Source organism: Bufo bufo, chromosome 7, assembly GCF_905171765.1.
Source record: "Bufo bufo chromosome 7, aBufBuf1.1, whole genome shotgun sequence".
NCBI classification, from domain to species: Eukaryota; Metazoa; Chordata; class Amphibia; order Anura; family Bufonidae; genus Bufo; species Bufo bufo.
The window spans coordinates 49,416,299-49,540,017 of record NC_053395.1 but is presented as its reverse complement, the minus strand read 5'-3'; the positions used below and the strand labels follow the sequence as shown (position 1 = coordinate 49,540,017).

Here is a 123,719-nt window from a genome sequence, read left to right as displayed (position 1 = left end):
TGAAAATGATAGGAAAAACGGACACGGATCATGGACGCGGATGACTATCTTGTGTGCATCCGTGATTTTTCACGGGCCCATTGACTTGAATGGGTCCGTGAACCGTTGTCCGTGAAAAAAATAGGACAGGTCATATTTTTTTCATGGACTGGAAAAACGGATCACGGACGCGGAAGCCAAACGGTGCATTTTCCGATTTTTCCACGGACCCATTGAAAGTCAATGGGTCCGCGAAAAAAAACGGAAAACGGAACAACGGTCGCGGGTGCACACAACGGTCGTGTGCATGAGGCCTCATGCGGATCAAAACATCTGGTGATGGGGGGAGCAGCCAATAGCAGGCCGCGACGGGGACGAGCTTCTCTAGCGTCACCTGCGATGCTAGGGAGGCTCATCCTTGTCGCAGTCTGCTATTAGCTGCTGCCCCCCGCGTTGCCGTAAGTTTTGATCCGCGCAATGGGGAGTTGCACCGGCGGCCGTGCAGGGATCAGAAGCGATGCAGGTGCCGGGGACCGGGGTAATTATAACCTATGTGATCTATATAGGAGTCCGGGCATTGGGGGGGCTGGATAACCCCTTTAGTTGTGCACCAGTAATATAACTTAAAAAAAAAACAAGACCTATTGGATATCACTGTTCTGGTGCTGACCCACAGAACAGAGGTGACACTTCATGTTGCAATTGCTGTTTTTTCCATTTACCCCATAAAGTATTAATCAGTAATATACAGTATATAAGTGTATATATATTGCCCAAAATGTTGGCAGTGAAAAAATAACTTGTCTCACATAAACCAGTCCTCCCACAGCTACACTGACGGGAGAACAAGGCAGGACTGCTGGAATGCAACGATGAAAAAATAATTGCTGTTTTATCAAAACTAGTGCAACGTAAAGCCGAGCAGTCGCCCATAGCAACACATCGGAAATGCCTGTAACGTGCACTAGTCCATAGACTACAGTCCTGGCGCCAAATCGACACGCAGAGCGAATTACAAAGTTTAATGAGTTCTAATAGCGAGACGCAATGCCATGTAAAACCACAAATAGCACTGCAACATACTTGACTCTGCTACATCTGTCTTTACAATAGGCAGGAGTATGGAATTCAGAATCGATGCTATTTACCCCAGGTAAAAGGCACACCTATGTGGCGTCCATTACATGACCTCAATGAATTGTATGGAGAAGGATATAGGACCCCAGATCCCCTCTTCATCAAGAAATAGGAAAAGGGCTCACGGATTAGGAAGCAGAAGAACGGTGGTCGTTCTGTGGATGGATCAGGAATGGATGACAGTAGACACCACGCTGACTGTGTGGAGACCAGAATAGGTTTTTTCCTGCCTTCAAAAATGATGATCTTCATACACAAGTGTGAACAAAACTTATATCATACACTATATATATAGTATCCATTTATCTGTTATCCAATCTATCTATTGTAATATCTATCTGTCTAATATCGACCTTTATCCATCTCGTATCTATCTACCTTTTATTTCTCTATCTATCTAATATCTATTTAATTTCTATCTAATATCTATCTTCTATCTAATGTTTATCTATACCAAATATCTATATCTATCTATCATCTAATATCTATCTAATATCTATCTATATCTATCTATGTAATCTATCTATCTATATCTATCTATGTAATATATCTATCTATCTATCTATCTATCTATATCTATCTATGTAATATATCTATCTATCTATCTATGTAATATATCTCCTATCTATCTATCTATCTATCTATATCTATCTATGTAATCTATCTATCTATCTATCTATCTATCTATCATCTAATATCTATCTATCTATCTATCTATCTATCTATCTATCTATCTATCTATCTATCCTTACCTATCTCATATCTATCTACTTAATCTATCTATTAATCATCTATTACTTATCTATCTATCATCTAATATCTATCTATTTTCTATCTATCTATCTATCTATCTATCTATCTATCTATCTATCTATCTATCTATCTATCTATCCATATATCCACTATTCCTATGATATATGGAACATCTACAACCTAGAAACCACCAGCATCCTGTAAAATAAGCCCAGAGAGGTAATAACAGCATGTCCATCCCTTACCTGTGTCTGTAGATACCAGGAGCACAGAAGATACAACCACCAGGCAGGAGTCCTCTCAGAGGGAAGTCCTCCCTGTCTGTGGGGCACATATACTGTATTTTGGATGGCAGCTGGATGAATCATTGATCTGTAAAGGGGATTACAAGCCTAGTCCCCTCACATCCCTGAAATGCAGAACTTCAATAGACATCAAAGGGACATGCCTGGCCAAGGTTAAACTGCTTAACACCGTCATTGCTGGGGAACAAGGAATGCATAACAGTTTCCCACAAAGACCCAAAACATTTTATTTCTTTCCACAGGAAGTAATATTTACATACCTACAGGGTCATTCTCATTCTTTGACCTTTCAGATGTATTATCGGGCTTGCTTTCATTCATGTTAGAAGGTCTGGATGGATGCTTTTGTGATTAGTTGGATATACAATTTTGTGTTGTGGGTTTTTTGGGGGCTAAAAGAAGCTTCAAAAATGCCTATCTTGTTTAGTGGTTTTGTAGCTTTTTTAATGACCTGCTGTTTTGTTTTTCTAGACAAGTATGTGCCCCCCTGTAATGTCACTTCCTCTGCAGAACAGTATGGGGAAAATCCATTGGTCCACAAAATGCCACGCAAAAACGCCAACCAAGTCAACACATCGTACATAAGGCTTCTTTAAAGCTAAAAAAATTGGTGGTCTATGGGAGAAAAACACTCGACAATGAGCCTTCTGTGATTTGAAAAAAATGCCATTGACCCAGTAAACACACCCCAAGAGTGAAATAACCCCACTGCAAAAAACAAACAAACAAACGTATGATTGTTCTGCAATAACGCATTGCAAAAATACTAGCCTAGTTCAAGAAAGTATTGTAATCGGGAGGAGACAAGACCCTTGTTGTGTGTGGGCAAGCACACGGCCAGAATCCTTGTTTTGCGGATCCACAATTTGCGTGAATGTACCCTTATCCTGCAGAAAAATTCCAGTTGGAAACCCTGCCATGAGAGGAACACGTCCTCAGGATGTCCTGCACATATCGCTGAGCTGTTAGGCCCCTTTCACACGGGCGAGATTTCCGCGCGGATGCAATGCATGAGTTGAACGCATTGCACCCGCACTGAATCTGGACCCATTCATTTCTATGGGGCTGTGCACATGAGCTGTGATTTTCACGCATCACTTGTGCGTTGGGTGAAAATCGCAGAAAGCTCTATATTCTGTGTTTTTCACGCAACGCAGGCAAGCAAGTGCGGATGCGGTGCGATTTTCACGCATGGTTGCTAGGTGACGATCAGGCTGGGGACCCGATCTTTATTATTTTCCCTTAAAACATGGTTATAATGGAAAATAATAGCATTCTGAATACTGAATGCAAAGTAAAATACTGATGGAGGGGTTAAAAATAAAGAAAATTAACTCACCGAGTCCTCTTGATCGCGTAGTTGTGGATCTCTGTCTTCTTCTGTAATGTTGAGCTGCCGGCTAAGGACCTGTGGTGACGTCACATCACATGATCCAATCACATGGTCCCTCACCATGGTGATGAACCATGTGATTGGATCATGTGATGAGCACAGTGACGTCATCAAAGGTCCTATTCCTGTGCACAGCAAAGAAGAAGACAGAAGAGATGCCGGCTGCGCGATCAAGTGGATTAAGGTGAGTTAAATTATTTTATTTTATTTTTTAACCCCTCCAGCGCTATTGTACTATGCATTCGGTATTCAGAATGCTATTATTTTCCCTTATAACCATGTTATAAGGGAAAATAATACAATCTACAGAACACCTAACCCAAACCCGCCGATTTTTCTCACACGCGTGCAAAACGCATTACAATGTTTTGCACTCGCGCGAAAAAATCACGCATGTTCCCGCAACGCACCCGCACCTTTTCCCGCAACGCCCATGTGAAACCAGCCTTAGTGTCTCTTATATTACTACTAAGGGTGACTGACTGTCGTAAGCAATGGATCCAGGATCATCACACCTGACCATCGTAGGATCCCAAACAGAACCTGGATTCGTCACTGAAGACAATACGGTTCCAGTCCGTAGCAGTCCAGGTTTCTCGCTCAAGACACCACTGCATGCCACATTTTCCAGCAGTTCGACATTTCCATCTGGGCGCATTTATATCTTTGTCAATGAGTGTATAAAATCGTTACAGTCACACATGAAAAGTCTCAATGGATTCCAACAACTCCTTCTTGGTGCGTTATTTTTTTCTTTTGTCAGTGAGTATACATGGCACGTTTCCTTGACTACTCCATTCTATCGATCGATGGTGGTCAAAGTGGTCGAATTCCTACTGCAGCGGGCTCGGGTCCCAGTGTTCAGGAATGTCGAGTGGTAATGCCGAATAGTTTCTGTCACGGTGCTCCTACCTGGATACTGTTGCTTCGCTCCCCAGGGTTAGACTCTGTAGCAACAAAGGAGTTGTAGATGGTGGAGTAATTACAGTCCAGACTTCGTGAAGTTTAACGGTTTTTACTTAAAGGGAGCTACCTCAATATGGAGCCCAAGGGGACGTCCCTCCGGCAGTTGGAGCCCAGCCGTTCCCATTACTTCGGAGCCCAGCACCGCCCCACTGCTACTTTATTCACTGCTCAGCGCCGACGTAATGTTTGTGGAGCGCCCGTTTGTGCAGATGGCGCATGCGCAATGAATAAATTAGCAGTGGGGCAGTGCTGGGCTCCAAAGTAATCGGAGCGGCTGGGCTCCAACTGCCGGAGGGACGTCCCCTTGGGCTCCTTATTGAGGTACTTTACATATTAATAAAACCGATTTTATAGACCAAATAAAAGACACAGGGCAGTAATACTAGTATATTTTAATGTAAATCGTGGAGACTAATGTGGTGATGTTATTAGCTCAGTAAGTAAAATCCAGGTGACAGTGTCCATTTAAATAAACTTGCAATAAACTTGTGTCATCCAAAAAATACTTGATCTTTATCTTGGCTCCAGCAGGCGCAGGGTAAACTGGCAGGTAAACTTGAATACTTTGCTTTATCTCTCTGCTGCTGTGCTAATCTCCGGCTTCAGTCTGGTTCCTATCAGCTTCAGTTACTGTTTCTTATGAAAGTGAGGTATCCTGTGACCCATTTTTCTGAGTAGGGTGTCTTTGGCACCGTTTTCCCTCTCAGAGGTACTAAGTCCTTTTTTTATATCAGGAGTGTGCTGCTCTCTGAGCTACTTTCCAAAAGCTCCTGCAGCAGTGAGGGAAAAAAGCTCCCTCACCACACCCAACTCTCAACTCCCTCTCTCTATAGCTTACTACAACCCTTCCCTTGGTAGGAAGCATAACTAGCTCACTACTGCCGTAAATGGGTGAGAATGGAATGGTAAGTTACATTCTAACTAATTATCTATGCCAGGTACACTGCCACCTGCAGGACAACCAGACACATTACATGAAAAACAATGCATAACAGTTACATAGCACCTAATGAACAGGCCGTGAAACAGAAGGCATGGTGGTGTCACACATTAGTTAGGCAGTAGCAGGGTGTAGGAATGGTAGTGCCCGCTCTGGGTACTACACCACAGACTGGCCAATCATGGCATCAGCAATATACCATAAATATTTTTAGCTACTGTCTGTAAGCTGCTTTTTAATTGCCATGTTGGAGGTAATTTCGCTGGCACACAGTCAACTTGGGGGTGCTGTGATTATTAGCTCCTATCTATGACATCACTGTGTACATTATTCTCATGCTGTGACATCACTGTGTGCTTTATTCCCATGCTGCGACATCACTGTGTACATTATTCTCATGCTGTGACATCACTGTGTGCTTTATTCCCATGCTGTGACATCACTGTGTGCATGATCCCCATGATGTGACATCACAGGATGCAATAACCATTTCCTATAATGATAGTGTTTCTTAGGCTAGTTTCACACTAGAGCTATGTATCCAGCAGCCAGATGGATGTCTCTGCATTCCGGCATTGCTGGAAGCTTGAATGTCGCCGTCTGGCCCCATTAAGTATCAGTCTTCTTTCGGACAATTCTGAGCACATTTCCCGGGCAGAATCTCCACCGGTCCCCATTATAGTTAATGGGGCCAGACGGTGACGTTCAAGCTTCCGCCAGTGCTGGAATGAAGAGAGATCTGGCAGGCTGCTCCCTTCCGGATACATAGCTCTAGTGTGAAACTAGCCTTATCCATGTATGAAATAGCCTATTTATGACTTCACTTTGTCTGTTTTCCCATGTAGTGTGACATCACTATATTATTCCTGCATAGTGACATCACTATCTTCACTGTGTGGAGCTAACACTGATTAATATCTCTGTGTTCCTGTATTAGCTATTCAAGCACTGTCAAATGACTGTGCTTTCTCCCTGCATATGACACTACTATGACTATTCTGGTACTATTACTTTACTATGGTCATAACTAGGGTGGCCACTGGCTTCACCTAAGAAAGCGGGACCTCACCGGCCACGCCCCCAAACCGATAAACCATGACCACCGCCGTGAAGCCCCCATTGCCGGTTGGGGAAAAAACGGGGGGGGGGGGAGAAGTTTCTGAGGGGAACATGAGCTGGGAGCAGCCGCGGGGCTTCTCTCCCCCTCAGTCAGCCACAGGGAGCCATGTCTGCGGCTCTAGTGACTGACTGGGGGTGAGTAAAGCCAGGGCCAGACTGGGGATAAAAACCAGCCCTGGAAAAAGTTGCACACCAGCCCCACAGCATTGCGTCATTATTTACTTGTTTATAATAGGAGAAAGCATTCATTTTAAAACACGTGTGTAAACACGAATATGAACTTTGCCCCACGATAGCTCTTTTGTAGAACCCCCATTGTTCATATTATCACAGTGTTTTCCCAACCAGGATGCCTCCAACTGTTTCAAAACTACAACTCTCAGCATGCTCAGACAGTGTTTTACCACGCCCTTAGACCCGCCCCTTTTTTGTTGGCCACCTATTTAATGATTGTTGCATGCAACATTTTACTTGACCGGCTATTTTAGATATTCTACGGCAGTCCTGTTACAATCCCCCCTCCCCCCCAATGAGCCTTTTGACTAAATAATAAAAATATTTATAAAATCTCACCCATATGCTGCAAAAAAAAAAATCTGCAATGTAAAATCGATAATAAAGATCAACTACAAACATAAACATATTTCACATGAAAACTTACAATTACTTGGCTTGACCCTTGGGGATCTCGGACGCCACTTCAACACTTTGGCCGGGGGCTCGGCGGAGCTGATGTTGTGTTTTATCCTAATGAGAAAGATTTCATAATAAGGATTTGGAGAAGGGACAGAGGGATAGCAGAGCAGGGAGAGGCTGGTGCTGCTACTAGGGGGTCATACCATGGGGGAGTAATAAAGCCCACCATAATGCCCCCCCCCCCCCAGTAGAAATAATTCCCCTTATAATGTGCAAAACATACCCCTTTGTAATGCCCCCAGTTGAGCTAATGTTCCCATAATGTGCCAATATAAAATACCCCTTCTCAGTGCCCCGTAGATGACCCCATAGTGCTCCCCCTCCCCCCACCATAATATGTCCCAGTATAAAATGCCCCTATACAGAGCCCCCCATATAAAATACCCCTTCTTTATAGCCTCAGTAGATGCCCCTATAGTGCCCCCCAATCATGTGCCAGTAAGATGTGCCCCAATAGATGCCCCCCAATCATGTGCCAGTAAGATGTGCCCCCATAGATGCCCCCAATCATGTGCCAGTAAGATGTGCCCCCATAGATGCCCCCAATCTTGTGCCACTAAGATGCCCTCCAATCATGTGCCAGTAATAAGAGACCCCCACCATCATGTGCCAGCAGCCAGAGCCCCCCCATATCATGTGCCAGTAGCCCCCCCTTATGCGCCAATAACCCCCCTTATTATGTGCCAGTAACCCCCCCTTATGTGTCAGTAGCCGCCCATATCATGTGCCAGTAGCCCCCATATCATGTGCCAGTAGCCCTCATATCATGTGCCAATAGCCCCCATATCATGTGCCAATAGCTCCCATATCATGGGCCAGTAGCCCCCATATCATGTGCCAATAGCCCCCTTATCATGTGCCAGTAGGCCCCCCCTTATCATGATCCAGTATTGTACCTATATAAAAAAAAAACAAAAAAAACACTTATACTTACCTCCAGCGATGCGATGCAGGCCTCTTCCGGCCTGTGTCCCTCGCTATACGGCTCAGGCAGCGCGATGACGTCATCGCGCCGCCTGCACCGGCCTCTGATAGGCTGCCGGCCTAGTGCTGGCAGCCTCTCAGAAGAACAGGAGGGGACACACCTCTCCCTCCCCTGCCGCAGCATAGTCATCTGCATCGCCATCCTGAGGACGGCGATACAGATGACTATGGAGATGAGCGCTTCCACAATGGAAGCGCTCATCTCCTGCTGCTGTGCCCTGCTGCCGGCCGCCCCCACTTGCCACCAGGGCCGCGGCCTATTCCCGTAGTGCATTGCATTTTAATGTCAGTGCTATACTAATATTGATGAGAGGCACAGCCTGCTGGGAAACGCTGGAGGCAGGCTTGGGGCCCTGACCTGACTTTACTGGCGGGGTGCCAATGGGAGACAGAGAGTCCACTTCCTCTGTAACTACTTACATATGGTGGGAGCCATTGCCCGCAGCATGTAAGGGGTTAAACGGCCCGGATCAGCACTCCTGCTGGTCCAGGCCGTTAGAGACGGAGCGAGGCTCTCATGTGAAAGCCGAGCCCCCGCTCTCTGCAGCACGGGGCAGCCATGCAGCACTTAGACAGCCTCCATAAAAAGACGAATGGATGGTCACTAAGGGGTTAAATCCACTGCAATGCAGTTTTACTGCAGAAGAATTCAGGGGAGTGAAGGCAAATACTTTTTATAGGCTTTTTATAATCTTAATGATCTTTGTTCGGGAGATTTATCAAACTGGTGTAAAGGAAAACTGACTTAGTTGCCCATAGCAACCAATCAGAATTCACCTTTCATTTTCCAAAGGAGCTCTGAAACATGAAAGATGAAATCTGATTGGTCGCTATGGGCAACTAAGCCAGTTCTACCCCTGTGTCTTTAGTCTTGATGTGTGAGCCTGCTATTGTATCTGAAGGACGAGGTGCACAGTTTGGATATCAATACCTTACGGGGCTGACTAAAGTATTAGCGTGAGAACAGCTGCAGTGCGAATTGTCAGACACCAGCAAACGGCCCCCAGTTGATGTTTTAACACAGGAATTGCCTATCTGATGACAGTGACACAGTGAATGTCGTTTTTGGCAGGATTTAAAACACATAGGTCAACATATATGAAGCTTAGAAAGGGCAACAGAGGCTTAGCGTGGCTTTTGAAAACGTTCTTCATGTTGTATGGCAGCACTTCTGAACGTCTCTATATCACGTCCCATCTAATGAAAGGAGGAACAAACAGGTCGAAAAATCAGCTACAGGTTTACATATATATTATATATGGAGTTAGGGTTGCCACCCGGCCGGTATCTCACCGGCAAGGCCGGTATTTTAGTGGCCCTGCCAGTGTCGGTATTTTTTTTTTCTGCCGGCAATATTAATTGCCAGTATTTTCCTGTGCAGACTGTTAATAAGGAGCGCTTCCATTGTGGAGCGCTCATTAGTACAGCCTTTACCTCCCCCAACTTGTGTTAATAAAAAAAAAAACATCTCACCTCCTCTATTTGCTCGTGCCGCTGAGAACGCTCACTGCTGACTGGATGTGCAGGACAGGACCTGACGTCATCACGCCAGAGAGCAGGTCCTGTCCTGCACATCCAGTCAGCATTGAGCGTTCACCGCAGAGCGAGCAAATAATTACTCTTACTAGGGGGCACTAATGGGGGCATTACTCTTACTGGGGGTCACTAATGGGGGCATTATTCTTACTTGGGGTCACTAATGGGGGCATTATTCATTTTTGGGGGTGCACTAATAGGGCCATTACTCTTACTGGGGCACTCTAATGGGGGCATTACTATTACGAGGGGGCACTAATGGGGCATTACTATTACTGGGGGCTCTATGACAGCGACTTCACACCCGTGTTAAGCCACGCCCCCCCCCCCCCCACAACCACACCGCCTTTGGGGTGTGGCTTAACTTGGCCAATATTTTTTGTTGGGAAAGGTGGCAACCCTACATGACGTGCTGTTTTACTGTATACTTTTGCTGTTCTCCTTTAAAAGACTTAAAGGGGTTGGCCACTTTCTGGTTACTGTTGATCAATGTGTTTGTGAGATAATTATAAGGCACTTCATAATATAGCCTCTGTTAATATTCTGTGCCATTTTCTATATTTTTAAGGTATGCTCCCTTGTTTACAAAATCTTGTGTTCTGTCCACACAGAGGTCCTGTCCATAAAATGGCCGCTGATGGAGGGTCATGTGACTAGGCAAATCACCTCCATGTGATGTCGCCCCCATTCAAACACACTGCACCTGAAATCTGCACTTGTTCTGTTAGGAGTTTATAGCAGGTGCAGTGTGTTTGAATGGAGGAGACATCACATGGATGTGATTTGCCTGGTCACATGACTCTCCATCAGCGGCCATCTTATGGACATGACCTCTGTGTGGACACCACAAAAGACTTTGTAATCCAAGGAGCTTATGAAATATAGAAAATGGCACAGAATTTCATCAAATACTATGTTAGTAGGTGCCATATAATCATCTCACAAACACATTGGTCAACAATAACCAGAAAGTGGGGAACCCCTTTAAAATATCTAAAGGAGATGAATTCATACCTCCCAAGTTAAAAAAAAAAAAAGGGGGTCAGGCTGTGGGTACCTCATAATGTAGTTTTTAATTTTTGCATACTTAAAGGGGTTGTCCCATATGAGACAATGGGGGCATGTCGCTAGGATATGCCCCCATTGTCTGATAGGTGTGGGACCCGCACCTACATTGAAAAAAGGAGCCCCGACAGTGGTGGAAGGCGCACTGCGCATGCGCAACCACCCTCCTTTCATTTCTATGGGGTTGACGAAGATGGCCGAGCGCTGGCTGGACTATTTCTGTCAGCCCCCTAGAAATGAATGAGAGTGGTGGCCGGTCATGCGCGGTGCGCTCTCATTCACTACTATGGGGAGATCGCTTGGTGGTGGCCAGACCGGAGTCCTCCTGCCACCACTTTGTGGGGCTTCATTCTCGATATACTGTAGGTGCGGATCCCAGTGGTGAGACCTGAACCTATAAATAATGGGGGCATATCCTAGCGATATGCCCCCATTGTCTGAGATGAGCAACCCCTTTAACCTTGGCTAGGCTTTAAAGAGGTTAGGCTTTTTAAACTGATGATCTGTCCTCAGGATAGGTCATCATTATATGATTGACTCCCGGGACCCCTGTTTGAGGAGACAGTGGCTCTCCGGTGAACTCTATGGCCTCCTTACTGTTTACCAAGCACAGCGCCGTACATTTGATAGCACCCATGCTTGGTATTGCAGCTCAGTCTCATTCACTTGACTGGGACTGAGCTGTGTCTAGACCAAGTGACCGATGAACATGATGTCACTGACCTAGGGTAAGCTGGGAGAAGGCTATAGCGCTTACATGAGCGCTGCTGCCCCCTCAAACAGCTTATCCATAGGGGCCACGGGTGTTGGACCCCCAGCCGATTAGATACTGATGACCTATACAAAGGATAGGTCATCAATATAAAAAAAGTTGTGAAAACCCCTTTAACCCTCAAACAACATTTATCACCTATCCAAAGTATGGGTAATAAATGTATGATCACTGGGGGTCTGACCATGGGGCCCCTGAGGCTCCTGTGCAGTATGAGCATGGTGCACATCTGCAACCACCTCTCCATTGGACTGATGGAGAAAGCTGAGCTCTGTACTCAGCAGCCCCAGTCATTTAGGGAAATCAGGGACCCTTCTTCTCCTGATCAGGGGTCATTAGGACTCAGGAGCTTCAAGCGAAGCCTTTGTATATTCTGATTTGGCTGCTGAATGGTTAAACAAGCCCGTTTTATATTCATTCGGTTCTGCGGAGAACAAACACTCATCAACCTGTAGCAATGTCAATGCCATTTGCAGTAGTTTACCACCAGCATCTGCGTGCCTGCATCAAAGCCATTAATTCTTCCTCGGCTTACAAGATCTTGACAGAATGCAGCTGTCGGTATTTACTAGGAGTTCTGAAAAACGACAAATGAATTGAACCCTCCAGCCTCAATCACCAGGTTCGGGAGGCTTGCCAAAGTCATTAGATCACGCTCCCTCCCTACCAGCACGACTATAAAGGTCAAGTCATAAAATTTAACTACCCCCAGCATTTGTCATAGATTGCCAACAATGCACGACAGTACAATGTTTATCTACTAACAGGGCCAAAACCTGGTCCTCAGGCACCATTGGGGGTGGCAATGTATGGATGAAAGAAAATCATCCATAGTTCTGTCTTTGGACTATTTCACATGAGCGTATTCAGTCCATGAAATACGCTTTATGTGAGAGCCGTATTTCCCGAGCTGACCACCGCTCCTGTGACAAGAACTCACGGCATTATAATGAATTATAATGCTGTGAATTCCAGTCTGAGCATGGTTGTACTGAATTGTATGCTCAACATTATGTGAGTACAGATTGGGCAGGAACACACAGAATTATAAATCATTATAATGCAGTGAGTTCCTGTCACAGTAGCAGTGTTCAATCCAGGAAATACTGCTCTCACATGGAGAGTATTTCATAGGCTGAATACTCTCGTGTGAAACTGCCCTTTGGGGCAGATCTGTAATCAGACTGACTGCCCGTATGTGGGAGCACAGTGGTGCAGGAGATGGGAGCATGGGTATAGGAAGCGGGGGGGACGGATCCCCCCCAGGAAATAATGCGGGGGGGACAGATTTGGTTAAATCCCCCCCAGGCTCCAGCCAGGCCAGCGGCAGTGTCTGTGTGCAGCGGGGCAGGCAGTGTGCGGCGGCGGCAGGCACTGAGATGAGCGCTTCCATTGTGGAAGCGAAGCACTCATCTCCATGGTGATCTGTTTCTGTTTATATCGCTGTCCTCAGGACAGTGATACAAAGAGAAGGCTGCGGAGGAGCAGGGCAGGGAGGTGTGTCCCTTTCCTCTTCCTCTGATAGGCTGCCGGCACTACTAGGCTGGCAGCCTATCAGAGGCCGGCGTAGGCGGCGCGATGACGTCATCGCGCCGCCTGAGCCGTACATCGCTGGAGTCAGGACACAGGCTGGAAGAAGCCTGCATCGCATCGCTCTAAAGAGGTAAGTATAAGTGTTCTTTTTTTTTTTTAACTATATTATATACAATAATTAGTTTTTTTTAACTGGCACATAAAAGGGGGGCACTGGTATTATACTGGCACATGATTGGGGAATTTGGGGGGGCCCTGGTATTATACTGGGCTGGCACATGATTGGGGAGTTTGGGGGGGGCCTGGAATTACTGGCACAGATTGGGGGGGGGGGTCTGGTATTACTGCCACATGATTGGGGGGTCTGTCTGGTATTACTGGCACATGATTGGGGGGGGTCTGGTCTGGTATTACAATACTGCCACATGATTGGGTGGGTCTGGTATTACTGGCACATGATTAGGGGGGTCTGGACCGTCTGGTATTACTGGCACATGATTGGGGGGGTCTGGTATTACTGGCACATGATTGGGGGGTCTGGTATTATACTGGCACATGATTGGGGAATTTGGGGGGGGGGTCTGGTCTGGTATTACAATACTGCCACATGATTGGGTGGGTCTGGTATTACTGGCACATGATTGGGGGGTCTGGTATTACTGGCACATGATTGGGGGGGGGGGGGTCTGGTATTACTGGCACATGATTGGGGGGTCTGGTATTACTGGCACATGATTGGGGGGGTCTGGTATTACTGGCACATGATTTGGGGGTCTGGTATTACTGGCACATGATTGGGGGTCTGGTATTACTGGCACATGATTGAGGGGGTCTGGTATTACAGGCACATGATTGAGGGGGTCTGGTATTACTGGCACATGATTGGGGGGTCTGGTATTACTGGCACATGATGGGGGGGGGTCTGGTATTATACTGGCACATGATTGGGGGGGGTCTGGTATTACTGGCACATGATTGGGGGGGTCTGGTATTACTGGCACATGATTGGGGGGTCTGGTATTACTGGCATATGATTGGGAGTCTGGTATTACAGGCACGTGATTGTGGGGGGTCTGGTATTACTGGCACAAGATTGGGAGGGTCTGGTATTACTGGCACATGATTGGGGGGGCTGTTATTACTGGCACATGATTGGGGGGGCTGTTATTACTGGCACATGATTGGGGGGGCTGTTATTACTGGCACATGATTGGGGGGGGGGGCTGTTATTACTGCCACATGATTGGGGGGGGCTGTTATTACTGCCACATGATGGGGGGGGGCTGTTATTACTGCCACATGATTGGGGGGGCTGTTATTACTGGCTGATGAGAGGCACTGGGGGGCTGATGAGAGGCACTGGGGCTCTTATCTGAGGTCTGATTGGGGGTCATTCATATTGGGGTCTGAGCTGAGGTGTGATCTGAGGTCTGATTAACATTGGGGATCTTATTGGGGCTGTTAGCTGAGGTCTGATTAACATTGGGGGTCTGATTGGTGGTCTGACCTGAGGTGTAATGAAAAATATTTTTTTCTTATTGTGCCCACTTCCAGCCCGGAGCCCAGCTGCCCAGAGCACTGATCCGGAGCAGCTTGGAGAAAAAGGCCTCACAGTCTCCCACACTCCTTCTGCCCGGCCAAGCCAGCCAGCACACCTGAGTCTTCAGAACTGTAAGTGTGTGTGTGTGTGTGTGTGTGTGTGTGTGTGTGGGAAGGGGGGAGGGGGGGGGGGTCACACACACACACACACACACACACACACACACTTTACTGTACTCTAGAAAGAGAAGGAAAGAACCATATACTTACCAACATTTCCCTTGGTAAAATCTGGGCATATAAGCCCCATCCACAGGAACAACCCGAACCCGCCTAGAAACACCCACTTATGGGTGGGTTTTTGTTTGCCCCACCCATTTTCAGCACAGGGCAGCGCAAATTCGCTGGGATTGTCTCTGAAAATCAGGAAAAGTTGGCAAATATCCCGCAGTCAAGTCATTAAGGTATTTGCAGTTAAACATACAACACCAAGGGCACCCCAACTACCATCAGGCAGGAGTCCCAACATCAAGGTGTCCCCCCAGGGAAGAAAGGGCGAGCCCTCTTGTCACTGCCCAGCCCTAGGAAGCATGGAAGCATCGGTGTGAGGATTGCCACTGTGAATGATTATTGCAGCCAGAGCCGCTACCACTCCTATCCTCCACTCCTGCTCCTCTGGGGCTTGCACTAGATGGATGCATCATTAGATGTATGTCTAGAGTTCTTCAGCTAGCTGGCGTATCTTGATGACATATTTCTTGCTGTGATATGACACCTGAAGAGGTATAGCCATTGGTATCGGTGATGTTTTCATGTGACGCACATGGTCGGCACTTACCGTATACAACATTGAGTGTGTTCTTGTAGGGCAGATCTGTTGATGATTGTCTCCAGTGTATGACAATATACATTTTACAGATGACCCCTGAGGGTCAGTGGGCTTTGTTTTTAGTATCGGTGTCTAGTGAGGTCTTTCGACTGTCATGGCATTGTATTGTGCTCTCGCCATGATATCTGGATGAAGTGCCATTCAGACAGCACAATTATCACCAATCGACTGCTAAATGCTAGATTAGTGGAGTCCAACCACTGGGATTCCCTCTGATCATTAAAAACCAGTAAAACCCCAGTTTCCGGATTCCCTCACCTTCTACTTTGTGGCTAGGAGAAATTTGAATTCAGCAGCAAACAAATATGCGTCCTGCCGATCCATTTAAAATCGATGGCACTGATTAAAACATCAGATTGCTCACCGATCCACTCTGGCAATCGGTGGTTATCCCAGCAGTCGGACCCCCGCTCATTGTCGGACTGGGGTTCCTTGGGCCCATCAGAGGAAATTACTCTCAAGGCACAACCACTATATCATTGATAAAGTCTAATTGATTCACAACCTAAGGCCTCATGCACACGACCGTAACAGCTGGCCCCTAATAGAACAGTACTATCCTTGTCCGTAATGCGGACAATATTAGGACATGTTCTATATTTTTGTGGAACCGAAATACGGACATACGGAAACGGAATGCACACGGAGTAACTTCCGTTTTTTTTTGGTTCTGTATATGGTCCACAAAAAAAACGGAACGGACACGGAAAGAAAATACGGTCGTGTGAATGAGCCCTAAGGCCTCCTTCACACGACCGTATGTCTTTTTTAGTATTTTGCGGTGGGCCAAAAACGGATCCGCAAAAAATACGGATGAAATCCATGTGCATTTCGTTTTGAACGGAACATCTGGCCCCTAATAGAACAGTATCATCCTTGTCCGCTATGCGGACAATAACAGGACATGTTCTATCTTTAAACGGAACAGAAATATGGAAACGGCAAGGCATACGGAATACCTTCCTTTATTTTTTGCGGATCCATTGAAATAAATGGTTCCGTATACAGTCCGCAAAAAAAACTTTACGGAAACGGAACGAAAATACATTCGTGTGCATGAGCCCTAAGGCCTCATTCACACGACCGTATGGCTTTTTCAGTATTTTACGGTCCGCAAAAAACGGATCTACAAAAAATATGGATGAAATCCGTGTGCAGTCTGTTTTTTGCAGAACAGAACATCTGGCCCCTAATAGAACAGTACTATCCTTGTCCGTTATGCGGACAATAATAGGACATGTTCTATCTTTGAATAGAACGGAAACAGAAGGCATACGGAATACCTTCCGCAATGCACTATGGACGTCTGCATTGCGGATCCGCAATACACCCGGCTGGCACCTCCATAGAAATGCCTATTCTTGTCGGCAATTGCGGACAAGAATAGGACATGCTCTATTTTTTTCCAGAGCTGCGGACCGGAAGATCGGGGCCGTGCTCCGGAAATGCGGATGCGGACAGCACACTGTGTGCTGCCTGCATGTCTTCAGGCCCCATAGAGAATGAATGGGTCCGAATGCGGACCCATTCTACGGACGTCTGAATGGAGCCTAAAACAGTAAGTACATCATAAAAAAATTGGGCTGGGCATAAAATTTTCAATAGATGGTTCCGCAAAAGCGGAACGGATACGGAAGACATACGGATGCATTCCGTATGCATTCCGTTTTTTTTGCGTAACCATTGACTTGAATGGAGCCACGGAACGTGATTTGCGGGCAAAAATAGGACATGATGTTCTATGTTTGAACGGAACGGAAATACGGAAACGGAAGGCATACGGAGTACCTTCCGTTTTTTTTTTTTTGCGGATCCATTGAAATGAATGGTTCCGTATACAGTCTGTATACGGAACTCAAAAAACGGAACATAATCAGTGTGCAGGAGCCCTTTGCAACTGCAAATGCAATTTTTCTCTTGGACCTTTGGGGTTCATTATGGCTTTAGAGTCTGGGCCCACCAGAGGATCCTCTGGTGGGCCAGTCCAACCCTCCCCCCACAGATCAAGTACAGTATTTATCACCGATCCATTGTATAGTTGATAATTGCTTCTGACCAGAATACCCCTTCAAGCTGTCTGCAAAGGCTTCTGCATTTGTGATCAAGACATTCTGCATACTCTTCAAGGCCAATTTAAGGCCTCATGCACACGACCGTTGTTTTGGTCCGCATACGAGCCGCAGTTTTTGCGGCTTGGATGCGGACCCAAAAGATGCGGTCAGCACTCCGTGTGCTGTCCGCATCCGTTGCTTCGTTCCGTGGTCCGCAAAAAAAATATAACCTGTCCTATTCTTGTCCGTTTTGCGGACAAGAATAGGCAGTTATATTAATAGCTGTCTGTGCCGTTCCGCAAATTGCGGAATGCACACAGACGCCATCCGTGTTTTGCGGACCGCAAAACACACAATGGTCGTGTGCATGTAGTCTAAAGGGAATGTGTCATCAGGAAATGCCATATTGTTTAAATCATGTTTTTAGAATTTTAGAATTTTTAGTGATTTCTTTTTTTTATTTCTCCATGTCCCTATCTATATTTAAAAAATAATAATCCTAAAATCTTGCAGTTTTCACACTGTCCACTAGGCCTAAAATATGTTAAGACTTTTCCTGTACTTTGAGAGCAGCCACGTGGCCCATAGACACAATGAACAGAAGGGGACCTCATTTACTTCTGTGGAAGAGTTTTCTAAGGCCTCATGCACACACCCCCCTGTATGTATTTTGCCGTCCGCACAAAACGGAACCGCAAAAAATATGGATGACATCCGTGCGCATTCCGTATTTTGCAGAACGAAACAGCTGGCCCCTGATAGAACAGTACTATCCTTGTCCGTAATGCGGACAATAATAGGACATGGAACCAATAATAGAGAATATATGGATCAAAATTTAAACAAACAACAATTCCACCACTCAATATATATTCATATAATCAAAATTTTTATGAAACATTTCATAAATACAAAAATCTGGCTTCACATGATTAAGAGCATTTAAAATCTCATGGGTTGGAGTTGTATGGTGATATTAGTTCATCAATATAAAGTGCAAGTGCAAAACATATCCATAAGGTAGTATGAACAGTGCATACATATAGTATTATTGCTGACCACAGTATATAAATATCAGAGATATCAATGTTGCTACTACTAGACTTACAAATACTCTATAAAGTGCAAAAATTGTTCAATGGGCATCACAAGAACGTGTGTTGCATTGATGTCCAATGCTAGTGTTATGCAACAGATAGTACTGCAAGATCAGAACATTATACTGAGCTATACCAAAATATAATATATGGTTAACATAATGCAGTGCATACTGACCCAAGTTAAACACCACAGCACCGCCAAACCGTACCCCGACGCGCGTTTCGCCGTCAGCTTTTTCAAGGGGTTAACCTTTTTTACGGTATTCACCTGAGGGGTTAGGTCATGTGATATTTTTATAGAGCAGGTTATTACGGATGTGGCGATACCTAATATGTGTAGTGCATTTTATTTTTTTAATTTGTAATCAGTGATAAATGTTTTTTTTTTATTTTTACTTTTTTTTCACTTTTTTTTTTACAGTTTTTGGACCCAGACCCACGTGGTTCTTGAAGATCCAGTGGGTCTGATGTCTGTATAATACAGTACAGTACACTATATAGTGTACTGTACTGTATTTTCACTTTACACTTAGTCTGATCAGATTACTGCCTTTAGCAGTCCGTCAAGAATCGAGGGCTGAAAAGGCACAGCAGCCCCCGATGGGAGAGGGAGGGAGCTCCCTCCCTGTTAACCCCTCCCATACAGTGGTCCGGTCCCTACGGACCGCAGCATGGAAGCGGTTAAACGGCTGACATCACAGCACAGATGTCAGCCGTTTCAAGCAGTGTCAGCAATGTGCTGACACTCTGCTTGCTAACCGCTTGGCCATCCTGGAAATGAGAGGGGACGGACGGAATGATCGCGCGCGCGCCCGCACCCCCGGCACTGCCCGCACCTCCTCCCCTGTTTGATTTCAGCAGGCACCCAGTTCCGATCACCGCCTGCCGCACGGCGGTGATCGGAAATACACATGACGTACCGATACGTCATGTGTCCTTAAGTACCGGGACATCATGACGTACCGGTACGTCATGTGTCCCCAAGAGGCTAAATTACCTGAAAGAGCAAACTTTGCTCTTTCATCGGGTAATCAGCGGCAGTATTATACTGCCAGATCATCGCTAACGAGCATTTATACGAGCGCTTGTTAGCGATGATCTTACGGATTATCTGCCCATCTAATATAAGTTTAAAGGGGCTATACCATGACTAATGCAAAAAATGAAAAACAGACAATATACAGAACATGACAATCTCTTTCTAACAAAGCTAGAACCAGCCCTGTACTTCACATCGATCCAGAGATATCCACATTCATTGCTCTGCTAGATTTATATCAAGCTGGCAGTTCAAAAGGAGTGTCCTTTGGCTGCAGCTAAGGGTGCGTGTCTCAGCTCTCCCTATCACAGCTCAGGGGGCATGTCCATGCTCTCCCTATCACAGCTCAGGGGGCGTGTCCATGCTCTCCCTATCACAGCTCAGAGGGCGTGTCCATGCTCTCCCTATCACAGCTCAGGAGGCAGATGAAGGATGAAACTGAGCATGTGCGGCCATCTCAGTGAGCAGGACAAAGAAATTAGAAAAAAAACTAACAGCAGGTGGTGCTATAAAGATATAGCTGATGAGCTATGATGTCGCCTATTGTGAATGGTGGATCCTGTGTTATCTATACAAAGATTATAACTGTCATTATAATCATGTCAGTGATGATAATGACATGACTGCTGAAAGCTGCCTGTGGTGGCCAGCGCAAAAATGGCACAATTTTAGACATTTTTGGTAATATACACTGTAGATAGTGACATGGAAAATTAATAAAAATCAACCAAAATTCTAAAAATACAAATATGTTCAACCTAAAAATGTGATTTGAACAATATGCCATTTAGTGATGACATTCCCTTTAATTCTGACAATCGCCGCCAAGATTTCTCCTAATGCATCCGTCATACTCTGGAGCTCTCTACCCCAACATATCAGACCCTCACCTACTGTGGAAACCTTGAAAAGAAACCTGAAAACCTCTTCAGACAAGCTACCGCCATATGACCAGCCTCTACCCTCACCTACTGTGTCCTTCTCCATTCCCTAGTAGATTGTAAGCCCTCGCGGGCAGGGCCCTCTCTCCTTCTATAACAGTTTGTAACTCGTCTTGTTCATGTATATTGCAATTCTTTCATATTATGTATGTACACTCCTATTCATATGTACAGCTCCATGGAATGAATGGCGCATTAATAATAAATAATAATAACAAGCTTGTGGAATGCTTCCAGCGATAACCAGCAGAACTATGAATGCAGCTCTGTACTGTAATACAGGCCATAGCTCAGGACCAGTACAAGAATAAAGAAATAATGATATGTATTTACCAACTTAGGCCTCGTGCACACGACCATATGTATTTTAAGGCCCGCAACATAGGTATGCCGTCTGTGATGCACCCGCATTTTTTGCGGATACATTAAGGCTACTTTCACACTCGCGTTTGGTGCGGATCCGTCATGGATCTGCACAAACGCATCCGTTCAGATAATACAACCGCATGCATCCGTTCAGAACGGATCCGTTTGTATTATCTTTAACATAGCCAAAACGGATCCGTCTTAAACACCATTGAAAGTATATGGGGGACGGATCCGTTTTCTATTGTGTCATAGAAAACGGACCCGTCCCCATTGACTTACATTGTGTGTCAGGACGGATCTGTTTGGCTCAGTTTCGTCAGACGGACACCAAAACGCTGTAAGCAGCGTTTTGGTGTCCGCCTCCAAAGCGGAATAGAGGTGGAACGGAGCCAAACTGATGCATTGTGAGCGGATCCTTATCCATTCAGAATGCATTAAGGGCAAAATTGATCCGTTTTGGAGCGCGTGTGAGAGCCCTGAACGGATCTCACAAACGGAAAGCCAAAACGCGAGTGTGAAAGTAGCCTTAACTTTAATGGGTCAGCGGTCTGCATTTTACGGCCAAGTATAGGACACGGTCTATCTTTTTGCAGGAACGGACATACAGATAAAGAAAGCACATGGCTCTTCCGTATGTCCGTTCCGCAAATAGATAGAATAGGTCTGCAAAACGCAGACCACTTCAATGGGTCCATACAAAAAAATTGCGGGCGGCACACGGACCGCATCGCTATTTCGCAGACCGTGTGCATGAGGTCTAACTCAACTTTCTATGTTACTACTTGTCTAAAACGGTATTCACGGGCGGACATACCCTTTCAATGATGTGTCCGTCCCTACTGTCAGGGTTTTTAATAGGTTTAAAGGAACAATGTCTATACACACACATATCAAATAATGAGAAAGATGAAAGTATTATTCCCCAGCCGCTTTGTACGTATAAAACATAAAAGGAATGTTCCTTTGTACTATACGAACGGTCGCTGCTGTAATAGATACATTCACATCAAAGTGCTCTTTGTAAATATTTTTTCGCAATCCAGGTAATCTTCAACTTATACCGTGAATGTGTTTGATGCTTGGCAGCCGGCTCGCTAGTATTGTAAACAAATGGGCAGACAACTGGCGCATTCTTCAGCCATTATTATGATCACTTCAAGGGAGTCTATTTTTGTAAGGATCCAGGCTGTGTATGTGAAGGCAGGCGGGGGTTAGGCTACATACAGTAACAAGTGCAATGGCTTCATCCTGACGACGTACGTCGCTTGTGAACGCGGCTGACGCTGTAAAGCTGTCATCGCTACGATAATCTGACTTTCAACGTTGATATCAGGCTTTTCGCCTCCACTGGACGGCCTGACGATATGTTAAATGTTTCTCATGGCAGGATCCACTACAAAGTGCTAAGTGCAGCGTTGGTCGTGTGGATGAACAAACAGATCGCAGGTGGTGATACCTTTGAGTGGACATTGTACAACTTTATTTCATAAAGGCCCGAGCATTACACGTCATGAGAACATTCAATCATCTATCAATATGTGCACTGATACTTGATAAAGCAAGACGCATTTCGTTCAAGTGACTGCTAAAGCCTATCACTGGCTTCAGTGGTTGCATGAATGGGCTGTGAAAATGTAAGAACCCCCATACCTATTACTGCATGGTCAGCTGAACCCACTGAGAATGGCAGGTTTGGCCGACAGTTTCATGTGTACGAGTATTTTCAACCGATCTTCTTGTTCCCCCGTGGGAGATTTCTCCGCTCTCTACATTATACACGTACACGTTCAGTTGTTTTACGCAGTGGATGACGTTACGTAGAGGGTGTGGAACCAAACAGATTTGACTTGGGGATACTCCTACGGGCATTATCCTGGCAGTCCCCTGGTTATCACTCTTTAACCCCTATACAGGGATCTGGACTTCGTCGTAGGGGAACCACCAGGCAGCCACTTCCTGTAATAGTCTCTGTTTGGTTGACAGTTGACCCATGGGGGTCACAAGACATCAGTGCCAAGCACCAAGGGATCAGACAAAACCATAATCAGGGACAGGTAGAGTATGTGTAATCCAGTAAAGAGTCCGAGGTCAGGGCGGGTAGCTCAGGGTCAGTACAGAGATTAGGCAGAGGTCAGATCAGGCAGCAAAGGGTCAGATCCAGAAAATGGGCAGAAATTGGTCACAGGCAGCATACAGAATTATGGTGCACCTTTGCAGGGAACTAGCAAGCTATACAACCTATTGCTCAGGCACCCTGCTATAGGGAAAGGTGCCTTAAATGCCCAAAAAACTAGGGTGAGCATGAGCTGGCCTCAGAGGGAACACACATGCATGCCCTACGGGCAGAGAAGGAGGAGTCTTGCCGGCAAGCAGGCCATAACCTGTGTGGAGGAACCAAGCTCCCCCAGCGGCCAGGAAGAGGAGAGGGGGGGGGTGTCCGCACCACCGGGAATGGGAACACTGGGCAGATGAGCAGAGCAGCGGTGGCCTTGGGCTGTAATAGGCAAAGCCGAAAGGTGTATGTGTATGAGGGTAGTTGTGAGATATTTGGGAGAGACAGCTGTTGGATCTATCTGTCTTTAGATTCTATAGGCATCAATGTTCTCCAGTAAGATACAGTGTAAATGTTACAGAGATGTGGCTAGGCCAACGTGGATCCAATTTTTTTTTAACCAAAAATGGCTGCATGCTGCACAGCTAAGTATTCTTTTCACAATGGACCAATTCCAATGCATGAACTAAAATCCAGTCCTGAGACTTTCCTGCGGGACTGCCAATACTACATATCCTAATCTATGCCATGACCATGTAAAGTCAAAAACATCTTTGGGGGTACATGTGGTACAGCTCATTTCCATTTGAGCCTGGAGCCTAATCTGAGCTGGAGATGTTCACTTCCATTGCTGATAGTTTAGCTCCTTAGTTGGGCAGTATGTGTGTGTAGTGTATATATGGTGTATTTATGTATGTGTACCATGTACCGGTATATGGTGTATTTTTGTGTATGTGTGTTGCATATATATGGTGTATGTATACGTAAACATGTGTTGTGACGGCGTGTGTCCACCGTTGAGTAGGAAACCTGTTAAAAATTAGAATCCAACCCTTGAGTAAAGTCCTTGGAAATGCCTGGATTTCCACACTGGTTGCTACTTACCGTATATGTGCTCTGATTGTGTTTCTCTAGAATTATGACTTAGGTACAAACAGCTGTCCTGTTCATGTCTTCTATTGAGCACATTGAGTCCACACTGCAGGGGAAAAACGATGTAAACCTCTGTATTAATGTGTTCTCTTACAGCTAATTGGCAGCTAGTTTGAGTGTTTTAATTAAGGAGATGAGATTGGCCATGTTGATTTTACAGATTCTTTGTCTATTAAATAAAGGCACACAAAGCCTGGTTACTGACAAATCTGCTCTTCTCAAGGCAGATTTGCAACTTTTTAACTCTACATTAAAGGTGCAAACATATTGATAAATTCCCTTCTGTGTTTTTTCCCCATATGAACATAGCCTTAAAGGGGTTCTCTGGGCTTTTGATATTGATGACTCATCCCCAGGATAGGTCATCAATATCAGATCGTCATCAATGCAGTGCACGCGTGCCATCTCACGTCTCACTTCCTGCTGCCATAGACATAGCAGCAGCGAGCAGGAAGAGATCCTACAGCTCATCAGCGGTGGTGCCGGGTGTCGGTCCCCCTGCCGATCTGATATTGATGACCTATCCTGAGGATGGGTCATCAATATTAAAAGCCCGGAGAACCCCTTTAAAATACTGTGGCAAATTAAAATAAGGCAAACAAAAGAGAAGAGGAGCGAGATGAAAGCCAGGACCTGTAATGACTATAGGCGCGTATGCCTTTTTAAAAGCACATGGGGGAAGGAGTTTTAGCCTATAGATAGCCCCCAGAAAAATGGCCAAGATATCAGAATTATCACAACTTATTACTAGTAAAATATATACAGCCATACAATTGATATTAACAATTCTGAAGAAATGGGGGGAAAGACATTTACGAGGTCCACTTGGAAACACAGGGGCCTGGATACTGCTGTGACACTGGAAGCAACACCAGGGGTACACTAGTCTCAGCCATATAATAGTGATATTACAAGGAATCACTCATAGAATATCACTATCTCACAATTAGGTCTCATGCACACGACCAATGTTTTGGTACGCATCCGTGCCGCAGTTTTTGCGGCTCGGATGCGGACCCATTAACTTCAATGGGGCCGCAAAAGATGCGGATAGCACTCCGTGTGCTGTCCGCATCCGTTGCTTCGTTCCGTGGCCCCGCAAAAAAAATATAACATGTCCTATTCTTGTCCGTTTTGCAGACAAGAATAGGCATTTCTACAATGGGCCGCCCGTTCCGCAAATTGCGGAAGGCACACGGATGGCTTCCGTTTTTTTGTGGATCCGCAATTTTCGGACCGCAAAAAACTGAACGGTCGTGTGCATGTAGCCTTATATGCAGATTTATGGCTGTGACTAGTGTACACCTGGTGTTGCTTCCAGTGCTATAGCAGTATTAGGGTAAATGTGATTGCAGGGAAATCCGTGAGGACAATCCGCATCAATTGGTGCGGATTTACATGCGAATTTGCATGCGGATTTTACTAAATGAATGGAGAAAATCCGGTCAGGAAAAAGAAAATAAATTGACATGCTGCGGATTTTAAAATCCGCACCACAGGTCAAAATCCACACCGAAAACAAATCTGCATTGTGTACATGAGAATTTTAAATTCTCATTTCTCATAGAATACAATGTGCATGACCTACGGTGCGGATTGTCCGCAACCAATCCTGATCCTTAGGGTAAATGCACATGTTCAGGATTTGTGTGTGTAGAATCCCTACTGAAATCCGCAGGTGTTTGCAGGGAAATCCGTGAGGACAATCCGCAATTGGTGCGGATTTACATGTGGCCTTTACTAAGTGAATGGAGAAAATCAGAAAAAAATAAAATAAATTGACATGCTGCGGAAAAATCCGCACCACAGGTCAAAATCCACACAGAAAAAATTCTGCATCATGTACATGAAAATACAATGTGCATGACCTACAGTGCGGATTTCTCCGCACGCAAATCTGCGTGGAAAATCCGCACACAATCCTGCATTTAGCCAGGCTCATCTCTAATTTCACCCTTTTTTTTTGGAATAGTTGATATAATTTGTATTGCTGTATATTTTTAGAAATAATAAGTTGTGATTTTTATGATACCTTGGGCATTTTTTTCCATGTTTGTATTTGAGAAGGAGAGCCGCGTCAGTCAGCAGCTCTCCTCCAATCAGTCCTGAGTACATGGCAGCACGGCTTGGAGGATTTGTTATGGATTTGCCGTGAAATTCACTGTGATATCCATCTGCAGCTGTAAACCTAAAATTCAAAAACGGTTACATATTTACTCAGGTTTAGGGATTAGTGGACCAGTGGATGTTCGGGTTCGCCGAGTTCGGCCGAACTTCGGGTCAAACTTCGGGTTCGGGACCCGAACTTGACCTGAACTCGAACCCATGGAAGTCAATGGGGACCTGAACATTGGTGCACTAAAATGGCTGTAAAATAGTCGCAGTAAGGGCTAGAGTGGTGCAAAAGGAAGCAAAATGGGGGTAAGAGCAGGACAGTTGCCCTGCAAACAAATGTGGATAGGGAATGACTTAAAATAACATAGAATAGAAAAAAAAAATATAATAATCTTGAACTAGGAGGTGGAGGTCAAAGTGGAGTAGGAGGTTGAGGAGGCGGTGGACGTGGCGGTGTAGGTGGAAGCGGGAGTGGATGAGGTAGCCAACACTGTTTTTGTATTTTTATTTTTTTTAAAAATTTTTCCCTTTATTTATTTTATTTTTTATAAATTTGGGAAGACCCCAAAACATTGGGAAATTGAAAAGAGAACGCAAAGAGAAAGTGCGCTAGAGTATAGCAATGGCTGGGTGCAGCCATTATACTTGTCTACTCAGCACAAGGTACGGACAAGTCTTGTGGGACCCATGCCTGGTTCATTTTAATGAACGTGAGCTTGTCCACATTGGCTGTGGACAGACGGCTGCGCTTGTCTGTGATCACCCCCCCCCCCCCCCCCCCCCCCGCTGTGCTAAACACACGTTCAGACAATACACTGGCCGCAGGCCAGCACCTCCAAGGTGTAAAGGGCAAGGTCAGCCCATGTGCCCAATTTGGAGACCCAGAAGTTGAATGGGGCAGACCCATCATTCAGTACGTGTAGGAGTGTGCACACGTAGTGTTCCACCATGTTGCTGGAATGCTGACTCCTGCTAACACGTTCCGTATCAGCTGGTGGTGCTGGTTGTTGTGGGGTGCTGACAAAGCTTTTCCACATTTCGACCATGCTAACCCTGTCTTCTGAGGTGCTGGCGGTGCCCCAGCTGCATTGGCGACTTCTTCCTCCTCCTCTGCCTCCACCTTGTGCTTCTACTGAGTCCCCGCTGTCAGGTTTGAATGCCATCAGCAGCGCGTCTACCAGCGTGCGCTTGTACTCGCGCATCTTACGATCACGCTCCAGTGACGGAATTAAGGACAGCACAGTCCATGTAGTGGGGATCCAGCAGGGTGGCCACCCAGTAATCGGCACTGGTTAGAATGTGGGCCACTCAGAGGTCGTTGCGCAGGCACTGCAGCATGTAGTGGCTCATGTGTGCCAGGCTGCCCAGAGGCAACGACAAGCTGTGTTTCGTCTGTGTCCTCTGTATCCCCCTAGCCATGCTCTATTGATGCCCATAAGCTGCTTTGGGTGCCACCCTACTGTGAACGCGGTTCCTCCTCCTCCTCATTCTGCAGAACTGTGCTCTGGCTGGACAGTTGTGTACCTGGCCTCTGTTGGTGCAGGAACCCACCCTCTGAGCCACTGGTAAATGACTGGACTGGCTTTGGTGTGCTCAGTCCCTGGGTGCGGTGGGCAGTAGCAGGCATACTGGCTAGGGGACAGCCACTCTGCTGTTGATCCCTGCTCCCACTTTTGATGTGCGACTGGCACTGTGTGACCACCACCTCTTCTTCCGAACTGCATACGTCACTCGCATGACCTTGATTCCATGTGGGGTCTAGAACCTCATCGTCCTCCACATCATCTTCTACCCACTCTTCACCCCTGCCCTCCTTGCCAGTCTGTACACGGCAGAAAGCCACAGCAGTTGGCACAAGTGTTTCGTTATCATCATCAGAGACGTGCTGCGGTGGTCCTCCCATGTCCACATCCTGAAACATAAGTGGTTGGACATCAGTGCACTCAATCTCTTCTACTTCTGAGGCAGGGCTAGGTGGATGGCCCACGGAAACCCCGCCAGCAGAGTCATCAAAAAGTATAAGAGACTGCTGCATGACTTGGGGCTCAGACCGCTTGGCTGATTTGCAAGGGGGTGAGGTGAAAGTCAGATGCCCATGGGCTGCAGGTGCCAACTCTGCGGTTTCAGCAGGGGACCGGGTGGGAGACAATGTGCAGGAACTGGAGGCACTGTCAGCCACCCAATCTACTATCGCCTGTACTTACATAGAAACATAGAATGTGTCGGCAGATAAGAACCATTTGGCCCATCCAGTCTGCCCAATATACTAAATACTATGGATAGCCCCTAGCCCTATCTTATATGAAGGATGGCCTTATGCCTATCCCATGCATGCTTAAACTCCTCCACTGTACTTGTTCTGGCCTCACCATTCGTACACCGGCTTTCGGGCCTACAAAATGACACTGAACGTCCTGTCGCCTACATGCACCTGAGGAAGGTGTTTAATTTGGTCGTGTAGCTGGCACAGATTGACCACGTCCTCTCCCTGCAACAGGAGCTTCACCAACACCAGCAGCACCATGGCCAGGGCCCCGTCCCTTATTTGATGCTCTCCTCATTCTTTGAGGTCACCCACCGAACTAACAGACAGAATCATTATATTAATTTCCCTGTGACGTATGCAATGCAAGTGTACCTCACACCAAAAATGGGTATATGTCACCCACCGAACTAACAGACGGATTAACTATATTAATTTCCCTGTCACATATGCAGTGCACGTGCATCTCACACCAAAAACGGGTATATGTCACCGGCCGAACTAACAGTCAGATTAACTATATTAATTTCCCTGTCACGTTTTTTTGGGGAGGGGTACTCATCAAGGATGTCCATTATCCCCATTATTATTTGATATTCATACTGAGCCCCTTGCCGTTAGAGTCAGGCAGGATCCTATGATCGAAGATTTTGGGACATTGGGAACAGAAGATCGTATTTCCCCATATGCTGATGAGGTTTTATTTTATATACAACATACTAATTCCACACTTCCGAGGGTTATGCGAGTTGTTAATTGCTTTGGTGAGGTTTGGGGTCTTGATATTAATTGGTCTAAAACTATTCTTATGCCCCTGGATAGATTACAACCCTTTACTGAGGAGTTGCTTAGTAATTTGAGGATTTCCGACTCATTTGAATATTTGGGTATTATTATTTCTGCTAAGATTCAAGATTTCCTACAGTCGAATTTGATCCCATTGATAACTAAATTGAGATCTAAAATAAAGATATGGCTCCGACTCCCGTTATCTAGGGCCGATAGAATATTTTTGGTGAAGATGGTGATTTTGCCCCAATTATTGTATATCCTCAGGAACTCCCCAGTATGGATCATTGATAATTCTCTCAATCAGTTTAAAAAACTTATCAATGATCTACTCTGGGGGAGAAAGCGAGTAAGGCTTAAATTGGATCATTTTTATAAGCCGATGGAAGAGGGTGGATCTTCCCTATTTCAAAGGCTATTTTATAGCATCACAGCTATGGTTGTACTATGAATGGGAGAAAAGTCCACTTTGTAGAACCTTGGTGAAGATGTCGCCACTTGAAAATATTTTCACTTTATTGGAATCTGGTCAATTAATTAACCCAGGATTATAGAGTTGCTGCAAAGCTACTTACCAAGTCCTGGAGCACTATCAGAGATTGGTTGGGGATAAAGGGATCTCTTTGCTGTACGCCCCTTTGGCATAATTATTATTTACAGGCCCTAGATGAACTTGTAATGACCCGGAGTGCCATTACCACTCTTGCACTTTGCTACTATCTCTAATACACTAACTTATGTCATCTAAATGTATTTTGTGTCATCCCTAAATAATGTGCATATTTATCTCTATGAAACTGTTCATGTTCATGCAATTGCCTGGTTCACCAGCAGGTGGCAGCAACATTGGCAGTGTAACATAGTAACATAGTAACATAGTATATAAGGCCGAAAAAAGACACTTGTCCATCCAGTTCGGCCTGTTATCCTGCAAGTTGATCCAGAGGAAGGCAAAAAAACCCTGTGAGGTAGAAGCCAATTTTCCTCACTTTAGGGGAATAAAAAATTCCTTCCCGACTCCAATCAGGCAATCAGAATAACTCCCTGGATCAACGACCCCTCTCTAGTAGCTATAGCCTGTAATATTATTACGCTCTAGAAACACATCCAGGCCCCTCTTGAATTCCTTTATTGTACTCACCATCACCACCTCCTCAGGCAGAGAGTTCCATAGTCTCACTGCTCTTACCGTAAAGAATCCTTTTCTATGTTTGTGTACAAACCTTCTTTCCTCCAGATGCGGAGGATGTCCCCTCGTCACAGTCACAGTCCTGGGGATAAATAGATGATGGGATAGATCTCTGTACTGACCCCTGATATATTTATACATAGTAATTAGATCTCCCCTCAGTCGTCTTTTTTCTAACGTGAATAACCCTAATTTTGATAATCTTTCAGGGTACTGTAGTTGCCCCATTCCAATTATTACTTTTGTTGCCCTCCTCTGGACCCTCTCCAGCTCTGCTATGTCTGCCTTGTTCACTGGAGCCCAGAACTGTACACAGTACTCCATGTGTGGTCTGACTAATGATTTGTAAAGTAGTAGGAATATGTTCTCATCACTGGGCATCTATGCCCCTTTTGATGCAACCCATTATCTTATTGGCCTTGGCAGCAGCTGCCTGACACTGGTTTTTGCAGCTTAGTTTGCTGTTTATTAAAATTCCTAGATCCTTTTCCATGTCAGTGTTACCAAGTGTTTTACCATTTAGTATGTACGGGTGACTTGCATTATTTCTTCCCATGTGCATAACCTTACATTTGTCAGTGTTAAACCTCATCTGCCACTTATCTGCCCAAGCCTCCAATCTATCCAGATCCCTCTGTAGCAGTATACTGTCCTCTTCAGTGTTAATTACTTTAAACAGTTTAGTGTCATCTGTGAAAATTGATACTTTACTATGCAAGCCTTCTACAAGATCATTAATAAATATATTGAAGAGAATAGGGCCCAATACTGACCCCTGAGGTACACCACTAGTGACAGTGACCCAATCTGAGTATGTACCGTTAATAACCACCCTCTGTTTTCTATCACTGAGCCAGTTACTTACCCACTTACAGACGTTTTTCTCCCAGTCCGAGCATTCTCATTTTATATACTAACCTTTTATGTGGTACAGTGTCAAATGCTTTGGAGAAGTCCAGATATACGACATCCCTTGATTCGCCGCTTTCAAGTCTAGAACTTACCTCCTCATAGAAACTGATTAAATTAGTTTGACATGACCGATCCCTCACAAAGCCATGCTGATATGGCGTTATTTGCTTATTTCCGTTGAGATGCTCTAAGATAGCATCTCTCAGAAAACCTTCAAACAGTTTACCCACAACAGATGTTAAACTTACCGGCCTATAGTTTCCAGGCTCTGTTTTTGGACCCTTTTTGAATATTGGCACCACATTTGCCATGCGCCAATCCTGTGGGACATTCCCTGTCAGTATAGAGTCCGCAAATATCAGAAATAAGGGTCTGGCTATGACATTACTTAATTCCCTTAGGATACGGGGGTGTATGCCATCCGGTCCTGGCGATTTGTCTATTTAGATCTTTTTAAGTAGCTGTTGTACTTCTTCCTGGGTCAGACAGGACACTTTTAATGGGGAATTTATTTCAACATTCAGCATGTCATCTGACAGTTTATATTCCTCAGTGAATACACTGGAGAAAAAAATATTTAACAGCTTTGCTTTCTCCTCGTCGCTCTCTGCGACTCCCCCCTCATTACTCTTTAAAGGGCCGACACCTTCAGATTTATACTTTTTAACATTTATATAATTGAAGAACATTTTAGGGTTAGTTTTACTCTCTTTGGCAATTAATCTCTCGGTCTCTAGTTTGGCCGCTTTTATTTGTTTTTTTACATGTTCTGTTTTTTTCCTTATAGTTTTTCAGTGCTTCCGTGCTACCCTCCTGTTTTAGTGTTTTATATGCTTTCTTTTTGTCATTTATTGCTTTCTTTACAGTTCTGTTTATCCACATTGGTTTCTTTTTGTTCCTTAACCTTTTATTCCCATACGGTATGTACCTCTCACAATGAGATTTTAGGATGTTTTTAAAGATATCCCATTTTGTGGCTGTATTTCTATTTTTGAGGACTTTGTCCCAGTTAGTTAGGCCTATGGCCTCTCTTAGTTGGCTAAATTTAGCTTTTTTGAAGTTTGGTATTTTTGTTCCTCCCTGTAGAAATGCTCTTTTGAATGATAATTGGAAGGTAATTACTTTATGGTCACTATTTCCCAGGTGTCCCCCAACCTGCACGTCTGTTGTTCTGTCAGGTCTATTGGTTAATACTAAGTCCAGTATGGCCGTCCCTCTAGTCGGGTCCTGAACCAGTTGGGATAGGTAATTGTCTTTGGTTATTGCCAAGAATCTGTTTCCTTTATGAGATATACAAGCTTCAGTTTCCCAGTCTATATCTGGGTAGTTGAAGTCCCCCATAATAAGCACCTCATTATGATTTGCCGCCTTGTCTATCTCGTTTAGTAGTAGATTTTCTGTGGACTCTGGTATATTAGGTGGTTTATAGTAAACTCCTATTAGTAATTTATTGTTGTTTTTAGCTCCATGTATCTCTACCCACAGTGACTCCACATGTTCATGTCCCTCACTTATATCTTCATGGAATGTGGGCTTTAGACAGGACTTTACATAAAGGCAGACCCCTCCCCCTCTCCGGTTTTGACGATCCTTTCTAAACAGACTGTAACCTTGTACATTAACCGCCCAGTCATAGCTATCATCCAGCCATGTCTCAGTTATTCCCACTATGTCATAGTCCTCCTCACACATCACTAATTCCAGTTCACCAGTTTTATTAGTCAGGCTTCTGGCATTAGTATACATACATTTGAGAGGTTTATGTATATTTTTTACCCTACACCTTTCCTTCTGAACTGTTCTAGTCCCTCCTTCCATTCCTCCCCCAGTCCCACTACCTTGCCCCCGGTCTCTATCTGCACTATCTTCCCCTTCCATAGTGTAATTACCCTCCCCCCAGTCCCTAGTTTAAACACTCCTCCAACCTTCTAGCCATCTTCTTCCCCAACACAGCTGCCCCTTCCCCATTGAGGTGCAGCCCGTCCCTACGATAGAGCCTGTAGCCGACAGAGAAGTCGGCCCAGTTCTCCAGGAACCCAAACCCCTCCATCCTACACCAGTTCTTGAGCCACTTGTTAATTTCCCTAATCTCCCGCTGCCTTTCTTGTGTGGCCCGTGGTACAGGTAGTATTTCGGAAAATACTACCTTTGAGGTCCTTGCCCTAAGCTTTTGACCTAAATCCCTGAAATCATTTTTAAGGACTCTCCACCTACCCCTAACTTTGTCATTGGTTCCGATATGGACCATGACCGCTGGATCTTCTCCAGCCCCTCCCAGTAATCTGTCAACCCGATCCGCGATGTGTCGAACTCTAGCGCCAGGAAGACAGCACACTGTTCGGCGATCACGGTCTTTGTGACAGATTTCCCTATCTGTTCCCCTAATAATTGAGTCTCCCACTACCAGCTCCTGTCTGGCCTGCCCTGCTCTCCTGGTCCCCTGCTTACCGGAGCTGACATTCCCCTGAGTGTAATAGTTTTTCTGGAGAGGAACCTTTCAGCCCTCTCTAGAGAGGGAGGAGTTTAGTGTTAGTGAGTCAGTCTCTAGTGTACCCTCCTAAGGGAGAGGTTGTATGTCGGCCATCAGAGCTCTGCCTGCTCTGCTGGGCCCGCAGGCCCTGCCTGCAAATGTTCTCCATGGTTGCTTGTCCCCTCCTGGGCTTGCATTGCCTATATCCAAGCCAAGTAAGCTTGATGCCAGGAAGAAGTTTCTAGGACTAAAGATACAGTAAGAGACTACTACTAAGCTAAGTTCCAGCAGAAGAGTAAAAGTTCCTATTTACTCCAGCTAGCATAGCAGAGCTAAGAAAGCTACAGCAGAGCTGAGATTGTTGCAGAAGTGTTTGCCTGCCAAAGTTAAGCCAATACCTGCTGATGACCAAGATACTGTTTGGATTACCATTTATGCCAAGTAAAGCTGTGTTCAATGTTACTACACAGTCTGGACTCCATTTATTCTTCTCCCTTCATCATTCAAGTTATCCATACCCTTTTTGTACTGCTTCGGACCACCGCATCTGGGATCCAAGGATATCCAGGTAGGAGCACCGTGACACGTGCTTATAACATCTACAGAGACACTGTAGGCTACTCTATACCACTCTGGCAATCCTACCCTGGGTACCCACACTACCATCTACAAAGGGGACTCCATGTCCTCGTTGCTTAACTGCAACTGTCATCACGATTACTTGCTCTAGAAGAGTGACATATTTCGTAGAAACCTCCTAAGGGGCAAGGGATACCCCAGATGTCCCCGGTGGGCTTGTTGCAAATTGGTTGGGGGATCAGTATTGGCAAAATAATAATATTTGGTATCTTACACAGGTGGTTGTAAATGGTCATATTATAATTTTTTTTGGAGTTAGCACAAATATTCCTAATTTATCTTAGTTTCAGTACTTTCAGTTACGTTCGGCACTTTCTACTATAAAAGAAAAATAGTTTTTTGATATTGATACTCCCACATTTTTTGTATGATTTGATAGTAAAGCCGATTTCTCAGTGTTATAAATATTTACTTAAAGCAAGATTTATTAATTTACAGTCCCCTCGGCAAAAAGCTTGGAGAAGGGATTGCCCAATGATTCAATTGGATGATTGGGATAATATATTGGGGAATGTGGCATTGGTTTCTCACAATTTTAATCATATACTGTAATAATTTACACAGAATTTATATTACACGTTTGGCTTAATAAATGGGGTTTGAGAAACACTTCTAATTGTCCACGGGGTAATACACCTGAGGCTGATCATTTACATACGTTTTGGACCTGCACAGAATTAGAAGAATATTGGAGGGAAATACACAATTACACTACTCAAAAATTGAAAGTGGCGATTACATTTATGGTAGAGACCTGGATTTTGAGTGATCTTTCCAAGGTTGGGTGCCATAAACACAAAAGGATTATTTTGCTAAAGATAATGTATTTGGCAGGACTCTTGATTGCACGGGCTTGGTTTTCATCTAATGCTCTAAGTATAGATACGTGGCTAAACCTCGTTAATAAGATTAAAAGTTATGAAAAAAATCTTATATAAACAAAGAAATGCTGGGGATAAATGGCTTAAGATATGGGGAGAATGGAAATCTTAATGATTCCTGCCTCAACCTTTTCAATATCCCCATTCCGGCTTTTTTTTTTTTTTTTTCTGGCAGGGATGGAAGACGCATCGCAAAGGGGGGGGGGGGGGGGTTTAAAGTTTAAAAAAAAAATATGGAAATGATTATTTTGATGTTTCATTTTGTATGGAAATATTATTCCTTAATAAAAAGAATTAAAAAAAATAAAAAAGTAAACTATATTAATTTCCCTGTCACGTATAAACTGCACGTGTATCTCACACCAAAAATGGGGTATATGTCACCCATCAAACAAACAGATGGATTACCTATTATATTTTTGTGTCAGGGGTACAAAAATGGTACACCCACAAAAAATCATTATAGGTCACCCACAGAATTAACAGCCAGATTAATTATTATATTTCTGTGTCAGGGGGTACAAAGATGGTGCATTGCACCCACAAAAAATCATTATAGGTCACTCACAAAACAAATAGTCATATTCCTAACACTCTCCCTTGCTTCAGCTGCCTGCTTCCTGTTCCTGCACTACTCAGAGCTGATGGGCGGTGATACACATGATCCAGCTTGTATAGAGGCTGGGTCACATGATGCACCGGCCAATCACAGCCGTGCCATTACTAGGCATGGCTGTCATGGCTTCTAAGTGCCCATAGCTTAAAAGTTTGTTGATTGGCTGCCCTGCAGCCTTTCAAAAGCTTTATTAAATGCCCGAACACCGAACTTGAACTTTTCCGGAAAAGTTCTCGTGCGGGTACCCGGACTCGCAAAGTTCGGTACGGACCCGAATTTTACAGTTTGGGTTCACTTAACACTACTCAGGTTACCTTTGTGGAACAGGAGGCAGATGCAGAAGTGGCTATAAGGGTACGGCCGCACAGGGTGTGTTTGCCGCTCTAGATTTTGCCTCGTGCAACATTTCTGCTGTGGATCTGATGTGGATTTTGTTGCAGATTTCACCTGGCACATTGCAAAGGGAGAAATGCAGGATGGAAATCTCTGTCTATAGTGCACAGGTTGATTTACACAATGGATTTTTTTCGCAGCATGAGCTATAAATAATGCTATAAAATGCTGTCTGTGTTGCATCCACATTTTTTGCACACCCATTGACTACAGTGGGTCTGTGGTTCCCATTTTGCAGCCAAGTATAGGACATGTTCTATCTTTTTGCAGAACGGACATACAGGCGCGGAAACACACACATCATCGGTGTACTTTCCGCATTCATATTTTCATTCCAGAAAAAGATAGAATATGTCCGCAAAAGGCGGACGACAGACCCGTTGAAGTCAATGATCCTGCAAAAAAACAAACAAAAACGGACGGCTCACGGACTGCATCTATGTTTTGCAGATTCGCAGTTTGCAGACTGCAAAATCATGGTACCTTCGTTTTCTCAGAATTAAAGACAAAAATTCCTTTCTACCATCCAAATTTGACTGCAGCCAGCTACTTCTTGTTAACTCGCTTCTTAGGGCACATGCACACGAACGTATGTATTTTGCGGTCAGCAAAAACAGATCCGCAAAAAATACGGATGACATCCATATGCATTCCGTATATTGCGGAATGGAACAGCTGGCCCTTAATAGAACAGTACTATCCTCGTCCGTGATGCAGACAATAATAGCACATGTTAAATTTTTTGCGGAACGGAAATACGGAAAAGAAATGCCCACAGAGTAACTTCCGTATTTTTTCCCAGAATTTAAATAAATGGTTCCGCATACGATCCGCAAAAAAAAAAAAAGGAACAGACACGGAAAGAAAGATGATAATTACTCTTACCGGTAATTGGATTTTCCACATAGCCTCCAAAACGCCACTAAACAGGAGGGTACCAAAGGAATCAATCATTAGGGAGGGACTGCTACAGACAAAACTGTACGTCCGAAGGACAAGTCCCTATTGGCCAAAACATCTAGTCTATAGTGTTTAAAGATGGTGGATGGACTAGACCAGGTTGCGGCCTGACCAATCTGGGTCAGAGAAGCCGAGGCACCTTCTGCCCACAAGGTTGACACTGCTCTAGTTGAATGCACTCTGAGATTGAAAGGAGGGGAAACACCTCTTTACTTATAGGCCATGGAAAGAGTCCTTTTTTACCCAGCGGGAGATAGTAATCTTTGAAGCCCCTTGACCTCTGTTTTGTCCTGCATATTGGACTAGCGGGCCATCTGACTTCCTTATTTGTTTTGTGGCTTCTAAGTAGGATAAGACACATCTGCGGACATTCAAGTTGTGAAATTTTATCTCCCTTGCGGACAAAAGTTAGGCAATGATATCTCTTGCTGATGAAATCTGGAGAACACTTTTGGTAAATATGAAGGATCATGTTTTAGTACAATCCTGTCGTTCAAAATAGTAAGGTAAGGAGGTCTGCAAGACAGAGCTTGAATTTCTCCTATTCTTCTAGCTGAGGTAATCACTATCAGAAAAGCTGTTTTTATGGACAATAACCTGAGGGATTTCATTAAGAGGCTCAAAGGGGAGATCCATGAGGACAGAGAGGACTAGGTTAAGGTCCCAGGGAGGAACCGTGGATCTAACGGCAGGATGTAATCTGTATGCACCTTTAAAAAAACCTCCTAATCAAGTCCACTTCAGCTAGCTTGACTTCCATGAAGGCACTGAGAGCAGCCTCTTGGACTTTTAGGGTACTGACTCTTAATCCTTTATCTAGACCTTCCTGCAGAAAATCTAGAATTACCTTGACGTCAGGAGAGGAAAGGGATTCCAAGAGTCCCCAACAAAACGGAGAAAGGCATTCCAGGTCCTGGGATAGATCTTTGACGTAATCGGTTTTCTGCTGTTTAGAAGGGTGTTAATAACTGCGTCAGATAACCCTTTTCACCTCAAGATAGATCATTCAACCTCCAGGCTGTTAGATTCAACTGGCGAACCTCTGGGTGTCGGGCCAGACCCTGCAGCAAAAGATCCGGAACCTGAGAAAGTGTCCAAAACGTTCCTTTTGAGAGGCTTAGTAGTAGAGTGAATCATGTCTTTTTGGCCATTATGGGGCTATTAGGATCAACTGAGAATTCTCCTCCGCTACTTTTGTCAAGACTCTTGGAATCAAAGGAATGGGAGGAAAGGCGTACAGAAGGCCCGCAGGCCAGGGACCTGAAAAGGCATCCACTCTCTCTGGGTTGTCTTTGTATGAGAGGGAATACAATTGATCTATTTGTTTGTTCTTTCTGGAGGCAAAGAGATCCAGGCTTGGAGACCCCCATTTCTTGCAGAGTTCTGAAAAGATTTTTCTGTTCAAACTCCATTCTCCGGATTTTAATTTCTCTCTGCTCAAGAAATCCACCGGGGTATTTTCTTCTCCTTTCAGATGGACTTCTAAGATTGAATTTACATGTATCCGACCCCAAGAAAAGATTCAGAATGCTGTGTGACAGAGATTCCTGCTTTTTGTGCCTCCCTGTTTGTTTATGTATACCACAGTGGTTCTGTTGCCCGACAGAATCTTGACGTTCTGTGACTGGATGGTGGGAAGAAAAGCCTTTAGGGCTAGAAGTACCGCCAGATGCTCCTTTGAGTTAGAAGACAGAGAAAGAAGATCCAATTCCCAGACTCCCTGTATTAGCTGATCTTTGCAATGGGCCCCCCCAGCCTTAACTGCTTATGTCTGTTGTAATGACAATCTGATTTGAGGTATGCCATTGGACCCCCTGGTCTAGGTTCCTCGGTTTCAACCACCATCATAGAGAGTTTTTTACTTGAAAAGGAAGAGACACTTTCTTGTTCAGGAAAAGTGGATTTCGGCCCCAGGAATTGGGCCCATTTGACCGCCGGAATGGTCGAGGTCATCAGACCTAAAATAACCATCATATCCCGAAGACACTTTTTGAAGTAGAAGGAATGCCAAGATTCTTCTGTTCCGGAAGAAAAGATGTCATCTGATGAGAGTCCAGCAATATTCCCAGAAATATTTTTCTCCTGCTGGGAACTAGATCCGATTTCTCCAGATTCAATTTCCAACCCAAAGGCTGGAGGGTGGATATTACTGTCTGCAGATGACTCTGGAGAAGATCTTTTGACTGGGCTGAGATCAGAAAATCATCCAGATATGGAATAAATTATATCTCCTTCTTTCTTTTCAATTCTCTTTTTATTCATTTTTTAGAGCAAATTGAAAATTGTACAATTGAACAATTGGTACAATATAGTCGGGAAACCATAATGACAAAAATAAATGAGAGATCATTTATCTGAATATGGTTATCAGATCAAACAAGTACAATAGACATAGTGTACCATGGTGTGGAAGGGTGTAGATGGTATAAAAGAAGGGGGATGGAAATAGGAGGGATGGGAGAAGGAAAGTACAGGAGGGTGGGGGAGAGGGCTCGTCGAGAGTGGAGGTCCTATAATAGTTAGTCATTTGTATCCTGGGGTTCTTCTGCTAAGTGTTGGAGGGCGAATGAGGTCGAGCGGAAGGTGACCCAGTCCTTCCATATCGATTGGAACTTTGTGTGTGTGCGTAATTCCCAGGCTGAAAGTTCCTCCATGAGGAATATACACTCACCTAAAGAATTATTAGGAACACCTGTTCTATTTCTCATTAATGCAATTATCTAGTCAACCACTCACATGGCAGTTGCTTCAATGCATTTAGGGGTGTGGTCCTGGTCAAGACAATCTCCTGAACTCCAAACTGAATGTCAGAATGGGAAAAAAAAGGTGATTTAAGCAATTTTGAGCGTGGCATGGTTGTTGGTGCCAGACAGGCCGGTCTGAGTATTTCAGAATCTGCTCAGTTACTGGGATTTTCACGCACAACCATTTCTAGGGTTTACAAAGAATGGTGTGAAAAGGGAAAAACATCCAGTATGCGGCAGTCCTGTGGGCAAATATGCCTTGTGGATGCTAGAGGTCAGAGGAGAATGGGCCAACTGATTCAAGCTGATAGAAGAGCAACGTTGACTGAAATAACCACTCGTTACAACCAAGGTTTGCAGCAAAGCATTTGTGAAGCCACAACACGCACAACCTTGAGGCGGATGGGCTACAACAGCAGAAGACCCCACCGGGTACCACTCATCTCCACTACAAATAGGAAAAAGAGGCTACAATTTGCACAAGCTCACCAAAATTGGACTGTTGAAGACTGGAAAAATGTTGCCTGGTCTGATGAGTCTCGATTTCTGTTGAGACATTCAAATGGTAGAGTCCGAATTTGGCGTAAACAGAATGAGAACATGTATCCATCCTCTGATGGCTACTTCCAGCAGGATAATGCACCATGTCACAAAGCTCGAATCATTTCAAATTGGTTTCTTGAACATGACAATGAGTTCACTGTACTAAAATGGCCCCCACAGTCACCAGATCTCAACCCAATAGAGCATCTTTGGGATGTGGTGGAACGGGAGCTTCGTGCCCTGGATGTGCATCCCTCAAATCTCCATCAACTGCAAGATGCTATCCTATCAATATGGGCCAACATTTCTAAAGAATGCTATCAGCACCTTGTTGAATCAATGCCACGTAGAATTAAGGCAGTTCTGAAGGCAAAAGGGGGTCCAACACCGTATTAGTATGGTGTTCCTAATAATTCTTTAGGTGAGTGTATAATTGACCTTTTGTAGCCATTGAGTTATGCTGGGAGGGCTCTGTTGATTCCAACACAACGGAAATAAAGATTTTGCAGCAGCCGCTAAGTGTTGGAATAGTATCCGTTTCGTGAGCGGTATATCTTCCAATCTTACGTTAAGTAAAATGGAAATAGGAGAGGGGTCTTTGTCCATGGAACATATATTCTTAAAGGGGTTGTCCGGGATTGGGGACATTGTTCTAAGTGTACAACAGTGACACAAATATTACACACATGCCTATCCTACCTTTGCCACACATGTCTGAAGCCCTGTTTTCATATAGCAAATTCTCAGCCGGAAGTGCCGATTTTCTCATAGACAGTGACGTACCGGGTCCCTTGCTGCAGAGCGAAGCCTCTTCTTCTGCTTCGCAGGGAGCCCGGTGATGTCACAAACAGCCTCAGTAATTATTCAGATCGCAGGGAGGGGCGGTAACTAAGCTGGAAGACCTTGCGCTAAGCCACGCCCCCTCCGGCCCAGTGACTCACCATCAGCCTCAGTAATTATGCAGATTGCAGGGAGGGGCGGTGACTTGGCTGGAAGACATCGTGCTAAGCCACGCCCCTCCTGTGACGTCACCGGGCATGGCACTTTCTAATGAATGAAGGAGGCGGAATATTAATCAGGGGGCGGAGTTACGGCGGAGATGATCGTCAGCTGTAACCACGTGATACCGCGCTGCGCTGGGATCCACAGGGCAGTGCGGCAGGAAGTTAGGCAAAGATAACCCTAGATGTAAACAATGCGTGGGGGACCATCGGAGCCCTCCAGAAGTGGCAATAATACATAAAAACATATTGGGGAAACTTTAATCAGCTCTTAATAGTGAGTACTCTTTAAACAAAATAAAAAATTGATCCTGGACAACCCCTTTAATTAGTTGTGTCACTTCCGACCAAAACGGTGTCAGCACAGGGCATGACCACCTCATGTGGAGGTAAGAGGTTAGTTTAAATGCGTTTTCTTGGAGGCGAGTGCATCGGGATATGCCGTGGGATCCGCTATATATTTGCTTAATTTCTGATGATGTCCATGTAGTACCAAAGTCTCTACCCCATTCCGCAATGTATCCTCTATCTGAAGGTGATTTGACTACCTGTAGGACGCCATACACTTTGGTGAGTAGGTGTTTTGGGACGTTATTTGAAGATATCAGTTTTTCATAAGCTGTGGGATCCCTAGGGACACCTCCTTGAGCTAAATAAGGAAAAACTAACGAGCGTATGTGTGCTTTTTGTAAAAAGTGAAAGGAGGAATGTGTTAGAGGGTCATCTAGTGTGTCGGGACTCAGGAAGGAGTAGAGTGAGATGGCTTTCATATCTTGGACGTTGAGACCAGCCTCTGGTGATTTCCTCTGGTGTAACTCTGGTATATCAGCTACAGACATTAGAGGAGAGAGGTTAGGGCTGATTTTGTCTGCATATGTGTGCCAGATCTTCAACGTGGTTTGAGTGATAGTATTTTGTGTGAGGTGAGCAGGAGGTTTGCGATCTTTTTGAGGAGAGAACTCAGAGGGTATTTCGCTAAGTGTTCCTCTAGTGGTATCCATAGTTTATTAGTGTCTTTACGTAGCCAATATATTACTCTGGACAGGTGGACTGCCTCATAATATTGTTTCCAGTCTGGCAGAGACATACCACCTCTTAGCTTGTGTTGGACCAAGAGGTCATGACTTTGTCTGGGTCTCCTATATCTCCTTCTGATGAAGATTGCTTGAGATTTCTGCCACCAACTTGGTAAAAATCCTTGGTACTGACAAGAGACCAAAAGGGAGGACATGAAATTGCAGATTAACTAGGCAATTTTTTTAGAAACACTGCAAAACGCAGGTACTTCTGATGACTGCCATGTATGGGTACAAGATAGTAGGCATCTGCTAAGTCAAGGGTTACCGTATCATGTAACAGTCCTGAGCCAGCAGGTTGATGGTCGACTTGTCCGTTTCCATTTTGAACTTTTTGTATAAAATGAATTTGTTGAGGTGTCTCAGGTTGATAATGGCTCAGTCCGCGGGACTGGAATAACCACTTCTTTCTCCAGTAATAACAGCATCTGGGCCTCTAGAAGATAATGATTTTCTTCTTTTAGTTTTTTTGTTTACCAGGAATCGATCTGGAGGGGGGGGAAGGAGAATTCTAGCTTGTAACCCTTAGGCCTCTTGCACATGAACGTAATGCACGAACACCAACCGTGGGGCAGCCGTAGCGGATCGCGGGCCCATTCACTTTAATGGGTCCGCGATCCGCAGTTCCGCAAAAAGATAGGACACGTTCTATCTTTTTGCAGAACGGAAGTACGGGACAAAACCCCACGGAAGCACTCCGTAGTGCTTCCGTTCCGTGCTTCCGTTGCGCACCATTCCACATCTCCAGATTTGCAGACCCATTCAAGTGAATGGGTCCGCATCCGTGATGTGGAATGCCCACGGCGCCCGTGTAATTTACTCTGAAACACTGTGGCATTTCAGAGAAAGCGTTTTTTTTTTTTTTAAAGAGTCGGGCACGGAGAGAATTGTCTGCTGGGTGGCCGATCAGGCCGAGCATGGTGAATCCATAGGGCAGCCATCCAGCAGACACGTCTCTTCTTGCCCGGAGCTGGATTACACCAATATGTACTGGAACAACGCCTATTACTGGCTGTAACATAGTGTCTGTTACCCATGTAGGAAAATAAAATAAAAGGGAGGAGGTGTCATCCCCGTCGCTTTGAAATACAGGTTAAGTATCTGATCGTGGCCGCCATGTGTTTGGAGTTTGTTCTCCCTGTGTTTTTGTCGTTTCCTCCCACACTCCAAAGAAATACTAAATAAGCCCTAATTCCACACTTGTCTTAGAGAAAACCAAATTACGCACCGGTAATTCCCTTTTCATGAATCCTCCATGACGGCATACCATGAGAGATGACCCGCCTCCGACCAGGTAGGGACAGGAAGTATAAATTTGACTCTCCTCCGGCTCCTCCTCAGTGTCTTTCTGGATCGACAGCCTAGAGAGTGTTCTTTAGAATCTTTTCCATTTATACTTTTTTTTTTTTTTTTTTGCACACTATCACACACACCATCACCTATGTGTAGAACTATCGTATTCTTCTGAATGTGTATATATATACATATATATATATTTTTTTTTATTATTTTTTTTGGGTGGGAAACCCCTATGCCGTAATGGAGGATTCATGAAAAGGGAATTACCGGTACGTAATTTGGTTTTTCCCTTTCATCCTCCATGACGGCATACCATGAGATACAACATATTAAACAACTAGGGGGGGATTATAGCTTGAAGAACTTTCCTCCCAAAGGCTAGATCTTGACCTGCTTTAACATGGACTCTGTAATGTTTGATAAATGTATTTGGGCTAGACCAAGTGGCCGCCCTACAGATCTGCCCTAGAGAAGCGTTAGCCCTTTCTGCCCAGGAGGCAGAAACTGATCTTGTAGAATGTGCTGTAAAGGCTTCAGGAGGCGATTTTTTTAGTGCTTTATATGATTCTGAAATCGCCGTTTTAATCCATATGGAAACAGTATTTTTTGTCGCTCTCTGCCCTTTATTTATGCCAAGAAACTGAACAAATAAGGAGTCCGTCTTTCTGAAGGCCTTCGTGGCTTCTAAATATACACTGCTCAAAAAAATAAAGGGAACACTTAAACAACACAATGTAACTCCAAGTCAATCACACTTCTGTGAAATCAAACTGTCCACTTAGGAAGCAACACTGAGTGACAATAAATTTCACATGCTGTTGTGCAAATGGGATAGACAACAGGTGGAAATTATAGGCAATTAGCAAGACACCCCCAATAAAGGAGTGGTTCTGCAGGTGGTGACCTGACCACTTCTCAGTTCCTATGCTTCCTGGCTGATGTTTTGGTCACTTTTGAATGCTGCCGGTGCTTTCACTCTAGTGGTAGCATGAGACGGAGTCTACAACCCACACAAGTGGCTCAGGTAGTGCAGCTTATCCAGGATGGTACATCAATGCGAGCTGTGGCAAGAAGGTTTGCTGTGGCAAGAAGGTTTGCTGTGTCTGTCAGCGTAGTGTCCAGAGCATGGAGGCGCCAGTACATCAGGAGACGTGGAGGAGGCCGTAGGAGGGCAACAACCCAGCAGCAGGACCACTACCTCCGCCTTTGTGCAAGGAGGAACAGGAGGAGCACTGCCAGAGCCCTGCAAAATGATCTCCAGCAGGCCACAAATGTGCATGTGTCTGCTCAAACGGTCAGAAACAGACTCCATGAGGGTGATATGAGGGCCCGACGTCCACAGGTGGGGGTTGTGCTTACAGCCCAACACCGTGCAGGACATTTGGCATTTGCCAGAAAACACCAAGATTGGCAAATTCGCCACTGGCGCCCTGTGCTCTTCACAGATGAAAGCAGGTTCACACTGAGCACATGTGACAGACGTGACAGAGTCTGGAGACGCCGTGGAGAACGTTCTGCTGCCTGCAACATCCTCCAGCATGACCGGTTTGGCATTAGGTCAGTAATGGTGTGGGGTGGCATTTCTTTGGAGGGCCGCACAGCCCTCCATGTGCTCGCCAGAGGTAGCCTGACTGCCATTAGGTACCGAGATGAGATCCTCAGACCCCTTGTGAGACCATATGCTGGTGCGGTTGGCCCTGGGTTCCTCCGAATGCAAGACAATGCTAGACCTCATGTGGCTGGAGTGTGTCAGCAGTTCCTGTAAGACGAAGGCATTGATGCTATGGACTGGCCCGCCCGTTCCCCAGACCTGAATCCAATTGAGCACATCTGATACATCCTTTCTCGCTCTATCTACCAACGTCACGTTGCACCACAGACTGTCCAGGAGTTGGCAGATGCTTTAGTCCAGGTCTGGGAGGAGATCCCTCAGGAGACCGTCCGCCACCTCATCAGGAGCATGCACAGGCGTTGTAGGGAGGTCATACAGGCACGTGGAGGCCACATACACTACTGAGCCTCATTTTGACTTGTTTTAAGGACATTACATCAAAGTTGGATCAGCCTGTAGTGTGTTTTTCTACTTTAATTTTGAGGGTGACTCCAAATCCAGGCCTCCATGGGTTAAAAAATTTGATTTCCATTATTTTTTTTTGTGTGATTTTGTTGTCAGCACATTCAACTATGTAAAGAACAAAGTATTTCAGAAGAATATTTAATTAATTCAGATCTAGGATGTGTTATTTTTGTGTTCCTTTTATTTTTTTGAGCAGTGTATTAGAACTGCTCTGCGTACGTCCAATTTATGAAATCTTTCCTCTCCTTTTGTTTTCGGGTTGTCACAAAACGAGGGAACCAATATTTCTTCTTGCCTGTGGAAATTAGACACAACTTTGGGAAGGAAGGAGTTATCCAATTTAAACGTAATTCTATCTGAAGAGATGACGCAGAAAGGCTCATTAATCTTCAGGGCCTGGATTTCACTAACCCTGCGGGCTGACGTAATTGCCACTAAGAACAGGGTTTTTAGTGTTATATATTTTATAGAGACGGATGATAAGGGTTCAAAGGGACTTTCTATTAAACCTGATAAAACTACATTGAGATCCCAGGGGGGAGTCATGGCTTTCAATGATGGTCTTAGTCTGTCTGCCCCTTTAAGGAATCTGATGACCCAAGCATGATTGGCGATTTTTTCATCAAAAACTGCGCTAAGAGCTGATACGTCAACTCTTAGTGTATTGGGACGAAGACCTTTCTCCAGCCCAGATTGTAAAAAACCTAGAACTGAAAGGACTGAAAATTTTTCAGGGGATACCTTCTCTTTCATACACCAGGTATTAAAGGTTCTCCATACTTTATTATAGATTCTTGAGGTTGTCTCCTTTCTGCTAGCCGACATAGTATTAATGACGGGATCTGACAGGCCTCTAGCTTTTAAAATCGACCTTTCAGGTTCCAGGCTGCTAAATGCAGCCTTTCCACCTCGGGGTGGTGAACCGGTCCCTGCGACAACAAATCCTGATCCCAAGGCAGGATCCATGGACTTTGGATGGACATGATCTTTAATAGTGGGAACCATGCTTTCTTGGGCCATAAGGGGGCTATCAGAATAACGTGAGCCCTGTCTTGCCTTTTCTTTTTTATCACCCAAGAAATTAGTTGCAGAGGGGGGGAAGGCGTAAGCTAGATGGAAATTCCATTTTATTGAAAAGGCATCTATCCCTTCGCTTCCGTCTCTTGGATTGAGGGAGAGGAAACGACCTACCTTTGCGTTTGTACCTGACGCAAACAGGTCTATCTGGGGAACCCCCCATTTTTTGGTTATTTGGTGAAAAACTTGTTTCTTCAAACTCCATTCTGTTTGATATATTTTGACCCTGCTTAGGAAGTCTGCTTTTACGTTTAAGCTTCCTTTTAAATGGACTGCTGACAGGGATCTTATATTTCCTTCTGCCCAGGAAAAAATCTTTTCTGCTATTTGGCTCAGACATTGGCTCCTTGTTCCACCTTGATGGTTTAAATATGCCACCACTGTTGTGTTGTCTGATCTTATTTGGACGTTTTTTCCCTCTATATATTGACTCGCCACCTTTATAGTCTCCCAAACTGCCATCAATTCCTTTTGGTTTGAGGACAAAGTCTTTTGGTGGTCTGCCCAGGCCCCTTGGAAATAGTGATGAGAGTAATGCGCTCCCCACTCCCAAGGACTTGCATCTGTTGTGACAAACACCTGTTCTTCCGAATTCCAAGGAATTCCCTGGCATAGGTGATCTACTTGCCTCCACCACAGAAGAGATTGGTTTACTGCAAAGGGAATCAGAACTGTTTGTTCCAATGAACTCTGGTTTCTGTCCCAGCAGGTTAATACCCAGTGTTGCAGGGTTCGAGAGTGGAACTGCGCCCACTTTACCGCAGGAATGCAAGAGGTTAGAGTCCCTAGCAGTCTCATAGCCTCTCTTATCGAACAAGATGGACGACTTTGGAACCTTGAGACTTTTTCTACCAGTCCCGAAACTTTCTGCTCTGTAAGAGACGTCCTCTGACGAGTGGTTTCCAGGGAGAGGCCCAAGAAAATTATTTCCTGGGACGGGACCGGCTTTGATTTTTCCCAGTTTATTAGCCATCCTGCTAGATACAGCGTCTGGCAGGTTATTAAGAGATTTTTCTCCAGTGACTGCCTTGTTTCGCCTACTATCAGTAGATCGTCTAGATAGGGAACAATCAGGATGTTTCTCCTTCTCAAGTGGGCCACCAGCTCCAGCATCACCTTTGTGAAGACCCTTGGGGCAGAGGTTATCCCAAAGGGTAATACCTGGAACTGAAAGTGGAACAGATCTTTTCCCAAATAGACCGCCATCCGCAGGAATTTTTGAGACTGTTTGCATACCGGAATATGGTAGTATGCGTCTCTTAAGTCTATGGAGGCCAAGTAGTCTCCCTTTTTTAGCAGATTCACGGTTGATCTTATTGTTTCCATTTTGAATTTGTTGTATTGTATAAACTTGTTCAAGTTTTTTAGGTTTATTATTAACCGATATTTCCCGTCCGTTTTTTTTACTAGAAAAACGGTTGAATAATATCCCTGACCTTTTTGAGAAGGTGGAACCGGAATTATGGCTTTCTGAGCCAGTAGCTTCCGAATCCCTTCTTCCAGATTTGTTTGAAGAACGGCTGTTTTTTGGATTGGAGTTACCCTGAAAATATTTGAGGGAGGAGGAAGACGGAAAACTATTTTGTAGCCTTCTGATATTATATTTAAGACCCAAGGGTTTGTTGTAATTTTTCCCCAATAGTCTTGAAACAAACTTAATCTTCCTCCTACCTGAGCACTGGCGTCATTGCTTTGACGGTTCCGTATTCTTTGTGGAGAACAAGTATCCTCTATTCTTCTGGTTTCTTCCCCTTGACCAGCTCGAATCCCTATTCGTTTTCTTTGCTTGGAAGGGGGTCCCTTTTTTAACCCTCCGAAAGGGAAATTTCCTTTTCCCGGAGTCCCTAGGAAAGGTTTTCTTAGAGTCGGAAGCCTTTTCTAGGATGGATTCTAAATCTTCCCCAAACATCAAATTACCATGAAAAGGTAATGTACACAACTTTAGTTTTGAACTGACCTCTCCTGACCAAGACTTTAACCAGAGGGACCTTCTTGCCACGACCGCTAACCCAGATGCTTTTGCAGCTATCCTGACTGATTCCGCAGTGGAGTCCGATAGGAAATCCACAGCTTTAATTAAGAGCGGAAAGGAATCTTTTAGACTGTCATATGAATTTCCGCCTTTCAGCAAGGATTCTAACTGCGTGAGCCATTTCCTTAGTGATCTTGGATACTGATGTTGCAGCTAAGTTTGGCTTAAACAGCCATGTTTTTTTGAGGGTTTGATCCGTTTTTTTATCCATGGGGTCTCTTAATGATCCCATATCCTCAAATGGTAAGGCGTTTGGACCTTTCACTAATTTAGATAGGGAAACGTCTATCTTAGGACAAGTTGTTAAAAGGGCCTCATCCTCACTAGAAAAAGGGAGCCGTCGCCTTATTGTTTTGGGAATGAACAATTTCCTATCCGGGGATTTCCATTCCCTTTTAATGAGATCGTGCATATTTTTATGTACAGGAAAACCTTGGTTAGACCTCTGCTCAAATCCGCTGAACATCTCGTCATGGACTGATCTGCGGACCTTTTCCTCAGAAAGATCCATAGTGGCCCTCACTGCTTTAATTAACTCTCTGGTATCCTCTGACCAGATTTTGCTTTCAGAGCACTCACTTTCTCACTCTGCATACACACAGAAGGAAAGAGAACATATAAGGGTTAAATAACAGAATATACTGTCTTAACCCTTGTACTGGTGGTATTACTCACAGATACGGATCCCTGAGTGGTCTCCATCATTTCACCTGGATCCAGCATATTTCAGGGTAACAGGCAAGCTTACTGTTCCCCCTTAAATAGTTTTACCTTAAGACCTCAGATCAGAGGACGACCTCAGTCATAATCCTGCGCGATTTTTTGAATCTCCCGCCGCCATGCGATCCGCCCCGGAAGTGCTCTTAGGCCCCATACCGGAAGTACCTGTGGAACGCATGGAGCGCGTCCACTTCCGGTGACGACACTGTGAGCGCCGGCCATGCCGGATCGCAGTGTGGAGTTTAGCAACAGACCGGAGGGACTCCCTGAGTGTCCGGCCCCACGTGGACCTGTCTGCCCGCGCTAGCAGCAGGTAAGAGACAGGTCTTCAGAGCCAGTTCCCAACTAGGGTTCGGACTCTGCTGCCTCCTCACATGGTATCCTCTTCTTTCTTCATGGTCGGCGACCATAAGAGAAAACCCTATCTCCTACCTGGAGGGACAGGAAGACACTGAGGAGGAGCCGGAGGAGAGTCAAATTTATACTTCCTGTCCCTACCTGGTCGGAGGCGGGTCATCTCTCATGGTAATGCCGTCATGGAGGATGAAAGGGAAAATTAAGATTGTAAGCTCCACTGGGAAAAGGGGCTGATGTGAGCGATTGCAGTCTTTGTACAGCGCTGTAGGATATGTTGGTGCTATACAAGCAACAGAATTTGAAACAAAAAAAAAAAAAAAAAGAAAAAAACGCAACAACAACTTAAAGCAAAATGGTTTAATGGCACCATAGGGGTTAACACATTCAGATTCCCAAATGTTCCACTGCTATCCTTAGACCAGAAATCTACACCGCCACCTAGTGACCGTTTATAAAAGAAGTTCTCTCGACTGTAAGGCAGCTGTCTCATCTCACATAAAAAGTATATAAAGGTTTCCATTTTGTCACACAGAAATAATTCTCATTATATTCTCCTCTGTGTTTTTTTTAAAGTCCTTTACCAAGTCCTTTCCTTATATGCGCTCTGATAAGTACACAGCGGCTCGGCATCCCACTTGTATGGCGTTCTTCAGCAGGAAATAAGCTGGGGCCTGCAGGCAACACAGACAAAAATTACTACTACAAAAATAACAAGTAGTTTGATAAGCCCAAGTTTCTAGGCCAGCAGAGTGACAACCAACGTGGCTGCAATTACAGACGGTATATGGGTTCTACTCAGCTTTCTTAGGCCCCCTTCACACAGACGTCGCGGGTGAGGGGCGGATGCGATGCAGGTGCGTTTAGGGAAAATCGTGCGAGTAGGCACGCAATTGTACGGTGTTCTGTAGATTTTATTATTTTCCATTATAACATGGTTATAATGGAAAATAAATCGCATTCATTAATACAGAATGCTAAGTATAATGTCAATTGAGGGTTAAAAAAAAATAATAAAAACATAACTCACCTCATCCTGTTGTTTGCGCAGCCGGGATCCTCTTCTTTCAGGACCTGCAAAAGGACCTTTGACGTAATCGCGCTCACCACGTGGTGAGCGTGGCGACGTCAGCGCAGGTCCTGCTGAATGAAGATAGAAGGATCTTCTATCTTTATTCAGCGGGGCCTGCGCGGACATCACCACGCTCACCACGTGGTGAGCGCGATTACGTCAAAGGTCCTTTTGCAGGTCCTGAAAGAAGAAGAAAAAAAGATGATGTCGGCTGCGTAATCAAGTGGATGAAGCGAGTTATGTTTTTTTAATTTAACCCCTCAAGGCACATTTTACTAAGCATTCTGTATTAAGAATGCTATTATTTTCCAATGTTATAAGGGAAAATAATACAGTAAATAGACTTTAATGGGGTCCGGGGTCGCTCATCCCTATCATCTCCTAGCAACCACGCGTGAAAATCGCACCGCATCCGCATTTATTTCTATCGGGCCTGCGTTGCGTGAAAAACGCAGAATATAGAACATGCTGCGATTTCCACGCAACGCACAAGTGATGCGTGAAAATCACCGCTCATGTGCACAGCCCCATTGAAATGAATGGGTCAGGATTCAGTGCGGGTGCAATGTGTTCACCTCACGCATTGCACCCACGCGGAATACTCGCCTGTGTGAAAGGGGCCTTAGACTTCTACCCAGCAAGGGAAGATTAAAAAGAAGGTCTGATCTACTTCAATCTTAGTCTGCTGACAATAGTTAGAGGGGTATTCCCATCTCGGGATAGTCTACTAGGTTGGGAAAGGGACCATTTCATAGCTCCGACCACCTCTGGCCACCACAGCCGATTTTTTATTTTTAGTTACTGTATAACTAATTATAACAGGTAGGTTAGAACTGTTCACTAACCTGTTTTTTTTTTTTTTGGGGGGGGGGGGAGGGTGTCATCTTAAAAGCTATATCTATCTGCCTTTGCAATCAATTTTATTTAGATTTCAAAAGCACTTAAAAAGAAAAAATGAACCAATTTTGCAAATAGTCTTAATCCCAAAGTATATGGCACTGACAGAAACCAGATGAGCAGGGCACTATAATCGCATGCAAGGGCAGGTGCCTGACTTATCTCCCCATCAAACTCTTCCTAGGTCTGATTTTTTGATGGGGGTCTCCACTGATCTAGCATATATCACCTATTTAGTGGATAGGTAATAAATGTTTAAAGGGGCTAACCGCTATATTTATATTGATGACCTATCCACACATCCATCATCCGATCTGTGGGGGTCCGACTCCAGACAGCCCCGCCCATCAGCTGTTTGAAGAAAAAGCCACGCTCGTACGAACGCAGCCTTCCCTTCATTGTTTACCTGCTCGCCATGGCAACCGCGGCAGTGAGCAGGTGTAATTACACCTCAGCCTTCCCAGTCACCTCTATGGGACGCTCCTTCCTGTGCACTTGAATACTACAGAGCCGTACCATTGAAGTGAATGGGACGGCTTAGGCTACTTTCACACTTTTTCACGTTTTGTGCGGATCCGTCATGGATGGATCCGTTCAGATAATACAACTGTCTGCATCCGTTCTGAACGGATCCGTTTGTATTATCTTTAACATAGCCAAGACGGATCCGTCTTGAACACCATTGAAAGTCAATGGAGGACGGATCCGTTTTCTATTGTGCCATAGAAAACGGATCCGTCCCCATTGACTTACATTGTGTGCCAGGACGGATCCTTTTGGCTCAGTTTCATCAGACCGACACCAAAACGAATGGAGACTGAACTGATGCATTCTGAGCGGATCCTTTTCCATTCAGAATGCATTAAAATGCAAACTGATCCGTTTTGGACGCTTGTGAGAGCCCTGAACGGATCTCGCAAACAGAAAGCCAAAACGCCAGTGTGAAAGTAGCCTTAGCTGTAATTACACCGGCTCACCACTGCGGTTGCCAAGGCGAGCAGGTAAACAATGAAAAGAAGGCAGCACTCGTACGAACAGGGGTACCAGGAGTCAGACCCTCACTGATCAGATGCTGATGACTAGGGATGAGCGATTCGCATAAAACTTAGTTCTAATACGGTACGGAGCAGGAGCTCCATACAGCATTAGAATGTATTGGCTCCTATGAGCCGAAGTTATTACTTCGCGAGACTTCGCATAATAAATTCATAAATCAATTTCTACTGTAAAAAAACAAAAACATTTCCCGATCTTGGGTTCAGTTCCAAGTAGAGCTCCTGCTCCGTACAGTATTAGAACGAAGTTTCATGTGAATCAACTTCGGATGTTTCATCCGAAGTCGATTCGCTCATCCCTACTGATGACCTATCCTGAGGATATAAATAAAGAGGACAACCCCTTTAAGGCAGGAATACCCTTTTAATAAAAAAATTCCTGCAGCTTCTAAAACACACCTATATGTTGCTATGGTTACAGACTACAAACAAAACCTGTAGTCTGATTGTGACATATTACCATTCTTCAATCTCTCACTTCTTGCTAAGCTGCCATCATTTAGTAAGAGTTAGGGGACGGCTTGAATAAAGTACGACTGCGAGTTTAGACTATACAGAGTTTACGTGTGGTCTGTAACCATGGAAACACATAGCCTGCGTTTTTTGTAAAGCTTTACTGTTCGTTCAGATGCATTGGGACAATACCATAAGATGGTTGGGAGAATGGACATAACTTAGAAAAAGTTCTCGGAAGTGTTTCTGCTCTGGTTTCCATAGTATACAAGTCTCTTACCAGTTCTGCATCATGTTCCAGCCCTGTATCGTGGTGCTCCAGCTCCTCATCCCGAAACGTCTTGATCGTCTATAGACAAAAGGACTAAATGTTACCATACAATATGGGGGAGTATTATACTTTACCCAAAAGTAGATACAATAACTGGGAATGTATGTAATTCATTATATTTTTTCTCCCCCCACTAATTTCCGTCCATCGTTGTATGAATACCTGTAGTAACTCCTTGTGCTTTTCAGGGTCCCTCTCCATGAGTGCTCTGATCTGGTTGTTATAATGATTAGATATGCTCTCTTCTACAGCCACAGTGCAGGCCATGGCACCTTTCCTCCCCAGCAGAGCCGTCCCAAACCCTAAGGAAAAAGAATGAAATTCATTGTACGGGTTAGTTAGTAGGTAGAAACATCTCATCTGCATCTTGTTCAATCTTCCTGACATACAAACCTCAGCCTTGTAGGAGACGGAGAGGAGAACCTCCTTCCTGAGAGCTTATCTCTATTCAGATCCCTGGATTGATACTTTATATTATAAGGACCAGTGACTGTATATTCTGTTTCCAAAGAACAATGGCCCCTAAAGTTAAAGTTGCCCTAAAGAGTGACAGGCCATACTGTATTCTCACAGACACCACTATCAGCAGCTCTCCAGATTACATCTCCACCCATAAGGCTGTATTACACTGGCCGATAATCGCTAACAAGCATTGGCATGCTTAACGGGGTTGTCCAGGTTCAGCTCTATCCCCATTTTCCCCCAGGCAGCCCCTCGTTGCATGCTCTTATGCACGCCCTTGCGCTGTGCTGTATCGCGCAAGTCGAGGACTGTTTTTTTTTTAATACCTTTTACACTGCTAGGAGGAGGCTTCCGCCTAGCAGTGTTGCCGGTGAGGACACCGGCACTAATGGGCAGGCTTCAGGCGCTGTCCTAGCCTGCGCTAAAGCCTGCCTGTTAGTGCCAGTGAGGGCATCTGGCTCACTGCTAGGCCGAAGCCTCCGCCTAGCAGAGATCCAGTACGTCTCCGGATCTAATGAAAAAGGGATAGGGCAGGGCAAGGGAGAGGATTGAAGGATCACCATCATCGCTTGCTGTCGGCAGATCGTGCTGTCTAATAGCAATCTGCAGCCAGCAAACCACTAGACAGTATGGGGACGAGCGATGGCGTAGGGATCACTCCTCCTCATGCTGCGGAGGAAATCACTGCATGTAATAGCGGTCTCCTCCGCTAGCTAGCTAGCAATTGCCGGGATGGAACGCTTCCCTCCCGACAATCGCTTGCAGATCTGCCTGTCTAATACAGGCTCTACTGTACCTGTGGTTGGAACAATGGAGATATTTAAATCTTGTTAGTCATATTGAGCTGGGCAGGAGGAAAACCACCTGACCGACATTGCACTTTGAGATGGCAGATGATAAAACTAGGATTTCTCCAACAAATGTAAAACACAATTTGGGCAGCATCATTTTACTGACAGGTTCCCTTTGAACTTGTGGGCTTGTAGTAATTCCCTTCACTTAGCGACCCACTGCTTCATTGTGGTGAAAAAGTACTTTCAATCCATATACAAATAAACAGTTAAGTGCACCGATGGTGGGCCCAAGCCACTGTGTGCCCCCTTGCTCCCCCTGCCAACCCCGTCCTTCCAGGTGAGATGACAATGCAGGAACCTGGTCCTGTCGATGAAGAAGCGGAGGGAGGGGTTGGCAAAGGAAGCAGGGTGCACTTGGGCCCGCCCTCGGTGCACTTGGGCCCGCCCTCGGTGCACTTGGGCCCGCCCTCGGTGCACTTGACTCATTTGCATAGGGATTAAAAGTATTCTTTGTCCTGAATGAAGCAATGGATCGCTAAGTGAAAGGTATCATTACATTCAGCTAAGCTAGCCCTCTGCGCTCGTCAAAGCTTTGGGGTAAATCTGCATAAACCAAGCCCCGCTTTCCCAAGGCTGATGACAGCTATGGACAAGATAAGGCTAAACCACTGCTTTATAGATGGATAAAAGAACTCACCCAAAGCAAACCCAGCCACGTTCCAGAAGGGCAGCAGAGCCGTAGGCCGCACTCGGTTTGAAATGATTAATTCAGTAAACTTTTTCAAATGATCCTTCTCCTGATCCCACATATGCTGCAACAAAAAGACACAACCGGACATTATACTGCGGGAACGAGTGCAGGGAATTTGTGGCTTTAAAAGGACATCTGGCAGCAGATTTGTACCTATGAAACTGGCTGAATGTGCCCGCATTGCTGAGAAAAATGATGTTTTACTATATGCAAATTAGCCTCTAGGAGTAACGGGGGTGTTACCGTTACACCTAGAGGCTCTGCTCTCTCTGCGCTTTGATTGACAGGGCCAGGTGTGATGACGTTTTCACTGTCTGGGCCTGTCAAAGTGCAGAGGGCACAGCAGTTGCAGAAAGAGCAGAGCCTCGGCGTACAGCATCAGGTCATAGTGCGCGCCTACATGCTCTTGCAGGGCGGCAGAGAGCCAGGGGCCACATGAAACAGTCCTGTGGACTGTATGTGGCCCGTGGGCCGGAGGTTCCCCACCACTGGTGTAATGGCAACACCCCGCTTGCTCCTAGGGGCTCATTTGCATATATTAAAACTTTTTTAATTATGTTTATCAGCAATGCGGGCACATATGAACATGGGACCAACACAGATGCCTTCAGCTGCCAAGCGCACATGGAACAGGTCAGCCAGTGTCGTAGGGACAAATCTGCCCTTTAAAGGCTATAGTATGTCTACCCTGCAGTCCCAACTGGAGTGAATAGTGGTTAATGCGTTTACGTGTGTGATGTGGACGGTGAGAAGGATCCACACAAGGGGGGAGATTTATCAAGAGCGGCATGTGGTACGCTATTCTTGATATCCCCTGCGGTGCTAGAGGGTGCGCTTAATTTATGGTGGGGGTACAGGTCTTCTCATAAATTAGGCGCATCCTCCGGGTGCCTAAACGGAAATCTTTCCTGGAGTAAATGAAGACTGAAATATATGGTAGCTCGGAGCTGTCGTAGATTCCCAGAAAACTGGGGTAAAAGAAGATAAATGTGGTGGCCCCGCTGGCCCCTGCTCTTTCCCTCTTGTCAGAAAGTGGCGAGGGTGGCAAAGAAATCTCATTTGGGACTAGTCACAACGGAGTTTAAAAAGTTGCAAACACGGGGTGTAGTTCTTTTTTATCCCGCCACACAGCGTCTAATGTGTGGACAGGAAGTCAGTTTCTCTATTGATTGTTATGGGAGCATCAAAGTCAGTCTCATAGCAATGCATAGAGAAACTGACTTCCTGTCCACACATAAGACGCTGGTCACATGACACAGCTGAGGAACAGAATGGAGAGGATAACTTACAAATACAGTCACTGGCACGACAATTACCATCACTGCCATTTACATCATGTACCTTTCTGACAGGCCAGAAGTGCTTCTTTAGCCTCTTAGTGACCACCAATACGCCTTTTGACAGCGGCCCAGTCTAAGCTCTAACGTGCAGCGGAAAACGGGGCCTCAGCTATCACACAAGAGCCGGGCTCCTGCTGTAACGGCCTGGACCAACAGAAGTGCCGATGGATGCTGCTGCTAATTGCGACTGTGTCATCTAAGTGGTTACAGAGGGAAGGGACTCCCTCCTTCTCCCATCGGCACCCCACAATTAAGATTGCAGGGTGCCAATGTCTGTACATGACGGTCCTAAGGAAAGTCCCAGCCATGCCTAGCAGGCCCTATCTTTCCTACGCAGCCTGCTGGTGGATATCAGTATAGTACAGGTAGAGGAATACATTGCATTGAAATGTATTTTAGAAGGGATCAAAAGATCGTCTATTATAGTCCTCTTGTGGGACTAGTAAATAGTTAAAAAAAAAGTTAAACAGTTTTATATTAAATTAGAAAATTCCAAGTTAAAAAAAATACACTTTTCAAAGAAAAATTATTATGTACCCCAAATAGATACCGATGTACAAGTCGTCCTGCAAAAATCAAGCTGTTACACAGATCTTTAGGATGAAAAAAAAAAAAGATATATTTTTTTAAAGGGTTTTTATTGTGCAAAAGTAGTATAACGAAAAATATGTATTTGGTATCAGCATCATCAACTTAATCCAGAGAATAAAGATAAGGAAATCACTGGTGAGTAATATGGTTTTCACGAATCCTCCATGACGCACACCATGAGAGATGACCCACCTACATATCCAGGTAGGGACCGGAAGAATAAATTTGACCCTCCTTCGGCTCCTCCGCAGTGTCTTTCTGAACCGACCGACAGCCTAGAGAGTTTTTTTTTCTCCCCACACATTCACTTATATATGTATCAAAACACCCTTTTTATTTGTATTTTGGGGGGGGGGGACCCCATGCCGTCATGAAGGATTCATGAAAAGGAAGTTACTGGTAAGTAATATTGTTTTTCCCTTTCCCTGAATGGAAAACTTCTGTGAATAATTTTTTGATTGAATACACCAGCAACAAAACCTCTTCCAAACTTTAGAATACATGTTGGAGGTTACTTCCTTTCTGCTGGCCGCTATGGTATTAATTCTAGCATCTGACAAGCCGTTGGATCTCAATGTCACCCTCTCATGTTTCAAGCAGCCAGATGTAATTTTTCTACCTTGGGATGGAAAACTGGTCCCTGGGACAACAGATCTTGCCTCCAGGGAAGAATCCATGGGCTCTGAACTGAAAGGAGCTTAAGAAGAGGGAACCAAGATTTATTCGGCCATAACGGTGCTATCAAGATAACATGGGTTCTGTCCTGAAGAATCTTTTCTAGAACCCTGGAAATCAGCTGAAAGAGGAGGAAAGGCATATGCCAGATGAAAATCCAATTTTTGGAACAGCGCGTCTACCCCTATGTTCCCGTCAAAAAGGATTTAGGGAAAATAACTTTTTGAGCTTTGTGTTTTTTGCAGAAGCAAACATCTGTCTGCTACCAGGAGAAAAACTTGTTCTTTTAGGTTCCATTCCATTGACCTTAGAGATACTCTGCTTAAAGAAAAAAAATAAATAAAAAATCAGCTTTTATATTTAGGGATCCCTTTAAGTGTACTGCAGAGAGGGACCTCAGATGAATCTCTGCCCAGGAAAAAATCTTCTCCGCCATCCGATTTAGGCTTACACTTCTTGCTCCCCCCTGCCGGTTTAGATGGGCTACTACTATCGTGTTGTCTGATCTTACTTGAAGGTCTTTCCCTTTTATAATTTGGGATAGAGCTTATAGAGCTTCCCAGACCAGGGTTAACGCCCTCAGGTTGGAGGATAGAGCTATCTGTTCTCCGGACCACTGGCCCTGGAAAGAGAGATGAGAGCAATGAGCCCCCCATCCCCATTGCATCTGTTGTAACAATCTTTAGGTGCCTGGGACTCCATGGAACACCCTCCCGCAGATGATCTAAAACTAGCCATCCCTACAGAGACTGGTATACCGACAGGGGAATTTGAATCGTTTCCTCTAACGAATCCTGACCTTTGTTCCAGTTCCCTAGTAACCAGAGTATGGAAGTGGGCCCATTTTACCGCTGGGATACATGATGTTAGAGTGCCCAGCAACTTCATAGCTTCTCTGATCGTACAAGCTGAACACCCCTGGAAGCTTGAAACTTCCTCTATTACCCCTGCCACTTTTGAGCGGGAAGGAAGGTTTTTTGAGGTGTAGAATCTTACAGAACCCTTAAAAAGGTTAAACTTTGGGATGGACAGAGGTTTGATTTTTTCCCAATTTATCAACCAGCCTGTTTGATAAAGAGTTAAGACAGGTTTGGAACAGACTGTTCTCTAGACCTTCTCTAGAATTTCCGACTAATAGGAAATCGTAGGGGATTACTATGATGTTCTGTCTATCATTACTTTGGTAAAAACACTCCCAAAGAGGAGGACTTGGAACTGAAAAGGATGTAGATTTTTCCTCAGAAAAACTGCTATACGAAGGAAACATTGAGCTCTTTCGCATACCGGAATATGGTAATATGCGTCTCTTAAATCTATCGAAGCAAGAAAGTCTCCTTCTTTTAGCAGATTGATGGTGGATTTTATAGATTCCATCTTGAATTTTTCGTATTTGATGAATCTGTTCAGACTCAAGTTTATTGTCAGACGTAATTTTCCTTTTTTTTTCTTTATAAGTACCTGTTCTTTGCTGAAGAGCTGGAACCAGGATAATAGCCTTTTGAGCCAACAGATCCAAGATACCCTCCTCTACTTTTTCCTGTAGAAGAGCACATTTCTGAATTGAAGTTACCTTGAAAATATTTATGGGTGGAGGAAAACGGAAAGAAATATCGTAACCTTCTGATATAATATCTAGAACCCAAGGGTTCACGGTCATTTCTTCCCATTCTTTTGTAAAGAATCTTAGTCTTCCTCCCACCTGAAGCCTGGTGTCATTGCTTGGAAGCTTCAGAATTTTTAAGGTTAAACAAGAACCCTCTCCCTGTACCAATCTTCTGACTTTTTCCCCTGGACCATTGTCCCTCCCGGTCAGATCTCTTGGACTGGAAGGAACCTCCTTTCTTAGCATTCTGAAAGAAAAAACTTCCTTTTATTTGTTTCACAGGGAAAGGATTTTTTTTAGAATATGAAGCTTTTTCTAAAATACTTTCCAAATCTTAACCAAACATTAGGTTTCCGTGAAAAAAAAGACTGCATAGTTTCATCTTTGAACTGATGTCTCCCGTCCATGGTTTTAACCATAGAGACATTCTAGCCACAACCGCTAACCCAGTGGTTCTTGCCATCATCCTTACAGACTCTGCGGTGGAATCGGACAAGAAAGAAATCTACTGCCTTTAGTAAGAGAGGGAAGGAGTCCTTTAGGCCCCTTTCACACGGGCGACTATTCCGTGCGGGTGCAATGCGTGATGTGAACGCATTGCACCCGCACTGAATCCCGACCCATTCATTTCTATGGGGCTGTGCACATGAGTGGTGATTTTCACGCATCACTTGTGCGTTGCGTGAAAATCGCAGCATGCTCTATAAGTGCGGATGCGGTGCGATTTTCACGCACGGTTGCTAGGTGACGATCGGGTTGGAGACCCGATCATTATTATTTCCTCTTATAACATGGTTATAAGGGAAAATAATAGCATTCTGAATACAGAATGCATAGTACAAGAGGGCTGGAGGGGTTAAAAAAATAATTTTAAAAAAATTAACTCACCTTAATCCACTTGATCGCGCAGCCCGGCTTCTCTTCTGTCTTCTTCTTTGCTGTGTACAGGAAAAGGACCTGTGGTGACGTCACTCCGGTCATCACATGATCCATCACCATGGTAAAAGATCATGTGACGGACCATGTGATGACCGGAGTGATGTCACCACAGGTCCTTTTCCTGCACACAGCAAAGAAGAAGACAGAAGAGAAGCCGGGCTGCGCGATCAAGTGGATTAAGGTGAGTTAAATAATTTTTTATTTTTTTTAACCCCTCCAGCGCTATTGTACTATGCATTCTGTATTCAGAATGCTACTATTTTCCCTTATAACCATGTTATAAGGGGAAATAATACAATCTACAGAACACCGATCCCAAGCCCGAACTTCTGTGAAGAAGATCGGGTTCGGGTACCAAACATGCAGATTTTTCTCACCCGCGTGCAAAACGCATTACAATGTTTTGCACTCGCGCTGAAAAATCGTGCATGTTTCCGCAACGCACCCGCACCTTTTCCCGCAACGCCTGTGTGAAACCAGACAAGAGTCATAAGGGGTGCCTTCTTTCATAAGGGATTCAAACTGTTGTAACCTTCTTCTAAGAGATCTGGCGACTGATGTGGCAGTCAGATTTGGCTTGAAAAGGGCTGCAGCAGATACCCAGTTTTTTTTCAGACAGGAATCTACTTTTTTTTTTACCATGGTGTCCTTTAAGGACCCCATGTCTTCAAAAGGAAGTGCATTAGATCCTTTAACTAATTTTGAAAGGGACACATCCACTTTTGGACAGGAGGTTAACAATGCTTCGTCCTCTTCACTAAAGGGAAGTCTACGTCTATTGTTTTTGGAATAAATAGCTTTCTATCTAGAGCCTTCCATTCCCTTTTTATCCATTCATGCATGTTCATATGGCCTGGAAAAAACTATTTTTTCCCGTTGTTCCAGTCCACTAAACATCTCATCTTGGACTGACCTTTGAACCTTCTCATCTGAGAGGTTAATGGTCTCTCTGACCGCTTTTATCAATTATTTTGTATCCTCAGAGGAAAAAAAGAAAACTTTTGAATTCAGACCCAGAGGAATCGATCGAATCTTTACTCTCTAACTCAGAGTCTTGTTCTGAGTCTGAGGAGGGAAAATCTGAGCAGGCCATTTTAGAGTCTCTACGTTTGGATGTAGCGGGACCAGGAACGGCCACGGGATTTTCAGATAGGGCAGAACACATTTCTTCTCTGATTACATCCCTTAACTCTTCCCTAATAGACGGAAACAGAGGGCGGTTTCCGCCTTGATTCGCGTGCCAAATTAAGCTCCGCTCCCTCTGTGCGTGTCACGCATACCGGAAGTCTTTGCTGGAACGCACCCGACTTCCTGTGGCGTCATCGCAAGTGCCGAAAGTATCGGGTTGCAGCAGGGAGCGCGCACAAGACCGGAGGAACTCACTGAGTGTCCGGTCACCACATGGACCTCCACGCCCGATGAGCAGAGCAGGAGGTGATGAGCAGATGCCCGGTACTTTGTGGACCGCCCAGCACCTCAGAAACCCAACTAGGGAATGGGTGCTGCCTGCTTCCCTCATGTGGACAAGGCATAAAAGGTAAAACAAAAAAAACAGCCGCCTCTGTCTGCCTCCACAGACGCGGACCCATACCAACTGCTATGAGGAATAAGGCTACTTTCACATTAGCGTTTTTTCTGGATCCGTCATGGATCTGCAAAAACGCTTCCGTTACAATAATACAACGGCATGCATCCGTCATGAACGGATCCGGTTGTATTATGTCTTCTATAGCCATGACGGAACCGTCTTGAACACCATTGAAAGTTAATGGGGGACGGATCCGTTTTCTATTGTGTCAGAGAAAACAAATCCGTCCCCATTGACTTACATTGTGTGTCAGGATGGATCCGTTTGGCTCCGCTTCGTCAGGAGGACAGTAAAACGCTGCAGGCAGAGTTTTGGTGTCCGCCTCCAGAGCGGAATGGTGTCTGATCGGAGGCAAACTGATGCATTCTGATCTGATCCTTTTCCATTCAGAATGCATTAGGGCAAAACTGATCCGTTTTGGACCGCTTGTGAGAGCCCATGACGGATCTCAGAAACGGTAAGCCAAAACGCCAGTGTGAAAGTAGCCTAACTTGTCTCCCACCTGGAAGGGATAGGAAGAAACTGAGGAGGAGCCGGAGGAGGGTCAAATTTATTCTTCCTGTCCCTATCTGGATGGAGGCGGGTCATCTCTCATGGTGTGTCGTCATGGAGGATGAAAGGGGAAAAAAAAAAGTTGTTTAGGCTGAAAAATGAACATAGCTAAATTCTTTACGTAAAAACTCAATGGCGGTATTGCTGTTTTTTCCCCATCCCCCCAAAAGAGTTAATAAAAGTTAATCAGTAAGTTATGTGTACTCCAAAATGGTGCCATTAAAAATGTCAACTTGTCCAGCAAAAAAATAAGCCCTCATACAGTCATATTGACGGAAAAATAAAAAAGTTATAGCTCTAAGAATGCGAGACGATGAAAAGGTGAAAAAGAAAAAAACGTTTGGTCGATAAGGCCCGAAACAGGCTGGTCACTAAGGGGTTAATGAATAAGGCCGTGTCCACAGCTGCACTGCTGTCCCCAATGTAAATGGTACCCATGCTGTACGGCCGGATCTGATGCACTGAGGACATCGGCATGATCAGAGGCCCACTATTGGGTTCTGTTGCTGCGTCCATCAATCTGACGGGAAGACTAGGAAGCATGGGAAGCCATCTGTCCCATCAGAGATGAAGTCTCAGACACAGATATGAACAGGGCCTAAAAAGGAATGGACTAAGTTACCTGAATGATGGGTCCCACAGAGGATCTGCCCAACACGGCCATCTGCCCGGCATAAATGCGATTTGCTCCATATTCTCCGGCATGATCCACCCGTATGATCCGATCCAACAAGGCCTTTTCTTCATCAGCGTGAAGTCCTGAGCTAGAATGTCTGACGGACCCAGCATGGACGGTAGCACGGACTGTAGCACAGCACTGGGCCTTTATCCCTGGTAATGAGAAGAGACTAAGTGTAAATACAGCAGTACCGGAAATATAGTGCGTAATATGAAGAATATATCATAGCCAGCCATAGGAGGTCCCCTTCTAACAGGGGATCAGGTCAAGGCCAACTGGGCAGGTGATCCCTCTTGTTAGATATGACCTCTGATCACAGGAGATCCCTACATTTGAACTCAACCCTAAGGACGTATTCGGCACCGAAATCCCTGTTCCGAATGCATGGGAATGTTTCCGGAAGTGCAGCAGGACAGAGTTTCCGCAGAAATAAGTGGTCTGTGGACCTGATGAATGATAATGGGGATAACCCTCATGTGGATCCGCCGCAGTGCAAACTCAAAGCTGAAATCTGAGGGTTAAAATACACATTAGACTTTAATCCATCAAGTGAACGTAGCGTAAAAAAGGCAGAACAGTCACCGGTGAAAGAAGAACACCCTGCTGATCTCTGCCACCGGGGACCACGGACAATAGGACTGGTTAGGAGAGGTTATTAATTGTCTCGGGTGACAAGCCCTGTTCATATTCCCTATTAGGACCTAGGGGCATCATGAAGGGGTGTTCCACTGCTATAGGCCCCCTCCATGTGACGGAAGGGGAAGCCTAGATCAGAAGCAGCTGATCACCTGAGTCAGAGGAGATGAATGGCTGTCTTAGTGATACGTTACCTTAAGGGCTCTAGGCACCTTCAGAATCAGAGCATTTTTTAATGATTGCATTTTACTCATTTTGGGCTAACAATCATTTTTTCAATTGGTCTCTATTAAAAATGTTCAGCTGTTTCAGAGAGACAGAGTTAAAAATCATTGTTTGCAAGCTGTCAGTTTCCGTATTCTTTGAATCCTGTTATCTGACGGCTCATGTGTAGTAGCTCTCATCTCCTGACCTAATAAACACTCATTATAGCTCAATTTTACCAAACTATGAGGTCAGGAGATGAGAAATAAGGGCTACACATGAGCCGTCAGATGATGGGATTCAAAGAAAACAGACGCCCAACAGCTTGCAAACAGACTGATTTTTTTACCCTTGTATCTCATAAACGGCTGAACATTTGAAAATAGGATTTTTTAGCCCAAAATGAATAAAATGCAATCATAAAAAAAAAAAAAAATCCCCAAAGGTCCATTGCCTTTAAAGGGGTTTTCCTATCTTGTAAAATGATGACACATGGACTGTGCAGTACTTGAGAACTGTAGGGTCCACTGCACTGGTTTAGCATTACGTCTCTTTAAGGGCTCTTGCACATGACCATGTGCTGGCCGGGTCCATTCTGCGGTCCGCAATGCACGGCACTGAACGTGTGCCCACCATCTGCGGACGCATTCACTTAATTGGAGTCTACGATCCACATCCGACGGTCTGAACCGCAAAAAAAAGTGGTGCATGCATTACTTTTTTGTGGTGCGGAGGCATGGACAGAAAACCCACAGAAGCGCTCCATAGTGCCTCCATTCCGCACCACATCATCGGAGTGGGTCCGCATCCGTGATATGGTGCGCACACTGCCAATGCCTGTATATTGTGGACCCGCTGTTTGCGAGCCCTCATGCCCCAGCCAGAGCCGCAGCCCCTTCAGGAGTCCCAGAGATCAGATCTCCACCGATCAACCCTGGTTCCTTTACCATAGTAGTATCTTAGTTTCCCCATTTAAAGGGGATGTCCATGGACATACAATATAGCTGTAATCACATAGCGGAGTAGCTGTTAAGCCATAGCTTAATATCACAGTCTCCGCTATGGACGCTGATCTCAGGGATGGGAAGGATTAGGCAGTGGTCACTTACCATCCTTCTCTTCTGAGAGAATCACTATGGACTACAGGGTAAACACTGCCCCTACAGCCCCAGTCCCCTCCATCGCCCCTATGCCTGCAGAACTGACACAATACACATACAGACATGAGCTAGTCACCTGGAAGACAGGGGTAAAGCTGCCGGAGCCTCCACAGCCCCGCTGCCCGCTCCATCCTACTTTCTGCCCACGACCTTCTTTCTGACACAGCAGGCCTGTTGCTGTCACATAATATTGGTCGCTCGGCTCTGACGTCACCGCCCTGCGCCCGCCGCTGCTAGGATACGGCCAAAGCGTCTCTCCGTATTCTAAATTCTAGAGCTAAATCTGCGCTGAGCCCGTATGTCCGCGCTGCAGGCGCCATTTTGTTGACTGCACCGAGTCTCTCCCTTGCTAATACCAGGCACTGGTTCCATGGTCCACACCCTGCGTTGCTATGGCAGCCCACAACATCCATCTGCAGAAAGCTGGAGGCAGAGAGCGACTAGCAATGGACTGCAAGGTCCCCAGCAGTGACATTATCCCGGCAGTGGCTGCAAGGCTGTGAGTTGGTGGGGGGTTTCCATAGACAGACTGATAGAGCTTCTGTTTAATTTAATAGTTATTTTTTATTTATTTCATAGATAGTATACTATTATTTTATTATTATAGTATTTTATTAGGACATTATCTAATGTGCGGTCTTTGTCCTCTTTTGTGCTTTATTTCTCTGAACTGCACATGACATAGAAATGTCACTATGAAGTTCATTAAATCAATGAAATGTGATAGATATATTTCATCAGGTGTAGCCACAACCCTCTATAACTAGGGGAAAAAAAGTCATCACTCTATGTACGTGCTTAGAAAGAATACTTAAAGGGAGTCTGTCATCAAAGTTTCACCTTTTTAACCCTTCCCATAGCTTTCTAGCAGCCTAAGGCCCCTTTCACACGGGCGAGTATTCCGTGCGGATGCGATGCGTGAGTTGAACGCATTGCACCCGCACTGAATCCCGACCCATTCATTTCTATGGGGCTGTTCACATGAGCGGTGATTTTCACGCATCACGTGTGCGTTGCGTAAAAATCGCAGCATGCTCCTCTTTGTGCGTTTTCCACGCAACGCAGGCACCATAGAAGTGAATGGGGCGGCGTGAAAATCGCAAGCATCCGCAAGCAAGTGCGGATGTGGTGCGATTTTCACGCACGGTTGCTAGGTGACGATCGGGATGGAGACCCGATCATTATTATTTTCCCTTATAACATGGTTATAAGGGAAAATAATAGCATTCTGAATACATGTGATGACCGGAGTGACGTCACCACAGGTCCTGTTGCTCCACACAGCACAGATGAAGACAGAAGAGATGCCGGCTGCGCGATCAAATGGACTAAGGTGAGTTTAATTTTTTTTAACCCCTCCAGCGCCATTTTACTATGCGTTCTGTATTCAGAATGCTATTATTTTCCCTTATAACCATGTTATAAGGGAAAATAATACAATCTACAGAACACCGATCCCAAGCCCGAACTTCTGTGAAGAAGTTCGGGTTTGGGTACCAAACATGCGCGATTTTTCTCACGCGCGTGCAAAACGCATTACAATGTTTTGCACTCGCGTGGAAAAATCGCGCATGTTCCCGAATTTACTCATTGCATGAATGAAATCTACTGTAAATGGACTGGGCGCCCTGCTCATTTTTAGCCCTTAAAATGTTAACATCTCCGTTATGGAGATCTGACTGCCTGATCCAGCGGAAATGGACCAAAAAAAAAAATTGCATGCAGCGGGTTTTGTCTGGCCGGTCACCACCGGACCTCATTGCAGTCAATGGGGATTTAATGGTGCGGTAGAGGATCCGTCAGGCAGCTCTGTGCGAGAACGGCCGGCCCAATCTCCTAACAAGAAATGTGAACAAGGCCTTAGGTTTCGTGATCAAGACAATGAGGGAGATTTATCAAACTGGTGTAAAGTAGAACCGGCTTAGTTGCCCCTAGCAACCAATCAGATTCCACCTTTCATTTAGTGTTTTGTGATACAGTCAGTTCCTATCTGATCACGCGTCTTTTGTACTGGGCTCACATGTGGACGTCAGCCATCAGATAGAGTCTGGCTCAGGCTTCATGCACACGCCTGTATTTTCAGTGCTGATTGGATGCGGACCCATTCATCTCGATGGGGTCGCAAAAGATGCGGGCAGAACACTGTTTGCTGTCTGCATCCGTTTGTCCGTTCTGCGGCCCCGCAAAAAATAAAAGGTGTCCTATTCTTGTCCGTTTTGCAGCCAAGTATAGGACATTTCTACAGGAGTAAAAAAAAGGAATGGCGGGATGCCCTCGGCCAGGATCCGCGTTTTTGCGAAAAGCTTACAGCCGCGTGCATATGAGCCCTCAGTCAGTTCGGATCAAGGCAGCCAGGATATGTCCGGGAGCTGCAGCCGACACACGGACCTTGTGTACCAGATCCAGCATGGTCGTTTGAATCAGTCCTTACATTGATCAGGATTTTACCGTGGCCATGGCTTCCTGAGACCAAAATCCAGCACTTGGCGTCAGACAGTCATGAATATGGCGCACATTACCATTCTCCCAGTGTTCTTAGTCCACAACCCCTGGCAAAATTGATGGGATCAGTGCACTTAGAGGGCGTTCACCCGGCTTTTACGTCATAGTCAATACACAAATCACGGATAGGACACAAATCAAAGGAAACATCGGCTGTAAACCTGTAATAACTAAATATTAGCAAATGGCCTATTGTGCCATTTGGAAAATTGAGGTTAAAGTGGCCGGCCCCTTAGGGACTGCGCTCACATGAAGTTTACACTGACCTCTTTTACCACTTAAAAAAAACACAAGAATAACTGCATGCATGTTTTTTTGTCTACCTGCATTTTTTGCTGCATTTTTGTGGTCTTTTTTTTTCGAGCATTTTTTGCGGTCTTTTTTTTTCCGAGCATTTTTTGCAATGCCCTGTAAGGCATCCTGCAGACGACCATACCCACACATGACCGTATCAGCAAAACACAGGTACCGGCCGTGTGCATCCCGCATTTTCTCTTCTGCATGTCTTGCAGTATGTTGCAAATAAGTATTCTTGTCCGCAAAATGGACAAGAATAGGACAGTTTTCAATTATTATTTTTCTTTGGCTGTCTGCATCTTTTGCAACCCCATTGAAATGAATGGGTCTGCATCCAATTTGCAAAAAATGCGGATCGGATATGGACCTAAACTACGGTTGTGTGCATGAGGCCTAAAGAAGAAAATGTGAAAACCCCTGAAAAAGACGCCAAGAGCTCCAGCATGCTGCGTTTTTTAAAAAGAAGCCAGAAAGCCCAAAACACTACCTAATGAACAAAAACGCTTGTGTGTCCCGTGTTTACAATTTCCCATAGACCGTCAGCTAACATCTACAGTGGGTGTTTTTACCGCCCAAAAAACACCCTTAAAAAATGCCACTAAAAATGCAAAAGTGTATAAAAAAAAAGCCAACAAAAACCTGTGTGTGAACCTATCCTAAAGAAGGTGTGATTATTTTCTATGTTGTATTTCATGGTAACTTTTTAAGATACCCCATTTTTGGGAATTTGTAACATATTAACGTTAAAATGTATTCAATTGCAGAAAATATTATGTTGCTATAGAAAGAAAAGAAGCTGGGTTTGATCTGTCCGTAAATCAGCAAGATTCAGATGGGAAACATCGACTGTACCAGGTACGTATGGATTCTCATCCACAGCACAATTTATATTGCATTTTTATTACCGGACATACAGTAGAATGGAGGACTTTACTGTATTCTTTATTCCCTATTGCTTATATATTTTGTTATTATATATATATATATATATATATATATATATATTGTAGGAAGGTGCAAGGGGCTGTCATTGATAGAAGGTATGTGTCATTGAGATTCCTGGCCTCGGTGAGGTAAGAGCCGGTAGTTTTAAGTGTCAGCGGCAGCTAGTCCTGACTGACACTGTTTTGTTGTTAGTATAGCTGTAAAGTCGATTTCGGGCCGGCTCTTACTAGGAGTAGCCAAAGTGCTGGGTGGGTGGCTTCTCCCCACGCTCCAGGCCGGGTCTTTTTTGGCCTATATAAAACCCAGCCAGCAGTCTCAGCTGGGTGTGGTTTATCCTCCATCTGACAGAGAAGCTGGGGAGTCTCTGTGTTTTGGGACCTGTGAAGTTGTGCCGTGCTAAAGGGCTGAGAGCCGCATACCGGGAAACAGACCCCTAAAGCCTGCTGTGGACTGCGGATGGAAAACTGCTAACCAGGTGAAGATTTTGTCGTATGGACATTGCATGGTGAGAACAAACACCAAGACTGTGAACGGTCATTTTGTTTTTCCTTATGTGTGAATAAACACCGAACTGTTTAAGTTAAAGACTTTGTGATTGCCTCTGTACTGCGTCCGCTAGCCTGTCTACCAGAGCGAATCCCCACTATATATATATATATATATATATATATGTGTGTATATGGCTATACAGTGAGGAACAGAAGTATTTGAACACCCTGCGATTTTGCAAGTTCTCCCACTTAGAAATTATGGAGGTGTCTGAAATTCACTTTGTAGATGCATTTCCACTCTGAGAGACAGAATTAAAAAAAATAATCTGGAAATAACATTGTATGATTTTTAAAGAATGTATTTGTCTTGCACTGCTGAACATAAGTATTTGTACTAAGTATAAGTAATATAACACCTGAGAAACAGCAAGAATTCCGGCTCTCAAAGACCTGTTACTGTGCCTTTAAAAAGTCCACCTCTACTCATTAATCTAACTTAGTAGCACCTGTCTGAGCTCTTTAAAGACCCATGTCCACCCCAAAGTCAGTCAGACGCCAACTACTACCATGGGCAAGACCAAAGAGCTGTCAAAAGACACCAGAGACAAAATTGCGGACCTCCACAAGGCTGGAAAGGGCTACGGGGCAATTGCCAAGCCGCTTGGTGAAAATAGATCAACTGTTGTAACAATTGTTAGAAAATGGAAGAGGCTAAAGACGATTGTCAGTCTCCCTCGGACTGGGGCTCCATGCAAGATCTCACCTCGTGGGGTATCACTGAAGATAAGAAAGGTGAGGAATCAGCCCAGAACTACAAGGGAGGAGATGGTCAATGACATTGGTTTCAAATCATGCATTGCACGGAAGGTTCCCCTGCTCAAGTCATCACATGTCCAGGCCCGTCTGAAGTTTGCCAATGACCATCTGGATGATCCAGAGGAGGCATGGGAGAAAGTCATGTGGTCAGATGAGACCAAAGTAGAACTTTTTTGTCTAAACTTCACTCGTCGTGTTTGGAGGAAAAAGAAGGATGAGTTGCATCCCAAGAACACCATCCCTACTGTGAAGCATGGGGGTGGTAACATCATTCTTTGGGGGTGCTTTTCTGTGAAGGGGACAGGACGACTTCACTGTATTAAGGAGAGGATGAATGGGGCCATTTATTGTGAGATTTTGAGCAACAACCTCCTTCCCTCAGTCAGAGGATTGAATATGGGTCGTGGCTGGGTCTTCCAACATGACAACGACCCGAAGCACACAGCCAGGATAACCAAGGAGTGGCTCCGTAAGAAGCATAGGCCTAGGCTGTCTCCAGACCTAAATCCAATAGAACATCTTTTGAGGGAGCTGAAACTCTCTGTTGCGTAGCGACAGCCCCGAAACCTGACAGTTATAGAGGAGATCTGTGTGGAGGAGTGGGCCAAAATCCCTGCTGCAGTGTGTGCAAACCTGGTCAAGAACTACAGGAAACGTTTGACCTCTGTAATTGCAAACAAAGGTTTCTGTACCAAATATTAACACTGATTTTCTCAGGTGTTCAAATACTTATGTTCAGCAGTGCAAGACAAATAAATTCTTTAAAAATTATACAATGTGATTTCCAGATTTTTTTATTTTTTTTATTCTGTCTCTCAGAGTGTAAATGCACCTATAATGTGAATTTCAGACCCCTCTATGATTTCTAAGTGGGAGAACTTGCATAATTGCAGGGTGTTCAAATACTTCTGTTCCTCACTAAATATTGGGACATCGACAAAATTCTAACATTTTTGGCTCTATACACCTCCACAATGGATTTGAAATGAAACAAACAAGATGTGCTATAACTGCAGACTGTCAGCTGTAATTTGAGGGTATTTACATCCAATTCAGTTTGCATATGTGCCTCCAACTTGTTAAGGAACCAAAAGTAATGGGACAATTGGCTTCTCAGCTGTTCCATGGCCAGGTGTGTGTTATTCCCTCATTATCCCAAATACAATGAGCAGATAAAAGGTCCAGAGTTCATTTCCAGTCTGCTATTTGCATTTGGAATCTGTTGCTGTCAACTCTCAAGATGAGATCCAAAGAGCTGTCACTATCAGTGAAGCAAGCCATCATTAGGCTGAAAAAAAAAAAAAAAAAAACATCAGAGAGATAGCAAAAACATTAGGCGTGGCCAAAACAACTGTTTGGAACATTCTGTGAGCTCAGCAACACCAAAAGACCCGGAAGACCACGGAAAACAACTGTGCTGGATGACCGAAGAATTCTTTCCCTGGTGAAGAAAACACCCTTCACAACAGTTGGCCAGATCAAGAACACTCTCCAGGAGGTAGGTGTATGTGTGTCAAAGTCAACAATCAAGAGAAGACTTCACCAGAGTGAATACAGAGGGTTCACCACAAGATGTAAACCATTGGTGAGCCTCAAAAACAGGAAGGGCAGATTAGAGTTTGCCAAACGACATCTAAAAAAGCGTTCACAGTTCTGGAACAACATCCTATGGACAGATGAGACCAAGATCAACTTGTACCAGAGTGATGAGAAGAGAAGAGCATGGAGAAGGAAAGGGTCTGGTGATGTCTATGCGTTCCAGACTTCAGGCTGTAATTGACTGCAAAGGATTTGCAACCAAGTATTAAAAAGTGAAAGTTTGATTTATGATTATTATTATGTCCCATTACTTTTGGTTCCTACACCGTTCACCTGATTTGGGTCTAAATGCCCTCGAATTAAAGCTGACAGTCTGCAGTTAAAGCACATTTTCTTAGTTTCATTTCAAATCCATTGTGGTGATGTATAGAGCCAAAAATGTTAGAATTGTGTAGGTTATAACAGAAAATAATAGCATTCTTAATACAGAATGCTAAATAAAATGGCCATTGAGGGGTTAAAAATAATAAAAACAACTCACCTCATCCACTTGATCGCGCAGCCGGTACCCTCTTCTTTTGTCACCGCAGGTCCTTCTATCTTCATTCAGCAGGACCTGCGATGACGTCACTGCGCTCACCACGTGGTGAGCGCTTGACGTCATCGCAGGTCCTTTTGCAGGTCCTGCAGAAAGAAGACAGAAGAGGATACCGGCTGCGCGATCAAGTAAATGAGGTGAGTTGTTTTTATTATTTTTAACCCCTCAATGGCCATTTTATTTAGTATTCTGTATTAAGAATGCTATTATTTTCCGTTATAACCATGTTATAATGGAAAATAATAACAACATCCGAATACCGAACCCAAACTTCAGTAAAAAAAAGTCCGGGTTCGGTTCCGAACTTTGCAGTTCGGGTTCGCTCAATCCTAGTCATCAGTTAAAAAATCTCAGAAAACCCTTTTAAAATATGGAAAATACAAGTATTGTCTATACTACATAAAGTAGTCAGAAGAGCTGATAGATCCTCTGATTCAGCCTGCAGGACGACCTAAACGGCACCCCCCCCAGAGACTGAAAGAAAACATTCTGGATAATAAACTGGAGGCCTCCCTCAGATCCTACACTGGAGGAGGATGGAACAAGAGGGTGGAAATAAATGCGGATCACAAGCAACAAGTGCAGAGGAGAATCCGAGAGAAAATGTCCTCGTTCACCATCCCTGTAAGTCACACAGCTATAATGTGCGTAAGATCCGTAATCAAAAATACAAAATAGGGCGCGCATCCGTGACGTTGTCCTGGCAAACTTACTAATATTTATGCCCTGGAAACCGGTGTAAATGTTGGCGAAAAACTACTTTCCACCAGGCACAAGGACTGCCTAATTTTTGATGAGGTGCATGCCTTGTCATAAATTGGACGATTCTTAGAGGCAGCACAAGGGGGAAAGTAAGATCGGAGTTATAGTGAACCCACCCTTAATACAGCCACTTACTAATGTACAGGGAGTGCAGAATTATTAGGCAAGTTGTATTTTTGAGGATTAATTTTATTATTGAACAACAACCATGTTCTCAATGAACCCAAAAAACTCATTAATGTCAAAGCTTAAAATTCTGCACGCAGTGTATAGTTATTATCCATATTGCTTCCTTTGCTGGCTGGATTCATTTTTACATCACATTATACATTGCTCCTTTCCATGGTAATGACCACCCTGCAATCCATCAGTGGTGATCATGCCTGCACACTACACTGCGTGCAGAATTATTAGGCAAATGAGTATTTTGACCACATCATCCTCTTTATGCATGTTGTCTTACTCCAAGCTGTATAGGCTCGAAAGCCTACTAGCAATTAAGCATATTAGGTGATGTGCATCTCTGTAATGAGAAGGGGTGTGGTCTAATGACATCAACACCCTATATCAGGTGTGCATAATTATTAGGCAACTTCCTTTCCTTTGGCAAAATGGGTCAAAAGAAGGACTTGACAGGCTCAGAAAAGTCAAAAATAGTGAGATATCTTGCAGAGGGATGCAGCACTCTTAAAATTGCAAAGCTTCTGAAGCGTGATCATCGAACAATCAAGCGTTTCATTCAAAATAGTCAACAGGGTCGCAAGAAGCGTGTGGAAAAACCAAGGCGCAAAATAACTGCCCATGAACTGAGAAAAGTCAAGCGTGCAGCTGCCAAGATGCCACTTGCCACCAGTTTGGCCATATTTCAGAGCTGCAACATCACTGGAGTGCCCAAAAGCACAAGGTGTGCAATACTCAGAGACATGGCCAAGGTAAGAAAGGCTGAAAGACGACCACCACTGAACAAGACACACAAGCTGAAACGTCAAGACTGGGCCAAGAAATATCTCAAGACTGATTTTTCTAAGGTTTTATGGACTGATGAAATGAGAGTGAGTCTTGATGGGCCAGATGGATGGGCCCGTGGCTGGATTGGTAAAGGGCAGAGAGCTCCAGTCCAACTCAGACGCCAGCAAGGTGGAGGTGGAGTACTGGTTTGGGCTGGTATCAAAGATGAGCTTGTGGGGCCTTTTCGGGTTGAGGATGGAGTCAAGCTCAACTCCCAGTCCTACTGCCAGTTTCTGGAAGACACCTTCTTCAAGCAGTGGTACAGGAAGAAGTCTGCATCCTTCAAGAAAAACATGATTTTCATGCAGGACAATGCTCCATCACACGCGTCCAAGTACTCCACAGCGTGGCTGGCAAGAAAGGGTATAAAAGAAGAAAATCTAATGACATGGCCTCCTTGTTCACCTGATCTGAACCCCATTGAGAACTTGTGGTCCATCATCAAATGTGAGATTTACAAGGAGGGAAAACAGTACACCTCTCTGAACAGTGTCTGGGAGGCTGTGGTTGCTGCTGCACGCAATGTTGATGGTGAACAGATCAAAACACTGACAGAATCCATGGATGGCAGGCTTTTGAGTGTCCTTGCAAAGAAAGGTGGCTATATTGGTCACTGATTTGTTTTTGTTTTGTTTTTGAATGTCATAAATGTATATTTGTGAATGTTGAGATGTTATAATGGTTTCACTAGTAAAAATAAATAATTGAAATGGGTATATATTTGTTTTTTGTTAAGTTGCCTAATAATTATGCACAGTAATAGTCACCTGCACACACAGCTATCCCCCTAAAATAGCTAAAACTAAAAACAAACTAAAAACTACTTCCAAAAATATTCAGCTTTGATAATAATGAGTTTTTTGGGTTCATTGAGAACATGGTTGTTGTTCAATAATAAAATTAATCCTCAAAAATACAACTTGCCTAATAATTCTGCACTCCCTGTATAGAAAAAAAAACTCTGTCCTATTTGGTGGCCGGGACAGTGGGAATGTTCATAGGCTGGTGCATGACCACCACTGATGGATTGCAGGGTGGTCGTAACCATGGAAATGAGCAGTTTGTATAATGTGATGGAAAAATGAATTCAGCCAGCAAAGGAGGCAATATGGACAATCACAATACATTAGTAAGTGCCTTGTATTAGCTTTCTCTACATGAAGCAGGCCACTTGCTGAAGTGACACAACCCCTTTAATGTGCCCCAATGAGCACATGTGACGTCAGTGGAGACCACAGACAGTACCCGTCCGTGATTCAGTGACACGACCAGAAGTCTTAGGCTGGTTTCACACGGGCGTTGCGGGAAAATGTGCAGGTGCGTTGCGGGAAAACACCTGCGATTTTTCCGCACGAGTGCAAAACATTGTAATGCGTTTTGCACTCGCGTGAGAAAAATCGCGCATGTTTGGTACACAAACCCAAACTTCTTCACAGAAGTTCGGGCTTGGGATCGGTGTTCTGTAGATTGTATTATTTTCCCTTATAACATGGTTATAAGGGGAAATAATAGCATTCTGAATACAGAATGCAAAGTAAAACAGCGCTGGAGGGGTTAAAAAAAATAAAAAAAATATTAACTCACCTTAGTCCACTTGATCGCGGCCCGGCATCTACTTCTGTCTCCTTGTTGAATAGGACCTGTGGTGAGCATTAAATACAGTTACAGGACCTTTGATGACGTCACTCCGGTCACCACATGATCCATCACCATGGTAAAAGATCATGTGACGTACCATGTGATGACCGGAGTGACGTCATCAAAGGTCCTGTAACTGTATTTCATGCTCACCACAGATCCTATTCAACAAAGGAGACCGAAAGAGATGCCGGGCTACGCGATCAAGTGGACTAAGGTGAGTTAAATTATTATTATTATTTTTTTTTAACCCCTCCAGCGCTATTTTACTTTGCATTCTGTATTCAGAATGCTATTATTTTCCCTTATAACCATGTTATAAGGGAAAATAATAATGATCGGGTCTCCATCCCGATCGTCTCCTACAACCGTGCGTGAAAATCGCACCGCATCCGCACTTGCTTGCGGATGCTTGCGATTTTCACGCAACCCCATTCATTTCTATGGGGCCTGCGTAACGTGAAAAACGCACAAAGAGGAGCATGCTGCGATTTTCACGCAACGCACAAGTGATGCGTGAAAATCACCGCTCATGTGAACAGCCCCCTAGAAATGAATGGGTCCGGATTCAGTGCGGGTGCAATGCGTTCAACTCACGCATCGCATCCGCGCGGAATACTCGCCCGTGTGAAAGGGGCCTTAGGCTACTTTCACACTTGCGTTGTTGTTTCCCGGTATTCAGATCTGGCAGAGGATCTCAATAACGGAAAAAAAAAACGTTTCTGTTTAGTTCTCATGCATTCTGAATAGAAAGAGATCCGTTCCGGATGCATCAGGTTGTCTTCCGTTTCTGGCAGCATTTAGTTTGGTGAACAGACATAAAACCGATGTGAGCTGCGGTTTTGTGTCCGGTCATAAAAATGGGAAAAGGATCCAGCACTAAAAACAATGTAAAAAGTCAATGGTGACGGATCCGTTTTTTATGGAGCCTAAAAAAACTGCTCCGTCACACATTGACTTTTATTGTATTTAGTGACGGATCCGTTTTTCTCCATTTTGATTTCACACAACCGCGTCCTAACGGAACGGATGCATCCTGATGTGCAAAATCAAAACGGATCCGTTTAATTCCGATATTAAGATCCTCTGCCGGATCTCAATACTAGAATTAACAACGCAAGTGTGAAAGTAGCTGATTGTTGGGTTTTCAGCAGATGTTCCCCTACTGTCGGCAGTGCCGCTGTCATAATTATACAACCCGCATACGTAACTAGATTTCAGCTGGCCATGCACTGAATCGTGCGTCCAACTGCTGGCAACCTACAGGCAAGTTCAGCGGAGGATAAAAAAATATTACAAGTTATTACATATAATTCCCCTAAGAAGAAATCCATGTGCACGGACCCTGTATGGCAGCTCATATAATCCCTATGACCTGTAGGCACTCCATATAATGCCATATCATGCCTCCATGGGGCACCATATTCTTCTCTATAAGCAACGCCACTAGGGGTCCTGCGTAATATCTCACCCAGTGGAGCATGATGTATAAGGCTACTTTTACACTAGCGGCAGGACGGATCCGACAGGCTGTTCACCCTGTCGGATCCGTCCTGCCGCTATTTCGCTGTGCAGCCGGACCGCCGCTCCGTCCCTATTGACTATAATGGGGACAGGGGCGGAGCTCCGGCAGTGCACGGCGAGAGGCCGCCGGACTAAAAAGTCGGACATGCAGTACTTTTAGTTCGGCGGCCTTTCGCCGTGCACTGCCGTACTGCGCCGGAGCTCCGCCCCCGTCCCCATTATAGTCAATGTGGACGGTGCGGTGGCACGGCGAAATAGCGGCAGGACGGATCCGACAGGGTGAACAGCTTGTCGGATCCGTCCTGCCGCTAGTGTGAAAGTAGCCTAATACAAGTACAAAGATACAAATACAGAGGTATTAAAGGGAACTGTAAAATGTCCCTACGGCTTTTGTTTTCTGTACTAATCATGCTTAGGCTACATGCACACGACTGTTGTGTGTTTTGCGATCCGCAAATTGCGGATCCGCAAAACACGGATGGCGTCCGTGTGCGGACAGCCATTAAATAACTGCCTATTCTTGTCCGCAAAACGGACAAGGATAGTACAGGTTATATATTTTTTACGGACCACGGAACGGAGCAACGGATGCGGACAGCATTGAAGTGAATGGGTCCGCACCAGAGCTGCAAAAACTGCGGCTCGGATACGGACCAAAACAACGTTCGTGTGTATGAGGCCTTATTCTGTATTTTTCAGGAGCGTTTTGCAAGAAATTATGTTTTTCTCAGAGGCATGAACTGGAAAGGCAGGTAATTATTCCTTCTAGATCATGGCCGTTCTCCAGGGAATTAAATGTAGGTAAAATCATTTCTCCTTATACATTTTTGTAATGAATTCGTATTGAAAAACATCTGAATACATGTTATACCGTAACGCAATATAATGTATGCCATCGTAATGTATGCCATCGTGCAAGCCCAGTCTGAGTTTACATGTGCACAGAGAGCTGGGTCTGTCACACGATGAATCCCTATGATTAATGTGAAAAATGAAAATCGTGCATGACAATCCAACACTAGAACCAGCCCTGTACCTCACATGGACCCAAAGATCTCCCCGTTCAGATTGCTCTGCTGAATTATTTCAAGCTGGCAGCTCAAGGAGGAGCATGTCCTCTCTTCCTGCTGCAGCTCTCTCCCTATCACAGCTCAGGGGGCATGTCCCTTCTTCCTGCTGCAGCTCTCTCCCTATCACAGCTCAGGGGGCATGTCCTTTCTTCCTGCTGCAGCTCTCTCCCTATCACAGCTCAGGGGGCATGTCCTTTCTTCCTGCTGCAGCTCTCTCCCTATCACAGCTCAGGGGTCATGTCCTTTCTTCCTGCTGCAGCTCTCTGCCTATTACAGCTCAGGGGGCATGTCCTTTCTTTCTGCTGCAGCTCTCTGTCTATTACAGCTCAGGGGGCATGTCCCTTCTTCCTGCTGCAGCTCTCTCCCTATCACAGCTCAGGGGGCATGTCCTTTCTTCCTGCTGCAGCTTTCTCCCTATCACAGCTCAGGGGGCATGTCCTTTCTTCCTGCTGCAGCTCTCTCCCTATCACAGCTCAGGGGGCATGTCCTTTCTTTCTGCTGCAGCTCTCTCCCTATCACAGCTCAGGGGGCATGTCCTTTCTTTCTGCTGCAGCTCTCTGCCTATTACAGCTCAGGGGGCATGGCTTTTCTTTCTGCTGCAGCTCTCTGCCTATTACAGTTCAGGGGGCATGTCCCTTCTCAGAGGGCATGTCCTTTCTTCCTGCTGCAGCTCTCTGCCTATTACAGTTCAGGGGGCATGTCCTTTCTTCCTGCTGCAGCTCTCTGCCTATTACAGTTCAGGGGGCATGTCCTTTCTCAGAGGGCATGTCCTTTCTTTCTGCTGAAGCTCTCTCCGTATCACAGCTCAGGAGGTATTCCACGTGGAAAAAATAAAAAAAAGAATGGAGACAGCACGCCCAAAGTTTGGAATTTATTCCAGATGCAACATTTTGGCTGGAGAGCCTTTGTCAAGCAGCATTTTGCATAGGGAAGCTTCCCACTTTCCTAGGAGACGGGCACCCAACCCTCATTACCTAGGAGTGCTGTTCATCTTGTTATATTTCAGCTCAGGGGGTATGTCCTTTCTGCTGCAGCAGTAACACTTTCTAACAGAAGATATGGCTGGTGGCAGTTGAAGGACTGAACTGGGCATCTGCGTCCACCTCAGCGAGGTGGACGAAGACACGGGGAAAAATAGAAACGGCAGGTGGCGCTATAGACATACATTTTATTAAGTAACTTGTCTTAAAGGGAACCTGCCATCAACTTTATGCTGCCCATACTAAAGGCAGCAGAAAGTAGAGACAGGTGAGATGATTTCAGAGGTCTGTCGTTTTTGAAAGTTAAAAGTAAGTGGTTGCCGAGAACCAACATCACAATCATTGCAGGCCGGGCCTGGAAAAGAGTCCTGGCCACCTGAGAAGAGTCATGAATTCCTGCTCTCCTGCCCACCTGCTGATGACTGACAGTCTTCTACCTAGTTTTCTCTCTTTCTCTCTAGGAGAGAACTGCCAACCATCAGCAGATTGGCGAGAGAGCAGGAGATTATGAGTAACCAGGACTCTTCTCAGGTAGACTGGACTCTTCTCAAGGCCTGAGCTGCAATGATTATGATGCTGGTTCTCAGCATCCACTGACATTTAGCTCATGAGTGACACACCGCTGAGATCCGCATTTCTGTCACTACTTTATGCTCCCCTTAGTGAGATCAGCATAAAGTTGATGACGGGTTCCCTTTAAGCCTCATTCACACGTCAGTGATTTCCATCAGTGATTGTGAGCCAAACCCGGGATTGGAGGTATAACGGAGAGATCTGCTCCTGTTCTGTGTTTAGAACCGCACCTGGTGTTGGCTCAAAATCATTGATGGAAATCACTGACCGAACACTGACGTGTGAATGAGGCATTATCCTCCAAACGCCAAAAAAACCACACAGACATGTATCGGTGGGCGTGATGACAATCTCAGTACAGCGCTGCAGAATATGGGAGCGCTATATATATAAATAAGTAAAATAAATCAAACCAAATCTGTGTTTGTTTTCTAGTGACTGGAAGGTCCACTCTTTAGGTATCGACCAGAGCTCCAGCCAAGCCGTGTCACATGGAGAACTCAAAAGGCTCATTTCATCTGCTGCAAATCTTATTGTGGCCACTGTAAGTAGCAACTTCTTCTTCAAGGAATTTCCCCTGTGGGGGGCGCTGCAGCGCAGATAGATCGCTGGTGATCACCCTGGGATCAGTTTGTCATTGAGAAGACCTTCTACCAAAAGGGGACTGTGCAAAGCCAACAACTCCATTCTAAGTGTTTGATTTTTAGAGATTTTCTTTTATCCGTCCTTCAGGTTTCCTAGGGAATACTCCCTGCAACTGCAAACCATACCTGGCAGTGCCCAAAAAGATTTTGGTCAGTTGCCTAGCAACAAGCAGGAGTAGTCCCAGTTTATCCTCGTATCCCTGGTACCAGCACTTCTACTTCTGCATAGTGCAGGAGAAGATGGCCTCTGGCCCCCAGGGGTGGTGTGTGGAGTATTAGGTATGTGAGGGCGATCTGTGGGCTTTCCATACAGGGTAGACTAGACCAGGGGTCAGCAACCTTCAGCACTCACTGCTGTGAAACTACAACTCCCAGCATGCAAGCATGCTCATCTGTTCTTCGAGGTCCCACAGAAGTGAATGAAGCATTCTGGGAGTTGTAGTTTCTAAACAGCTGGAGTGCCAGAGGTTGCTGATCCCTGGACTAGACAACCCATACTCCAGGGGTCCTTCTGATGAAATCGGTGGTAACTTTTTGTTTTTCAGTGGAAACATTGTGCCCTATAGAGTGAGAGCTGCCATCTAGTAAATGGAGTGCACCCCTTTATTAGTTCAAAATGGTGTATCATAAAATATTAACTTTTTTAACGGATGACGTCCGTGTGCGTTCCGTATTTTGCGGAACAGAACAGCTGGCCCCTAATAGAACAGTACTATCCTTGACCGTGATGCGGACAATAATAGGACATGATCTATTTTTTTGCGGAACGGAAATATGGACATACGGAAACGGAATGCACACGGAGTAACTTCAGGTTTTTTTTGCGGACCCATTGAAATAAATGGTTCCATATATGGTCCGCAAAAAAAAAAACGGACACGGAAAGAAAATTGTGTGCATGAGCCCTTAGATTGCACACAGGTGGACATCATTTCACTAATGATGTGACTTCTGAAGGCAATTGGCTGCACCAGAGCTTTTTATGGGCTTCCTAACAGAGGGGGTGAATACATACACAGATGCCAATTTTCTGTTTTCTATTTCTAAACGATAGTTTTATTTATATATTTTTCTCATTTCACTTCACCAACTTAGACTATTGTGTTCTGATCCATCACATAAAATTCAGATTTACAAAACATTGAATTTAAGGCTGTAATGTAACAAAACACGAAAAAAGTATATAAAATAGTTTTGCAAGGCACTGTAGTATACCCAATGGGGGTCATTTATTAAAGGGGTTGTCCAGGTTAAGAGCTGAACCCTGACATAGCCCCGTTTTCACCCAGGCAGGCCCTCTGACATGAGCATATATGCTCAGATGCTTTTTCTGGAGATCCGGTAACATGTGCTTTAGCGCTGCCCTAGCCTGTAAAACGTTGGTTCCATGTTCATATGTGCCCGCATTGCTAAGAAGAATGATGTTTTAATGTATGCAAATGAGCCTCTAGGAGCAACGGGGGCGTTGTCATTACACCTAGAGGCTCTGCTCTTTCTGCAACTGCCAATTTGACAGGATCAGACAGTGAAAACGTCATCACACCTGGCCCTGTCAGTCAAAGTGCAGAGGGCGCGGCAGTTGCAGAGAGAGCAGAGCCTCTAGGTTTAACGGCAACGCCCCCTTTACTCCTAGAGGCTCATTTGCATATAGTAAAACATCATTTTTCTCAGCAATGCGGGCACATATGAACATAGGACCAACACAGATGCCTTCAGATGCCAAGTGAACATGTAACCGGTCAGCCAGTGTCATAGGTACAAATCTGCCGACAGATGTCCTGTAAGGTTATAGTCACATTACCGATATTACATAGAATCATAGAAGATTGACAGCAGAAAAATCCACTAATTTATGGATTGATTCTACAAACCGGATTCCAAAAAAGTTGGGACACTAAACAAATTGTGAATAAAAACTGAATGCAATGATGTGGAGATGGCAAATGTCAATATTTTATTTGTAATAGAACGTAGATGACAGATCAAACGTTTAATCCGAGTAAATGTATCATTTTAAAGGGAAAATACGTTGATTCCAATTTTCACGGTGTCAACAAATCCCAAAAAAGTTGGGACAAGTAGCAATAAGAGGCTGGAAAAAGTAAATTTGAGCATAACGAAGAGCTGGAAGACCAATTAACACTAATTAGGTCAATTGGCAACATGATTGGGTATAAAAAGAGCTTCTCAGAGTGGCAGTGTCTCTCAGAAGCCAAGATGGGTAGAGGATCACCAATTCCCACAATGTTGCGCAGAAAGATAGTGGAGCAATATCAGAAAGGTGTTACCCAGCGAAAAATTGCAAAGACTTTGCATCTATCATCATCAACTGTGCATAACATCATCCGAAGATTCAGAGAATCTGGAACAATCTCTGTGCGTAAGGGTCAAGGCCGTGAAACCATACTGGATGCCCGTGATCTCCGGGCCCTTAAACGACACTGCACCACAAACAGGAATGCTACAGTAAAGGAAATCACAGAATGGGCTCAGGAATACTTCCAGAAACCATTGTCAGTGAACACAATCCACCGTGCCATCCGCCGTTGCCAGCTGAAACTCTACAGTGCAAAGAAGAAGCCATTTCTAAGCAAGATCCACAAGCTCAGGCGTTTTCACTGGGCCAGGGATCATTTAAAATGGAGTGTGGCAAAATGGAAGACTGTTCTGTGGTCAGACGAGTCACGATTCGAAGTTCTTTTTGGAAATCTGGGACGCCATGTCATCCGGACCAAAGAGGACAAGGACAACCCAAGTTGTTATCAACGCTCAGTTCAGAAGCCTGCATCTCTGATGGTATGAGGTTGCATGAGTGCGTGTGGCATGGGCAGCTTGCATGTCTGGAAAGGCACCATCAATGCAGAAAAATATATTCAGGTTCTAGAACAACATATGCTCCCATCCAGGCGTTTTTCAACAAGATAATGCCAGACCACATTCTGCATCAATCACAACATCATGGCTGCGTAGGAGAAGGATCCGGGTACTGAAATGGCCAGTCTGCAGTCCAGATCTTTCACCTATAAAGAACATTTGGCGCATAATAAAGAGGAAGGTGCAACAATGAAGGCCCAAGACGATTGAACAGTTAGAGGCCTGTATTAGACAAGAATGGGAGAGCATTCCTATTTCTAAACTTGAGAAACTGGTCTCCTCGGTCCCCAGACGTCTGTTGAGTGTTGCAAGAAGAAGGGGAGATGCCACACAGTGGTGAAAATGGCCTTGTCCCAACTTTTTTGGGATTTGTTGACACCATGAAATTCTGATTCAACATATTTTTCCCTTAAAATTGTACATTTTCTCAGTTTAAACTTTTGTTCCGTGATTTATGTTCTATTCTGAATAAAATATTAGAAGTTGTCACCTCCACATCATTGCATTCAGTTTGTATTCACGATTTGTATAGTGTCCCAACTTTTTTGGAATCCGGTTTGTACATATTTTTTGGACTTTTAATTGCGTCACATATCGGAGTGTGCAGTGGTGATCCTCCTATATATATATATATATATATATATATATATATATATATATATATATGATGAAGCAGTAGTGGGTCCAGCTATTGTCATGTCCGCACGCCCGTCATCTCACTGTATTACCAGCAGCCCTCTATATCACATTGTATCTGCTCAGCGTAGTAAACAGTGCAGCACGCTTTACCGCCATTGAGTGCTGAGCTGTAATTACCCATTTGTTTCTATGGATGCTGGATTAGCGACACAAAGCCATGATAATGCGGCATGTCAGTTGGCATTCATTTCTCTGGTTGTGGATCTACAGTCTTACTGCTGGGATTTGCAGCTATGGCTACACATACAATCTCTGTATATACTCCAGGTGCCAGCAACAAGTGACAATGTAGATTATGAAATCGCCGTCCACACCACAGCCAGATTTCAAGAAGAAACTACGCCCTCCATGTTCATACGACTGTATGGAGAAAGTGGCAGAACAAAGACACTTTCCCTTCAAAATCCTTTGGCTGCCACCATTACCTCCAGTGCTGACCGGGTAAGAGCTCAACTCCTGTTATAATAAAGCAAACATTCAGGGATGAACTCAAGCGGATTTATAGGATTGGGACCTCCTACCCTTTACTGTTTAACTTGAGCAGTGGTTGCAGATGCTACTCCATTCAATCTCGTTAGCAGAGTATGTGTCTTAGTTGTCTTCTCAACTATGGAAAATAATAGCATCCTTTAATACAGAATGCTAAGTGTAATGTCAATTGAGGTTTAAAAAATTATAAAAACATAACTCACATCATCCAGTTGATCGCGCAGCCGGCATCGTCTTCTTTCTTCAGGACCTGCAAAAGGACCTGCGATGACATCAAGCGCTCACCACGTGGTGAGCTCTGTGACGTCATCGCAGGTCCTGCTGAATGAAGATAGAAGGACCTGCGGTGACGAAAGAAGAGGATACCGGCTGCGCGATCAAGTGGATGAGGTGAGTTGTTTGTTATTATTTTTAACCCCTTTCTTCTTTCCGGACCTGCAAAAGGACCTTTGACGTCATCACGCTCACCACGTGGTGAGCGTGGAGACGTCAGCGCAGGTCCTGCTGAATGAAGATAGAAGGATCTTCTATCTTCATTCAGCAGGACCTGCGCTGACATCACCACGCTCACCACGTGGTGAGCGCAATGACGTCATCAAAGATCCTTTTGCAGGTCCTGAAAGAAGAAGCAAGAAGACAATGCCGGCTGCACGATCAAGTGGATTAGGTGAGTTTATTTTTATTTTTTTTAACCCCTTAAGGCACATTTCACTAAGCATTCTGTATTAACAATGCTATTATTTTCCCTTATAACCATGTTATGAGGGGAAATAATACAGTGAATAGACTTTAATGGGGTCCGGGGTTGCTCATCCCTATCACCTCCTAGCAACCATGCGTGAAAATTGCACCGCATCCGCACTTGCTTGCGGATGCTTGCGCAGCCCCATTCATTTCTATGGGGCCTGCGTTGCATGCACAGTCCCATTGAAGTGAATGGGTCAGGATTCAGTGCAGGTGCAATGCGTTCACCTCACGCATTGCACCCGCGCGGCATTCTCGCCCGTGTGAAAGGGGCATTAGACTTTGAATGGAGCGTCAACGGGCATGTGCAAACGGTGCTCCATTCAAATGGGGGAGACGGAACATCTGTTCTTGTGATCAGCGGAGGTCCCTATGGTGAGACTCCCATAAATGTGACATTTATGACGTATCCTCTGGGTAAAGGATCATGCACACGACCGTGGATTTTGTCCGCATCCGGTCCACCTGTTTTGCGGGTCGGATGCGGACCCATTCACTTCAATGGATGTCCGTTCCGCGGCACCCACCAAAAAAAATAGATCATGTCCTATTCTTGTCCGTTTTACAGACAAGGATAGGACTTTTCTATAGAGAACAGGACATTCCGTTATGCTAAATGCGTAACGTACATTGCCGGTATCTGTGTTTTGAAATCCGCAAAAACACCAACATAAAACTTCGTTAGAATACTGTACGGAGCGACCGCTCCGTACAGTATTAGAATGTATTGGCTCCGATGAGCCAAAGTTATTACTTTGTGAAATCTCACGAGACTTCGGGTAATAACTTCATAAATTAAGTTCTACTGTTAAAAAACTTTTACTGAACTTGGGTTCGGTTCTAAGTGGTACCTTGGAACCGAACCCGAGTTCGGGAAAAGGTTTTTAAAAGTAGAAATTATTTTTGAAGTTATTACCCGAAGTCTCACGAGACTTCGCAAAGTAATAACTTCGGCTCATCGGAGTCAATACATTCTAATACTGTACGGAGCGGTCGCTCCGTACAGTATTCTAACGAAGTTTTATGCGAATCGACTTTATACTGCCTCAGCTAATTGCTGTCATTTAGAATTCATATTAATTGTATTCAGTGTTATAATCTGCTATCCACAATACTTTATGTACTTTGCTGCCATCTAGTGACCATTGTTATGTTTGCTTTTATGAAGTTATCTATGGTTGTAAGTTTTATTATGACAGAAGCTGAAGTAGATTTCTGGTGTACATGTTGTAAAATGAGTCAGGCCGCTGAGATCCCACCCGTGGTCCACCCACACCTCGTCCACTTTTGGAATAGTGTCAGGATATCAGAAAAAGCTAAAAAGTTGCAAATGTTGCAAAACGGCACGTTCAACAAAACTTGCATCTTATCTACGTCCAAAAAACTAGCATAGAAAATTAGAACATAACTCCACTATCTCTGACCCCTTACATCACCCTGTGTGAAAATGAGTGATGAGGTACATGTAGAAAGTGAGTTTAAGTGGAGGTAATTTTGCTACCTCCATCAAAGCCACCTGGAGACCTCTCATATAAAATTCTCCATGTGGTTCTTCTACCATAACATTTTAACTTCTCTTCTAAAGGCTTTTACTTTTTATGTCAAGACAAAGGATGTTGGAGAACTGACTGATTTATCTATGGGAATTAATACAAAAGATAAAGGTAGGTCTATGTGATCATGCTAACTTGACCAACTATTCTGTTCAAATCTACCACAACTAATAAGGGTTCGTGTACACGGGCCCTGTACAGTAAAGGGTAATGGCAGGCTGCTGGTTCTGTGCTGCGGATCCATACAACATGGATCTGTAATACGAACAGATACATGAGGCCTTTATTTTGTAGCCACCGATTGGGGAAAATTTCCGCTTAATCATTTCTAAGGCAGAATCGGCAGTCAGACTGCTTCTAGACTTTCCAGTCAACAATTAAAAATCACTTTAGGCTGGGTTCACACCTGAGCGTTTTACAGCGCGTTCAAACGCGCTGTAAAACGCTCAACACATGAAAACCAATGCTTCCCTATGGCCCTGGTTCACACTTGAGCGTTTTACAGCGCGTTTGAACGCGCTGAAAAACGCCCTACGCTCAAACAAGTTCTTGAGCTTCTTTGGGGCGTTTTGACGCGCGTTTGTGGCCATAGGACACTGCAGTCAATCACACAAACGCGCGTCAAACGCGCGTTTACTATTGCAAAAAACGCGCATAAAAACGCGCGACAAAAACGCGCGTTAAACGCGCATATCAAATACGCTCAGGTCTGAACCCAGCCTCAAGGCCCCTTGCAGACGAGCGTTCCTCCCGCAGCGAGTCCACATTGCAGCTCCCGGCCTGACCTCCCAGCACTGACTGGATTCACATAGCATTATATTAATTTATGATGCAATGTAACCCTTACACTTCTGGAATGTATTGGATAACACTGGCAGCATTAACACTGGCAGCGCTGGGAGGTCAGGCCGGGAGCTGCAATGCGGACTGGCTGTGGGAGGAACGCTAGTCTGCAAGGGGCCTAAAGGGGTTGGCCACTTTCTGGTTACTGTTGATCAATGTAAGATGACTATATTGCACTTAGGGGGTCATTTATTAAGTCCGGCATTTTAGACGCTGGTCTTAATAGCCCCTATATCTGGAGGTGGATCCCCCGAAGTTATGAAGAGGCGTCGGCCTCTACATAGCTTTGACGTATTCAGCGCCAGTCTACATGTAAGACAACTTCCTTGCTGTCTTATATTAAGACCATTTTCTAAGCCTAAAACAGGCGTAGATAATGATGAATGAGACGGGCCTCGTGGCCCCTCCACTTCCCCGCCACCTGCCGTGACCCGGGAAAAGTTGCAGATTGCGGCGCAAGCATTCTTTGCAATGCAATCTGCGCCGGAAATACACCTCATATAGGTGTATTTCTGGATAGTAAATGACCCCCCATAGTCTTTGTTGATATTCTGTGCCATTTTCAACATTTTATAAGGTATGTCACATTGTTGGTCAAGTCTTTTGTGCAGTCCACACAGAGGTTCTGTCCCTAAGATGGCCTCTGATGGAGGGTCATGTGTCCATTCAAACACACTGAACCTGCACTAAACTCTCAACATTGCAAGTGCCGATGGCAGATGTGGAGAAGGTCGAGTGATGTGTCTGGAGTTATTTTTGCCTGGCCACATGACCCTCCATCAGTGGCCATCTTATGGACAGGTCTTCCGTGTGGACAGCACAGAAGATTTGCCCAGCATAGGGACAGCACAGAAAATCAACAAAGTTTATATTAGTAAATGTCATATAGTTATCTTTCCTACACATTGGTCAAAAGTAGCCAGAAAGAGGCCAACCCCTTTAAGTAGACCAGAAGGCTTTACACCAATGTTCTTCGTTATCACTGCCCCCAGGCGTGGATGATCTTACTATATAGGGAACAGAGCACATTATCATCGCTCTACATCCAGTACACATGTGAAAATTCCAGTATAAGGCCTCATGCACACGACCGTTGTTGTGTTCCGTTCCGCAAAATGGGGTTCCGTTGTTCCGTGATCCGTTTTTGTTTCCGTGTGTCTTCCTTTATTTTTGGAGGATCACCAGACATGAAGGAAAGTAAAAAAAAATCTAAGTCAAGTTTGCCATGCAAATGATAGGAAAAAAACGGACCCGGACGACAATCTTGTGTGCCTCCACGTTTTTTCACGGTCTCATTGACTTGAATGGGTCCGCAAACCGTTTTCCGTTAAAAAAATAGGACAGGTTAGATTTTTTTGACGGACTGGAACCAATGATCACGGACGCGGATGACAAACGGTGCATTAGCCGAGTTTTCAACGGACCCATTGAAAGTCAATGGGTCCGCAGAAAATCCCGATAAACGGAACAACGGACACGGAATAAAACAACAGTTGTGTGCATGAGGCCTTAGGTGTATGATAGAGACCCCAGAACCATGTCTCTGGAGGTGAAAAACACGAAGAGCCTCATCACATTTTGAACAAGCTGTGGTCTTTCTGTTTAGTCTCTTCATGATTCAGTGTAATTCATACAATGGACTGATATGCCATCAGCTGGATACTAGCATAAGCTAACATGCATTTATTTCTGTTTCTTTCAGCTTGCATTTGGTATTGCATAAAGGTTATTGTAAAGAAGGGGACACAAAAGTACATATTTCCATATAACAATTGGTTTTCCTCATGTAAGACTATCAACGCACAAGTAATGGGACACGTTCCTGCAGCCACCAGAACACACACTGCAGCAGACCAAGGTGACCAGTAGTCATGTGAAAGAGATGGGTGGCCATATTCTTAGCAGTTTGATAAGAGTTTAGCCATGATAAGTGTTCATTAGATCAGTTCAGAGATAGGGTTTCACATGAGCTGTCAGCTAACAGGACTCAGAAGTGATAGTCTGCAAACAGATTTTAACCCCTGCAGCTCAAAAATAGCGGAACATTTTTAATAAAGACCAATTTAAAAATATATATATATATTGTAGAGATGAGCGAATCGAAGCTGAAAAATTTGATTCGCAACGAATGCGAATTTCCTCGCACATTTTTCCTAAAATAGCTGCTGCACGTGTGAAAACATGGGCAAGGAACTCTGGGAAGGCGGGATCACTCAGATTGACATGCATGCATGCAGCCAATCAGCAGCCAGCCAGCCCTGTGATGTCACAGCACTAAGAATACGGCAGCCATTTTAGATTCTGCCATTCTCCAGCGTTCAGGGACAGACGTGAGAAGGCACTAGGGACAGCAATTGGAAAAACTTGATTGTGAAAACCCCACCAGAAAAAACGATTTATAAGTGCAGAGAAAGGGAGGAATCATTTCACAGCATCTTAGTGCAGGGAGAGACGTCAGAAGACGCTAGGGACAGTCATAGGAAAGCGATTTGCAAGTGCAGGGAAAGATTATCTGGGGATCCTCCAAATACCCATTATACAGCTCTGTCATTCCAGCTATTTGTTCTTGGGGTGCAAGTTCTATGTTGAAAAGCCTTTAGTGGCTTATATCTGTGGAACAAGATAAATATATATGCACTTCACTGCTGCAGTTTTTTCCGGTGAAAGCGTATACGGGCGTATTTCAGTACTACAAGAAAAATAGATACGCACTTCACTGCTGCAGTTATTTCTGGTGAAAGCTGTGGGGGATTAGCTCTCTTTCGGGGGTCATTCTCACAGATATCTTCGCCAGACACCAAGTTTAAGGTCCAAACACTGTGCTTTATTGCGGCACATCCGCGTAAACATAAACAATTAAACAAAAGAATAAACACTCGCCCGGCTGGGCTCTAACTAAACATAACATATCCCTGACTCACCTAAAGCACCGTTCACACACGGACATAACATGCGGCTTTCCCAGCCCAATGTCCATCAGCTTCCTGGCTGTACAGAGCACCGTTCACACACGGTCTCAAGTCCAGTACCTTTATGGGGGAGTGTGGCCCAGTAGTCCTCCCGACTCCGGCCTTGTGACCCTTGCGCCTAGTTGTCACGGCGTCCACTAATGTTCCGGCTAGCATCTAGCCCCGTGGCCCCTCAGCCAGCCTGGCTGAGACCACTCGTACAGAGCCTCCAGCAGGATTCTGTTTCACAAAGACTCTCTCCTTGACTGACAGTCTGGGCTGGGCACTTATGCCAGACTGATTGCATCACCTGGTGCTGCCTCAGACCTGATGACTGACAGGGAAGACACAGAAACACCTGCCATGAATCTCCCCTAGCAGCTATGAGGCCGGTCACTGCCTCACAAAGCGTATAGGGGCGTATTTCAGTACTACAAGAAAAATAGATACGCACTGCTCTGTTGCAGTTATTTCTAGTGAAAGCTGTGGGGGATTAGCTCTCTTTCGGAGGTCTTCAGGGGTCAGGTTGGTCACTGCCTCACCAAGCGTATAGGGGCGTAGATCAGTACTACAAGAAAAATAGATACGCACTGCACTGTTGCAGTTATTTCTGGTGAAAGCGTATAGGGGCGTATTACAGTACTACAATAAAAATATATACACAACTGTCAGTTATTTCTGGTGAAAGCGTATAGGGGCGTATTTCAGTACTGCAAGAAAAATATATACGCACTGCACTGTTGCAGTTATTTCTGGTCAAAGCACATAGGGGCGTATTTCAGTACTACAAGAAAAATATATACGCACTTCATTGCTGCAATTATTTCTGGTGAAAGCGTATAGGGGCGTATTTTAGTAATACAAGAAAAATATATTCTCAGTTCACAGTTTAATTTTTTCCTGGTGAAAGCATATAGGGGCGTATTTTAGTACCACAAGAAAAATATATTCTTAGTTCACTGTTTAATTTTTTTCCTGGTGAAAGCGTATAGGGGCGTATTTAAGTACTACAAGAAAAATATATATGCACAGCACTGTTGCAGTTATTTCTGGTGAAAGCGGATAGGGGCGTATTTCAGTACTACAAGAAAAATATATACGCACTTCATTGCTGCAGTTATTTCTGGTGAAAGCGTATAGGGGCGTATTTCAGTACCACCAATGTGGTGGTCCAGCCTGCCGCAGCAACCGCTGAATTGCCCAGTGGCAAACCGCACCCGATTTCAGGCAGTCAAGGCTCCACCACCTCAGCCGAAGGGAGCTGTCTGTCCTTCCCATCATCTGCTGTTCCTGATGCTCCTGCTCCTCCTACTCCTCATCAGTCATTCCGTCAGCAATCGATCACCGAAGCGATTGCCAAAAGACAACAGTATGCGTGCACGCATCCAGTGGCGCAAGTTGCTGGTGCTTCAGTCCCTCCCTTTCCAAGTGGTGGACACTGCACCTTTCAGAGAACTGATGGCTTGTGCCGATCCGAGGTGGGGAGTCCCAAGCCGTAATTTCTTTGCCAAAAAGGCAGTACCAGCCCTGCACAAACATGTAGAACAGAAGGTGGGCCAGTTCTTAACCCTGTCGGTGTATGCCAAAGTGCACGGCAGTGCCGACGTGTGGAGCTGTATCTACGGTCAGGGACAATACATGTCTTTTACGGCCCACTGGGTGAATGTGGTTCCTGCACTGCTACAACAGCAACTTGGCCAGGTCACGCCGATTTTGCCTCCACGTTCTCACGCCGTTGGTCCAGAGACAATGACTCTGCCTCCTCATCCTCCACCATGTCCTCAGCCACCACTGCAGGGACAAGTCACAGTGCCCCTCCAGCATTCCACATGTGCAGGGCTCGGCGGTGTCACGCTGTTCTGCACCTGGTTTGCATTGGCGAACGTAGTCACACAGGGGAGGAACTGCTACATGTGATGCATCAAGAAATCGAATCCTGGCTTTCTTTGCGACAACTAAAAATTGGAACAATGGTGACCGACAACGGGAAGAACATGGTGTCGGCGCTGCATCAAGGAAAGCTGAGCCATGCGCCCTGCATGGCGCACGTGTTCAATCTGGTTGTCAAGCGGTTCCTGAAGTCTTCCACCCATCTGCAAGACATCCTAAAAATGGGCAGGAAACTTTGCATGCACTTCAGCCACTCGTACACCGCAAAACACACCCTCCTTTAGCTGCAGCGGCAGAACGGCATTCCCCAACATAGGCTGATATGCGCCGTTTCCACCCATTGGAATTTCACCCTCCATATGTTGGACCGACTACACGAACAGAGAAATGCCATCAACGATTTCTTGATGATGCAAGCGGATAGGAGTACTCCCCTGTGTAACTTCGATGTCAGCCAGTGGCAGCTCATGCGTGACATCTGCCGTTTGCTCAGGTCCTTTGAGGATGCCACGTTATTTGTCAGTCGCCAGGACTACGGGATCAACAACGTAATTCCACTGCTTCATGTCCTGGAACAGATGCTGGTAAATCTGGCTGGTCAATGTGTAGAAAAATTGGTGGTTTTTCTACTCAGCTGACAGGACAGGAGGAGCAGGAGCAGCCAGAGGAGCTACAAGACGATTAGGAAGACAGAGGACTCAAACACACCGTGGCAGTATGCAGTGGAGATGGAGGCAGGGAGTCCCTCTGAGTCACTAGCACAAATGGCCAATGCATGCTCACTTGCTTGCGAAGTGACAGCTGAATTGTCACCATTCGGCAGAGGGATGACTCCTGGCTCTCCATCTTGTTGGACCCTCGCTACCGGTCCAGAATGGGGGCTTTTTTTTTTACACCCGCTGAGAGGAAGGATATCCTATGTAGTCAGTTGGCCGCTGCCTATCTGCGCCATCGTCCATCCTATCGCAGGTCTGACTGGGGGGGCTCTCTGCACTCACTTTCCACTGCCATGGCTGCTGGGGAGGGGTGGTGTCAGCAGCAGCCTGAGTCTACAGTCGCTGATGAGTAGCTTTCTTCACCCGCATAGTGAAGAAACTGCTCACCAGCAGCAGCAGTTAGACCTGGAGCAGGACCTGAACCAGCAGGTGGTGGCGTACTTGGACAGCACCCTGCCAACCCACATTGAAGATCTGCTGGACTACTGGGCAGCAAAACTTGATTTGAGGCCGCAACTACCAGAGTTTGCCCTGGAAAAGATGTCCTGCCCGGCCAGTAGTGTGGCATCAGAGCGGGTGTTTAGTGCAGCGGGGGCCATAGTTACCCCAAGGAGAACTCGCCTGTCCACCCAAAATGTGGAGAGATTGACCTTTGTCAAGATGAATCAGGCGTGGATCATCCAGGATTTCCACCCACCAATGCCTGATGCATCTGATTAGATCATCCATGCCACCTCACCCAAACCTTGGCAAAAGGGAACGGTTTCTTCTGGCTACCTGCCTACTTGGTGGCCTTCTCCTGATGCTGCCAACTCCATACTCGGTCATTGTGCCACTCGGTGGTCTCCTCCTGATGCTGCAGCCGTCACCTCCAGACTCAGTCATTGTGCCACTCGGTGGCCTCCTCATACTGCTGGCATCACCTCCAGACTCAGTCATTGTGCCACTCTGTGGCTCTCTCTGGATGCTGCCAACTCCAGACTCTGTCATTGTACCACTCGGTGGCCTCCTCATACTGCTGCCAACTCCAGACTCAGTCGTCTTCTCCTGATGCTGCTGCCATCACCTCCAGACTCGGTCATTGTGCCACTCGGTGGCCTCCTCATACTGCTGCCAACTCCAGACTAGGTCATTGTGCCACTCGGTGGCCTCCTTATACTGCTGTCAATTCCAGACTCGGTCATTGTGCCACTCGGTGGCCTCCTCATACTGCTGCCAACTCCAGACTCAGTCATTGTGCCACTCGGTGGCCTCCTCATACTGCTTCCACCTCCAGACCCTATCATTGGGCCACTCTGTGGTCTCCTCATGCTGCTTGAACCTCACCACTATGTCATAGGTCCACTCTATGTACTTCTCATGCTGTTCCCACCCTCCCCACTTCATGACTGGTCCACTATTTTGGCTTTCAGCCTGGCTGACATCATCATTTATTTGACCTTTCTTCTGATCTGTCAGAAGGAAGGAAAAATGAGACGCACAATGGATCCTGTCTGTGTAGCAGCTGTAAGGCATGTTTGGTCCCATCAGAATTGGCTTATGATTTCGTAGCCAAAAGCAGAAGTTGGTACAAAACACAGAAGACATGCAAATATCCCATTCACATGTCATCTCTGTTTTAGATCCACTCCTTTTTTTTTTTGGGCATTAGCAATACTGATAGATTATTTAACAAAGGCTGACTGAGTGAAGGCGTATGCTCCACAGACAGGATCAGTTTTTTGTGGGTTATTGCTCTGACGGTTCAGAGGAAGGGCAAATTAATCAGTGACGTCAACACAAACTTACTTCTGACACCCTCTCCACTCTGTCAGGGGTGCTCTACTTGTATAAGCGCTTAATAGAACAGGTTCTGTAGACATCTATGTGGAATCAGCTGATGAGGGTGTAAAAGGAGTGCGCTTCTTCTTGATGCTCACATTGATCTGTAAGGCCCCTTTCTCACGGGCGAGTTTTCCGCGCTGGTGCAATGCGTGAAGTGAACGCATTGCACCCGCACTGAATCAGGACCCATTTATTTCTATGGGGGTGTTCACATGAGCGGTGATTTTCACGCATCACTTGTGCGTTGCGTGAAAATTGCAGCATGCTCTATTTTGTGCGTTTTTCACGTAACGCAGGCCCCATAGAAATGAATGGGGTTGCGTGAAAATCACAAGCAAGTGCGGATGCGGTGCGATTTTCACGCACGGTTGCTAGGAGACGATCGGGATGGAGACCCAATCATTATTATTTCCCCTTATAACATGGTTATAAGGGAAAATAATAGCATTCTGAATACAGAATGCATAGTAAAATAGCGCTGGAGGGGTTAAAAAAAATAAAATAAAAATTTAACTCACCTTAATCCACTTGTTCGTGCAGCCGGCATCTCTTCTGTCTTTAACTGTGAGCAATAGGACCTTTGATGACGTCACTACGCTCATCACATGATCCATCACCACATTTTGACCTAATTAGCTGTCAGACACTAGCGATCTGCTAGTGTCTGCTCTACCTAACCATGCTATTGTAATTCCTTTCTCTGCAGCGGTTACCCTAAAAAACGTAATTTTATTGGTATGCAAATGAGCCTCTAGGTGCTATGGGGGCGTCTTTTCAGCACCTAGAGGCGCCGTCCACTCACCATTTCTGCCGCCCAGCGCGCTCCAGCCCGCCCCTCTCCTTTAGATTGACAGCCTACTTGCGCCTGCGCTGTGTGCTTCTGTATTCGGCGCAGGCGCAGTGACTGTCTCCCTGCACCGGCATCTTCACTGCGCCGATTACGGCGCAGGGAGCAGTCCAACAGTCAATGTGCCTGCGCCAAATACAGAAGCACACGGCGCAGGCGCGAGTAGGCTGTCAATCTAGAGGAGAGGGGCGGGCTGGAGCGCGCTGGGCGGCAGAAATGGTGATTGGACGGAGCCTCTAGGTGCTAAAAAGACGCCCCCATAGCACCTAGAGGCTCATTTGCATAACAATAAAACTACGTTTTTTAGGGTAACCGCTGCAGAGAAAGGAATTACAATAGCATGGTTAGGTACAGCAGACACTAGCAGATCGCTAGTGTCTGACAACTAACCCAAACCTGAACTTCTGTGAAGAAGTTTGGGTACCAAACATGCACGATTTTTCTCACGCGCGTGCAAAACGCATTACAATGTTTTGCACTCGCGCGGAAAAATCGTGCATGTTCCCGCAACGTACCCGCACCTTTTACCGCACAGCCCGTCTGAAAGAGGCCTAAGTGTCTATTCACACGTCCGCAAAATGGGTCCGCATCCGTTCCACAATTTTGCAGAACAGGTGCGGACCCATTCATTTTCAATGGGGCCGGAATGTGCTGTCCGCATCCGTATTTGCGGATCTACACTTCCTTTCAGCAAAAAAATAGAACATGTCCTATTCTTGTCCGCAATTGCAGACAAGAAAAGGCATTTTCTTTGAGAGTGTCGGCGATGTGCGGTCCGCAAAATGCGGAACGCACATTACCAGTGTCCATGTTTTGTGCAAAACACATACGGACGTGTAAATGGACCCTTAGGCTGAGTTGATACTTCAGTTATTTGGTCAGTTTTGGCCCCGTGACTGCTCAAGTAAGTGAAGTATGCAGTGATTCTAAGGGTACATGCACACGTTCAGGATTCATATGCGGAGCATCCGCACTGAAATCCGCAGGTGTTCGCAGGCAAATCTGTGCGGTCAATCCGCATCATTTGGTGCAGATTTTCACCAAATGATTGAATGAAGAAAATCCGGTCAGGAAAAATAAAATAAATTGACATGCTGCGGATTTTAAAATTTTTAAATCCGCACCGCAGGTCAAAATCCGCGCGGAAAAAATCTGCATCGTGTGCACTGAGAATTTCTAATTCTCATAGAATACAATGTACATGACCTACAGTGCGGATTTTCCGCACGCAATCCTGATCGTGTGCATTTAGCCTAAGAGTGACTGCTGTCATCTGCATGTCATACTGGCTCACAGTATTATTTCACTACCACAGCAGACTCCCTATGCGTGTTACTGCAAGGCACAGTGTTCTACACCCCTATAAAGGCTCTCTGCAGCCAGGAAATAGCAGTTTTTAACTTAATTCGTTAAAAATTTGGCGAACCGGCCGAATCGAGTTTTTTTTTAAATTCGCTCATCTCTAATTTTTTGCCCAAAATGAGTAAAATGCAATAAAAAAAACATATCACTGCTTTATTCATAAACACAATATATGACTATATAGCTTTCTGAGCAGATGTCAGTGTGGTGAAGCTATAGTACATAGAGTATATGATATATACATGCTATTAGCTCTGTTCTCAGCAGATCTAGCCCTGTCAGTCAAGTGGAGGGGGAAGTATGCAGAGTATAGGGGGTGTTAATAAGCAGTGCTCAAAGGATTCAGCTCCACCTCCTGGTGCTCCAACCTCTCAGTTGCATATGAATAAAAACACAGATTTCTCTGCAGCTGTTTAGGATACAGACAAAAGAAATGTATTATTTTAAACAGCAGGATGAGCCCTACCAGGTAGTATATCTGGTTTAATAGGGTTGATCATGGTGACAGAGGCGCGTTAAGGTCCATGCAGCCACTGACAACTCACATTTATTATGGGGTTCAATGGCATGGTGTTGTGGACTGTAGAATTAGGACTTACAGTTGCAAGAAAAAGTATGTGAACTCTTTGGAATGATATGGATTTCTGCACAAATTGGTCATAAAATGTGATCTGATCTTCATCTAAGTCACAACAATAGACAATCACAGTCTGCTTAAACTAATTACACACAAATAATTAAATGTTACCATGTTTTTATTGAACACACCATGTAAACATTCACAGTGAAGGTGGAAAAAGTATGTGAACCCCTAGACTAATGACATCTCCAAGAGCTAATTGGAGTAAAGTGTCAGCCAACTGGAGTCCAATCAATGAGATGAGATTGGAGGTGTTGCTACAGCTGTCCGGCCCTATAAAAAACACACACCAGTTCTGGGTTTGCTTTTCACAAGAAGCATTGCCTGATGTGAATGATGCCTCGCACAACAGAGCTCTCAGAAAACCTACGATTAAGAATTGTTGACTTGCATAAAGCTGGAAAGGGTTATAAAAGTATCTCCAAAAGCCTTGCTGTTCATCAGTCCACGGTAAGACAAATTGTCTATAAATGGAGAAAGTTCAGCACTGCTGCTACTCTCCCTAGGAGTGGCCGTCCTGTAAAGATAACTGCAAGAGCACAGCGCAGACTGCTCAATGAGGTGAAGAAGAATCCTAGAGTGTCAGCTAAAGACTTACAAAAGTATCTGGCATATGCTAACATCCCTGTTAACGAATCTACAATACGTAAAACACTAAACAAGAATGGATTTCCTGGGAGGATACCACAGAGGAAGCCACTGCTGTCCAAAAAAAACATTGCTGCGCATTTACAGTTTGCACAAGAGCACCTGGATGTTCCACAGCAGTACTGGCAAAATATTCTGTGGACAGATTAAACCAAAGTTGATTTGTTTGGAAGAAATGCACAACACTATGTGTGGAGAAAAAGAGGCACAACACACCAACATCAATACCTCATCCCCACTGTGAAGTATGGTGGGGGGGCATCATGGTTTGGGGCTGCTTTGCTGCGTCAGTGCCTGGACGGATTGCTATCATCGAAGGAAAAATGAATTCCCAAGTTTATCAAGACATTTTGCAGAAGAACTTAAGGCCATCTGTCCATCAGCTGAAGCTCTAGAGAAGATGGGTGTTGCAACAGGACAACAACCCAAAGCATAGAAGTAAATCAACAACAGAATACGCCTTCTGGAGTGGCCCAGTGAGAGTCCTGACCTCAACCCGATTGAGATGCTGTGGCATGACCTCAAGAAAGCGATTCACACCAGACATCCCAAGAAAATTGCTGAACTGAAACAGTTCTGTAAAGAGGAATGGTCAAGAATTACTCCTGACCATTGTGCATGTCTGATCTGCAACTACAGGAAACGTTTGGTTGAAGTTATTGCTGCCAAAAGAGGTTCAACCAGTTATTAAATCCAAGGGTTCACATACTTTTTCCACCTGCACTGTGAATGTTTACATGGTGTGTTCAATAAAAACATGGTAACATTTAATTCTTTGTGTGTTATTAGTTTAGGCAGACTGTGATTGTCTATTGTTGTGACTTAGATGAAGATCAGATCACATTTAATGACCAATTTGTGCAGAAATCCATATCATTCCAAAGGGTTCACATACTTTTTATTGCAACTGTATATGACACCTAGTCTGCAGTCAGTTAGAAAATAGCCTGAAATACAGTGTTGCCATCATTCCTTTGATAAAGAAATAATTTACTATGTGTATTTTACTGTTGCTATATGTAACATAGTAACATAGTACATAAGGCCGAAAAAAGACATTTGTCCATCCAGTTCGGCCTGTCACCCTGCAAGTTGATCCAGAGGAAGGCAAAAAAAACCCTGTGAGGTAGAAGCCAATTTTCCTCACTTTAGGGGAATAAAAAATTCCTTCCCGACTCCAATCAGGCAATCAGAATATCTCTCTGGATCAACGACCCCTCTCTAGTAGCTATAGCCTGTAATATTATTACGCTCCAGAAATACATCCAGGCCCCTCTTGAATTCCTTTATTGTACTCAACTATGTGTGCATATTTGTGTTGCCTAGTGCAATCCTATGTAGCATCCTTATCAAAAGCCTCACCCTCCTGTCCCTGTATAATGAACAGTTTATAATTTGACACGTTTTTCTCTATTTTCAGATACCAAAAACTGTCAGACGAAAAAAGATAAGTGTAGGCCAACCACAAGTAAACCACAAAGCAGCAAGAACATTTCCTGTCTTGTATCATCTAAGAAAGTGGAGTTTCCAATCACTCATGATGGAAAACTAGAAACTTCTAAGAAAGAAAGCGACAAAGATTTAGATAGTTGGAAGATAAATAACAAGAAGTCAATCCAGTCGCCAAGAACAGCTGAAGGAAACACATCGAAAACTAGAACATTGATAACAAGATATGGTTCGTCAGAGAGAAGACCTCAGGGCATTCCTAGCTCTAAAAAAGCCACATTTCAAGCATCTTCAGGAAAGACCAGGACAAGCAAAGATACATCTGATCAAGTCACACTGATGACAGAAAAACATTCTACCACTATAATGTCAGATGGTAGCAAGGCTCAACCTCTACTTGGTGAGGACACCATGTATAACATTACATCTAGTAACACAAGTACAAAGAGAGATCTGACCATACAGAGTAATATACAGCCTCCGAAGTACAGACGAGCAAGCAGTCCAGCCAGCTATGTGTTCTTCGCTCTTGAAAACAAAGAGTCATCAACCATTGATCAAGTGAATGAGTGTACCAAGAGATATTTACAAGATGGTTCTAGTGGTCCAAAGTTGAGAATCAGAAGAAGAGCATTCTCTGAGATGACAAACATCGAGTCACAGCGTTCTGGTGAAGGCAAAAACTATATTAGTTTTAATAGAACATCTTCACAACTTGCTTTACTTCAAGAACTTCTTTCAAATTCTGTGAATAATGTGACTTCTGGGTCACTGGACTCTCAGCCTTTTTCAAGCCGTGAGAATAGTGAAGAAACAAGAGCTCAATGTGGAGCAGATGATGAAGTCCATGGAGACCATACACACAAGAATGACTATGACAAATTGTGCTCTCAGCTGGATTGTGCAGCTGCAAAGACATCTGGTTACACCTGTTCATGTGGAGAGCACAGCGGCTACGAGACAGACTCTACATTAGATGAGGAATTTATCTTTTCAGATACTTCACTGGATCTAAGCCTGTCAGATGACGATGATTCTGATTCCTCCTCCAAATTTGATGTTTTAGGCAACTGTCCAGAATACAATAATGAGGAAGATAACCTTGACGTGATGGTATGTAATTTAGAGATCCTTAACATGGTATGTAATTTAGAGATCCACGTGAGCTCCAGAGGGAGCTGTAGAATCAGTGTGCACCACCTGTCAGTTCTGGCGGTCATCCCACTGAAGACCACAAAAAAAAAAAAAAAACATTTTTGTGCACATATATTTAAAAAATTCATATTTTATATGCCCATTATTATATAGATCAATATGTAATTTTAAGAAAACCCTTTTCATGTCGTCTCTTACCAACTTACATATTTATGGCTTACTGAGAGGCTCAATAGGGAAAGAGGCTGCACAGAACTGTTGAAGGAGGGTAATGGGATGCATGTTGTACAGATAGGTGAGGATCCTAGATGTGGGGGCTTCTCCTATATAATATATACCAAATATGTGTAATAATATGCCGTAAGTGTGTGAAGATGTGCAATAATATCCCTTTAAATGCATGCCTGCTATTAAAGGGGTTGTCCAAGTTATATTTATTGATTAGCAGAAGGACCCAGCTTCGCACGGGTATATTTCATCTATTTCATTTAATGTCTGTGTGTGCTGTTAAAAGATATCGACAGTATCCACTATAACAGTGACATCTACAGTACCCCGCCCTTTTAACAGTGACCTTCACAGCAGCCTTCCCCGTTAACAGTAACATCCACAGCGCCCACCCCGTTAAGTGATTTCCACAATAACGCGCTCCCTTAACAGTGACCTCTACAGAGCTCAGTTCCCTTAAAATGTGACCTCCACAACACCCCGCCCCCTTAACAGTGACCTCTACAGCACCCCGCCCCTTAACACTGACTTCCATAGTGGACCGTTCCCTTAACTGTGACCTCCACAGCAGCCTGCCCCTAGGGTGGACAGCGGTCCCGTTTTAGGCCAGATAGTCCAGCTTTCAGACTTCCTGTCCTCCGTCCGTCGCAGGGCCTGGACGGACACAGGGATGTTCTTTTGAACAGCTCACTCTCAGACAGCAGCACTCCCTTCCACCCCTGCAGCTGACAGAAGTTGATTTTTACCTTCATTTTTTCAATCCCTGTCGGCTGCGGAGTGGGAGGTGGTGTGACCTCACTAGATCGGGCCGTGGCTTAGCGGGACCTGGGGGCGGGGTTTTTAAGTCCGTCTTTTGTGGGTGGCCTGAATGGCCACCCTACCTGCCCCTGAACTGTGACCTCCACAGCACTCTGCTCCCTTAACAGTGTCATCCACAGCGCCCTGCCCCTTTAGGGCCACTTTCACACGGGCGAGAATACCGCGTGGGTGCAATGCATGAGGTGAACGCATTGCACCCGCACTGAATCCGGACCCATTCACTTCAATGGGGCTGTGCAGATGAGCGGTGATTTTCACGCATCACTTGTGCGTTGCGTGAAAATCGCAGCATGTTCTATATTCTGCGTTTTTCACGCAACGCAAGCCCCATAGAAATAAATGGGGCTGCGTAAAAATCGCAAGCATCCGCAAGAAAGTGCGGATGCGGTGCGATTTTTACGCATGGTTGCTAGGAGATGATATGGATGAGCAACCCTGGACCCCATTAAAGTCTATTCACTGTATTATTTTCCCTTATAAAATTTTTATAAGGGAAAAAATTTGCATTCTTAACCACCTCCGGACCGCCTAACGCAGGATCGCGTTCCGGAGGTGGCAGCGCTGCGCACAGTCACGCATATACGCGTCATCTCGCGATGGCCGAGATTTCCTTCCGCTCACAGGAACGGAAGGTAAGAGAGTTGATCTCCAGCCTGCCAGCGGCGATCGTTCGCTGGCAGGCTGGAGATGTGTTTTTTTTAACCCCTAACAGGTATATTAGACGCTGTTTTGATAACAGCGTCTAATATACCTGCTACCTGGTCCTCTGGTGGTCCCATTTGTTTGGATCGACCACCAGAGTACACAGGTAGCTCAGTAAAGTAGCACCAAGCACCACTACACTACACTACACCCCCCCCGTCACTTATTAACCCCTTATTAGCCCCTGATCACCCCATATAGACTCCCTGATCACCCCCCTGTCATTGATTACCCCCCTGTCATTGATCACCCCCCTGTAAAGCTCCATTCAGATGTCCGCATGATTTTTACGGATCCACTGATAGATGGATCGGATCCGCAAAACGCATCCGGACGTCTGAATGAAGCCTTACAGGGGCGTGATCAATGACTGTGGTGATCACCCCATATAGACTCCCTGATCACCCCCCTGTCATTGATTACCCCCCTGTCATTGATTACCCCCCTGTAAAGCTCCATTCAGACGTCCGCATGATTTTTACGGATCCACTGATAGATGGATCGGATCCGCAAAACGCATCCGGACGTCTGAATGAAGCCTTACAGGGGCATGATCAATGACTGTGGTGATCACCCCATATAGACTCCCTGATCACCCCCCTGTAAAGCTCCATTCAGATGTCCGCATGATTTTTACGGATGCACTGATAGATGGATCCGATCCGCAAAACGCATCCGGACGTCTGAATGAAGCCTTACAGGGGCATGATCAATGACTGTGGTGATCACCCCATATAGACTCCCTGATCACCCCCCTGTAAAGCTCCATTCAGATGTCCGCATGATTTTTACGGATGCACTGATAGATGGATCCGATCCGCAAAACGCATCCGGACGTCTGAATGAAGCCTTACAGGGGCATGATCAATGACTGTGGTGATCACCCCCCTGTCATTGATTACCCCCCTGTAAAGCTCCATTCAGATGTCCGCATGATTTTTACGGATGCACTGATAGATGGATCGGATCCGCAAAACGCATCCGGACGTCTGAATGAAGCCTTACAGGGGCATGATCAATGACTGTGGTGATCACCCCATATAGACTCCCTGATCACCCCCCTGTAAAGCGCCATTCAGATGTCCGCATGATTTTTACGGATGCACTGATAGATGGATCGGATCCGCAAAACGCATCCGGACGTCTGAATGAAGCCTTACAGGGGCGTGATCAATGACTGTGGTGATCACCCCATATAGATTCCCTGATCACCCCCCTGTAAAGCTCCATTCAGATGTCCGCATGATTTTTACGGATGCACTGATAGATGGATCGGATCCGCAAAACGCATCCGGACGTCTGAATGAAGCCTTACAGGGGCGTGATCAATGACTGTGGTGATCAACCCATATAGACTCCCTGATCACCCCCCTGTCATTGATTACCCCCCTGTCATTGATTACCCCCCCTGTAAAGCTCCATTCAGACGTCCGCATGATTTTTACGGATCCACTGATAGATGGATCGGATCCGCAAAACGCATCCGGACGTCTGAATGAAGCCTTACAGGGGCATGATCAATGACTGTGGTGATCACCCCATATAGACTCCCTGATCACCCCCCTGTAAAGCTCCATTCAGATGTCCGCATGATTTTTACGGATGCACTGATAGATGGATCGGATCCGCAAAACGCATCCGGACGTCTGAATAAAGCCTTACAGGGGCATGATCAATGACTGTGGTGATCACCCCATATAGACTCCCTGATCACCCCCCTGTAAAGCGCCATTCAGATGTCCGCATGATTTTTACGGATGCACTGATAGATGGATCCGATCCGCAAAACGCATCCGGACGTCTGAATGAAGCCTTACAGGGGCGTGATCAATGACTGTGGTGATCACCCCATATAGATTCCCTGATCACCCCCCTGTAAAGCTCCATTCAGATGTCCGCATGATTTTTACGGATGCACTGATAGATGGATCGGATCCGCAAAACGCATCCGGACGTCTGAATGAAGCCTTACAGGGGCGTGATCAATGACTGTGGTGATCAACCCATATAGACTCCCTGATCACCCCCCTGTCATTGATTACCCCCGTCATTGATTACCCCCCTGTAAAGCTCCATTCAGATGTCCGCATGATTTTTACGGATGCACTGATAGATGGATCGGATCCGCAAAACGCATACGGACGTCTGAATGAAGCCTTACAGGGGCGTGATCAATGACTGTGGTGATCACCCCATATAGACTCCCTGATCACCCCCCTGTCATTGATCACCCCCCTGTCATTGATTACCCCCCTGTAAAGCTCCATTCAGACGTCCGCATGATTTTTACGGATCCACTGATAGATGGATCGGATCCGCAAAACGCATACGGACGTCTGAATGAAGCCTTACAGGGGCGTGATCAATGACTGTGGTTATCACCCTATATAGACTCCCTGATCACCCCCCTGTCATTGATCACCCCCCTGTCATTGATCACCCCTCTGTAAGGCTCCATTCAGACATTTTTTTGGACCAAGTTAGTGGAATTTTTTTATTTTTTTCTTACAAAGTCTCATATTCCACTAACTTGTGTCAAAAAATAAAATCTCACATGAACTCACCATACCCCTCACGGAAACCAAATGCGGAAAGAAGACACCCCCAGGTATTCCGTGAGGGGCATATTGAGTCCATGAAAGATTGAAATTTTTGTCCCAAGTTAGCGGAACGGGAGACTTTGTGAGAAAAAAATTAAAAATATCAATTTCCGCTAACTTGTGCCAAAAAAAAAAAAATTCTATGAACTCGCCATGCCCCTCATTGAATACCTTGGGGTGTCTTCTTTCCAAAATGGGGTCACATGTGGGGTATTTATACTGCCCTGGCATTCTAGGGGCCCCAAAGCGTGAGAAGAAGTCTGGTATCCAAATGTCTAAAAATGCCCTCCTAAAAGGAATTTGGGCACCTTTGCGCATCTAGGCTGCAAAAAAGTGTCACACATCTGGTATCGCCGTACTCAGGAGAAGGTGGGGAATGTGTTTTGGGGTGTCATTTTACATATACCCATGCTGGGTGAGAGAAATATCTTGGTCAAATGCCAACTTTGTATAAAAAAATGGGAAAAGTTGTCTTTTGCCAAGATATTTCTCTCACCCAGCAAGGGTATATGTAAAATGACACCCCAAAACACATTCCCCAACTTCTCCTGAATACGGCGATACCACATGTGTGACACTTTTTTGCAGCCTAGGTGGGCAAAGGGGCCCACATTCCAAAGAGCACCTTTAGGATTTCACAGGTCATTTACCTACTTACCACACATTAGGGCCCCTGGAAAATGCCAGGGCAGTATAACTACCCCACAAGTGACCCCATTTTGGAAAGAAGACACCCCAAGGTATTCCGTGAGGGGCATGGCGAGTTCCTATAATTTTTTATTTTTTGTCACAAGTAAGTGGAAAATGCTGATTTTTTTTTTTTTTTCATACAAAGTCTCATATTCCACTAACTTGTGACAAAAAATAAAAACTTCCATGAACTCACTATGCCCATCAGCGAATACCTTGGGGTGTCTTCTTTCCAAAATGGGGTCACTTGTGGGGTAGTTATACTGCCCTGGCATTCTAGGGGCCCAAATGTGTGGTAAGGAGTTTGAAATCAAATTCTGTAAAAAATGACCTGTGAAATCCGAAAGGTGCTCTTTGGAATATGGGCCCCTTTGCCCACTTAGGCTGCAAAAAAGTGTCACACATCTGGTATTGCCGTACTCAGGAGAAGGTGGGGAATGTGTTTTGAGGTGTCATTTTACATATACCCATGCTGGGTGAGAGAAATATCTTGGCAAAAGACAACTTTTCCCATTTTTTTATACAAAGTTGGCATTTGACCAAGATATTTATCTCACCCAGCATGGGTATATGTAAAAAGACACCCCAAAACACATTCCTCAACTTCTCCTGAGTACGGAGATACCAGATGTGTGACACTTTTTTGCAGCCTAGGTGGGCAAAGGGGCCCATATTCCAAAGAGCACATTTCGGATTTCACAGGTCATTTTTTACAGAATTTGATTTCAAACTCCTTACCACACATTTGGGCCCCTAGAATGCCAGGGCAGTATAACTACCCCACAAGTGACCCCATTTTGGAAAGAAGACACCCCAAGGTATTTCGTGATGGGCATAGTGAGTTCATAGAAGTTTTTATTTTTTGTCACAAGTTAGTGGAATATGAGACTTTGCAAGAAAAAAAAAAAAAAAAAACAACAGCATTTTCCACTAACTTGTGACAAAAAATAAAAAGTTCTATGAACTCACTATGCCCATCAGCGAATACCTTAGGGTGTGTACTTTCCGAAATGGGGTCATTTGTGGGGTGTTTGTACTGTCTGGCCATTGTAGAACCTCAGGAAACATGACAGGTGCTCAGAAAGTCAGAGCTGCTTCAAAAAGCGGAAATTCACATTTTTGTACCATAGTTTGTAAACGCTATGGGCCAGATTTATCATTAGCTCAAGTCAGAATAATGGAGTGAAAAAGTCCCAAAAAAGTCCCAAACGCTAAAACTGCGCACAAATTTGCGACTTTTTTCTGCTCTGCACTATGCTCGCCAGTTTTCTGAAAGTGGGCGTGTTTTCTTATGTAAATGAATCTCTAGACAGATTTACTATTGGGACTATTTAAAAAAGTCGCAAAAAAGTCGCAAAAAAGTCCCAATTTCACTCCAGTGAGGACCATGCTTATCTTATGAGACTTTTTAATAGAACATGCGACTTTTTCATAAAAACGTGCGACTTTTTCGTAAAGATGTGCGAATTTTGTAAAGCTGCTTACTGACGGATAAACTGCTACCGTCAAACCACATTTATTACAGTCTTAAAGGGCCGATCATAAATCTGACTTGGCTAAAACTGACTTTAGCCATATGTGAAAGTGGAGTGAGCTGTCGGGGTAATGATAAATCTGGCCCTATAACTTTTACACAAACCATTTTTTTTTTACCCAAACATTTTTTTTTTATCAAAGACATGTAGAACTATAAATTTAGAGCAAAATTTCTATATGGATCTTGTTTTTTTTGCAAAATTTTACAACTGAAAGTGAAAAATGTCATTTTTTTGCAAAAAAATCGTTAAATTTCGATTAATAACAAAAAAAGTAAAAATGTCAGCAGCAATGAAATACCACCAAATGAAAGCTCTATTAGTGAGAAGAAAAGGAGGTAAAATTCATTTGGGTGGTAAGTTGCATGACCGAGCAATAAACGGTGAAAGTAGTGTAGGTCAGAAGTGTAAAAAGTGGCCTGGTCTTTCAGGGTGTTTAAGCACTGGGGGCTGAGGTGGTTAATACAGAATGCTTAGTAAAATGTGCCTTGAGGGGTTAAAAAAATAAAATAAATTAACTCACCTCATTCACTTGATCGCGCAGCCGTCATCGTCTTCTTTCAGGACCTGCAAAAGGACCTTTGATGACGTAATCACGCTCACCACGTGATCTATCTTAACCACCTCAGCCCCCAGTGCTTAAACACCCTGAAAGACCAGGCCACTTTTTACACTTCTGACCTACACTACTTTCACCGTTTATTGCTCGGTCATGCAACTTACCACCCAAATGAATTTTACCTCCTTTTCTTCTCACTAATAGAGCTTTCATTTGGTGGTATTTCATTGCTGCTGACATTTTTACTTTTTTTGTTATTAATCGAAATTTAACGATTTTTTTTGCAAAAAAATGACATTTTTCACTTTCAGTTGTAAAATTTTGCAAAAAAAACGACATCCATATAGAAATTTTGCTCTAAATTTATAGTTCTACATGTCTTTGATAAAAAAAAAATGTTTGGGTAAAAAAAAAATGGTTTGGGTAAAAGTTATAGCGTTTACAAACTATGGTACAAAAATGTGAATTTCCGCTTTTTGAAGCAGCTCTGACTTTCTGAGCACCTGTCATGTTTCCTGAGGTTCTACAATGCCCAGACAGTACAAACACCCCACAAATGACCCCATTTCTGAAAGTACACACCCTAAGGTATTCGCTGATGGGCATAGTGAGTTCATAGAACTTTTTATTTTTTGTCACAAGTTAGCGGAAAAAGATGATTTTTTTTTTTTTTTTTCTTACAAAGTCTCATATTCCACTAACTTGTGACAAAAAATAAAAAGTTCTATGAACTCACTATGCCCATCAGCGAATACCTTGGGGTCTCTTCTTTCCAAAATGGGGTCACTTGTGGGGTAGTTCTACTGCCCTGGCATTCTAGGGGCCCAAATGTGTGGTAAGGAGTTTGAAATCAAATTCTGTAAAAAATGACCTGTGAAATCCGAAAGGTGCTCTTTGGAATATGGGCCCCTTTGCCCACCTAGGCTGCAAAAAAGTGTCACACATCTGGTATCTCCGTACTCAGGAGAAGGTGGGGAATGTGTTTTGGGGTGTCATTTTATATATACCCATGCTGGGTGAGAGAAATATCTTGGCAAAAGACAACTTTTCCCATTTTTTTATACAAAGTTGTCATTTGACCAAGATATTTATCTCACCCAGCATGGGTATATGTAAAAAGACACCCCAAAACACATTCCTCAACTTCTCCTGAGTACGGGGATACCAGATGTGTGACACTTTTTTGCAGCCTAGGTGGGCAAAGGGGCCCATATTCCAAAGAGCACCTTTCGGATTTCACTCCTCATTTTTTCCTGAATTTGATTTCAAACTCCTTACCACACATTTGGGCCCCTAGAATACCAGGGCAGTATAACTACCCCACAAGTGACCCCATTTTGGAAAGAAGACACCCCAAGGTATTCCGTGAGGGGCATGGCGAGTTCCTAGAATTTTTTATTTTTTGTCACAAGTTAGTGGAAAATGATGATTTTTTTTTTTTTTTTTTTTTTTTTTCATACAAAGTCTCATATTCCACAAACTTGTGACAAAAAATAAAAAAACTTCCATGAACTCACTATGCCCATCAGCGAATACCTTGGGGTCTCTTCTTTCCAAAATGGGGTCACTTGTGGGGTAGTTATACTGCCCTGGCATTCTAGGGGCCCAAATGTGTGGTAAGTAGGTAAATGACCTGTGAAATCCGAAAGGTGCTCTTTGGAATGTGGGCCCCTTTGCCCACCTAGGCTGCAAAAAAGGGTCACACATCTGGTATCTCTGTATTCAGGAGAAGTTGAGGAATGTGTTTTGGGGTGTCTTTTTACATATACCCATGCTGGGTGAGATAAATATCTTGGTCAAATGCCAACTTTGTATAAAAAAATGGGAAAAGTTGTCTTTTGCCAAGATATTTCTCTCACCCAGCATGGGTATATGTAAAATGACACCCCAAAACACATTCCCCAACTTCTCCCGATTACAGAGATACCAGATGTGTGACACTTTTTTGCAGCCGAGGTGGGCAAAGGGGCCCATATTCAAAAGAGCACCTTTCGGATTTCACAGGTCATTTTTTACAGAATTTGATTTCAAACTCCTTACCACACATTTGGGCCCCTAGAATGCCAGGGCAGTATAACTACCCCACAAGTGACCCCATTTTGGAAAGAAGAGACCCCAAGGTATTCGCTGATGGGCATAGTGAGTTCATGGAAGTTTTTATTTTTTGTCACAAGTTAGTGGAATATGAGACTTTGTATGAAAAAAAAAAAAAAAAAAAAAATAAGCATTTTCCACTAACTTGTGACAAAAAATAAAAAATTCTAGGAACTCGCCATGCCCCTCACGGAATACCTTGGGGTGTCTTCCTTCCAAAATGGGGTCACTTGTGGGGTAGTTATACTGCCCTGGCATTTTCCAGGGGCCCTAATGTGTGGTAAGTAGGTAAATGACCTGTGAAATCCTAAAGGTGCTCTTTGGAATATGGACCCCTTTGCCCACCTAGGCTGCAAAAAAGTGTCACACATGTGGTATCGCCGTATTCAGGAGAAGTTGGGGAATGTGTTTTGGGGTGTCATTTTACATATACCCATGCTGGGTGAGAGAAATATCTTGGCAAAAGACAACTTTTCCCATTTTTTTATACAAAGTTGGCATTTGACCAAGATATTTCTCTCACCCAGCATGGGTATATGTAAAATGACACCCCAAAACACATTCCCCAACTTCTCCTGAGTACGGCGATACCAGATGTGTGACACTTTTTTGCAGCCTAGATGCGCAAAGGTGCCCAAATTCCTTTTAGGAGGGCATTTTTAGACATTTGGATACCAGACTTCTTCTCACGCTTTGGGGCCCCTAGAATGCCAGGGCAGTATAAATACCCCACATGTGACCCCATTTTGGAAAGAAGACACCCCAAGGTATTCAATGAGGGGCATGGCGAGTTCATAGAATTTTTTTTTTTTTTGGCACAAGTTAGCGGAAATTGATATTTTTAATTTTTTTCTCACAAAGTCTCCCGTTCCGCTAACTTGGGACAAAAATTTCAATCTTTCATGGACTCAATATGCCCCTCACGGAATACCTGGGGGTGTCTTCTTTCCGAAATGGCGTGACATGTGGGGTATTTATACTGCCCTGGCATTCTAGGGGCCCTAAAGCGTGAGAAGAAGTCTGGAATATAAATGTCTAAAAATTTTTACGCATTTGGATTCCGTGAGGGGTATGGTGAGTTCATGTGAGATTTTATTTTTTGACACAAGTTAGTGGAATATGAGACTTTGTAAGAAAAAAAAAAAAATTCTGCTAACTTGGGCCAAAAAAATATCTGAATGGAGCCTTACAGAGGGGTGATCAATGACAGGGGGGTGATCAATGACAGGGGGGTGATCAATGACAGGGGGGTGATCAATGACAGGGGGGTGATCAATGACAGGGGGGTAATCAATGACAGGGGGGTGATCAATGACAGGGGGGTGATCAATGACAGGGGGGTGATCAATGACAGGGGGGTAATCAATGACAGGGGGGTGATCAGGGAGTCTATATGGGGTGATCACCACAGTCATTGATCACGCCCCTGTAAGGCTTCATTCAGACGTCCGGATGCGTTTTGCGGATCCGATCCATCTATCAGTGGATCCGTAAAAATCATGCGGACATCTGAATGGAGCTTTACAGGGGGGTAATCAATGACAGGGGGGTAATCAATGACAGGGGGGTGATCAGGGAGTCTATATGGGGTGATCACCACAGTCATTGATCATGCCCCTGTAAGGCTTCATTCAGACGTCCGGATGCGTTTTGCGGATCCGATCCATCTATCAGTGCATCCGTAAAAATCATGCGGACATCTGAATGGAGCTTTACAGGGGGGTAATCAATGACAGGGGGGTGATCACCACAGTCATTGATCATGCCCCTGTAAGGCTTCATTCAGACGACCGGATGCGTTTTGCGGATCCGATCCATGTATCAGTGCATCCGTAAAAATCATGCGGACATCTGAATGGAGCTTTACAGGGGGGTGATCAGGGAGTCTATATGGGGTGATCACCACAGTCATTGATCATGCCCCTGTAAGGCTTCATTCAGACGTCCGGATGCGTTTTGCGGATCCGATCCATCTATCAGTGCATCCGTAAAAATCATGCGGACATCTGAATGGAGCTTTACAGGGGGGTAATCAATGACAGGGGGGTAATCAATGACAGGGGGGTGATCAGGGAGTCTATATGGGGTGATCACCACAGTCATTGATCATGCCCCTGTAAGGCTTCATTCAGACGTCCGGATGCGTTTTGCGGATCCGATCCATCTATCAGTGCATCCGTAAAAATCATGCGGACATCTGAATGGAGCTTTACAGGGGGGTAATCAATGACAGGGGGGTGATCACCACAGTCATTGATCATGCCCCTGTAAGGCTTCATTCAGACGACCGGATGCGTTTTGCGGATCCGATCCATGTATCAGTGCATCCGTAAAAATCATGCGGACATCTGAATGGAGCTTTACAGGGGGGTAATCAATGACAGGGGGGTAATCAATGACAGGGGGGTGATCAGGGAGTCTATATGGGGTGATCACCACAGTCATTGATCATGCCCCTGTAAGGCTTCATTCAGACGTCCGGATGCGTTTTGCGGATCCGATCCATCTATCAGTGCATCCGTAAAAATCATGCGGACATCTGAATGGAGCTTTACAGGGGGGTAATCAATGACAGGGGGGTGATCACCACAGTCATTGATCATGCCCCTGTAAGGCTTCATTCAGACGACCGGATGCGTTTTGCGGATCCGATCCATGTATCAGTGCATCCGTAAAAATCATGCGGACATCTGAATGGAGCTTTACAGGGGGGTAATCAATGACAGGGGGGTAATAAATGACAGAGGGGTGATCAGGGAGTCTATATGGGGTGATCACCACAGTCATTGATCATGCCCCTGTAAGGCTTCATTCAGACGTCCGGATGCGTTTTGCGGATCCGATCCATCTATCAGTGCATCCGTAAAAATCATGCGGACATCTGAATGGAGCTTTACAGGGGGGTAATCAATGACAGGGGGGTGATCACCACAGTCATTGATCATGCCCCTGTAAGGCTTCATTCAGACGACCGGATGCGTTTTGCGGATCCGATCCATGTATCAGTGCATCCGTAAAAATCATGCGGACATCTGAATGGAGCTTTACAGGGGGGTAATCAATGACAGGGGGGTAATCAATGACAGGGGGGTGATCAGGGAGTCTATTTGGGGTGATCACCACAGTCATTGATCACGCCCCTGTAAGGCTTCATTCAGACGTCCGGATGCGTTTTGCGGATCCGATCCATCTATCAGTGGATCCGTAAAAATCATGCGGACGTCTGAATGGAGCTTTACAGGGGGTTGATCAATGACAGGGGGGTAATCAATGACAGGGGGGTGATCAGGGAGTCTATATGGGGTGATCAGGGGTGATCAGGGGCTAATAAGGGGTTAATAAGTGACGGGGGGGGGGGGGGGGTGTAGTGTAGTGGTGCTTGGTGCTACTTTACTGAGCTACCTGTGTCCTCTGGTGGTCGATCTAAACAAAGGGGACCACCAGAGGACCAGGTAGCAGGTATATTAGACGCTGTTATCAAAACAGCGTCTAATATACCTGTTAGGGGTTAAAAAAAACACATCTCCAGCCTGCCAGCGAACGATCGCCGCTGGCAGGCTGGAGATCAACTCTCTTACCTTCCGTTCCTGTGAGCGCGCGCGCCTGTGTGCGCGCGTTCACAGGAAGTCTCGCGGCTCGCGAGATGACGCGTATATGCGTGACTGTGCGCAGCGCTGCCACCTCCGGAACGCGATCCTGCGTTAGGCGGTCCGGAGGTGGTTAATTCAGAAGGACCTGCGCTGACGTCACCACGCTCACCACGTGGTGAGCGCGATTACATCATCAAAGGTCCTTTTGCAGGTCCTGAAAGAAGAAGAAAGAAGACGAAGAATGAGGTGAGTTAATTAATTTATTTTTTTAACCCCTCAAGGCACATTTTACTAAGCATTCTGTATTAAGAATGCTATTATTTTCCCTTATAAAAATGTTATAAGGGAAAATAATAAAATATACACAAAACGGAACCAAACCCATTCAGGTCTGGGTACCACATTCAGTTTTTTATCACGCTCGTGCAAAATGCATTGCACTCACACGGAAAAAAACTGAACAACGCAACGCAATCGCAGTCAAAACTGACTGAAATTGCGTGCGCACTCGCATGGGTTTTCCGCAATGCAACCGGGAGGCATCCAGAGCAAATCCGGGACGCCCGTCTAAAAGAGGCCTAAAGTTGACTTGCAGCAGTGAAGAAAAATGTCTGGGTTGTTATGGAAACCTGGTGTAAAACTGTGTGTATGCGGAGACTAAGGGCCTGCGAGCTTCTATTGGCTTATAAGGGACATGTGACCGTGTGTATGACAGTTGGGATATAAAGTTGGGATATGAAGAGAAAGACCTGCAGGCTTCTATTGGCTAATGTTAGTCATGTGATGTGCCATATTTGAATTTTTTGGGAATATGTCAGGAATGGTACGTGCTAGAGAGCTGAGACCCGGTTTACAACCTTCCCGGACACCTACTTTAGAGGACATACATAAATACATACACACACACACAGCTTTATATATTAGATGACCTATTCTCCGGATCGCTCCTATAGAAGTGTATAGGAACGAGCCGGTTGCAGATGCGATGGCGAGCAGGTAAACAATGAAGAGGAGGCAGCCCTGGTCGGTGGGGGTGCCGGGTGTCAGACCCCCGTCGATCTGATATTGATGACCTATCCAACCCCTTTAAAGGAGTATTCCGGTTATTTCAAGCTATTCTCTATCCACACAATAGGGGATACCTAGAAGATTGGTGGTGGTCCTACAGCTGGAACTCTCACTAATCATGGGTGACCCTGCAAGGCCCCCCCAAAATGAATGGAATGGCAGATTGGGCAGAGCTCTCTACTCTGCCATCTCCAGCAGTCCCATAGAGATAAAAGGAGCGGCAGTGCGCTTATCTAACTTGTCGCTCTTTTCATTTCAGTGCCTGCCTTAGGTACAAGCAGGGGTGCACCACCAAGGAGGCCAGGTGAGGCGATCGCCTCAGGCAGCACCAGATAGGGGCAAGAGGGGGGGCAGCCGAAGGGCCATGGGCTAAAGGTAAGGGGTTAGGTTAAGAAATTGGCATTGGGGATGGGGCTAGATGCACCCCTGGGTTCAAGGCCCCTATTTTAATGGTCCCACCTATAGGACCCCCACCAATCTAATAGGCTTTCCCTATCCTGTGGATAGGTAATAGCTTAAAATAACTGGGAATACCCCTTTTAACAAAAATTGTATTTTTCTTTATTCTAGGAAAAATCCAAGCATCAGATTCACAGGCAGAGAAGAGTGGAATCTTGTAGTGAAAATTCAAGTGTCTTTCAGCGCTCATTAGCCGCAATCAACAATGGAGATGACAGAACGCTTAGGATTTTGTGCCAGTCCCATTTCTTTTTACCTAGGTATAATATATCCTATGATATATCTTATGTTACTACACATATAAATCCTATAGAACACATTTCATGTAAAATCAATAATCACATGACTGTAGACATTCTCTGGTTTATGTTGCAATGTTGACTTACCAAGGGCATGCATGGAAATGTATATACACATAATATATCTAGTGTTGTGTATAATCAATAACTCATTATTTTCAGTGTAACAGATGAAGAAGGAAAAACGCTTTTACATCATGCGGCCGAACAGGATAATCCAAGTATTTGTCAGGTACAATGAAATGTCTGTTCTTAAAGGGCCATCTGTCAGCTGATTTGTACCTATGACGCCGGCTGACCTGTCACATGTGCGCTTGGCAGCTGAAGACATCTGTGTTGGTCCCAACTTAAAACTTCCATCATTTAGGACTAATATCTTTGTCCTATTCAACAGAGGAGAACAATTGAACCCACCGTGAGTTAACATTTAGGGTCACGTGAGGGTAAGTAAAGGGTTTAGCCACCGAGAGGTGGGGTCGCCCCTTTCGGGGCGGGTGCTCTGCCTGTAGGCAGGGGTAGACACCTTAGGGTATCAATAGGGATACTTATTCCTCCTGACCTCACTGGATCTCACTTAGAAAACATCTAACTGTAAGTGCTACACCTCTTACCTTCCTTATCATATGACCTTCTGCTTTGAAGTCCACGGTGGGTATTGTTTCTACCTTTAATCTGGCAATTGATAATATCAAAAAATATATCAGATTGATATTGTCAAGTGAAATTATATCAGAAATTTGGAAAATTATACCTCTATTAACATTACCTATTAAAAGTTAAATTTTATTGAACAGCTTACAATTTCTGTGACATATTGATGATAGCTCTTCAGCATATTATATGACACTCTGTGATTGGGCCCATGTTCATATGTGCCCGCATTGCTGAGAAACATGAAGTTTTACTGTATGCAAATGAGCCTCTAGGAGCAAAGGGGGCGTTGCCATTACACCTAGAGGCTCTGCTCTCTCTGCAACTGCCACACCCACTTTGATTGACAGGGCCAGGGTGGGAGGAGCTATAAACTATCTGGGTGTTGTTAGGGGCAGTGCTGGAGCTGTGGCAGAGGAAGTGCTACCTACAGGATGGAAACAAACCAGAGAGATTGGTTCACATGGTCAAAAAAAGTCAGGAGGGTCCAAATTGAAAATAAAAAACCATGGGGAAGATGCACATGAGGTAAGCACCTACATGAGAATACATTAAAAACCTAAACACCACATTAATCCTGTAAAGCCCCTTTAAGGGCTCATGCACACGACCATATGAATTTTGTGGTCCGCAAAAAATACAGATGACGTCCGTGTGCAGTCCTATCCTTGTCCGTAATGCAGACAATAATAGGACATGTTCTATTTTTCTGCGGAACGGAAATGGAATGCACACAAAGTATCTTCAGCTTTTTTGCGGTCCCATTGAAATGAATGGTTTCGTATACGGTCCACAAAAAATCGTGTGCATGAGCCCTAAAGTGGTTTTCCAGGTTTATGGCTGGTTTTATCCAGCCCCTGGAGCGTGCGATACCTGTTGAATAAATCCTATTCACCTTCTCCCTGCCACTCCGGTGTCCTGGCTCTGTTCAGTGACCTTCTGATCCCCGGTCTGTTTCCTTTCGGACGGGGTCACGTGCACAGATGCAGCTAATGACTGGACTCGGCAGCATGTCACATGCCGCTGGGGGCCACGTCACTGCTGAAATCACTCATTGGCTGCATCAGCGCACTTGACCCCGTTTGGAAGCAAACAGACCGGGGATCAGAATATCACTGAACAGAGTCAGCATTGATTTTTGTCCAACCAAATCCCGCCATATTTGCCGATTAGCGGCCGGATCTCCATCCGACCCCATTATAGTCAATGAGGCCGGCGGGCATCCCAGTAAAATCCAACACTGCCGAATCCAGAGAACTCCAGGCGGAACAGCCTGCCGTCGGTGTGAAAAAGGCCTAACCACATTTTTCTACTGTATAATACAGGTGCTCTTGGACACAAATATTGGCCTGGTGAACATGGACCAGCGGGACACGTTTGGGAAGACTGCTTTACACTATGCTGGAAAAAAAGGAAATCCAAAAACTATAAAGACGCTTATGGACAATGGTGCAAACTTGGAAATCTGATGAATATCTGTAAATAGGTCAATTATAAATGTGACACATTTCATGGTTTAACGTGTAGTTTTTAATGTCCCCGGGTATAGGTGTTACTTCTCACATTACAACCCATTAGTAAAAGAGTGCCCCCATATCAATTACTTTTAGAAATTCAAGTTCTGTTTGCAAATCACATCAGTCTGAGGCATCTGGTCACATTTATGTCCGAAATTCCATCATGATGGGAAAAATAACGCAGCATATTTCATTATTCTTCCTGTCGCAACGATGGACCCAATATAAAAGTCAGTGGGGTCTATTGGACATCTCTGGTGATACAGAAGGCTGTTATTTTTGTTTGTTCTAATAAGCCTGAAATATACTCTGCATTGTGATGTCACACATGTATTTCTATAGAGGAGATGATAACTGGAAATGCGCCTACCGACTCCGGTCAAACTGTGTTGTATCTTTTGCTGCCATTTGGTCTTTGCAGTGATCCACTGTAAATAAGTAATAAATGAAACATTTTGTGATTTTCATTGTTTCTTACAAGTTAGGTATGATCGGCTTGATTGCCCATTGTCCATTATCACTCTCGCCTATGCCATAGATCAGGGTTCCCTGACCAATGGCTTGGGAGACCCCTGGGCACGCTGCAGCGGCTCCACACATGGTGGCAGTTTTAAACAGGCACTGGACTTTCAACAAACTTTGCATAGATGAACAGTACACGTAAATAAAAGACACTTTGTTATATATGTAATTCAAGAAAAATTACCCTTTTCCACTTGTGAGCGGCTTCTTCTCCTCCCCTGCCTTCTGAAATGATCATTCATTCATGATTCACTGGGAAAATCCATCTTGAGAAACTAGATGGATCACCAGCTCACTAAGGATTGAGGTTACAAGCTGACTGCAGAGGTCTATGGAGAGGGGAAGGGGGAGGAGTGAGCTGCTGCAGGGAGTCAGAGGTAGAAAGACACAGGGATGCTGCTGAAGGTTCTACCTTTCTATCTCACCCGAAAGCTACATGCACACGACCGCACTGTGTTTTGCAGTCCGCAAATTACGGAAGCTGCCCGTGTGCGTTCCGCTATTTGCGGAATGGAATGGAACGGGCCGCCTATAATAGAAATGCCTATTCTTGTCTGCAAAATGGACAAGAATAGGACATGTTCTATTTTTTTTTTTGCAGGGCTACGGAACAGAGCAACGGCCCCATTGAAGTGAATGGGTTCCGCATCCGAACCGCAAAAAATGCGGCTGGGATGCGGACCTAAAGAATGGTTGTGAGAATGAGGCCTAATGCTGGAATTAGAGCTACACTGCTCATTACTGCTGTATAGTGTCCTCTGTGCTGCTGCTCCACCAACTAGCTCAGGGAAAACAAGGGAATTCCAATTAGGGATGGAGCCTGCAAAGGGGGAACTGGCGAAAAGTGCAAGACAGAAACCATATCATAGTCAGAAATGGTGCTCGTCCTCATGTATGCACACATGTGACAGCTTAGGACTGCTTTACAAGATCATGATCGACTGGGAAAAGCTGTCTGTGTGTCTGCTGGATCTCCCGGGCTGACCGTGCTAGCCTGAACTGACTGTATCGTAGTGTTTTATGAAGGCAGTCAATTCATATCTGATTGCGGATCTATTGTACTGAACTCACATGAACAAGGAGGTTGTCCCCACCCCAAAGGAAGATCCCAGGTAATCAGCTGATCCTGCTCAATGGAGATCCTTACATCCTGAGGAAGTTGGCGCACGTGAGAGTGGTCCACATGGACCTTGCTATATTGTATTGCCTTATTATTGGTTCTCCACAGCGCTGACTGTAAATGGCCTACATTGGTAATTTTTGGAGCCTACATGTATTTAGGGTCGTTGCTCCATACTTTTTTGCTCAGGTATTGTTCTGTAAAGTCTCCAATAACAGATGATTATCTTACCAATTGTTTGTTGTATTGCCCTCTTTGTCCCCTGATGAACCTTTATCAACCTACTTGGGGAAACGCGTCGGCATTCAGGGTATTATTTCTTTTAAAATTTTGGTAGGGCCTCTAGGGGCATATTAGGCTTAGGTACGAGGACAGAGGGCATCCACCATCAGGGTGTGAATCTTGGCTGAGACACTATCTAGGGTTCCGACAGGGTCAGATTTCCCGCTATATAGCCCTTATTGCCCAGTTTATCACTGATTATCGGTATAGCAGTGCTACGTTGGGATATACAGTGATAGCCCTAATTGGGCTCTTTTTATATAATATATATTAAAAGTTATGTTTTAATTGGTTTTGGCTTTCTGTGATAATAATCAGCTGATCAGCCTGGCTACTGAAACCACCAGTCATCAGTATCACACGTGACTATTCAAAGTCAGTGGTCAACCGTGTAGTTAATACATGTGGGACTCTAAATCCTTAACCCTTTCAAACCCGGGCCAGTTTTCTCCCTCCTGCCCAGGCCATTTTTTCCAAATCTGACATGCGTCACTTTATGTGGTTATAACTTTAAATCGCTTTTACTTATCCAGGCCATTCTGAGATTGCTTTCTCGTCACATATTGTACATATTTTTAAAAAAATACCAAATTTACAAAAAATGTGGAAAAATTTCCAAATTTCTATTTCTCTACTTTTATAATACATAGTAATAACTCAAAAAATAGTTATTACTTTACATTCCCCATATGTCTACTTCATGTTTGGATCATTTTGTGAATGCCATTTTATTTTTTGGGGACTTTAGAAGGCTTAGGGGTACTTTCACACTAGCGTTCTTCTTTTCTGGTATTGAGTTCCGTCCTAGAGGCTCAATACCGGAAAAGAACTGATCAGTTTTATCCTAATGTATTGTGAATGGCGAGAAATCCGTTCAGGAAGTCTTCAGTTCAGTCTTTTTGCCTTTTCAGGATGGAGATAATACGGCAGCATGCTGCGGTTTAATCTCCATCCAAAATTCCGGAACACTTGCCGGAATGCCGGATCCGGCATTTTTTCCCATTGAAATGCATTAATGCCGGATCCGGCCCCGAGTGTTCCGGCATAACAGATACAGCATGTGCATGCTCAGACCTCAAAAAATTTGAAAAAAAAAATTTGCCGGATCAGTTTTTCCGGATGACACCGGAAAGACGGATCTGGCATTGCAATGCATTTGTCATACGGATCCTGATCCGTTTGACAAATGCCATAAGTTTGCATACGTTTTGAAGGATCCGGCAGGCAGTTTCGGCGACGGAACTCCCTGCCGGAATCCTCTGCCGCAAGTGTGAAAGTACCCTTAGAAGTTTAGAAGCAAATCTTGAAATTTTTATGAAAATTTCCAAAACCCACTTTTTAATGACCAGTTTAGGTCTGAAGTCACCTTGTGGGGCTTACATAATAGAAACCACCCAAAAATGAGCCAATTTTAGAAACTACACCCCTCAAGGTATTTAAAACTGATTTTACAAACATTGTTAACTCTTTAGGTGGCCACAAGAATAAATGGAAAATGGAGATGAAATTTCGGAATTCACAAAAAATTTTCAGCGCGGACAGCGGCACATAAAGGGTTAATGTGCTGGCATCTGTGTTTTCACCGATGCCGGCGCATACAGCAGGGATCCGGCTATCAGTCACTGCTGGATCCCTGCCACTGATCGGGCGGGCGCAGCTCCTGCACCCGCCCGATCAGCCCGCCGTAATAGTACGGGTGGCAAGTCACATCCCGCTGCACAGTACTATTACGGCGCTGGTCGGGAAGGGGTTAAAGGGGCAGTCTCACTTTAACAAAAGGCAGTTATCATGTAGAAAAAGTTAATTAATACAAGGCACTTACTAAATGGATTAGGATGGTCTATATAGGCCCCTTAAACTCATTTTCAGTCACTATACACGGCTCGCATCCAGGGGTTATGGCTAGGGCTGAGCGAATAGAGATGTTTGTTATGCTGTTTCTGTGTACAGCATTAAAATGTATGGGCTCCGTGTAGGAAAACTTTGTCTCGCCAAAGTTGCACGAGACTTCGGTAAATGACTTCGGCATTCCTATCTGCGTATTTAAAAATAGGAATCCGAATGCCGAAGTCATTTACCAAGACAAGGTTTTTCTACACGGAGCGCATACATTTTAATGCTGTACGGAAACAGCATTACAAACAAAGTTTTTAACGAATCGACTTCGGATCTATTATCCGAAGCTCAATTCGCTGAACCCTAGTTATGGCCACCGCTGCAGTTCAGATACAAGGTGGCAGGGATGGGAGCTGCTGCACAGGCATGCCCATCCACGGTCCCGGCCACCAGACAGGTCAGCTCTCTTTCCTATAGTGTGCAGGCACTGCTGCTGGATTGTAGGGTGGTCATAACCATGGAAACGAGCAGTGTATAATGTAATGGAAAAATGAATCCAGCCAGCAAAGGAGGCATCATGGAGAATCACAATACATTAGTAAGTGCCTTGTATTAACTGTCTCTACATGATAAATGCCTTTTGCAGAAGGGAGACACCCTCCATTAAATATTCTTATGATGCGAGAACCCCTTTAAATTACTTTATGAATTATTAATATCATTTTACACAAGAAACAACAGGAACAGTATCAAGTACATTTTATTTCATGACCTCAACAATAATGTTCTTTGGCAGACATAGGTTTACATTTTAATGACCTGTAACAATTAAAACCA

At 44.8% G+C, this 123,719-nt stretch overlaps 2 protein-coding genes across 2 annotated transcripts; one reads left to right on the top strand and one right to left on the bottom strand.

Moving 5' to 3' along the window:
- Nucleotides 1–51,034: 51,034 nt before the first annotated feature.
- COQ7 (coenzyme Q7, hydroxylase) lies at nt 51,035–66,465 on the bottom strand. The gene is made up of 6 exons (XM_040441180.1): nt 66,320–66,465; nt 64,187–64,395; nt 56,223–56,337; nt 54,432–54,571; nt 54,219–54,287; nt 51,035–51,135 (listed from the first exon to the last, which is right to left on the bottom strand). Exons 1-6 carry the CDS (start codon nt 66,372–66,374, stop codon nt 51,058–51,060), a joined length of 666 nt encoding a protein of 221 aa, XP_040297114.1. The 5' UTR covers nt 66,375–66,465; the 3' UTR covers nt 51,035–51,057.
- Nucleotides 66,466–66,635: 170 nt separating this feature from the next.
- LOC121008747 lies at nt 66,636–119,396 on the top strand. The gene is made up of 9 exons (XM_040441442.1): nt 66,636–66,742; nt 69,807–69,897; nt 85,471–85,644; nt 88,022–88,100; nt 90,535–90,618; nt 101,128–102,269; nt 116,767–116,915; nt 117,117–117,186; nt 118,931–119,396. The coding sequence occupies exons 1-9, from the start codon at nt 66,636–66,638 to the stop codon at nt 119,072–119,074; spliced, it is 2,040 nt and encodes a 679-aa protein (XP_040297376.1). The 3' UTR covers nt 119,075–119,396.
- The last annotated feature ends 4,323 nt before the right edge of the window (nt 119,397–123,719 follow it).

Excerpts from the sequence above, each read along its gene's own strand:
- COQ7 (XM_040441180.1), bottom strand. The coding sequence starts at position 66,374 with ATGGAGCGGGCAGCGGGGCTGTGGAGGCTCCGGCAGCTTTACCCCTGT. Across the intron at positions 64,396-66,319 it reads GCTTTACCCCTGTCTTCCAG|GGATAAAGGCCCAGTGCTGT; the intron begins GTGACTAGCTCA and ends TCTCATTACCAG. Across the intron at positions 54,288-54,431 it reads AGCACAAGGAGTTACTACAG|ACGATCAAGACGTTTCGGGA; the intron begins GTATTCATACAA and ends TTTTGTCTATAG.
- LOC121008747 (XM_040441442.1), top strand. The coding sequence starts at position 66,636 with ATGGCAGCCCACAACATCCATCTGCAGAAAGCTGGAGGCAGAGAGCGA. Across the intron at positions 66,743-69,806 it reads CCGGCAGTGGCTGCAAGGCT|AAAATATTATGTTGCTATAG; the intron begins GTGAGTTGGTGG and ends ATTCAATTGCAG. Across the intron at positions 69,898-85,470 it reads GGAAACATCGACTGTACCAG|GTGCCAGCAACAAGTGACAA; the intron begins GTACGTATGGAT and ends TATATACTCCAG.